The following is a 144,179-nucleotide window of genomic DNA, read 5'->3' as shown; positions in this document are numbered from 1 at the left end:
ATATTACTGCAGGGTGGTAGAAAAAGTGTTGTCAGTATCGTCGGTAACAATGTAGGTTGATATTGGATATTTTATTTTTCGGATCATCTTTTTAAAATAATTAATTTCAATAGGATTTAAGTTCAATTTGTTTTTAAGTCCTGTCAATGCGGAAAGTATACGAGTACATTTAACAATCACTGGATGACACAAAGAGAAAACCTGAAATCACGAAGTGTGATATGGACGAGAATATTGATTATGTTGGTTGAGAATAGCACCGAATCTTTGGATACTTCTGCATGTTATTATTTTTCTCAAATAGAATATGTTGAATACTTTAGTTAATAAAGCTGCAAGAATTAATTTCCTAAAATTGAGTGTTTTAGAAAAATTTTATTAAGCTGTTTCAACTAAACGTTTTCTTCAAAACAAACATCTGATCAAAATGAATCCAGAGCTATATTTTTGACCGGTATAACATTTGTCTAAGTGTTTTCAAATGATAATTAATTGCATGTTATAAGGGGAGAAAGTTTTCAGAATGAATAATTATCTCTACTGGCAACAGTGATCGCGAGGCATTTATTATTCACAGCAGGAAGCAACCGGAATAAGAAGAGAAATATTTTTCAGGAAAAAGAAGCCAGTTGTCTGGTCCTGTCCTAGGTTGCTAAGACAAGACCTGACATCTGGGGGGGCTGCTTTTGTTCCAAAATGGACCAGTTTCTGATTGGCTGATTTTGATGTTGCCACCTGCACATTGTGAAAAGAAAAAACTTTTGCAGGGTACGCGAGCAATGATGCCAAGTATAAAGAAAATCAGAAAAAAAATTTATTAAAATGTATAATTTTAGCTCACCAATAAAAATGAAAATTTCCGGAGAATGTTTCACTTTTTTCAATCTTATTTGTAATAAATGTTTATAGTGGCAGTACTGTGTATTTAAAATAGGCTTCAAGCCGTTTTTCTTTTTAGTGAATTAAAGTGTAACCAAAAAGATTTGTTTAATTAGTGTAAACTCGAAAGTGTGTTCAGTTTTACGAGAAGAATGAACTGTTGTGTTTCACACTGTGGACGCATTAAGCATTTCTATACAAACCTGACTTTTTCCGGTTTCCAAAAGATCCGGTAATACGTCAACAATGGCTTCGATTTTTCGTTCAACATGAGATATTTCGTGTTTTGTCATCAAAACTCAATTAATTGTTTTTAAGCATTAATACATAATAAAGAAATGCATTCACCAAAATACGATTTATGTTTATTTCAAATTAAAAACCTAAAGTCCAAAAATTGAAATTTAATATTTTTTTCCTAGCATAGTTATTAAAAAAACTGTAAATATGGCTACACTGTAGCCGATACGTTGGTATTTATTCCACAGGGCGAAAATGACGAGAAGGATGATTCGGAAGGAAGAATAAGAAGCCAGTTGTCAGGTCTTGTCTTAGCTAGGTTGGTACCTAAAACCAGCGATGGCATTTATACAGATTTATCTGTATTATACAGATTTTTACATGCGCATACAGATTCAATACAGAGTACAGATTTTATACAGATTTCCATAATTTAATACGGATTTATGCAGATACCACAGAAAGTAAAAAAGGAATAATGGAACTTTTACGTCTGAACTAGCTATTAGTGTTTGAATTCCCATATTAAAATGGAAATGTTTCTTGCAGCTATTTGATGGTGAACGCTGTAATACACATATATTTTATGCCGTTTTTCATTGAACAACACTGGTGGCGTGGATTGCTCTGATTTTGCACTCTCGAGCAGAAATGCAATATTTTGACGGTGTTTCATTGCCATTTCTGCTCGAAAGTGCAAAACCAGAGCAATCCACGCCACCAGTGTTTCTCAATGAAAAACGCCATTAATTTGAAACCAATTTGAACTGATGTTCAAGGAAGTCATGGCATCATGAAACTCTATCGTCAGACTGAGAAGTATGACATGACTTGACGTTGCGTTTTGGGCGGTTGAATTCCATGTTTGAATTCCAAGTCAACATTTTCAAACGAAAAAAGTATATGAAAATACAATTCAATTGTGGTTGATAACGAAAACTATCATCGTTGAATGTTCCTGTCAGCGCGGCAAAGACTTACGATATAAAAAAATGCTCATTGAATCTGCAATTTTATAACAACACGCAGAGAATAAAATTGTAAATATAACCAAGTTAAGGTTTCTCGCAACGATTTTTTTTTGTTAAAATAGTGACAAAAGAAAATCTGGTTTGATATAGAAAACATTGCTGCTTGAAACTACAAAATATGATAATCAATTTTACTCAGTGGGTTAGTTTGCTTCAAACAACATTTTGATAAAAATAACAAATATTTTTCTTGTGCGTTCCTGTCAATTTCTTAACAAACAATTTCACAGTGCATTCAATTTGAAAATTTTCTTATGAATGAACGAACTTTCGATAATGCTAAGAATTGTTGCGCTTTAATTTAACAAACTTTTTAGTTGAAATAAATTACCTTAAATATAGCTATTTCAACTAACGCTTTTGTTGGTTGAAATCATACATTTTTGTTCGTTTTCAAGAATAAAATGATTTTATCAAACTAATTTACAAGGAAATTTGGATACTACTTTTATTTCAATTTGTATACGTTATTAAATTTTCTGAAAAAAGAACAATTACTTTTAATTATGAATTTTTCAAAAAATTTAAGAGTTTAATCGATGAACGATCGAATTATTCACATACCATAATCAAGGTTTTTCAATTTTTATAACATTCAACGGTTAGATCGACGACACGACCAGAAACTCTGAAGAAAAATCGGATTAAAAAGTGTTCGTGAGCGTTACCATAAATATAGCGACCCCTTGAAAATGTCAAAAACTAACTATTCGAGCAACACTGTTTAAGTCGCTATGAAATAGTTACCAAGGAGCACCAGAATAAATAAACAAACAGTTTGAAATAGTTGTGGAATAATTCCACCGATTTGAATTTTTGTATCTTTTTTCCTGGAAGAAAAAAATGGCCCCAGTACAACAAAAATGGGAGGTAATAAGAGCATAAATAAAGTAATATTGTATATTTTCATATCTTTTTGTAGTTTACGGAATTTATTGATATAGTTCTGATATGGGAATGGGTCATCCGTATTTTCATGAGCAATTATAGTTTAAATCGTAAGGATGCACTCTATTTAATAAACCAACAATAACGACAGGCGATCGAAAACGGAAAAATTGAAATTCCAAATTTTAGTGGAAATCTGGCTTAATTCGCTAAGTCTTCCTTGGTACGTAAATATTATACAGTCGTTAATTGAAGAGATGCAATCATATCCGCAAATCGATTTAATATTTAATTTATATTTAATACAGATACAGAAGCAAATGAAAAACTATCGTAAGACATGTCCACTGAATACCAAACGAAATTAGGAATAAATTGAAGTTCAAATCACTTTCGACTTCACGAAGACGCTAGTGTTAATTTGGTGATATTCTTGAATTATTTACAATATATATATATATATATATATATATATATATATATATATATATATATATATATATATATATATATATATATATATATATATATATATATATATATATATATATATATTTTTATGCTTTAATAACTTTTACTTTTTAATAAAAATTAAAGATACAAATTAAATCAAAATTGAGCAAAAATGACTCAAAACTTTCTGAAAGAATAAACTTAATACCTGCCAGCGGGCCAACTACACTCAGTGGTTTCGTTTTAAGTGAGACTCTTGTTTTTGTTTACATTCCATATGTAGTTACCAAGGCTACTGGTAACTGTTTTTCAAAATCAATAATTTACCAACTTGTGTTGCCAGTTCCAACATTTTTTCAAGCGATTTCGTTTTGACATTACCAGTTACTGAGGGGTAGTTAAATTTGCGATACAGTTTTGATAGTCGAGTGGCAGGTCGTGTCGTCGGTTAGATGCTCCATCAGTCCGGTCAAGATAGAGATCCCGCATCATTTTTTTTGTGAAGTAAATATGCTATGTATTTTATGCAATTTTCAAAAATATTCTTAATTATCAATACATACACTTGAATTGTTTACCCTCTATGAAATTGTTGAACCCTCTATGAAATGGAAAAAGCAGATAAAATTTTACTTATGAAACGCGTATAAACTTTTTCCGCGGGAGAAAAAAAAATTCACCCCGGTTTATTCGCGCGGGAAAAAATGCTCCGGTTTACAAGAAATAAAACTATTACGGTTCATTTAAACAGTAAAGTTAGTTGTATCTTAACACAAATAAGATCATAGATAAATAGGTCCAATTTTTTTTCTTGTTTTGAAGATATAGCTGGATTGAATCAACAAGGACATGGTTGATAACATTAACTGAACAAGTAACACATGAACTAAGCAATCTATGGCAATGCAATGAAATGAAGGGTTCATTTCCGTTAGTACTGTACGAGAATGAAGAACTTTGCTTCACGGCGTGCTACAAGATGCGAAGCAAGGTCATACAGGCAATGTTTACGGTGTTTTTTTAGTGTAGGTTTGCAGAAATCATTTTAGAACGAAACGTTTGTACTCCAAGACCAAATTTGATCACATTTCAAAAATATTTCATTCATTTTATAGCAAAAAATTTGCATTTGAGTCCGTTTTCAAAACGATCCATTTTTTCAAGGAAGATTATACTGTGTATATATCCTAGAAACACAAAAAGCAATGTTTTTTTTAATTAATATTCATCGGAACTAAAAGTTATCAATCTAGTTTTCTCATAGGCATCTTCAATATGCGAACCGTTCATCAAATGCTAACCTCATGAAGCATAATCATCAGCTGGCAGACATGTTCAGGAACTAATGAACGTACGAAGCAGCTCTCCCTGCTTGGGTTGCACTGTGAATTCTACAGGCAGAGAAAAATATTGTAAAAATAACTAAATTTTGGTTTCACACAACGATTTATTTTGTTGAAATAGTGACAAAAGAAAATCTGGTTTAAAATTGCAAAAATTGTTGTTTGAAGCTACAAAATAAAATATTTGATTTTGCTCAATGCATTAGTTCATTTCAAGAAATATTTTGTTAAAAATAACAAATATTTTACTTGCGCATTTATGTCAATTTCTTGACAAACAATTTCATGGTAAATTTAACTATCAACATAAGTTCAAAATGAACTAGCTTTAGATAAAGATAATATTAATAGTTCTTTGAATTTATAAACTTGGCAGTTGAAATGAACGATAAGACACAAACCTAAAACAATTAGTATTTCAACCAACGCTTTTGTTTGTTAAAATCATACATTTTTGTTTGTCATTATTCTTAAATAGAGATTTCTTTCAAACTGATTTTCAAGGTAAAAACTATTTTTATTTCGATTTTTATCAATTTTCAAATTGTTAATTGCTTTCAATAGCTGTTGGGCCCTTTTGTCGCGGGACGATCAAATTTTTCACAAGTAACAATCAATGATTCGATGCTCCATTAATCTGGTCAAGATAGAATTCCTGCATCATCATATTCTGTAAAAAACGTGTTATGTAATGTAATGCAAGTTTAGTAATATTTTGAATTATCCATACATACACTTCAACTGTTAAAAGACCTCAAGGAAACGAAAGAAACACTTAAATTTTTTCCTTCTAAAACACATGCAAACTTTTTTGATCATCCACGGGAGCAAAATTGTCTGACTTATAAGAAACAAAACTGATACGGTTAATTCTAACAATAAACTTAGTTGCCATTACACAAATAAGATCATAGATAAAATGAACCATTTTTTATATAAATGTAAAACTCGATTGAATCAACAAATACGTTGCCAATAACTTCAACTCAACTTTTGTTGACATGTAATAAATGGCTGATTTATTTGAATGGTAAAATCTGTCGAAACAAACATGAAACAAATATGATTTTCGATAGCCAGGATGAGAATTTGTCTTCAAATCAAATAGATATAATTGTTAATATAGAAGGGAGAAATTGGTTCAAAACAATCTATTCTAGCTTGAAATCAACAGAGATCATATCTTAAAATCTACTGACTGTTTTGTTATTTTAAACAAGCTCAATTTCTCTGCGTGTACCTAACATAAGAATGTACACGCTGCCAAAAAAAACCCCAACGATTGACTTAAATTCACCTAACGTGAAGTAATCAAGCATGTTTTTAATTGTTGGGTGAAAAGTACTGTATCGATTGAGTAGTTTTCCTCAACAGTGTAGTTTACTTCAATAAGTTTCTGTTGGGTGAAAAAATTTTGTGTGTTGCATTGCAGAAACTATCGGTCAGATTTGAAGTGAGTGAAATTATTTTGTAAAATTGCCAGTTTTGAAAGAATAATTCAATGATTGTCATCAATCGCAGTGTGAGTAACTTTGTATAATTTCTTTTTAAAATAATAATTACACCGCAATATCATTTCAGGCGATGGAAGATATTGAGATGCGTTCGATCGCTCAACGGTGCAGTTCCAGCAGCTGAATAGAACCATCGAACGAAAACTGAAATCAAATTACCCAAGTTGATTTTTATATCGCTTGCGTAGTTTCTACCTAATCAGTACTATTGATGCTTTTACTCAAAAATAAGTAAAACCCATTTTACCCGTAATTGGCTTCCTGCACGCAACCCCTCTATTGAGTGAAAAGTACTTAAAATTAGGTAATTTTTTGGCAGCGTGTATAACATACACTTGACATGATATGTCAGCTGTAAACAAATCGAGTGGGCAAGCGTTTACATTATTCTGGTGTGCTTGTGCCAAAATACTGGCTGCCAGCAGAAATGCAAACGGACCATATCGTAATCATAGATCAATATTGGCATTATTTTCCATTCAATTCAGGTTTAAATTTTTTTTTTCGAAATTTGTGAATATTCGTTGGTATAAACCCCTATGCGCCGAATCTTATGATTTTCGATCACTTAATTCCGTTGTAGTCCAAATATAATTACGATGTTATTTCTGCAAAAATTGTTTGCTTCCGATAAAGTTAAAAACTACGATTTTCGATCGCCTCCACAACAGCAATATAAGATTTGGAAGAATATCGAGATGTAAACAATTTATTTATGACAGTGTATAACCAAAAATGAAATTCGCTCATTCTGTCCACCATCTAGAATGTTGAAACTACTGTAATCATCATTTTCAACTTCTAATCATCAAATCCACTAGAAAAATACTCATATTGGAATGGTTTCTAACGAATATCGATATGCCGGAATTCGCAATCTTGGATTTAGAAACGGCTTCGAACGACGTTTTCTAACATCCATTCATCGAATCTGTTCTAAAAATACTCATATCGTGATGGTTTGTAACGAATATCGATGAACCGGAAGTCTCCATCTTGGACTTTGAAACGGCCTCTTACGTCGTTTTCTAACATCCACTCATCAAATCCGTTCGAAAAATACTCATATTATCATTATTTGTAACAAATATCAATACGCCGGAATTCGCTATCTTGTATTTAGAAACGGCTTCTAACGTCGTTTTCTATCATCCACTCATCGAATCCGTTCGAAAAATATTCATATTGTGATGACTTGTAACGAATATCAATACGCCGGAAGTCGCCATATTGTATTTAGAAACTGTTTCTAACGTCGTTTTCTAACATTCATTCAAAAAATCCGTTTGAAAAATATTCATATTGTCAAGGTTTGTAACGAATATCGATATGCCGCAAGTCGCCATCTTGTATTTAGAAACGGCTTATAACGTCGTTTTCTAACATCCACTCATCAAATCCGTTCGAAAAATACTCATATTGTGATGGTTTTTAACAAATATCAATACGCCGGAATTCGCCAGCTTGGATTTAAAAACGGCTTCTAACGTCGTTTTCTAACATTCATTCATCAAATCCGTTCGAAAAATACTCATATTGTCATGGTTTGTAACGAATTTAAAAACGCCGGAAGTCGCCATCTTGTATTTAGAAATGGCTTCTATCGTCGTTTTCTAGCATTCACTCATCAAATCCGTTCGAAAAATACTCATATTGTGATGGTTTGTAACGAATATCAATACGCCGGAAGTCCCCATCTTGTATTTAGAAATGGCTTCTAACGTCGTTTTCTGACATTCATTCATCAAATCCGTTCGAAAAATACTCATATTGTGATGGTTTGCAACGAATATCAATACGCCGGAAGTCGCCATCTTGTATATAGAAACGGCTTACAACGTTCGAAAAATACTCATATTGTCATGGTTTGTAACGAATATCGCTATGCCGGTAGTCGCCATCTTGTATTTAGAAACGGCTTCTAACGTCGTTTTTTAACATTCATTCATCAAATCCGTTCGAAAAATACTCATATTGTGATCGTTTGTAACTAATATCAACATGCCGGAAATCGCCATCTTGGATTTTGAAACGGCTTCTATCGTCGTTTTCTAACATCTAACATATTCAATTAATATTTGATTTTTTTTTCAAAAATTCCCTTTTTGCATTCGTTGACAACCCTACGCATCTTGACAAAGTTAAAAACTACGGTATTTGATACCCTCCGCAGCAGCAATTTGAAATTCAACCATTTCATGGAACGGTATGGATATGAAACCCGTCGCTAATGACGCCGTTTTGAATTTCTTCATGAATGTTTATTGCCAGAAATGAAATTCGCATCGAAAACAAAATGCAGCCGAATCTATTGAGGACTATCATTCTATCGTTACAGCCGATTCTATTGAGGACTATCATTCTATCGTTACATTCATCGCCCAACACGAGTAAGACTGTCGCTACTACATTCATGAAGCGCTCGTCCATGACTGTCACATGCGACTTTCATCTGTATGGTTCGCGCGACATTTATGTGTGACAGCCCGAATAGTAGGCAACATGAAAGTTTCCAGCACACGACAATTAAAAAAAAATGTCAGCAGTTTCCAGCACTGCTCGGGTCATCCGAATACCATCCCAAAAAAACAGGTTTCAGTAAATTCTATACTTTTTGACTCATTGACCCCAGTTTCATCAAACCTTTGAGCTACAACGATTTGTCGAAGCTGTTCTTTCAAATGCCATGCCATCTGTTGCTTTATTCATCCTCAGAATCAGTTATCGTTTTAGACTTTCTTCGGAGGTACATTTATCAGATGCGACACTTGCTTCTGCAATATTGACCCCGATTTTGTATTTCGTTCGAGTCGGATTATTTCGATCGAACACGAAATTTTGCATTCTGTATCTCGATCGAGTACGAATTTTCCAAAAAGAAGCATCGCTCGATCGAATGACAGAACGCAAGTTTTTGCTTTCGATCGGAATATTCCGATTCGACCGAAGTACAGAATAGGGGTGATTATTTCATTTGCATCTATTGCTACAATGGTGACTTCGTTTCCGTGGCTGCGATTAAACTGTTCCAGCTCTTTCAAAAAAAGTTATAAATTACATCCAAAGGGTCATTTTTGTGCTTTTGGTTCATAGCTTTATAAAAGTGTAAAATTAGCATTGACCGGCAGGTCAGCTGCACTCAGTGGTTCCATTTAGTGAAAAAATATCAGATTAACGTCCAACTTAAAACATTTTGTTGCAATCAAAGATTAATTAGTTCCGCGCAATACGATACCTGTACTTAATATTACCTATACTTAATGAATTACATCTTTGTATTTTTTTGCATTACATTATTCTTTATTTGTAACTAACCTGATTCCACCAGATTTCTGATTCAAAATCGATTTATCGGAAAATTCTACCACTGATTTGGGTGAGTTCAGAGTAAGTGGCCACAAACAGGTTCCATATTAACCGACAATGATAAGCGCAGTTTTCATGACTTATCTTTAGAGTACCGATTGACTAACCGATCTATTGACTCGCAATGATGCTTGAACCTTTTCAAGTCACCATGAGAAGACTTCCGCTCGAGGCAGTTGATAAATCCAAATTCGGAATTTGTTTTGTTTACGTTCCTCATGCCTTAAGTACACGTAACCAAAGTTATTGTAACTATTATTCAATATCAACAATTTATCAACTTGTGTTGCCAATTCCAAACTTTTTTGAAGCGATTTCGTTTTGACTAGACCTAAGACAAGACCTGACAACTGGCTTCTTATTCTTCCTTCCGAATCATCCAGCCCCCTACTATGACGTCATGAAACTGTGGCCAGCATCATTCTGCAAAAACCAAAACAATGAAGAAGAATTGCTAACAAAAATCTGGATATTACAAACTACTTGTTTATTCAGTACCCTTTAAAGCACTTCCCCGCAAATTATCGATCAGAATATCATCACTACGATAAGGAAATTAAGATTTTACTCGAATTGAAATGCTCGAATGTTCGTTTACCCTACTTTGAGCGCTCTGATTGCCCACCAAATGCCCCAGATGTTGGCCACGCTAGCACTTGCAGGAACGCCCTATCCTTGCCACCGGGCTGGAATCATCCTTCTCGTCATTTTCGCCCTGTGGAATAGAGATGGGCAATTCGCTCTTGAGCTGTTCCAGTGAATCGAATCATTGAAGTGAGCTGACAGCTCACAGCTCTTTTCAAAGGAACCGCAGCTCACCAGCTCACTCATTTGCTACCCAGTTCACTGCATTATGACGCAGGGAACACGCTACGAGCTGATCGGATCTTCGGCTCTTTAAGAGATTCAATTTAGTCGACATCAATTAAAGATAAATTATTTCGCCTGGCATTCATTGCATCATTGCAAATCAATGATTCAATTTCGATCATGCATTTGAAAAAAAACCGGCGCATAAGAAAAACGGCGCACAAAATGAACCTTAAGTTCAAAATAAAAGAGCTGATGAGCTGATACATCGAATCGATTCACTTTGGTGAGCTGATCGGTTCGCAGCTGTTCACCAAAATGAGCTGTTTTGCACGCCTCTACTGTGGAATAAATACCAACGTATCGTGTAGCCATATTTACAGATTTTTTTAATAACTATGTTAGGAAAAAAATATTAAATTTCAATTTTTGGACTTTAGGTTTTTAATTTGAAATAAACATAAAAAGTGTTTTGGTGAATGCATTTCTTTATTATGTATTAATGCTTAAAAACAATTAATTGAGCTTTGATGACAAAACACGAAATATCTCATGTTGAACGAAAAATCGAAGCCATTGTTGACGTATCACCGGATCTTTTGGAAACCGGAAAAAGTCAGGTTTGTATAGAAATGCTTAATGCGACCACAGTGTGGAACACAACAGTTCATTCTTCTCGTAAAACTGAACACACTTTCGAGTTTACACTAATTAAACAAATCTTTTTTGGTTACACTTTAATTCACTAAAAAGAAAACGGCTTGAAGCCTATTTTAAATACACAGTACTGCCACTATAAACATTTATTACCAATGAGATTGAAAAAAGTGAAACATTCTCCGGAAATTTTCATTTTTATTGGTGAGCTAAAATTATACATTTTAATAAAAATTTTTTCTGATTTTCTTTATACTTGGCATCAATGCTCGCGTACCCTGCAAAAGTTTTTTCTTTTCACAATGTGCAGGTGGCAACATCAAAATCAGCCAATCAGAAACTGGTCCATTTTGGAACAAAAGCAGCCCCCCCCCCCCAGATGTCAGGTCTTGTCTTACACGCTTAGAAAAAGTTACTCAGAGTTTGAGCACTAGTTACTCATTTTCAAATGATGCAAGGAAACGTCAAAAATTGAGTACACGCTTAAAAATAGTTACTCAAAAATGAGTAAGATCTCACTCATCTACAGAAAAAGTGGAACAACTCTAATTTAGAGTAACTCCGAAGTTACTCAAATTTGAGTTCTTCCACTGGAAACGATATTTGGGTAAAATCTACTCATTTACTGAGTAATACTTTATTTGTACATGTACCAAAAATAGAGTAACTATCACTCAAATTTTAAGTGAAATTTTATTTCACATTTACCAAATTTGCAAAAAAATTGCTCCTTTTCTGAGTGTATTGTATTAAAATATTAAGTAATTGAACTCAGTACTATATCAAGTGGTGGTCGCTTGGAGTAGTGTGTCAATCGCAAATTATCATACATGTCAGTTATGGTCAGGCACCAATCATACACTTTTTCCTCATAAATGACATTTGAGCATATTCGTTTCCATTCTAACGCACAACACGGAGTTTATCATTCCGGTTTTTGCAGACACAACACCGTTTGTGTTGAGCGACTCATCCTCGAAATACGCGATCTCACTAACAAAATATACAAAATGTTACTACAAATGGTTATTACAACTTTTAGACTGATCTTGCGAATAGTAACAAAAAAACGAGTTCTTGCGTTAAACTCAAATTTAGAGTAGGAGTTACTCAATATCATTGACTCAAAGTTTGAGTACTAGTTACTCATTTTCAAATGATAACAGATCGGCTGAAAAGTTCGTATCGTTTCTATGAGAGGGCGCCACTAGAATTAAATCCATACCATTTTCAGTTAGTACCAACCTTCAAAAGATACGTGTATAAATTTGACAGCTGTCTGATTATTAGTTTGTGAGATATTGCATTTTGAGTGAAGCTACTTTTGTTATTGTGAAAAAAATGGAAAAAAAGGAATTTCGTGTGTTGATGAAACACTACTTTTTGAGGGAAAAAGTGCCGCCGATACCACAAAATGGCTTGATGAGTGCTATCCAGACTCTGCACCGGGCGAAGCAACAATTCGTAAGTGGTTTGCAAAATTTCGTACTGGTCATATGAGCACCGAAGACGATGAACGCAGTGGACGTCCAAAAGAGGCTGTTACCGATGAAAACGTGAAAAAAATCCACAAAATGATTTTCAATGACCGTAAAGTGAAGTTGATCGAGATAGCTGACACCCTAAAGATATCAAAGGAACGTGTTGGACATATTATTCACGAATATTTGGATATGAGAAAGCTTTGTGCAAAATGGGTGCCGCGTGAGCTCACAATCAAGACAATGCACCGTGTCACAAGTCGATGAAAACCATGATGAAATTGAACGAATTGGGCTTCGAATTGCTCCCTCATCCACCGTATTCTCCAGATTTGGCCCCCAGTGACTTTTTCCTGTTCTCAGACCTCAAGAGAATGCTCGCTGGTAAAAATTTAGAAGCAATGAAGAGGTAATCGCTGAAACTGAGGCCTATTTTGAGGCAAAGGACAAATCGTACTACAAAAATGGTATCGAAAAGTTGGAAGATCGCTATAATCGCTGTATCGCCTCTGATGTCAATTATGTTGAATAATGAAAACGAATTTTGGCAAAAAAATGTGTGTTTCTATTAAACGATACGAACTTTTCAGCCGAACTGTTACATGGAAACGTCAAAAATTGAGTAGTTATCATCAATGATATTGAGTAACTCCCACTCTAAATTTGAGTTTAACGCAAGAACTCGTTTTTTTTGTTACTATTCGCAAGATCAGTCTAAAAGTTGTATTAACCATTTGTAGCAACAGGTTGTATTTTTTGTTAAAGAGATCGCGTTTTTCGAAGGTGAGTCCGACGACACGACCTGCCACTCGTCTATCAAAACTGTATCGCAAATTCAAGTACCCCTCAGTAACTCGTAATGTCAAAACGAATTCACTTATAAAAATGTTGAAACTGGCAACACATACTGATGAATTATTGATTTTTAATAATAGCTACCATGGTTATGATTTATGGAAGACATGTAGAATGTAAATGAATGTAAAAATGATTTGGTTAATGTTTGCATAGAATTAATTCGAAGAATTTCCGTCCGACCGAAATCAGCTTTCTATTAAGGAATGCAAGCAAGGCCACAGCTGAATTAGAATGCATACTGAAGGTACCAGTTCTGAAACTGATAGCGAATATGACAAAACTGATATTGTACTGTTGCAGAGAAATCCCAGTGCTTGATCCGGACAAAGATTATGTAGAAAACGGAACTATTCTGAACAACATTACATAAATAGTATGGCCATATTAATAGTGCAATATTAAATCTGAACGTGGATGTAAATCATGGAATAAATTAACCTTGGTAACTAACATGAATGGATATACATTCCCAACTCCATATTTATTCGTAGCTCTCCAAAAACTTTGAATCTTTTTGTTATGATGATACCAAAAAATAGTTACTTTATGCTAAGTATTGAAACAAAAGACTATATTTTATTACCAGGGTTGCCACATTTAAATCTGCATTTTTCAGAAGAAAAATCTGTACATCTGTATCAGGAGATCAAAAACCTGTATTGAAAATCTGTATGTGGAATGTGGTAAGAAATCGAAGCAGAACGGAATGAAAAAGTCTTTCTTGGTTTGAATTTTTTTTATGTTGTAGTTGGAAAATTGCTGGAAGTTATATTTGAGGTTGAGCCTTTCGAAATGATGAAGTCAGCATAGACAAATCCTTATTAGCAGATAGGACATCTGTGTTTACTGTTCTTGGTGTTCTTATTTATGTAAGTTTTACCCTCTTTTAAGAATTAACACAAAATCAGGATAATGGCTTTACTTCGAGAAACAACAGTACCATGATTCAATATGTTTTAACTCGATCATTATTCAATTTTTATTCCACACTCTTAAAAATCTGTAGAAATCTGTATTTCTGCCAAAAATCTGTATATACAGAATCTTGATCACAAATTTATCTGAAAAATCTGTAAAATACAGATTAATCTGTATATGTGGCAACCCTGTTTATTACATGTTATTTTAGTACTTTTGAGAAACACATTTTCTGGTTACATAAGATGTTTATTAGGCTCTCTGACAGCTCACTTACAACCACAAATGTAAATGAGATTGGTTTGTTTTCATCAGGAAACGCATGCAGGAAACGCATTCAGACGATCAATCAACTTCCGTCGACGTCCAGATTATTTTTATACATTTTTTAGCCGAATATTGCTCACGTATCCGACGTTAAAATGTTCCGTGAACTTGACGTAGTGTCCTTTCATATTAATTGCTTACAATTAATGTTGTTGTTCCTTAATCGTTTCAGGTTGGTGATAGTCGCTTGATGCTGCGTGTGAATCGCTTTTACATATTGTTTTGTTTTCATCAGGAAACGTGTTGGCCACCCATTTTTCAGTAGGGCCGCCCATAATTTTTCACCGGGCATAGAAACCTCAATTGAGTTCCGTCATGCTTGTGACTACAGTGTCATCTACTTGGTAGTTCGAAAGCGTGAGAAGTGAAACGGCGGTACTTGGTTGGAACTAGTTCAAAAAACTGAGATTGATCTTGTTTTGTCGTGAATACTTACTTACTTTACTATGGGGTGCCTTTTCAAAATTTACCCTCTGAGAGAGTGATAAGTTTTTGATCGTGAATATCTCTTGTTGTATCTAACGAATCAACATAATTTTTGCTACACGCCATCGGTAATATGATCACAATTTGATAATAAAATTATCAGTTGTGTGACATAATCTCAAATAATTCAAAATTAAACTTTTCTTAAATGTTTGGTATAAAAGAGTATCAAAGGAGATAATCCATAAGGCGCGTTTGCCTTTCTCGTATTTTTAAAGCTCATAGCTCAGTGATCGGTGGAAGGATTTATATAATCTAACTACCAATAGAATCGAAATTTTTCAACTTAAACGTGTATATTAAAAGCATTGAAGTATTTCAATAGTACACTATTGAAAAACCTGTCTCATTTGACCCATATCAACACCAGCCAATCAGAACGCGTTCTGAGGAAGTGAACAAAATATCTGCTGCTGTACAACAAATCGTTCGAGAGAAATGTTCCGAAAAGTGGTGAATATCGTAGTGAGCTCCACAATTTGGTCCTTCTGAATGCTAGAACCGAATCCCTACAGCATATTGATATTTTCTTTCAATAAATTATACAAATCCGAATTGTCGACATTAAAATTCTGTATTCGGCCGTTAGGACCGCCCATTAGTGAAAAAGCTACAAACGAAATCAGGTAAACACAAGCCTCTCAACAAAAATTGGTTTAGTTTGGATTCTATCGCCGCTGCGAGCAGATGTGTTTTGTTTCGTTTGCAAAGCTAGTTTCGCTTCCGACAAGAGCGATTACGTCACAGCTGCTAGTTATTTTCATTGGTGAAAAAGCAACGGTGTGGATAGCATTACATAAAATCAGCCGTTCTAATAACTCTAAAAGATTTCTAAAGAACTATTGGGATTTGTTGTTCGCAAATCGAAAGGAAATGTCCTCAGTTTAGTGCAAATCTAGAACTGTTTGATTTGATTTTTGCACTTTTCGCTGTGTGAAATTCACAGTAATCGAAATTAAGTGAAGCCTTCTTTGTTTTTGCGAAAAATGTTCCAGAGTTTAATGTCGTAGAGAATTACGCAATTTGACCCTTCTGAATGCTAGAAACGAATCCCTACAGCATATTGATATTTTCTTTTAATATATTATATAAATCCGAAATGAAATAATAGACATTAAAATCTGTATGCGGCTATTTTTATAGCCGTTAGGACCGCCCATTAGTGAAAAAGCTACAAACGAAATCAGGTAAACACAAGCCTCTCAACAAAAATTGGTTTAGTTTGGATTCTATCGCCGCTGCGAGCAGATGTGTTTTGTTCCGTTTGCAAAGCTAGTTTCGCTTCCGACAAGAGCGATTACGTCACAGCTGCCAGTTATTTACATTGGTGAAAAAGCAACGGTGTGGAGAGCATTACATAAAATCAGCCGTTCTAATGGCTCTAAAAGATTTCTAAAGAACTATTAGGATTTGTTGTTAGCAAATCGAAAGGAAATATCCTCAGTTTAGTGCAAATCTAGAACTGTTTGATTTGATTTTTGCACTTTTCGCTGTGTGAAATTCACAGTAATCTAGATCAAGTGAAGCCATCTTTGTGTTTGCGTAAAATGTGCAAAAGGGAAATGCTTGTATAATTCATACAATTGATCAACTAATTGATATTCGGAAGTGTTAAGGAACATGTCAGTGGTTTTCGTATTCACGACATCCAGTTATGTCTCTGACATTACCCACCCGCCTTTTTTTGCGAATATATCCACCCACATTATCGAAATGACGGAATGCGTAATGAATTCTTACTCGACTGCATGATTTTTCAGTGCTCGATCGGTTCAGTGCTAGAATTTTCGCCTGAGTTGGCAGCTCGATCAATCTGATTGACAGTGACATTATAAATGTCATTGAATATTCGCTCATTTTATGAATGTGTTAGTGTGAAATTTAAGCGACTTAAGCCATTTCACTACACTCCAGCTAGAGGAATGGATGATGCTGACTAAGGTAGGCCGTTTTGTTAATTTCCAGCGAATTTCAATAGTTTATATTGGGATTCTAAGAAGAACTGGTTATTAACTAGTTCTGTATATCCGAAAAACATGAAGTTTTAAATTTGTATATTCAGTTATATAATGTTTTCGTTTAAAAATAAACTGAAAATCAGCACGAAAACGTGCAAAATCAGGAAAGAAGAAGAAGAAGACGAATTGACAATTCAGTCCGCATCTTCTCACTCAATTCCGAATGATTTCCGAATCAACCGGTTGTAGGCGAACCGGTTCATTCGGAATCGGTTGTTGCACTGGAGTTGGAATTGATTCGGAATTCATTATGATTTCCACATGAAATTCCGAATGAAAATTTCTCGCCGATTCGAAATTGATTCGGAATCCATTCGGAATCCATTCGGATCTGATAATGTGGGCATATTTGATATACATCTCTCGCCAGGGGCCAATGGAGAACTTTTCAGATTCGCTTCATTGACTCCATACACTCTATCGATAGAAATAAGGTGCATTTTTTATTTATTCTCGATCCAATCAGACTTTACGTACCTGATATAGAAATCCTTTTCCATATTAAGGGATAGATTTTTCAAATTGTTTGTTTATTTATTCTGAGTTCATGGTAACCTAGGACAGGACCAGACAACTGGCTTCTTTTTCCAGAAAAATACTTCTCTTCTTATTCCGGTTGCTCCCTGCTGTAAATAATAAATGCCTCGGGATCACTGTTGCCAGTAGAGATAATTATTCATTCTGAAAACTTTCTCCCGTTATAACATGCAATTATTTATCATTTGATAACACTTAGACAAATGTTATATCGGTCAAACATATAGCTCTGGATTCATTTTGATCAGATGTTTGTTTTGAAGAAAACGTTTAGTTGAAATAGCTTAATAAAATTTTTCTAAAACACTCAATTATGGGTAATTAATTTTTGCAGCTTTATTAACTAAAGTAGGTATTAAACATATTCTATTTGCGAAAAAATAATAACATACAGAAGTATCCAAAGATTCGGTGCTATTCTCAACCAACATAATCAATATTCTCGTCCATATCACACTTCGTGATTTCAGGCTTTCTCTTTGTATCATCCAGTGATTGTTAAATGTACTCGTATACTTTCCGCATTGACAGGACTTAAAAACAAATTGAACTTATATCCTATTGAAATTAATAATTTTGAAAAGATGACCCGAAAAATAAAATATCCGAAATCAAGCTACATCCCACATTATCGAAATGACGGAATGCGTAATGAATTCTTACTCGACTGCATGATTTTTCAGTGCTCGATCGGTTCAGTGCTAGAATTTTCGCCTGAGTTGGCTGCTCGATCAACCTGATTGACAGTGACATTATAAATGTCATTGAATATTCGCTCATTTTATGAATGTGTTAGTGTGAAATTTAAGCGACTTAAGCCATTTCACTACACTCCAGCTAGAGGAATGGATGATGCTGACTAAGGTAGGACGTTTTGTTAATTTCCAGCGAATTTCAATAGTTTATATTGGGATTCTAAGAAGAACTGGTTATTTACTAGTTCTATATATCCGAAAAACATGAAGTTTTAAATTTGTATATTCAGTTATATAATGTTTTCGTTTAAAAATAAACTGAAAATCAGCACGAAAACGTGCAAAATCAGGAAAGAAGAAGAAGAAGACGAATTGACAATTCAGTCCGCATCTTCTCACTCAATTCCGAATGATTTCCGAATCAACCGGTTGTAGGCGAACCGGTTCATTCGGAATCGGTTGTTGCACTGGAGTTGGAATTGATTCGGAATTCATTATGATTTCCACATGAAATTCCGAATGAAAATTTCTCGCCGATTCGGAATTGATTCGGAATCCATTCGGATCTGATAATGTGGGATTGTTACCGACGATACTGACAACACTTTTTCTACCACCCTGCAGTAATATTGATTTCAACAACTTGTACTTGCTTATGTCAATTTCAACCAATCACGAGCTGGTCCGAAATTGGTCCTAAAAGTGGATTAACAATTGTCAGGTCCTGTCCTAGATAGTAACTAGCTCGAAGCAACTTAAACAGTGTTGCTCGATAAGATTATTTTTGTCGTTATCAAGTGGTCGCTAAATTTATGGTAACTGGTGGTAAATCGTCAACGGACAATTTTAAGGTAGCGCTTCGCCGTGGTCAGATCGAAGCGAGACAACTCACTGCTTCCTCTTGCTTTGTCGCCGAAATTTCACGCAAAATTGCAAATTTCTCCAATACTAGCCCGATTCACGAAAAATCAAAAACATACGATTGTAGGTAAATGATCTTACTATGCATTTAGCGAAAAATACCAGCTAGAAAGCTTTTCTTTCGCGAGATTTCGTGCGAGTTTTGTTAAACATTTTGTTTTCTTTTCTCGCTATAAACAACTCGCATATGTAGGGATGTGCTACGTTTTCAACAAAGCGTCAAAGCTAGTAGCGATGAAAATCATTACTGATTTCTGGTTCTACTGAAACATGAATACAAATTATTTTACGAAGTAGTAACACTTAGTTACATTTTCTACTCATCTATATTCAACGTTTACGCAGAGAGAACGGACAACGAAAACAAAAGAAATGTTCTTAGCGTCTACCGCATGTGGCATTTTACACACCCCAATGCATGCGTTGACATTGTGTGCGTGCGAAAGAATAAGGAAAAACTCATTGAATTTTCAAATCTCGCACGAAATCTTTCGATAAAAACGTTTATCAGGCACAATTTATATACGAATCGATAGAAAAATTAATTATCTAGAATCGTATGTTCTTGGAATTTCTGTTTTCTTCCCCGTTTTCTCACAATTTTGGGTAAAGTGCGTGAAACCCCGGGATAGGCAGCGAACTCCCGTGACCACGGCGAAGCGCTACCTTAATGCTAATTTTTCTTCTCAGTGCCTGGTCGTGTCGTTGGTGAGTCGCTCAACACAAACGGTGTTGTGTCTGCAAAAACCGGAATGATAAACTCCGTGCTGTGCTTTAGACTGGAAACGAATATGCTCAAATGTCATTTATGAGGAATAAGTGTCTGATTGGTGCCTGAGCATAACTAACATGTATGTTAATTTGCGATTGACACACTACTCCTAGCGACCACCACTTGATATAGGATTGAGTTCAATTACTTAATATTTTAATACAATACAATCAGAAAAGGAGTTTTTTTTTGCAAATTTGGTATATGTGAAATAAAATTTCACTCAAAATTTGAGTGATAGTTACTCTATTTTTTGGCACATGTAAAAATAAAGTATTACTCAGTAAATGAGTAGATTTTACACAAACTTCGTTTCCAGTGGAAGAACTCAAATTTGAGTAACTTCGGAGTTACTCTAAATTAGAGTTGTTCCCAAGGTTGTTCCTTTTTCTGTAGATGAGTGAGATCTTACTCATTTTTGAGTAACTATTTTTAAGCGACCTGTCAATTCAATGTAAAGCTAATGCCCCGTTTACACTTCTGCTGGCTGCCAGCATGCTGGTGTCAGTGTACTGCCCTCTTAGGAAAAAAACGTTCAACGGTTGTTGGTCTAATACTTCGGATCATTGGACCACAGTTGAACGTTTTTTCCTAAGAGGGCAGTACACTGACGCCAGCATGCTGGCAGCCAGCAGAAGTGTAAACGGGACATAATGAAATATTTTGAATTGTTGCCAGCATTACGGATGAGAAGTCGTCACTCTGGTTATAAGCACTCTAGTTATGACATTATCGGTTACTGAGGGGTAGTTAAATTTGCGATACAGTTTTAAATCGCGAGTGGCAGGTCGTGTCGTCGCTTGAGTGGTTATATTGTGTCGAGTAGTTAAATTTAAATAAAATTGCGGCCCATTTCAAAATTTGACGGACGGAAAGTTATTTGGGTTTATTTTCCCCTGCAAAAATTTCAACTAAAGAATTAATACTACAATTTTCATTGTAAGATTTTTTTCAGTATCGGAAAATAACCATCGATCTGTCAAAAATAACCATACTACCATACTCCCAAGCAGGGATGCCAGGTTCACAGATTAATCTGTGTTTCACAGTTTTTCAATTTTCTGCAAAGATTTTAAAAATGACACAGATTTCTGTAAATGATCACAGATTTTCAAAGATTCTGGAATAAATCACAAATTTTTGAAGTCGAGCACAGACTAGCACCATAAATCAAATAAACATAGATTTCTCACTGTACGGTGACACTAACAGCACCTCTAGTAACAAACGGGTGTACCTTTTTCCATTAGCTACTGTGGTTGTGTTAAATGCGCAGGCAACTTTTTGCATGCATTTAAGGAGCATTTACGCACCCATTCTCCACCAGACGGTGCTTTTGGTGTCACGAGCTGCTCAACTACATTACTATTACACTGGGAAATCTATGTTTATTTGATTTATGCTAGCACCAAGAAGTACACAGTGGTTGAGGGAAAAGGTACAGAGCGTGTTGGTAGTGAGACTATTTTCGGGATTTCACTACTACGTTACTCCAGTTGTCGCGCAGCCTGGCGAATCTTTGGCACCAATTGAAAATCTGGACATTTAGAAATTTTAGAAAATTGTACACACATCCGATTCTGTTCATTTCGTTGGAGGAAGGATTTGGCGGATCGCACTGTGGAATCTATTACAGTTTGTCGCATCCTTCACTGAAGGATGCGACACAGTTATCATGGATAATGGAGTGATTGTGCTGTGGGTGGCATTTTTTGGCTGGTGATGATCTAAATGATTCCGAATTGGATGAATAAAATGTAGCACTTATTGATAATTTTATTTGATACACAATGAACACCAAACTTAACTGATCGGTTAACCGATAATGAATACATCTTGGTTTTACAGTTCCTAATCGATCAAACAATATCTGCCTGTAGCTCTTCCATACTCTTAAGTATGGTTTTATTTGACTTATATTTTTTTCCTGACGAAATTTATTCTCATCTTTTCAGCGTTCTTACCAAATAAGTATTTGGCAAAAATGATGTTTTATCAACACCGCAAGGAGACATCAATCCATCGTGGAACACCGAAGATGACAAAATGAAATCATTTCAGACTACCGATGTTCATGTGGAGGTCGAGCGAATCGATCCATTTGTTCGCTCGAATTACACCGGCGGTGGAGAATGTTACCAGCCAAAGTTTGAGATTCCGAATGTTTACTGGGTACATCTGTTCGAGGTTAACTACGAGCGAGTTGGTTATACGCTGCTCTACTCAACGATGCAGGCTTCAGAACGCCCGTTAACTCACACACAGAACGAAAGTTTCATATCAAGTTTCTATCCGTAGTACACACACACACACACACACAAATATATATATATATATATATATATATATATATATATATATATATATATATATATATATATATATATATATATATATATATATATATATATATATATATATATATATATATATATATATATATATATATATATATATATATATATATATATATATATATATATTTGTGTGTGTGTGTGTACTACGGATAGAAACTTGATATGAAACTTTCGTTCTGTGTGTGAGTTAACGGGCGTACTGAAGCCTGCATCGTTGAGTAGAGCAGCGTATAACCAACTCGCTCGTAGTTAACCTCGAACAGATGTACCCAGTAAACATTCGGAATCTCAAACTTTGGCTGGTAACATTCTCCACCGCCGGTGTAATTCGAGCGAACAAATGGATCGATTCGCTCGACCTCCACATGAACATCGGTAGTCTGAAATGATTTCATTTTGTCATCTTCGGTGTTCCACGATGGATTGATGTCTCCTTGCGGTGTTGATAAAACATCATTTTTGCCAAATACTTATTTGGTAAGAACGCTGAAAAGATGAGAATAAATTTCGTCAGGAAAAAAATATAAGTCAAATAAAACCATACTTAAGAGTATGAAGAGCTACAGGCAGATATTGTTTGATCGATTAGGAACTGTAAAACCAAGATGTATTCATTATCGGTTAACCGATCAGTTAAGTTTGGTGTTCATTGTGTATCAAATAAAATCATCAATAAGTGCTACATTTTATTCATCCAATTCGGAATCATTTAGATCATCACCAGCCAAAAAATGCCACCCACAGCACAATCACTCCATTATCCATGATAACTGTGTCGCATCCTTCAGTGAAGGATGCGACAAACTGTAATAGATTCCACAGTGCGATCCGCCAAATCCTTCCTCCAACGAAATGAACAGAATCGGATGTGTGTACAATTTTCTAAAATTTCTAAATGTCCAGATTTTCAATTGGTGCCAAAGATTCGCCAGGCTGCGCGACAACTGGAGTAACGTAGTAGTGAAATCCCGAAAATAGTCTCACTACCAACACGCTCTGTACCTTTTCCCTCAACCACTGTGTACTTCTTGGTGCTAGCATAAATCAAATAAACATAGATTTCCCAGTGTAATAGTAATGTAGTTGAGCAGCTCGTGACACCAAAAGCACCGTCTGGTGGAGAATGGGTGCGTAAATGCTCCTTAAATGCATGCAAAAAGTTGCCTCTGCATTTAACACAACCACAATAGCTAATGGAAAAAGGTACACCCGTTTGTCACTAGAGGTGCTGTTAGTGTCACTGTACAGTGAGAAATCTATGTTCATTTGATTTATGGTGCTAGTCTGTGCTCGACTTCAAAAATTTGTGATTTATTCCAGAATCTTTGAAAATCTGTGATCATTTACAGAAATCTGTGTCATTTTTAAAATCTTTGCAGAAAATTTAAAAACTGTGAAACACAGATTAATCTGTGAACCTGGCATCCCTGCTTGGCAGTATGGTTTAGAGATGGGAAATATCGAATAAAATCAGTTATCGATAATATCGATATATCGCAATTCAATATCGATATTATCGATAAATATCGATATTTGACACAAGGGTAATCAAAATTTATTAAAACAAGAAAGTATATTTGATTGCAAAAATTAATTTTAGGTTCACAGCCGAACATATTACATTTTCAAAAATTGAAAAATCCCTGGACTCAAACAAGCCGTATTTCCCGCTGTTGAATTGACTCTTTCAGCGGCAACTGATGTTGCTAGAATTATCAAAAGACGCTGTGCAATAAATTTCTGTGTTATTTTCCCAATAAGAGAAAATATCTGTTTTCTCTGGTGCTTGCTCAATACTTAGCATACACGCTGCCAACAAAATACTTAACATTAAGTATTGTTCGCCCTTTAGAAGAGTTGCGTGCAGGAAGTCAATTTTAGCAGACCCTGTCAGCTTGGAGCGAAATTAATCTTCAGTCCAGTAACGCCATGCACGGCATCACATTCAACATATCATGTCAATTGTATGGGCGCGTATTATTAGTGTGCGCCAAACGAATTTGACATTTCTCTCTTCTATTTTTATGTATGAGATTCAATGCGAACTCGCCTGAGGGTGCCATGTTTGCTAAAAAGGATGTTGCCAATGATTTGTTCGTGAAATATGAGAGCTGAATATCTAGTTAATATGATGTTTTTGATTTTAGGTAAGATTTGATTTACGTATTTTTTTACATGGTCGCAATATCGAATATCGATATTCTTTGTCAATTCTCTGAATTATCGATATCATCGATATCGTGGTAATATCGATATTATCGATAAATATCGATAAGTTTCCCATCTCTAGTATGGTTATTTTTGACAGATCGATGGTTATTTTCCGATACTGAAAAAAATCTTACAATGAAAATTGTAGTATCAATTCTTTAGTTGAAATTTTTGCAGGGGAAAATAAACCCAAATAACTTTCCGTCCGTCACATTTTGAAATGGGCCGCAATTTTATTTAAATTTAACTACTCGACACAATATAACCACTCAAGCGACGACACGACCTGCCACTCGCGATTTAAAACTGTATCGCAAATTTAACTACCCCTCAGTAACTGGTAATGTCAAAACTAGAGTGCTTATAACCAGAGTGACGACTTCTCATCCGTAATGCTGGCAACAATTCAAAATATTTCATTTAGAGTGACTATAATCAGAGTGGCGACAGCTGTTCGTTTGGAATGACAGCTCCCAGTTCCAAACGAGCAAACGAGCTGTCAATTCAATGTAAAGCTAATGGAATGTTTCGAATTGTTGCCAAAATTACGGATGAGATGGCGTCACTCTGGTTATAGGCACTCTAATTTCATTATGTCCCGTTTATACTTCTGCTGGCTGCCAGCATGCTGGCGTCAGTGTACTGCCCTCTTAGGAAAAAACGTTCAACTGTGGTCCAATGATCCAAAGTATTAGATCAACAAAGGACAACCGTTGAACGTTTTTTTCCTAAGAGGGCAGTACACTGACACCAGCATGCTGGCAGCCAACAGAAGTGTAAACGGGGCATTAGCTTTACATTGAATTGACAGGTCGCTTAAAAATAGTTACTCAAAAATGAGTAAGATCTCACTCATCTACAGAAAAAGGAACAACCTTGGGAACAACTCTAATTTAGAGTAACTCCGAAGTTACTCAAATTTGAGTTCTTCCACTGGAAACGAAGTTTGTGTAAAATCTACTCATTTACTGAGTAATACTTTATTTTTACATGTGCCAAAAAATAGAGTAACTATCACTCAAATTTTGAGTGAAATTTTATTTCACATATACCAAATTTGCAAAAAAACTCCTTTTCTGAATGTATTGTATTAAAATATTAAGTAATTGAACTCAATCCTATATCAAGTGGTGGTCGCTAGGAGTAGTGTGTCAATCGCAAATTAACATACATGTTAGTTATGCTCAGGCACCAATCAGACACTTATTCCTCATAAATGACATTTGAGCATATTCGTTTCCAGTCTAAAGCACAGCACGGAGTTTATCATTCCGGTTTTTGCAGACACAACACCGTTTGTGTTGAGCGACTCACCGACGACACGACCAGGCACTGAGAAGAAAAATTAGCATTAAGATAGCGCTTCGCCGTGGTCACGGGAGTTCGCTGCCTATCCCGGGGTTTCACGCACTTTACCCAAAATTGTGAGAAAACGGGGAAGAAAACAGAAATTCCAAGAACATACGATTCTAGATAATTAATTTTTCTATCGATTCGTATATAAATTGTGCCTGATAAACGTTTTTATCGAAAGATTTCGTGCGAGATTTGAAAATTCAATGAGTTTTTCCTTATTCTTTCGCACGCACACAATGTCAACGCATGCATTGGGGTGTGTAAAATGCCACATGCGGTAGACGCTAAGAACATTTCTTTTGTTTTCGTTGTCCGTTCTCTCTGCGTAAACGTTGAATATAGATGAGTAGAAAATGTAACTAAGTGTTACTACTTTGTAAAATAATTTGTATTCATGTTTCAGTAGAACCAGAAATCAGTAATGATTTTCATCGCTACTAGCTTTGACGCTTTGTTGAAAACGTAGCACATCCCTACATATGCGAGTTGTTTATAGCGAGAAAAGAAAAAAAAGAAAACAAAATGTTTAACAAAACTCGCACGAAATCTCGCGAAAGAAAAGCTTTCTAGCTGGTATTTTTCGCTAAATGCATAGTAAGATCATTTACCTACAATCGTATGTTTTTGATTTTTCGTGAATCGGGCTAGTATTGGAGAAATGGGTGGTAGAAAAAGTGTTGTCAGTATCGTCGGTAACAATGTAGCCTGATATTGGATATTTTATTTTTCGGGTCATCTTTTCAAAATTATTAATTTCAATAGGATATAAGTTCAATTTGTTTTTAAGTCCTGTCAATGCGGAAAGTATACGAGTACATTTAACAATCACTGGATGATACAAAGAGAAAGCCTGAAATCACGAAGTGTGATATGGACGAGAATATTGATTATGTTGGTTGAGAATAGCGCCGAATCTTTGGATACTTCTGTATGTTATTATTTTTCGCAAATAGAATATGTTGAATACCTACTTTAGTTAATAAAGCTGAAAAAATTAATTACCCAAAATTGAGTGTTTTAGAAAAATTTTATTAAGCTATTTCAACTAAACGTTTTCTTCAAAACAAACATCTGATCAAAATGAATCCAGAGCTATATTTTTGACCGATATAACATTTGTCTAAGTGTTATCAAATGATAAATAATTGCATGTTATAACGGGAGAAAGTTTTCAGAATGAATAATTATCTCTACTGGCAACAGTGATCCCGAGGCATTTATTATTTACAGCAGGGAGCAACCGGAATAAGAAGAGAAGTATTTCTCTGGAAAAAGAAGCCAGTTGTCTGGTCCTGTCCTAGGTTACCATGAACTCAGAATAAATAAACAAACAATTTGAAAAATCTATCCCTTAATATGGAAAAGGATTTTTATATCAGGTACGTAAAGTCTGATTGGATCGAGAATAAATAAAAAATGCAACTTATTTCTATCGATAGAGTGTATGGAGTCAATGAAGCGAATCTGAAAAGTTCTCCATTGGCCCCTGGCGAGAGATGTATATCAAATATGGATATATTAGCAAAAAAAGGCGGGTGGGTAATGTCAGAGACATAACTGGATGTCGTGAATACGAAAACCACTGACATGTTCCTTAACACTTCCGAATATCAATTAGTTGATCAATTGTATGAATTATACAAGCATTTCCCTTTTGCACATTTTACGCAAACACAAAGATGGCTTCACTTGATCTAGATTACTGTGAATTTCACACAGCGAAAAGTGCAAAAATCAAATCAAACAGTTCTAGATTTGCACTAAACTGAGGATATTTCCTTTTGATTTGCTAACAACAAATCCTAATAGTTCTTTAGAAATCTTTTAGAGCCATTAGAACGGCTGATTTTATGTAATGCTCTCCACACCGTTGCTTTTTCACCAATGTAAATAACTGGCAGCCAGTGATGCGAATGGTACCGGTAAAATACATTTCTTTCCCTACATTCTACACACTCTGAGTGCTACCGCCTGGTACAACTGCTGGTAGATACATTTACTCTAGAGAGTGTACCAGCGACGATGAGAACGGTGAAGGTAAAAATATATTTTGTTCTGCTTCATTCTACTCTTTCTTAGGTTTACAGCATTCTACAGTAGGCTGGGCGATACATTTGCTCAAAGCTACCGCCGCTTTTAAAAATGTAATATAGCTTTCTACCGCCGTCGAAAAAAAAGTATTCTACCGCTGTACTTTACATTGTTCGCTCAAAATGGTAGCGCACGTGTTTACATTGAACGTTAACAAATGATTACTAGTTATTTAATATATACACATTATGTGTTGACGATTTTTTTGTATTTTTCAAGACCAGATTATATTTTATTTAAATAGTAGATCGTTTGATATTCTTGATGATCTTCCCGAATGGTGTAATGAATTATTTGTTTTCAAGGCCCTTTTTAAATGAAGAATTCAATGCTTTGCTGCATTGAAACGTACTGATTAGATTTTAGCAGTGTTATGACCGATAATGCCGGTAGGGAGGTGATATTTTATACTCAGTTATAACACGAGGTGTACGATCTAACAGTCAACTGTAAACTATATTTGTCTTCAACTCTGAACGCTGAGCCAGCAGCTGTTCATTCAGGGCTGTAGTGCCGGGTGGTCACCACAGTTCTTCCCCCTTTAGTTCAAACACATATAAACGAAAATGGCGAAACTTCACTGCCATAAAATTCAAAAACGGCAAAACTAAACTGCCGCAAACTAATTTTCGAACGGCCAAACTTCACTGCCGTGGAAACTTATTTAAACTAATTTTTTAAAGTGTCAATAAAACACGAAATCGGGATCTTTCCGAGGACGCTTCGATCTCCTCGAACGACGTAAACTGACGGACTGATGACTCGAACTTTCCGCCGAACTCGTTTGTTTCGATCGCGACCACTGTCGCGTAGACGTGCCTTCTTGAGGATCAACCTCCTCAAGCGGTAAACAGTTGCTGCTCGAACCAACACCATCCGAATCACAAACCATTGGTTGATCGTCAGGTGTGTCTCGGTAAATAAACGAATCCGCTGCGAAACCGAGAAAGTCGCTAGCATCGTCGTCAAAGCTCTCGTCGTTATCGTCTTCCCTACTTCGTTTACGTGCTGGACTGCTCTCCTTTCCCCTCGCAAAAATCAAACCACACCTTTTTTTGTTCGTGCCAAACACCTTGAGTTGATTGCGGTGCGCCAGATACACCCGACCTCCAACGGAAACCTGAAATGTATTCAAAGAAACACGTCTTAGAAACTTGGCTTCAAGTCATCGTCGAATATCGGTAGGTCTAAAATTTTTAAAATAAATTAATTCTCCTGGGCGCAAAGAGTCAATCCAGTCACGAAGTCGGTGTTTATCTTTGGTATGTTTGTTATTTACAGGTACATCCACAACTTCACGCTTCGTCAAATGATTTCTAAAACTATTTCTAGGATGGATTATATCCAACAACGTCTTGGGCTTAAAACTGAACAGCCTTTCGGAAGGAAACGAACGACCATCTTCCAAACATGTATTCCTATAGCTAAACAAAAAGTACGAAACCAAATCATCTGTACTTAAACCTGCCATTTCCGGATCCAACAAAAACTTCTTTAAACCATCTTTCACCAATCTTACCATACGTTCTGCTTGTCCATTGCTCGATGGATTATACGGTGGACTCTTCATCGCCTTTATGTTGTGTTTCTGTAAAAAATCAATAAATTCTTTGGAATTAAACGGTGGTCCGCCGTCCGTAACTACTACGTCCGGTAACCCAAACCTTGCAAAAACGCTGATAAACTTCGACTTGACACTCCTGGCATCAGTACTAAACTTCATGTACTCAACCTCGAGCCATTTTGAAAAACTGTCAACAATGACCAGGAAAACTTTCTTGTCGAAATGAAAGAAGTCCGCATGAATGCGGGTAAACGGTTTTGTTGTTGCAATCCAGTTAGAGTACGGAGCTTGCTTCGGAACAACATTCATTTGGCAACACACTCTGCATGATTTGACGAAACTTTCAATGTCACTATTCATGCCGTACCAATAGACTGTCCTTCTTGCCATTTGCTTAATCTTGGTTATCCCGGAATGGCTTTTATGTAACAATTTCAGGATCTGCTTTTGTAAACTTGCAGGTATAATGACACGATCCTGATACAGTAAACATTCTTCTACTTGTTCTAAATCTTGGTGCTGTGCATAAACATCCAAAAACATTCGATCCAACTTCTGCGGCCAACCATGCTTCATGTAATAAACTATTTGTTGCAAAAACTTGTCTTTCTTTGTCTCAATTGCAATCAAAGCATGATCTATCGGAAACTCATTCGAAACATTTAAACTCTTGATAAACTCTCTTTGTAAAGAAGCTGGTACATTTTTTGGCAAAGGAAACCTTGAGCAAAAATCTGCATTGCCCATTTTTGTTGACGGTCTATAAACAATGTCGAAATCGTAAATACTCAGTTCAAGTACATATCTTTATAAACGCGTCACAAACAAAGTATTCTTGCCTTCTTTACCGAAAATGCCAATCAACGGCTTATGATCAGTATACACAGTAAACTTCTTTCCAAACAAAAATTTGTGGAACTTCTTAATGGTGCTCACAACTGCTAAAGCTTCTAAGTGCAAAATTGGGTAGGATTTTTGTGCATTCGTTAAACTGAAGGAGGTGAAACTAATGGGCCTCTCTTCTCCTTTGATTTGATGTGCTATTACTCCACCTAACCCATAACTACAAGCATCTGTTACAACGACAACAGGCTTATTCGGATCATAAAACTCTAAAAGCTTTGAGCTCAACAACGCTTGCTTACAGCTTTCAAACACTCGACTACACTCAGCATTCCAGACAAACTTAACGTCTTTCTTTAATAAACGATACAGACAGCTAAGGCGTGCGGACAAATTGGGTAGAAATTTACCATAGTAATTTACTAAACCCAAAAATGCCTTAAGCTCAGAAACGTTATTCGGAATACTAGCTCTCCGAATAGTCTCGACCTTTTCTGGACTAGGCAACAATCCTCTGTCGCTCAAAACATGTCCTAGAAACGGCAAACTCGAAACAAACCACTTGCATTTCTGCAAACTGACTTTAATGTTGGCTTTAGACAAACGTTCTAAAACCCCATTAAGCCTTCGCGCACAGTCTTCTTTGTCCTTGCCTGCTATCAAAACATCATCTAAGTAAACGTAAACTCCGTCGATATTTTTCAAAACTTGATCCATGATCCGTTGGAATATAGCTGCACTAGAAGAAGCACCTTGTGGCAAACGATTATACGTAAACAAACCTTTGATTGTATTTATCACCATTATTTTCCTAGATTTTTTAGATAATAATAACTGTGTATACGCGCCAGCCAGATCAAGAGAACAGAAAACTTTAGCGCCAGCCAACGAGGCAAACAAATCCTGAGTTAATGGTAACGGATATGTATTAGGGATCAAAACTTTGTTGATTGAAACTTTACAATCAATGACCATCCTAATACCATTGTCTTTTTTCACCACAACTATCACCGGTGATGCCCATTCACTTGCATCTATTGGTGTTATGACGCCATCTTTTTCTAAACTACTTAAATGTTCTAAAACTTTATCTTTTAATCTGAATGGAACGTCATAAGCACGCTTAAACACCGGTGTGTGATCCTTTAAAACTAGATCAGCCTCAAACCCTTTTATTGGCGTAGATAAAGATTTATCAAAAATATTGGCAAACTTACTCTGTATCTCTGCAACGGTCTGGTCTGTCGAAACTGCCAGTTGATTGATGTTGCTTCCAAACGCTCTTCTCCAATCAGGAACAAACAGATCCAGCCAATCTCGTCCAAGCAAAGGCGTGAAACAGTTGTCGCTTCGCAAAACAATCAGATAAACATCTTTTTTCTGATTATTAAACTCGACATAAACTTGAATATGTCCTTCAACCGTCAAACGACTCCCATTGATCACTGCTAACTTCTTGTCGCATTTTTGCAATGGAATATGATCGAAATCTCCCTCGTACATCTCAAAACTGATGACGGAAACTGCAGCGCCACAATCGACTTCCATTTTTAACCGTCAACGTAAACGTTACGGAAACACGGTTCGTTGATTCTGTTGACTGAAGAAATCAACAAACAGTCCATTTCATCATCCGAAACGGAACGATTCAAACGACGTCTTAAACTTTTCTGATACTCAGTCATTTTGGGCTTTTCTGCTGGAGAATCGACAAACTTTACTTTTCTTGCTTTGTTCTTCAAGTCATAACAAAAACGACGTACATGACCTTTCCTACGACAGAAGTTGCAAAACAAACTTTGAGTCCTGGATGAAGAACGATTCCTGCGATCAAAAGAAACTGAACGGCTTCGACTTCTCCTTCTGCTTGGTTCTCGACTCCTTCCTCGTGAGCGATCTCGAGAAACTACACGACTGTCACGCTTCCCAAGTCGGTTCAAAACGCTAACACGAGTCGAATCACCAGAGATCAACTTAGCTCTTGCTCCTGCTAACTCTCTGTTCACAATGAGCTTCTCCGCTTTGGCCAGAGTTAAATCCTCCTCATCAAACAAACGCTGCTGCAATTCCTTGTTGCTGATACCACAAACCAGTTTATCACGAATCGCCATGTCCTTAAACTCTCCGAAATCACACATTTCTGCCTGGAGCTTGACAGCAAGAATAAAATCCTCCGCACTTTCATTCGGACCTTGGACACGTTGATAAAACTTGTACCGCTGGATCAAATCGCTTTCCGTCTTGTCGTATCGCTTCTTCAGAGCATCCGTAATCTCTTTAAACGAAACGGTTTTCAAATCTTTTCCGGGAAAAAGAAGCTTCAACTCACTATAAACTTCTCTACTACAAGTAGCCAAAAACGACACTTTTTGCTCCTCCGGACTTGTCACTTTATGATGCGCAAACACCCAATCTAACTGCTCCAAAAACTGCGCGAACGGGATCGTGCCGGGAATAAACGGTTCTATTTGATTCACCAACGGCATACTTGACATAGTGAGAAAATAAACGAAATAAAAAAAAACACGATTTGATTTGAATTGTTTTTATTTTTTTTTAAATAAACGGTAAACTTTTTCTCTCAGTGTAAACTGGAATATCGAATCAAAACAAACTGAATTCGACTTCGAAATAAACAAACAAGTTCTATTCGCTAAACTGGTACGCGATAAACAATGAACTTTTCAATTCCGTTTTGTGCAAGCAACTAACGGTAAACAGCGATAAACATAAAATTCATATGCAACAAAACCAAGCGATAAACAACAGTCGCCGAAGAAACAAATTTTTGTTGCGGAACAAATTTTTGTTGCGAAACAAATAGATGTTGCTAGCAAAACTCGGGTGCTACAACTCTATGTTGATGGTAGTATGCAACATAAAACCAAAATCCAAAATGGTTTTTCTGATGCTTAACTCACTTTCTAACAAAATGAAGCGCAATTCCTTTTGTGTGCTTAACAATTAGAATGCCTTCAAATGCACTTTTAAACATGCACTTAAACACTTTGTGAATAAAACATGCAAAACACTTACGTGATCGTTGACCAAACCTACGGCAAACAAACCAAAACAAAGTAGATGTATAGAAATACACGGGTCTTCCTTCCTTCCTTCCTTCTGTATTTGGATGTTTGAAATCCAAAAAGAAACTTTCAGTAAAACTAGCGGGTTATCCTTCCGCTAAAACACCTCACAAAACTAAGCCACCAACAACGGGATAAACTAAAACTTCTTCCACCGTTGAAACACTTGGCGGGTTAAACAGTTTTTCTACCGCTTTTGCTTGCGGGACTTTCACTCTACCGGATGCCGGAAAAAAACACTAGCAGTAACCGTAAACGGCCTCTGGTAAACTTAACACCAGGAATAAACACTGCTAAAACACTTTTTTAACGCGAAATTGAACGATTTTTCCTCGTCGCCACTGTTATGACCGATAATGTCGGTAGGGAGGTGATATTTTATACTCAGTAATAACACGAGGTGTACGATCTAACAGTCAACTGTAAACTATATTTGTCTTCAACTCTGAACGCTGAGCCAGCAGCTGTTCATTCAGGGCTGTAGTGCCGGGTGGTCACCACAAGCAGATGAAAAAGTAAATAAAGAGAAACAATTTACTTTTGTGACCTTATGAAATGGTTACGTCGACTTGTCATTTTTTTTCCCTTCATTAGCAGTGAACGTTGTTGCTCCAAAAATCGTTTTTTTTTTCAAAGCAATTCGTGATCGTGAAAAATGACTGATTCATCGAAAATAAAGCGTTTTTATCGGGACATAGCCAATGATTGTTATAAGTGTGAAGATGATTATATAATTTGTAACATCGATTCTACTCGAATCTGCACGTACAAAAAATGAAGAAGTAGTTATGATCCCGGAAATTTTGTTAAGCATTTACGAAATGTGCATCCGTCCGAGTTGGTTATACGCTGCTCTACTCTACGATGCAGGCTTCAGTACGCCCGTTAACTCACACACAGAACGAAAGTTTCATATCAAGTTTCTATCCGTAGTACACACACACACACACACACACACACACACACATATATATATATATATATATATATATATATATATATATATATATATATATATATATATATATATATATATATATATATATATATATATATATATATATATATATATATATATATATATATATTTAATATAAGATATTCATATTCCATATTATCTAGAAACAAAACGACAGAATGGCTAATAATCTGCTTTAATTTTTGTGGGGAAAAAGCATACAAAGTTTTAGTGAAATAAATAAATATAATTATTTAAAATTATTTAACTGATCGTACTTTTCGGGTGACCTTCAGCACTGTAAATCTGAATCGCTACTTGTAACTAAAGGCTTAATTTAAATTTTTTCAATGTATAATATTAATATCCCATATTATTTAAAAACAAAACGTCTGAATGGCATATAATCTGCTTTATTTTTTGTGGGGAAAAGGCATACGAGGTTTTAGTAAAATAAAGGAATATAATTGCTATTACATCACATGCAAGCAATGGCATTCGGATGACTGAGAAGCACGTTGGAAGTTGAGGATATTATAATATTTTACGAAAATATAAGAAATATCATGCTTTTCTAGAATCTTCTTTTAATCCTACAGTTTTATTGAAAATCAGTCGATCGTCGTTGCTATCTGGATCAACCGAGAAGTATCCGATTCTTTCGAATTGAAATTTATCATACACTTTAGCATTTTTAATTGAAGCATCACCATATGCACTCACAATTCTCAAAGACTCTAAGTTGCAGTCACTTACGAATCCCTCGGGTATCTCATTGGTATCCTCGGGGTTTTTATGATAAAATAGTCTTTCATAAATCCGCACTTCGATCTCCGTTGGCTTCGACACCCATTGTATGAATGCTTTTGGTTTCTCCGTGGTTTCACCGCGTTCACACTTGCAAATAAGTTCAACCACGTTTCCGAACGAATCTCTCAAAATATCGGTTACGAAAATAACAAGTCCTGCGTAACGTAATCCAACGGATTGATGACTAGTCAAACGGCGATATCCCTTCTCAGGAAATTCAGTAAAATCTGAACGTTCTATGTATAAAACATTATGCAACCAAATTTTATGAACTCCTTTATTAGGATCGCTTGGGAAATTCGGAACGACTATTTCAACTGGTGCATCGTACTGGAAATTTGTGATAGTAATTTTTAGCGGTTCCAATACTACTAATGCCCTTCGAGCCGTAATGTTCAAAATATCACGTACGCTTGCTTCTAACGCAGATGGATCAATCGAGCTCTGTGCTCCGGTTACGCCCATTCGCGCACAAAAATTATTGATAGCTTCAGCCGGAAAGCCTCGCCGTCGCAAAGCAGTCAATGTAAATAGTCTCGGGTCATCCCAATCCTTGACGATACCTGATTTGAAATGAAACAAAGGAGTGTTTTTTAGACATTAGTAACATACAATATAATTAATAAATTTTTAGACATTAGTAACATACAATATAATAATAATGTTGTAAACTATGTATAAATTGAGTTGTTTATTGATTTTGTCCCACTAAGCGTTCTGTATAATGAGAAATACAGATATAAGGGATGGTGAGGCAAGTGTGCCATGCTAAGAATTTTCGTTTCTACAACGATTTACCGCTTGATTTGGATAATTTCAGGAGTACCCTCGATGGCCCAAAAACATTATTGATAAACAAAACAATTCGGTAATCAATACATGTAATTTTCGGAGGCGTGTTGAACAGCTCAATATTTTCAGTGTGGGGCATAAGTGCCTGCTATGTGGGACAGAACCGCCACCCTAACAATAATTACATTTTTTCCGTAATTTAGTTAGATTTCCTCTACTGTACTGCTTTCTTAAATACAATCAATAAGATTTAAGTTTATTTTGGATATTACATGTATTAATGAAATCATTTATTTGACTTTTTTATATTGATTCGGATATATATTAAAAACATTTTCTGTTGTTTTTTAATTAAATTTATTTGAGGATTGAATATTCATAAGCACAAGAGCACTTCGATATAGTGCGTTTGTGGAACCATAAAGCACATTTAAAACATTTGCTCCCTCCTTTCCGCTTTCGGACAAACCGAATGTTGCAGGATTCACAAAGTGAATTAGATGTTACCTGAGTGTTCTCTTTTCTTAGTTTGGTTTTTCCGAGTTTTTTGGATTTTGTAATAGCTTTTCGCTTCCTGGTAGTTAGATCACGAATATCTTTTGCAGCTTGTGATTCTTTCAATGCATTACGTGCCGGACTCGATGTTATGATTGTCGCCTTTTCACGCTTTCGTCCACGGGCAATGGACTTCTGGATCCGGAGCAAATTGTGGAAGGGCATTCAAATGAAAACTTATTGGGCATGTATCATCGGTGCTAATATCCGTAACATATGATGGTAGAAACATATCATCCTTGAAAACAAACCGATTGAAAGGATAAATTCCGGTCATAGCAAATCCGTTAATGGCGGTTGAAGCTACACTGGTTTTAAAAAAGGCGTTTCCAAACAATGCATCGTTAATCGTTGCAGCAAAATATCGATTCATCCGGAGCCCCCTTTTGTAAGGATTCACTCATTCTTTTTCTCGGAAATACAAAAAGAGGTGGTAAAAAGTACCCTGAAGCGGACATACAAAGACATGCCGTAGTTAAAATTCCTCGTTCCGCAGAAGTAACTACTCCTACTTGGTGCCTCCCCTTCAAGGCCACAACCCTGAAATGTTTCGTTTGAACCTGCAATGCATTAATCCAAAATTCATTGGGATGTATTCAAGCCAAAACAGCATAAACTTACCGTCATAGCAGATGTCTCATCGACGTTGAAAATCCAACTAGGAGGATAATTTCCAGCATTGTAACATTTCTCCAAAAGGTCGAAAAAAATTCAACTGCAATTCTGTTAAAACCTTGATTACGTGCCGCAGATATACCTTCCGGGGTTCGTAATGTCAATTCAGGATGTCGTCGACGAAAACCATAGAGCCAATCCTTACTAGCCATTCCAGTCTCCCGACGGATGATCTATACCGTTTTTTCAGTTAACTCAAACTCCAAACTTCGCAGGTCTCGTGTGCTAATACCAGCTCTGTTCTAATTTCAAAATATGATGCACCAACACCGTTTCCTGCTGATTGGTAAAAATTGTTTCGAATCGGCCCAAGTGCTGCTTCTCCAATGCAGATTCTGGAAGGTTGACATACTTCGCTAAAGTTTTCCGCGGATTGTCCAATTCTTTAGCCGCCTTCCGAATCGTTGAGCCACCATCGTGCACTAACTGGATTGCAGCACTTTTACGAAAAGAAACCCTCTTGTATGTCCGTACCATCGTTTACAATCTACTTTTGTTTATTTACTTTGAATGTATCAGCACTGATCGACTTTGAGGTTAGGTTTGCATATCATCTGCTATGGCACACCTGCCCCATAGCAATATGGCGAACTTGCCCCGCCATGAACCGATTACAAAAACCTTGAACTATGTTACTAATAAATCAATTATCGATATTCAATTTTTAACAAATATTCAACTAAAAGGCATACCAATGATCTGGCATTAAAATGAATTTATTAAAAGGAGAATAATTGAAAAATTCTTATTTGGTAAGATCTCGTTCTTATATGATTTGTGTGCTAATTACAAAATCTGGTTTGTTTGGATTTCACGACCAAATAAATAAATGAGAAAAATAGAAGCAATATAAAATTATATCGTGGATATTCAATGAACAAACACAGATATGTATATTTATGATAAATGCTCATTCTATGTGAAAATGATGGGGGTGGCACACTTGCCCCTCTGGTAGTCTTGCCCCACCTTCCCTTAAGTACAATTGTTTCGAGTCATTTAATTGTGTGGTAGAATATGTTTGTCGCCAATATGTAAAACTTTAGTACACGGAACACAAAAACTACCTATTATTTGAGTTCTTTTTACTTAATTTTGAGTTCTTTTGAATCTTTTCTTTCGTTCGCTCCTTCCATTGTTGTCAAAATACAAAGAGAAAAGCCACCCAACAGCGAGAGTTTCGTTCAATAATCAAAATTAAGTAAACCGTACCAACTTGAAATTGAGTCAATACGACTCAACTGTAGAGTAAATATAACTTACCATTGAGTAGATATAACTAATCTTTAAGTATTTTTTCCACGTGCCCTACGGAAACTACCTAGAGCCACTTTACAAAAAATAGGTTATTGAAGGGAACCCCCATGGAATGTACTTAAAATTAGGCTGTTTTGCGGTTCCGTGTATAGATTTCGCTGATAAAATTCTGTATGCGAAGCAGCAAAAGTTTCACAATTGACACGAACAAAAAACTGATACGAATGATTCGGAAACATGAAAGAATCATGTAAATTTTGTTCATATTCTTTTTGGCAATGGAACAATATTTTGGCATTGAAAATGTCTTACTCTTCACTTTACGAAGATGGGAGTCAATGAAAAAAGTGCAAAACTAATCGCGTAACCTTTTTCTGTCAAAATTTTGAACGCTTACAATACCATGTTCACATTAGCGCTTATATCACTTGATATACCGAGATGATCTGCATATCACGTGGAAGTGTTCACATATGATCGAAATGATATCGTTTGACAATCAAGTTGTCATATTGAATGTTCCCATTAGGAGTAAGATCAATAATAGTGCTTTCCTCTCCTAAAACTCAATCAATAATTGAAGTCTTGCATTTAATGTCTCCGAACGCTAGTATTCATTGAAAAATTTGAAATTATAATGATTGTTTATTATCATTCTCGAAGTGACGTCCATAAATGAGTGCGTTCAATGCCATTATCCGTGTTGCTAGTTGGAATTTTTGACAACTCGACATGATATCGTACATAATATCCCGGATATCATGCCAAAATGATGATACGCGTTGACATCAAATTGTATGGGATATCATGTAATATCGCACATTATTTCATCGGATATCAAGTATATCCGCATATCACTTGATATCAGGGCTAATGTGAACATGGTATAACTCAGTCATTTGTTGATAGATTTATATAATTTAACAACTTATTGTTTTGCAAACATTGAACTTAAACATGTACGTGCAACCTCGGTTCAATGTTTCAATAGTATACCATTAACATATTGGTTCGAATTGACCTATGTTTTTACGAGCCAATCACAGTGCCTCTATGATGTCATCCTCTCGTCCGATTTGCACAGTATGAACTATCGCACAAAAGGGAATCTGTATAGTCGCTTTTGTATGTGTGCGATTATCTGTTTATTTTGATTCTGCGGTTATAATATGTTGTGCGTACTATTTCACATGTTTTTGCCTTTCTCATATAGAAAGGTTATGCAATCACTTGAAAAACCGACTAGTGAAAATTGGCCCGGAGGACCAAGTGTCATATACCATTCGACTCAGTTCATCGAGCTGAGCAATGTCTCTGTGTGTGTGTGTATGTGTGTATGCGCGTGTGTGTGTATGTATGTATGTGTGTGTATGTGTCAAATAATCTCACTAGGTTTTCTCGGAGATGGCTGAACCGATTTTGACAAACTTAGATTCAAATGAAAGGTCTTCCGGTCCCATATGGAATTCCTGAATTTCATCCGGTTCCGGAATTATAGGGTGAAGTGTGTTCAATATTGTACACCGTCACATAAACCGGCGAAACAAAATAACGTAAAAACTTTTCTAAACTGGTCTCAAAACTACACAAATCGATAGTCATTATCAGTAGGCAACTAAACAAACCGATTCCGGCTATCCTGGTTCCCGGTATTCGGTTCCGGAAGTACCGGAAATAGCGGTCATATATACCAAAATAGATCTCACTCACTTTTCTCAGCGATGGTTTGACCGATTTCCACAAACTTATATCCAAATGAAAGGTCTTCCGGTCCCATACGGAATTCCTGAATTTCATCCGGATCCGATTTCCGGTTCCGGAATTATAGGGTGAAGTGTGTTCAATATTGTACACCGTCCGTCACTTAAACCGGCGAAACAAAAAACGTAAAAATTTTTCTAAACTGGTCTCAAAACTACACAAATCTATAGTCATTATCAGTAGGCAACTAAACAAATCGATTCCGGCTATCCTGGTTCCCGGTATCCGGTTCCGGAAGTACCGGAAATAGTGGTCATATATACCAAAATAGATCTCACTCACTTTTCTCAGCGATGGTTTGACCGATTCCCACAAACTTAGATCCAAATGAAAGCTCTTCTGGTCCCATACGGAATTCCTGAATTTCATCCGGATCCGACTTCCGGTTCCGGAATTATAGGGTAAAGTGTTTTCAATATTGTACACCGTCACATAAAATAATTTCGGATGCAACAAACATTTAAATTGTAATTTAGAGTGCGTACTAATAGAGTTTGTATGTCATGTTAGTTGGTGGCCGTACGAACCGCCTTTGATTATACCGGTTCTCGGGTTCCGGTGCCGGAAGTGCATATAATAGTGAACCCACTTCGTTTTTTAAGCATGACTTACTCAATCAAAGCACTGTTTTATTCTGTATGTTATGCACAAACAATCTCTTGGTTTGTTTCAAAAATCGAAATATTGTGGTATTCTATTCAAAATTTTGAATAGAATACCACAATATTATATGTACATGAGAAAGGCATCATTGCACCACTAGGTGGATTAAAACAGGTTTTTTCCTTGTATTGTTGCCATAGTGTTTTTTTAGACAATTTCCAAAGATTATCGACACCTTTTAACGAAGGATCATTATAATTAAATTTAAATTTGTATCCAAAATTGATCTTTTAAGTAACTTTCAAATCACCTTAATTGACTTTCACTTAAAGAATATTTTTCAAAAACTTTAAAATGTAAAAATTCGTGGAAGGCATCAAAATAGAATAGAATCTATTTTTTTATTTTTAATGATGACACTTTACCATTTTTGTGGCATTCGTGCCGGTTTGGTTTCCTGGGAAACCGATATTAAGTCAAACGATTAGTTGTGTTTGCTTAATGAATTTTAGTAGTGATGCTTTTTTTAAATATATATTTCCGCTCAGTCATTGCAAAAAACTGAACTTAGTCATGGCGGCTTTACGTCAAACTAAAAATTAATAAATCGTTAATAAATCGTTTGAATAACTATTTATTGGAATATGAATTAAAATTAAATTATTAAGATTTAAATTGGGTGTTCAGCCACAAGTGGTGACTTTTCAACCCTATTATATATATATATGATTTGGTTATTGCCATGAGGACTGTTATATACACAACATGGACTGTTTTATGAGTTGATACCCTAATTAATGCGACATAGCTGTAAGACTAGTTGAAGATGAATATACAATATAGACTGACTGGCTCAGTGTTTATAGAACTACCGTAGTTGACGTGCGCTTATGATTACAAGAAAAGAAATCCTTTAAAAAGTGAACATTTAACAGTTGGCGACGAGGATTAAAAACGTATTGAAAACATAAAACTATATTGTGAAAATTAATAATTGTGAATACAGTGGTGATATAAGTGGTTGTATATTTTGTTGCAAGGATTTGTACAGGCTGAAAAGGGGGAGCAACAGTTTTGCTTAGATGAATCATCAAAATACGTAAGGCACAGCAGTGGTAATTTGTTTTACAATTTGATATTTGGTCGCGGTTGGTTAATTTTGCGACAATCTTGTGTATATTAATTACATTATTTAATTTTTAGTGCGTGGATGGGTGAATAATTCACCATTTTGTGAGGTCGATAGCGTGGAGTTTTCTTTGCTTCGCCGTCATTAACGGTGTTTTGTTGTCTGGTTCTTTCTCTTTCCCTTTAGATTCAGTGTTCATTCCGCAGTGGTGTATGTTGGTGAGTTCTCTATTCTTTAATTATATTTGGACTCCAACATAAATTAATTAGCACAGTGCTGCCAGTTTTACATTTTTGTATTTTGGGCTGAATAGTTTGCTGAATTCTGATTGCGTTTTGGATTATATTGACGAATATTTGAGTACGGTAAGAAAAACGTATATTTGTTAGAGAGCGTTGAAATATAAAGGTTTTGTTTTGTTTTTGTTTCCATTGCTCTATATAGTATAAAATAATATGGCTGAGGGTAGCATTAACAAGGCTAATGTTCTGATTGGTACGATTGAGCCATATGTGGTAGGTACTCCGTTTACTAATTATTCGGAACGTTTGGAGTACTTATTTCAAGTTAATGGAATTGATGATCCAGCAAAACAGAACGCGCTTTTTGTTACGTTGAGTAGACCAGCAGTTTATGAGGAGCTTAAGCTGTTGTATCCTTCGAAAGATGATTTAAAAAACGTTTCTTATGGAGATATTTCTCAAAAGTTGCGCGAGCGCTTTGACAAAGTCGATTCGGACTTAATTCAGCGCATTTAATTTTATAATCGGGTGCAAGGACCAAATGAGAAGGCAGAAGATTTCGTGCTAGCTGTTAAGTAACAGGCCGAATTCTGCGCATTTGGTGAATTTCGTGAGACGGCCATCCGAGATAAATTGGTGATGGGTGTTTCCGATAAGGCTTTGCAGGAGAAGCTACTAAATGAAGAGAATCCTAGTTTGGCGACTGTGGAAAGGTTTATTGTGAACTGGGAGTTGGCTGGGTCACGGGCTCGAATGATCGGCGATCGACAAAGCAGCCAAGTAGCTTCTGTAAGGCAACGTTTGGGCAGAAGAGAAACGTATGAGAAAAAAATCATTCGTAACAAGAGCAGAAGCAGAAGTCGTAGTGCTGTTTATAAGCAAGGACGAAATAAGAATGATGAGAATCAAGGGTCATATCAAACGTACCTGCTATAAGCGCATGAGGCAAGAGCGCCATTCGGTTAAATTTATAGATGAGAAGAACGATTTGAACTTTGGTGATGAACAAATTGGCGAGCTATTCAACCGATTGGGAACGGATTTGAACAAATCTGAAAGTGATAGCGGTTCAGGTGATTTTTTGTGTATGAAAGTGTCGTCTATAAATAGAATAAGTGAACCATGCTTTTTGAAAATAAAGGTTCAAGATCAGCTGGTCAAAATGGAGGTTGATTGTGGTTCGGCTGTTTCAGTTATTGGTTCTAATTTATATGACAAATTATTTGATTTGCCTTTACAGAGAACTGATAAGGAATTGATGGTAGTGTATGGTTCAAAGCTTAATATATTGGGTAAAGTTGACGTAAAGGTACGTTTTAGGACCATTGATATTTTATTACCTTTGTTTGTATTGAACTGTGATTATGATTTTGTTCCTTTTATGGGTCGCAAATAGCTTGACGTATTTTACCCTGATTGGAAGGAATATTTTACAGGTGTTAATAAAATCAATACTTTGCGTTTACCGAATTCAGCTGAGAGTATTTTATTGGAAATGAAACAGAAGTATTCTCAAGTTTTTTCAAAAGATCTTTCTTCTCCAATTATTGGGTTTGAGCAGATCTGGTGTTGAAGGACGATACTCCTATCTTCAAACGAGCTTATGAAGTTCCATTTCGCTTAAGGGAAAAGGTAGTAGAGCATTTAAGTAAACTTGAGAAAGAGAATATTATTACTCCTATTAAAACCAGTGAGTGGGCCTCTCCAGTCGTTGTAGTTCCCAAAAAGAATGGTGAGATTAGGTTAGTGATAGACTGCAAGGTGTCAATCAATAAACTAATTATTCCCAATAGTTATCCTTTACCTTTAGCTCAGGATATTTTTGCAGATCTGGCGGGGTGTAAAATCTTTTGTGCTCTTGATTTAGAAGGAGCGTACACACAACTTTTGCTATCAGATAAATCTAGAAAGTTTGTGGTTATGAATACGATTAAGGGACTACACTTACAATAGATTACCGTAGGGAGCTTCGTCGAGTGCAGCAATTTTTCAACAAGTGATGGAACAAGTTTTATCAGGTTTGAAACATATACGCTGTTACTTGGATAATGTGCTTATTGCTGGGAGAGATCTAGAAGACTGTAGTAGGAAAGTTTTTGCTGTTTTAGACAGATTAGCTAAGGTTAACATCAAGGTGAATTTGAGTAAATATAAGTTCTTTGTATCATCCTTACCTTACTTGGGACATGTTATTTCGGAGAATGGACTGCTCCCTTGCCCTGATAAGTTAGCTACAATTAGGGAGGCTGCTGTTCCGAAGAATGTAACTGAACTGAAGTCATTTCTAGGACTTGTAAATTATTATGGAAAGTTTATTCCCCACTTATCTTCAAAGATTAGTTATTTATATAAATTGTTGAAGAAGGACGTGAAGTATGTGTGGGATGAGAATAGTGACAAAGCTTTTGTTAGATGTAAAAATGAGCTGCTAATGTTCTTGAATTTTATGACCCTATGAAACCGATTGTTGTTGTTTCGGATGCTTCAGGTATTGGCTTGGGAGGAGTGATTGCACATGAAGTTGATGGAGTAGAAAAACCTATTTCATTTACTTCCTTTTCTTTGAACAAAGCTCAAATACAATACTTCATTTAGAGGCTTTAGCACTAGTCTGTACAGTAAAAATATTTCACAAGTTTTTATATGGTCAAAATTTTGTAATTTACACGGACCATAAACCTTTGGTAGGAATTTTCGGGAAAACTGGGAAAAATTCTATTTTTGTCACTAGATTACAAAGATATATTTTGGAAATGGCAATTTATGACTTTGATATAATATATAGGCCATCAGAAAAGATGTTAAACGCTGATTTTTGTTCGCGGTTTCCTTTGAAACAGATAGCTCCGGAACAATTGGACAAGGATACTATCAAAAGCATCAATTTTAGTCAAGAATTTCCTGTAGATTTTTCTCAAGTGGCAAATGAGACGCGGTTAGACGAATTTTTACAACAAGCTGTTCATTCTATACAGAATGGTTGGCCAGCAAGAATAGACAAACGTTATGCGCACATATTCTCAAATCGTATGGATTTGGAATTTGTTGAAAATTGCTTATTAACAGATTGGCTGAAAAGTTCGTATCGTTTCTATGAGAGGGCGCCACTAGAATTAAATCCATACCATTTTCAGTTAGTACCAACCTTCAAAAGACAGCTGTCTGATTATTAGTTTGTGAGATATTGCATTTTGAGTGAAGCTACTTTTGTTATTGTGAAAAAAAAGGAATTTCGTGTGTTGATGAAACACTACTTTTTGATGAAAAAAAGTGCCGCCGATACCAAAAAATGGCTTGATGAGTGTTATCCAGACTCTGCACCGGGCGAAGCAACAATTCGTAAGTGGTTTGCAAAATTTCGTACTGGTCATATGAGCACCGAAGACGATGAACGCAGTGGACGTCCAAAAGAGGCTGTTACCGATGAAAAAGTGAAAAAAATCCACAAAATGATTTTCAATGACCGTAAAGTGAAGTTGATCGAGATAGCTGACACCCTAAAGATATCAAAGGAACGTGTTGGACATATTATTCACGAATATTTGGATATGAGAAAGCTTTGTGCAAAATGGGTGCCGCGTGAGCTCACAATCGATCAAAAACAACAACGAATTGATGATTCTGAGCAGTGTTTGGAGCTGTTATATCGAAATAAAACCGATTTTTTTCGTCGATATATAACAATGGACGAAATATGGTTCCATCACTTCACTCTGGAGTCCAATCGACAGTCAGCTGAGTGGACTGCACGCGATGAACCGAACCCAAAGCGTGGAAAGACTCAACAATCGGCCGGTAAGGTTATGGCGTCTGTATTTTGGGATTCGCATGGTATAATTTTCATCGACTACCTTGAAAAGGGAAAAACCATCAACAGTGACTATTATATAGCGTTATTAGAGCGTTTGAAGGACGAAATTTAAAAAAAACGGCCTCATTTGAAGAAGAAAAAAGTTTTGTTTCATCAAGACAATGCACCGTGTCACAAGTCGATGAAAACCATGCTGAAATTGAACGAATTGGGCTTCGAATGCCCCTCATCCACCGTATTCTCCAGATTTGGCCCCAGTGACTTTTTCCTGTTCTCAGACCTCAAGAGAATGCTCGCTGGTAAAAAAATTAGAAGCAATGAAGAGGTAATCGCTGAAACTGAGGCCTATTTTGAGGCAAAGGACAAATCGTACTACAAAAATGGTATCGAAAAGTTGGAAGATCGCTATAATCGCTGTATCGCCTCCGATGGCAATTATGTTGAATAATAAAAACGAATTTTGGCAAAAAATGTGTGTTTCTATTAAACGATACGAACTTTTCAGCCGAACTGTTATTTCAGGACAGGGTGTTGATTCCAAAATCCATGCATAGCGGGATTTTGAAATTATTACACGCAAATCATTCTGGAGTTGTAAAAATGAAACAATTAGCGCGGAGATCAGTATTTTGGTTTGGAATTAACTCAGACATTGAGAAATATGTCGGTGTTTGCGAATCTTGCAGGAGAATGGTTGTTGTTCCCAAACCAAAAGTAGTTTCTGCGTGGATTCGTACTAAAAGCCCTTTCAGCAGAATTCATGCCGATTTCTTCCATTTTGAGCACAAAGTATTTTTACTTATAGTTGATAGTTACTCGAAGTGGATAGAAATTGAATGGATGAAACATGGTACAGATGCTAGGAAGAAGTTTTAAAGAAATTTGTGGAAGTATTTGCTAGATTTGGTTTACCGGATGTAGTTGTTACTGATGGTGGTCCTCCGTTCAATTCCTGCGATTTTATAACTTTTCTAGAGAGGCAAGGAGTTAAGGTTTTGAAAAGTCCTCCATATAATCCGCCTAGCAATGGACAAGCTGAGCGATCTGTCAGGATTGTAAAGGATGTTTTGAAACGGTTCATGTTGGATTACTCAGTTAAGAAATTGGAAATTGAGGACCAAATAAATTTATTTCTTATTAACTATTGAAATACTTGTTTGTCCTTAGATGGGAAATTTCCATCAGAGAATATTTTTTCTTTAAACCAAAAATGTTGATTGATTTGTTAAACCCTAAGAATTAATACAAACAATATTTAGCTGAACCAAAACTACCAAACAATAGACCAAATATTACTGAACAGTTTCAACCCATTGAACCGATAGATAAATGTAATATGGGAGATTGGATTTTTTATAAAAATCATATCTCACAAGATTTCTCCAGATGGATAAAGGCTCAATTTATAAAAAAATTATCCAACAATTTATTTCAGATTGTGATTAGAAACGTTCGGCTCACAGCTCATCGAAATCAACTAAAGGTGCCCCATAACAAAACAGCTAAGGCGCGTGGAATTTTGATTCCTTACGCTAGCAGAGGTAGGAGAGATGGCGGTACGGAATGTAAAAGCGCCAGTCGGAAGCGAAGCTTTCGTGGAACGACGAGCGATGATGAGGAGATTTTCCGTGGTTTTCCAGAAGAGAACATTAAACGTCGGCGGTTATCTTCAGAAATTAAAACTCCCACCCTAAGAAAGTCAAACAGATTAAGAAGAGCAAAAATTGAAAAGAATTTTATTTATTCTAAAAGCTAACGTTTTGATCTTTATTGAAATCTTTTATAATATTCAAATTTAATTTTCTGAGTTTTTTTTTCTTGTAAATAAGGTAAATAAAATGAACTAAATTGTAAAAATAAAAAAAAAACTAAAAGGGGAAGAATTGTTATATACACAACATGGACTGTTTTATGAGTTGATACCCTAATTAATGCGACATAGCTGTAAGAGTAGTTGAAGATGAATATACAATATAGACTGACTGGCTCAGTGTTTATAGAACAACCGTAGTTGAAGTGTGCTTATGATTACAAGAAAAGAAATCCTTTAAAAAGTGAACATTTAACAAGGACATTATTTGCTTCCGCAATTCTGAGATTTTTGTGTAGGGAAAATTCTAAACCTACTTGTATTGTGTAATGGGGAAAAGGAACTTATATACTAACTTACTAACTAATACAGAGAGCGAATCGATTCAATTGAAGATTGCATCGATTTTTGTCGGAATTTGCTTATAATATTATGTGACATTACATCTAATGGTTCTATATTTGTGAGTCTGTGTAACTCATTTGTACTAAACCAGGGAGGACGCTTCAAAATCATTTTCAGAATTTAATTCTGAATCCTTTGAAGCGTTTTCTTCCTGGTGGAACAACAACTTGACCAAATTGGTACTGCATAAAGCATGGCTGGTCTGAAAATTTGTTTATAAATTAACAATTTGTTTTTTAGACACAGCTTAGAATTTCTGTTTATAAGAGGATATAAACATTTAATATATTTATTACACTTTGCCTGGATTCCTTCGATGTGATCCTTGAAAGTGAGTTTTTTGTCATACGTTAAACCTAAGTATTTAGCTTGATCAGACCATGTCAATTCCAAGCCATTCAATTTGAGAATGTGATTATTGTTTGGTTTAAGAAAAGAAGCTCTTGGCTTATGAGGAAAGACAATTGATTGCGTTTTAGCTGCACTTGGTTTAATTTTCCATTTTGAGAGATAATCACTGAAAATATTTAAACTTCTTTGTAGGCGACTGCAGATCACTCTTGGATTTCTAGCTGTGGCTAACAGACTTGTGTCGTCACAGAATAGCGATTTCTGACAACCAACGGGTAGATTTGGAAGATCAGAAGTGAAAATATTATACAAGATTGGAGCTACGCTCGAACCCTGCGGAACACCTGCTCGTACGGGTAGCAATTCAGATTTACAATTCTGATAGCTAACCTGAAGAGTACGATCAGTTAAATAATTTTGAATCATTTTGATCAAATATATAGGAAACTGGAAATCAGACATTTTTGCTATTAGACCTTTGTGCCAAACACTGTCAAATGCTTTTTCTATGTCTAGAAGAGCAACTCCAGTGGATAACCCAGAAGATTTATTTGCTTTTATCATGTTCGTTACTCTGACAAGTTGATGAGTAGTTGAATGTTCATGACGAAATCCAAACTGCTCTGTTAAAAAAAATTGAATTCTCATTTATATGAGACATCGTTCTCAACAAGATAATTTTTTCAAAAAGTTTACTGATAGAAGAAAATAAGCTAATTGTTCGATAACTTGATGTTTCTGCTGGATTTTTATCAGGTTTCAGGATAGGAATTACTTTAGCGTTTTTCCATCTTTTTGGGAGGTAAGCTAATGAAAAACACTTGTTGAAAATTTTAACCAGGAGTCTCAAGGCAACATCGGGAAGATTTTTAATAAGAATATTAAAAATTTCATCATTACCAGGAGCCTTCATGTTTTTGAGTTTACTAATAATTGATTTAATTTCATCAAAATTCGTCTCAATAATGTCATCGTGTGATAACACTTGGGTTGAAATATGCTCATATTTCAGTGAGACTTCATTTTCAATAGGACTCACAACGTTCAAATTAAAATTGTGGACACTCTCGAACTGCTGAACAAGTTTTTGAGCTTTTTCGTCATTTGTAAGAAGCATTTGATTTCCTTCCTTTAGAGCAGGAATTTGTTTGTGAGGTTTCTTAAGAACCTTAGAAAGTTTTCAGAAAGGTTTAGAATATGGTTTAATTTGTTCAACTTCATTAGCGAAACTTTCATTTCGCAAAAGAGTAAATCTATGTTTAATTTCTTTTTGTAAATCCTTAACTATGTTTTTCATAGCAGGATCACGAGAACGTTGATATTGTCGTCGTCGAACATTCTTCAACCGAATGAGCAGTTGAAGATTGTCATCGATGATAGGAGAATTTATTTTAGTTTGAGCTTTGGGAACTGAAAGATTTCTGGCTTCGATAATATTATGATTCAAATTATCAATTGCTGTGTCGATGTCCGCAGAATTTTCTAAAATAGTTTCATGATCCACATGATTTTCAATGTGAGATCTGTAATCCAACCAATTAGCTCTATGATAGTTGAATATAGAACTAATTGGATAAATTATAGCTTCGTTGGAAATTCTGAATGTTACAGGAAGATGATCTGAGTCAAAGTCAGCATGTGTAATCGGTTCAGTACAAATGTGACTTTGATTTGTTAGAACCAGATCAATTTTAGACGGGTTTTTCACGGAAGAGAAACAAGTCGGAATACTGGGATGAAGAACTGTGACGTAACCAGCTGAGAGTTGATTATGAAGTATTTTACCATTACTGTTATTTTGCCTACAATTCCATTGGACATGCTTAGCATTTAAGTCCCCTATAATGAAAAATTTCGGTCGATATCTTGTGAGTTTTTGCAAATCGCCTTTAAAGAAATTTAATTGTTCACCGGTGCATTTGAATGGCAAATATGCTCCAGCGATGAAATAAATTCCATGAATGGTTTCAACTTCGATTCCCAAGTTTTCAATAACTTTAGTATTGAAAGAAGGTAAATTTCGATGCTTAATGTGCCGTTGGACAAAAATGGCAACTGCACCACTCATTCCAGTAAACCTGTCAAATCAATGAACCACATACAGTTCGGGTTTACATCTCATCCAAGTCAGTCGACAAACCAAACCGCTTACGTTGGGGACAGAAGAAACCAAGTACAGTATTGTGTAGTGAACAATAGACCTCGAAAATGAGTGAACCAAACGAACAAAAGCAACCGTCGGTACGAAAGAATACAATTATTGTTGACTTCAGACAGTGCAAAATTCGACCTTCGATGCGAGAACTTGAAGGTTTGCTTAAGGAGCAAATGCATCTTGACATTAAACGTGTGCATTCACTTCCATGCAATAAGACCAATAATGTTGTTTATATCCAGTTCTATAAAGAGTTGGATACAATTCAATTCGCTAAAGACAATAATAATGTGCACTATGTGGAGCATGAAAACATCAAGTACAACTTTCCAGTATATATGGAAGATAATGCTATAGAAGTGCGTGTGCATGATCTTCCCTCAAGCGTCATCGATCCTTATATTCGCAAAACCATGTCCCAATACGGAGAGATTCTCTCTATCGAAAAAGAAAAGTGGAAGATTTTTTCCCCGGTATTCTAAATGGCGTACGTTTGTTACGCATGCGCTTGAGGAGGCCTATACCTTCTTATGTGACACTCGGTCAGGATACAAGAATACCGTGCAAATCACTTGTTACCTATGACAATCAGATGGCCACATGTCAATATTGCCAAAAAGCTGTTCACTACGGTAAGCCATGTGATAAACCGGACAAGGAGACAACTATACCAAAGGACAACGGTGCTTTCTTCACATCAACCCCAAGCAACCTCAGTACACCTGTGACAGTCACCAACAACAGTGAAGCATCCTCTTCAACGAAACCATCCAACGTATTCCCTATAGAGCGAAGTACACTAGCTGCAGTTAACAGCTTACCATCCAACCAACCAGCAACTGCAAACAATGTACAACAAAGCGCATCTACAGCAACTAGCAACGAAATCAACAACAATACCACCGATGCGGCAATGGATGACGAGACGAACCACGAACGAAGTGCCCCTCAATCCTCGCCGGAGGAAAATGGAAGCTCCTCTCCCCTAGAAAAAGGGTGACAACGAGATTCAATACTAAAAAAATCTTTTATTTAAAAACTCAGCTAAATCGGCCACGTAAAGCTTGTACGCAAATAGGCCTGAATAAAATATCTTTTAAATAAAAAAAAATGAACCACATAATGTGGATTACTTTTCAATTTGGTTTAAGAAAAGTTTCTGTCACAATAGCAATATGGATTTTGTGAACTTCGAGAAAATTATAAAAATTCATCTTCACTCGATTTCAAAGATCGAACATTCCAATTTAAAATATTCAAATAATTATTTAACATCACTGTTACATTTTAGATTCATTATAATATTATTTGCAAATTGCCTTCAAATAGTGATGAAGTCGAATTCATTTGGATGATCATTTGAAAAAGTTGATCTTGTAGGTAGATCATTTTATTTTCAGTTATATCGCCTAAATCGACTTCATTTAAAGAAGCGAATGGCATTGGAGGAATATTTGTAGGTAGACTGCTATTAGAAGAAGATGATTTGGCCGGTCTACCTATTAATAAATTGTTTTCGTTAGAAGATGAACTGCAAGGCGGTCCTGTGTTTTGATTATTTACTTCAGAAGAAATAGGTGGTAGATTTCTACCTAATATACCAGCATAACTGACATTAGAAGAAGATGATGACGAGGTCGATCTACCTGTCAATAAATTGTTTTCGTTAGAAGACGAATTGGCAGGCGTATCTGTTTTTTGTTTTAAATTCGAAGAAATCAGTGCCTTAGAAGAATTAGGCGTGGCATTTGTAACGGTTTTGTCGTGAATACGACTTATTTTACTATGGGGTGCCTTTTCAAAATTTACCCTCTGAGAGAGTGATAAGTTTTTGATCGTGAATATCTCTTGTTGTATCTAACGAATCAACATAATTTTTGCTACATGCCATCGGAAATATGATCACAATTTTATGATAAAATTTTCAGTTGTGTGGCATAATCTCAAATAGTTCAAAATTCAACTTTTCTGAAATGTTTGGTATAAACGAGTATCAAAGAGGATAATTCATATGGCGCGTTTGCCTTTCTCGTATTTTGAAAGCTCATAGCTCAGTGATCTGTGGAAGGATTTATATAATCTAACTACCAATAGAATCGAAATTTTTCAACTTAAACGTGTATAGCAAAAGCATTGATGTATTTCAATAGTACACTATTGAAAAACCTATCTCATTTGACCCATGTCAACACCAGCCAATCAGAACGCGTTCTGAGGAAGAGAACAAAATAGCTGCTGCTGTACAACAAATCGTCCGAGAAAAATGTTCCGAAAAGTGGTGAATATCGCAGTGAGTTCCTCAATTTGGTCCTTCTGAATGCTAGAAACGAATCCTTACAGCATATTGATAGTTTCTTTCAATAAATTATGCAAATCCGAAATGCAATAATCGACATTAAAATTCTATATGCGGCTATTTTTATAGCCTTTAGGACCGCCCATTAGTGAAAAAGCTACAAACGAAATCACATAAAAGGAAATCTCTTAACAAAAATTGAATCAGTTTGGATTCTATCGCCACTGCGAGCAGATGTGTTTTGTGTCGTCTGCACAGCTAGTTTCGCTTTCGACAAGAGCGATTACGTCACAGCTGCTAGTCATTAGCATTGGGGAAAAAAACAACGGTGGAGAGCATTGCACAATATCAGCCGTTCTAATGGCTCTAAAATTTTTCTAAAGAACTATTAGGATTTGTTTTTCTCAAATCGCAGGTAATTATCCTCAGTTTAGTGCCAATCAAGAACAATTTGGTTAGATTTGTGCACTTTACGCTGTGTGAAATTCACAGTAACCGAGATCAAGTGAACCCTTTTTTTTGCGAAAAATGTTCCAGAGTTTAATGTCGTAGAGAATTACGTAATTTGACCCTTCTGAATGCTGGAAATGAATCCCTACATCATATTGATAGTTTTTTTTTCAATAAATTATGCAAATCCGAAATGAAATAATCGACAATAAAATTCTGTATGCGGCTATTTTTATAGCCGTTAGGACCGCCCATTAGTGAAAAAGATACAAACGAAATCACATAAAAGGAAATCTCTTAACAAAAATTCAATCAGTTTGGATTCAATCGCCACTGCGAGCAGATGTGTTTTGTGTCGTCTGCAAGCTTTCGACAAGAGCGATTACGTCACAGCTGCCAGTCATTAGCATTGGAAAAAAAAACAACGGTGGAGAGCATCGCACAATATCAGCCGTTCTAATGGCTCTAAAAGTTTTCTAAAGAACTATTAGGATTTGTTGTTTGTAAATCGTAGGGAAATATCCTCAGTTTACTGCAAATCAAGAATAGTTTGCTTAGATTTGTGCACTTTTCGCTGTGTGAAATTCACAGTAATCGAGATCAAGTGAAGCCTTTTTTTTGCAAAAAATGTTCCAGAGTTTAATGTCGTAGAGAATTACGCAATTTGACTCTTCTGAATGCTGGAAACGAATCCCTATAGCATATTGATAGTTTCTTTCAATAAAATATGCAAATCCGAAATGATATAATCGACATTAAAATTCTGTATGCGGCTATTTTTATAGCTGTTAGGACCGCCCATTAGTGAAAAAGCTACAAACGAAATCAGGTAGAAACAAGCCTCTCAACAAAACTTGAATCAGTTTGGATTGTATCGCCACTGCGAGCAGATGTGTTTTGTGTCGTCTGCACAACTAGTTTCGCTTTCGACAAGAGCGATTACGTCACAGCTGCCAGTCATTAGCACTGGAAAAAAAAACAACGGTGGAGAGCATTGCACAAGATCAGCCGTTCTAATGGCTCTAAAAGTTTTCTAAAGAACTATTAGTATTTGTTGTTTGCAAATCGTAGGGAAATATCCTCAGTTTACTGCAAATCAAGAACAGTTTGCTAAGATTTGTGCACTTTTCGCTGTGTGAAATTCACAGTAATCGAGATCAAGTGAAGCTTTCTTTGTTTTTGCGAAAAATGTGAAATAGGGGAATGCGTGCATAATTCATACAATTGATATTCGGAAGTGTTAAGGAACATGTCAGTTGTTTTCGTATTCACGACATCCAGTTATGTCTCTGACATTACCCACCCGCCTTTTTTTGATTTTCAGGTATGTTCTGTAAATTTAAGGTCGTTGATTTGATTTGTTGTCTAAGCGAACGAGCGTTTAAATTTTTTTCCCTGACAGGACATTTCAAATAATTGGATTTATGATTTCCATTGCAATTTGAACATGAAAATTTATCAGTGCTTTTATTCATTGGACAAACGTCTTTCGAATGCGATTTACCACAATTCAAACACCGTATATCCATATGACAATTTTTGGTTCCATGGCCGAAGCCTTGGCAACGACGACATTGCGTCAAGTTTGCAATACGATTATGCCGTTTATAATGTTCCCAATGAATTTTAATGTGGGAAATGAAACGTACTTTTTCTAAAGTTTTCAAATTGTTTACATCACTTCGATTGAAGTGTATTAGGTAAAGTTCATGGGAAATTCCAGAGCGTGGTTTAGAAGTACCATCCGCTCTTTTTTCATAAGTATTACTTGGGAAGGGGCAAAACCAAGCAATTCTTTTAGTTCATTTTTAATTTCATCAATACTTTGATCATTTGATAAGCCTTTCAAGACAGCCTTGAAGGGTCTTAGTAGTGATGCTTCTTTCTCACTGTCGTTTGATAACACATCAGTAATCGATCCAGTGATGTTAGCTCCCTTTGTAGCCTTGGCAATACACGGGGATATGCTTTACAGTGGTTTGATCTCCGCAGAAACGGCAGATCGGTGGTGCGCTTTGTTCCATTAGGTAGGAGTGGGTAAAGTTAGTGTGCCCGATTCGCAGTCTTGTCAAGGTTCGCTGTTCAGAGGCGCATCTTCTATCTCTGTGTTGGGTTTGGTTTCTCGAAGATGTGATGTGGTTCGACTCCAGTCTTTCTACCAGATGTTCCATATTTTTTTGTTATGTGAAGCGGACAACATCTTGCGACGGGATCGGGAGGGTCATTGGATTACCGTTCCTACCTTCGTTTGCTAGTTTATCAGTTTCCGTATTTTCGGGTATACCGGTGTGTACAGGGACCCAGCTTAAGGTTATATTTCGCCCTTCTAATTCAGTTTAATTTTTTTGAATCCATGTATGTCTGGAATAGCTACCGGCAAGAGCGTCTAGACAGCTAGCTGAGTCAGTGAATATTATTGTTTTACCCTCCTTTGCCATTGATACTGCCTTGCTCAGAGCGTATACCTCGCCTGAGAGTATGCTGCAGAGACCAGGCAAGGTGTATGCAATTTTACTGCTTTCCGATACCACACCTGCTTCAACTTTTTGGTCGTCTTTGGAGCCATCGGTGTAAATTTGTTCGTGCGCATGATAGTGATTGCTTATGAGGGCTTGAAAGTGAGATGTTACTATCTGGCTACTTGCACCTGCTCTAAGTTTTCTCCTTAGTTCATTATCGATTATTGGTGATGGACTATACCACTATCGGTCCGTAAGTCTGAGCTGACTGTGAACGTTTGGGAACATAGATCCAGTAGTTTGGTGAAATTATTCTGCTGCTCTTTTGTACACTGCCATAATTGATGTCACTGGACTGGATCGAAAAGCTCCAGATGATTGACGTATATCCTCATTATATATTGAGGAGAGGCTTCGTTCCATTGCTTCAATGTTGTTGCTTGTGAGTACAAGTCCGAAGAGTGGACACCAGCAATGCAGAACCAAGTTTTAGCAGTGTTGATCGACTGCTCCTTTTTAGTCGGCAGCCTAGGATACGTAGAATGTTTATTCTTTTACTGCAACTGTCCTTAGTATTTTTGATGTGTTGTAGATAGTTAAGTTTGGAGTCTAGTGAGACTCCTAAGATTTTCATTTTCCTGAAACAAGGGATAGGTACGTTGTTTATTCGGATAGCTCGGCCACGTTTGTGGTGTTGTATGTTACAAACATGAATTAGTTTGGATTTGGAGAGTGCTATTTGGAAACCCACGCTGCCAGCCCAGCCAACAGCTGCTTTGGCGGCTTTTCGAAGTTGCTTCCGTATTTGTATCGCATCTGGACCCTTCGTGATGAGTAGTACATGGTCTGCGTAAAGCAGGATTTGAACATCGTCTGGAATAATCCTGAAAATCGGTTCCATTGCGCTCAGGAAAAGTGTGATTGAAAGAATAGAACCCTGCGGTACACCGTTTTCCGCTACACGGCGGCTTGATGATGCGCCGTTGGCGAATACATTAATGGTTCTGTTTGAAAGAAAGCTGGCTAATATGTTCAATATTCTGCTGTAGATTTTCCATCTGGCCAGAGTCTGGCTGGTCTCCAGGTAGTGTCGTAGGCTTTCGATATATCCAGTGATACTATTTCAACGTGTTGATCATCAGTTGCTGCAATAAGCGATTCCAATTGAGTTAAGAAGGATTCGACACCTTTTCCTGGGCGAAAAGCATGTTGTCTTCTATGTAGTCTGTTTGTGTCTTCGAATTCGGTTATGAGGCGGCAGTTTATTATGCGCTCGAAGAGCTTGCTAATGCAGCTGAGGAGAGTGATAGGGCGGTAACCTGCTGGGTGGCAGCGATCTCCTTCCGGTTTTGGGAATGGGATTACGATTCCTTCCTTCATTCCATTGGTCCGGAAAGATGCCTGAGTCCCAGATTTGATGAAAGAGATCTAACAGAGAAGTTTTACACGAGAAGGGTAGTCGTTGTAGAAGTGGATATCCTATGTTATCCTATTGACGATCCGCTGCGATGGGACAGAGCACACATTAGTTTGTCCATTGAGAGGTTTGCGTTGATGCGTTTGAAGGTATTTGGTAGTGTGCTTTGTGGAAAGTTGGTTTTTTGTTGTAGTATTTTTTTACGAAATTTTTCGTTGTAGTTGGCATCCGAGGATTTTTTCTGGTATTCGTTTGCAGAAGCATCGGCTATTTCCTGTGGCTTGTTAGTGACACCATTTGCTAGATTTAGAGTAATTGTGTTCGAACATCTTTTTCCTTGCAGTTTTGTCGTGAATACGACTTACTTTACTATGGGGCGCCTTTTCAAAATTTACCCTCTGAGAGAGTGATAAGTTTTTGATCGTGAATATCTCCTGTTGTATCTAATGAATCAACATAATTCTTGCGACATGCCATCGGAAATATAATCACAATTTTATGATTTTCAGTTTCGTGACATAGTCTCAAATAATTCAAAATTTCAATAGTACACTATTGAAAAACCTGTCTCATTTGATCCATGTCAACACCAGCCAATCAGAACGCGTTCTGAGGAAGAGAACAAAATATCTGCTGCTGTACAACAAATTGTTCGAGAAAAATGTTCCGAAAAGTGGTGAATATCGTAGTGAGTTCCTCAATTTGGTCCTTCTGAATGCTAGAAACGAATCCCTACAGCATATTGATAGTTTCTTTTAATAAATTATGCAAATCCGAAATGAAATATTCGACATTAAAATTCTGTGTGCGGCTATTTTTATAGTGGTCCTACCACCCATTAGTGAAAAAGCTACAAACGAAATCACATAAAAGGAAATCTCTTAACAAAAATTGAATCAGTTTGGATTCTATCGCCACTGCGAGCAGATGTGTTTTGTGTCGTCTGCACAGCTAGTTTCGCTTTCGACAAGAACGATTACGTCACAGCTGGCAGTCATTAGCATTGGGAAAAAACAGCGGTGGAGAGCATTACACAATATCAGCCGTTCTAATGGCTCTAAAAGTTTTCTAAAGAACTATTAGGATTTGTTGTTCGCAAATCGAAGGTAATTATCCTCAGATTAGTGCAAATCAAGAACAGTTTGCTTAGATTTGTGCACTTTTCGCTGTGTGAAAATCACAGTAATCGAGATCAAGTGAAGCCTTCTTTGTTTTTGCGAAAAATGTTCCAGAGTTTAATGTCGTAGAGAATAACGCAATTTGACCCTCCTGAATGCTAGAAACGAATTTCTATTGCATATTGATAGTTTCGTTCAATAAATTAGGCCTTTTGTATCATTGATCAACCCAGCGAATTAATGTTTTCTTTATTGAAAGATTATAATCGGTTGTAAACGTTACACCTGCACCAACCATATCAGTATCGCACCCACGTACAACAGTTCAGCCTGGAATTAGATGACGGAAGTCAGCGGCATCCATCGGAATTCGAATTCAACTCATCACTCTCTATCACAAACGCTATCATAAAAGGTTCTTTTCAAAGCCACCATTATTTTATTATGGAGAACTATACTGGTTATTTCATAATATTTGTGTATCAGAATGATAAATTTAACTAATCTGAACTTTAGTTTAGGTGCATCGTTTCAAATTCTACATACAATTTCATACAATTGATCAACTAATTGATATTCGGAAGCGTTAAGGAACATTTCAGTTGTTTTCGTATTCACGACATCCAGTTATGTCTCTGACATTACCCACCCGCCTTTTTTCACTCTATTCCAGATTAGTGAAGTAGAGCTTTCTGGATTGATACTTTGTACTAATTCATTCCAGCTCTTCTGTTTGGCTTCCCAGATGATTTTGCGACAAACGTAGCGAGCTTCGTGAAACGACTTGAGTGCCTCCGCTTTTCTCTTGTCGTCGTCGGCTATTCGTCGCAGGGCGCGCAATCGTTTTCGTCGAGATTTAACTGCTTGCTCAATTTCTGTGTTCTACCAGGGGACTGCCTTGGAGCCTTGTTTGTTTTGACCGCCGTGAGTATTTTACTGGTAAACTGATCCACTGATATCGTTTGACCGGGACAGATGGTGCTTCTAGTCAATTGTTCGTATCGGTTCCAGTCCGCTTTTTCATATATCCACCTTGGCCTTCGTTTTGGTTCATCTGGGGATCCAGGTGTTCCAATTAGAATCGGAAAGTGATCGCTATCTGCCCAGTCTGATAGAATTTTCCAGATAAACTTTGTTGATAGGTATGTTGAACATATGGATACATCTAACGCCTGTGTGTTTCCAGTGGAAGAATCTATTCTGGTGTGAGAACTGTCATTCAGTACATTCATATTCTTGTTCACGACGGTTTCCAAGATCGCCTCAGTATTAACCTTACTCAGGTGACTTCCCCAAGCGGAGTGGTGTGCATTCAGATCACCCAGGAGTAGAACCGGTTTCGTAGTTCGTTCAGTAGACTGTGCAAATCTTCAGCAGCATTCTTGTCTCTTGGTGCCATGTAGACTGATACCACTGTTAGTTCTGATGGGGTGTGGAGTTGTATTGCGACTGCCTGTATATCGGTTTGAATTTGAATCCGTTCGATTGGAGTGCCTTTCTTGACCGCCATTCCTACTCCTTGTCTGCAATGCGTCGAGCAGGGTCCAAGAAGAAGGTCATATGACTTGCCTATATAGATGGTGTTGGAGTAGTGTTTTGCAGTATTTGTTTCTTGCAGGCATGCTACTACAGGGTTATATTTAGTCAGGAGAGCTTGAAGTTCGTTGCTGTGTGAACGTATACAACTTATATTCCATTGGAAAGCGAAAAAGGCTAGAGGTTTCTCCATTCCATACTCTGACTCTGAATGGATCGATTGACCAGTTGGGATGTCTGGTAGACTGTCGGTCGAGTCCGATATCGGGAAGGTGCGTGGAGTTGCATCTTGATGGGGTGCCTCCTTGTAGTGCAGTTTTGGGTGGATCAATATATTGTTTTGCGTTGGTGCGACTATCAAGGTAGCGGAATGTACATCACCGCTCCTGACGTCTAACTCATGAACTGGTCGAATAGAGTGGGCCGGGATGGTGGGACTGGATTTCGCAGTCGCATGGGCATGACTCTGATCCCAAAGTATTTTTCCAAGAGCCTCAACAGTAGCAGGTGCATGGGCTGGAGCCGGAACTTCCTGAGAGGATGGCGGATCTACGTCGTCGGTGGGTGATCGTTCTGTTGGTCAACGTTGTTGATTTGCGTTTGTTCGACTATCGAGGCAGCGGGATGTTCCTCAGCGCTCCTGACGTCTAACGCACGGTAATTGGTGTGAACCGGTTGAGATGGTTGGAGTTTTCTAGCATAGCATAAGCTGGCGTTTTCCAGGGCATGAACGTGTGTTCGGACTTTGACTGGTAGGCCTGGTCTCTGATATTTAGGACTAATATTTCATGTTCGTTCTTCTACCATCTCTCGTTCCGCATTTTCGGCACTGATTTAGAGAGGTGAGGGGGTTACTTTCTTCTCTCCCCCCTCGTGACAATATGAACATTTATTGGTTTTGGTTTCTGTGTTTGTTGGGTTGCTTTCCATTGGTAGATCTGAGTTTGATGCGTTGAGTTTTTGTTGTTCTGTGCTATTTGATTCGGCCATTGCTGGTTTTAGTCGGAGACTTCCATCGTACCTGTATCATTAGATTGATCCCAGCATCGATCTTAGATTTTGAGGTCGAGTTTTGTGATCTCGTGCGTGGTGGAGAGATTTGATTTCTAGTAGGAGTCCTGCTTTTCCTTGCTTTATTCATGTTCGTATTAATTTGATTGTTTCTGGAGATATTAACTATTTCTTGATTTTCGCTCAGTACTTTGCTTTTTTGTTGTAGTTTGTTAGTGGTGCTGTTGGTGGTTCTAGATTTGTTGGGTGATTGACTGTGTGGGCAAGTGTATGATGCGTTAGGTTCTCTCAGATCTGTCAGCTTGGAGCGAAATCAATCTTCAGTTCAGCAATGCCATCGCACGGCATCACATTCAACATATCATGTCGATTGTCTGGGTGCGTTTTGTTTTGTGTTGATAAGGGGCTTGGCTGTGACTTCCTGTGCTAGTATTATTTATTTGTTTTTTTTTTCAGATCTTCCAGTTCAGTTCTAATCTTAGAGAAATCAGCTAGCTGTGTTCTGAGTCGGAATATTTCTTCCTGAAGTGCTGTTATTTGCTTGTTTTTTTTCGAACTCAATATTTGTGATCCTTTCTTGAACCTTACGGCCAAAAGAAGCGCGTTTGTTGATTTCGTGGTATTCCTTTCTTGCTTCACCAAAGGAGATTTTTCTTTGGATCTTGATTCTGATTATGCCCTCTTCTTCTAGGTATTCGTGACATCTTTTGTCAATTGGTGAATGTTCTCCTTTGAAGTGTAAGCATTTCTTCTGGGATTCACATTTTACTTCTGGATTGAGTGTGTGGACGGAGGAGCAGTTTAGATAAATGGGTTTATCTGTCGGGCAGAACTTTTCGTAGTGTCCGTATTGCGCACAGCGGAAACACAATAATGGTGACGAAAAGTATTGTTCGACTGGGACTCGACATATAAGTTACACGACGGAATGCTTTCGAGGAGGGCTGTCCCGACAAAAGTAAGAACGCATAGGGGTGTGTTACGAAATTCTTGGTGTACTCTTTTCTTGATTCTACGAACTGCGGAGATCCCCTCTGCATGTGAAGGTTTGTCCTCATCGATTCTTCGGATTCATCGATGACATCGGAATCATAAATCTTACCTTGTACGCAGTTGAGGGTCTGTTCTGTCAATTAGCTGTTGGATTTGTTGAAGTTTCCTACTTACCCGCTCGGAGTTGGTACGTAAGATGTATCGGCCCCCATTGCTGCTTCTACAAGTTTGTAATCTTCCTTACCTAGGGCAGTTCGAATAGATGTGGCGATCATGAAGGGCTTGCTGGGAAGTTTTCAGAGGTTGACCGTTTGGTCATTACCGTACATGGTTAGGTTTCGTGTTGTTCTCAGCACAAGCACCTAGGTGGAACCATGGTTGTTGTTTGGGTCGAGCCAGTCTAATATTTTGTCGTGAATACGACTTACTTTACTATGGGGCGCCTTTTCAAAATTTACCCCCTGAGAGAGTGATAAGTTTTTGATCGTGAATATCTCTTGTTGTATCTAACCTATCAACATAATTTTTGCTACATGCCATCGGTACATGATCACAATTTTATGATGAAATTTTCAGTTGTGTGACATAATCGTCTCCACATAACTCGGTCCATAGCTGCTCGTCGCCAGCCACTCAAGGCACGGATGCTTTTGAGATCACCCTCCACTTCATCGATCCACCTTGATCGCTACGCTCCTCTTCTTCTTGTACCAGTCGGATTAGATTCAAGAACTATTTTTACTGGGCTGTCGTCCGACATCCTTATGACATGCCCAGCCCTTCATAGACGTCCGATTTTAGCTGTCCGTACGATAGGTGGTTCTCCTAGCAGCTGTTGCAATTCGTGATTCATACGCCGTCTCCACGTTCCGTCTTCCATCTGCACTCCGCCATAGATGGTCCACAGTACCTTTCTTTCGAAAACACTGAGGGCGCATTGGTCCTCTGCCAGCATAGTCCAGGGGTATCAACAAGTAGCAAAGAGGAAAACTCATGATGCGTATTTTGAAAGCTCATAGCTCAGCGATATGTAGAATTTAATTCAATTAGCTCTGTCGTACCAAAAGCATCAGATTTATCAAAATGGAAGTAGACAAAGTTTGCACCGTCGATAACACATTCAATTACGACTAACGTAATGCGAAAATGAAAGTATTGATGTAGAACACATCTTTATGGGTATGGGTGTCGTTTGGAATTATGCCCTGCGAAACAGGGTTGCCACGTATACAGATTAAACTATATTTTTATTATAAAGAACAATACTGATCATTTCATAATATTTAATTATGTTTCAGAATGTTTAATGTAACTAATCTGAACTTTAGTTTAGGTGCATCGTTTCAAATTCTAGTAGTGAAAAAGGAGAATGCTTGCATAATTCATATAATTGATCAACTAATTGATATTCGGAAGTATTAAGGAACATGCCAGTTGTTTTCGTATTCACGACATCCAGTTATGTCTCTGACATTACCCACCCGCCTTTTTCTACGGTTCCCAGGTGGTCCACCTGGGGGTGGGGGCTCATTTACTCCCATAGCTGATCACGCACTTTCAAGAATATTTGATTGTCCACGGTCACTTTGTATGCCTGAACACTGTGCACTCCGGGTTCTTCGTTTTGTACCCGTACAAGTCGTACACATTCACCGTTTCGATGGACGTAGTGATGATTTGTTAGTCTGGGAATTTAATTCTGATGGGGATGGCGGTACTTCACTGATTCAAATTTTCAACTCAATGGTGGCGCGCTTGTTCACTTTAGTAAGAGTTTGTGCTCCTGTTACTTGGTGAAAAAATATTTACGCGGATTTAACCTAGTGTTCGGTTAGAACTGATAGAATCAATTTTTCTGAACGAATCTAATTGTCAGTTTGATCATTTGCAAAAATTCTAAGCGCTCAAGTAGAGTGAGGTTGTAATTAGTCACAGTTTGGTGCATCCACCATCATCTTTATTTTTGTATTTATTATGGGTACCTTAGAATTATTTCCTTTTTAATGTAATCGTGCTCGGTCGTGTCTTTCATACAACCCATGTTTTTGATGCCATATGACTTGTGGCGTTTTTCATTGAAAAACACTGGTGGTGTAGATTGCTCTGGTTTTGCACTATCGAGCAGAAATGGCAATTCAATATTATAATATAATTTTAAGGCACACTGCTTAAGCTCTAAGATGCCAAGGGTATTTACTAATCTTAATTACGACTAACTCAAAACTAGAATAGTATCATTATGTAATGTAGTATCGGGGTAGCGGCAGTGGCCGAAATGGCAACGGAACACCGTAAAAAATTGCACTTCTACGTACCGTACGTATAAACCTACTTATAACTATCCCTAACCTAATACGTACAAATTTTGAATTATTTGTATTTCAGAGATTGAGCACCTCTCTTCAAATTTCGTGCAGTATTGTTCGAATTTTTGTTCTAGTATATCCAGGGAGGCCATCCCATGTACTTCACTAGTCCTTGTCCAAGGGGGTAGATTTAGAATCATCTTTAAGATCTTATTTTGAATGCGCTGAAGCCTAAGTTTGTGTGTTCGTGCACAGTCCCGCCATACAGGGACTGCGTATTCAATTGCGGGGTAAATGATTTGTTTATGGACAGCCATTTGGTTCTTCAGGCACAGTTTAGATGTTCTACAAATCAGCGGATACAGAGACCTACTGACTATGCTGCATTTTTAAACGATTTTGTCAACATGTGACCTGAATATCAGATGTCTGTCAAAGGTAGTCCTAGATAGATAACTTCGTCGGACCATTGGATGACCTCATCACCGAATCGTATTCGGCATTCGTCTGATGGAACAAGTTTTGGAAATCTTGAATGTGTAAACACGATGACCTGAGTTTTTGCTTAGTTTTATTCAGTGTTCTTTGGTTTTTAAACAAATTTTCAGCTTACATATCTAATAACAAACTGTACATCTCGCATAGGGTGAAATAAGAAGGAACGAAACGAACTTTTATTGCACCTCTTGCTGATATTTAAGTTATCTTTCTAGTTGAGGTAGAATTCTTCTGATTTCTTACTTTCCCGCTTCCGTAAATATACCTACTTGATTCACCTTTCGAAAGAATTTTATATAATTTTGATATGTGAAAGTTTGCATACTAGATTGATTAATACTATTATTTTGTTTCAAATTTGAAGTCTTGGATACGTACAGAAACAGCTGGTGCTGTTAATTCTTCTATGGATATAGCTGTCTCCTTTACTCTTCTATGGATATAGCTGTCTCCTTGGACCCTTTGCGTCCACCGAAATGTCTCGCATTTGTCGAACTACATTCCGATGCGCGAGCCATGTTGTAAGAGAATCCCAATAGGATGCTAGGAACTCATCATTCAGTAAAAACCATTCAAACGAAGAGGTTGTGTTTCGATTATACTGGCTCGAGAGTTAACGGATGCAGGTAGATAAAACTGCTGGTGCTAATAGCCAAGGCAATATTCGGGACGTTTCCCGACTGGAAAGCTAGCAACGAAGGCCATCCCGTTCATACGCACAGAGGTGTAGATACACAGAGGTGCTAAAGCAATCCACTGCTGATCTACCAGGTAACAGAATTTGAACGCTGCGTAGGATCGAAAGAGACGACATATATTGCGAGGTGCTACACTGCAAGCATAACATTCGTTTACCACCAAGAGCAATAGCACTGTACCTGTGGTCAGGTACAGGCAGCACACCAAGTTCAGTGATGACCACAACGACGGCAGAGCAACTGAGATAGCAGAAGACGATACCAAAAGACTTCCATTTGGAAATCCTTGGATGAGCTTCACGTCATTCTTTAAGACAGAGGAACAGAGACAACAGCAACAAAAAAGATTTAATTAAATTTAATTTTTTTCACTTATAACCGAAATTTTACTATACGTAAGTTTTCATTTTGATTTATTTATTTATTTATTTAATCAACAGACAAATTTAAGTCCTAATGATTGTTTCTAAGAATATTTAAAAAAATTTCTCTTATTCGGCTGCGGGAAAAATGAAAATCGAATCCCGTTGAAACACCGTTGAAGGTTCGTTGCAATCCAATGACGGCACCGTTGATTCCGTAGTTAGTACGACGTAGAGGCAATCTGAGGAGGTTGTTGTTGCGGAGAGCTCTGTAACGAACATTGATGTTGATTTGACGAAGAAGTGCTGGGCAATCGATATTGTTCGTCAAGACATCGGCATTGCACGGAACAGGTCACGATGCACTTGCAAAGTGTCGAGCCCGATACGCATCCCACGGCTTTCGTATCTCGGCAGCTGATGAGGGTTGGTCCAGGGCAATTTGCGAAGAGCGAAACGAACGAAACGTCGTTGGATTGACTCAATTCTGAGAACACCGTTAACGTAGTGAGGGTTCCATATCACCGAGCAGTATTCGAGTGTTGAGCGAACAAGTGAGCAGTAGAGCGATTTCAAACAGTATATATCTGTGAAGCGCTTAGCAATTCTCATAACAAATCCCAAACAACGAGAAGCCTTCGTAACTATATAACCAATATGCTGCTTGTAATTCATTTGTTCGTCTAGATAAACTCCGACAAACGACATCCTTGACACAAGTGACTCTTTCAATCGCTGCATCATGGAGGCAATAATCAAACCGCAAAGGGTCTTTCTTACGAGTGAATTTGATAATAGAGCATTTGATAATGTTTAAAGTCATTCGGTTGATCTCGCACCACCTTGAAAAACTACAAGGATCAGCCCCATGGGGTTGTTCGAGCCGTTGAGGTGGAACAAGGCAACCGTTATTGTTTTGGCTATATTTCCAATGATTGACATTTTCAATTAATCGTCACACTTTTTAATCCGCGAATGCACAAGAGTCTGCTTAGATTTATCCTTATTAGGAATCAACACCGAACACGCGAACCCAGAATATAGACTCTATTTATCGTGATTTGTATTTGTTTCGTAGCCGACGAAATTACATCAATAGCCCAAATGTATACAATTAAATGTTTGTACATGCTTGCGATACGGATATCGATATTTAAGCTTCTCTTCACCAAGCTTGTGTTCAAGTTTTGTATGCAAGTTATTTTTATAGAGTTTCTCTACCATTACTACCATTTTGCGATTTCGTTTGAAGCGATAAAATATTTCTCATTATCAATCGAGTTCATCTTATATAAATTAAAAATTGGTCTTATGCACTCAAAATTTACCCTGGGGTAGTTGTCAATTTCTCAGGCGAAACGACATAACATGGGATTTCATCCAATCTTGCATGACACAAGATCAGAGCATACCAATAAAAGCTTCAAATCGTTTATGGCACTTTTCATCTTGCTGTGTAGCAACATCCTACCTCTAGCAAGCTACGCATAAGACTGAAACGTTAGCTATAATTTCGCTTCTATTTGTAGATTCGCGTGCTTCCAACAGCTTTGCTTTTGCTTCGATTGACCAATCAGAGCGCTGCTTTCCCTTTGATATATCGCTTACTTACCGTCGACTATGGCAGGGAAATCCGGTATGCCGGAGATTTTTTGCAGCATGGGTATTACACTCAAAAGGAGGTGACAGTAAACCTTTTATATGGCCAAAAATTGTACAGGGAGGTAGGTCCGAAAATCATCCTCAATTTGGTTATTATAACTCTCTAATGCAGTCGTCGACGTTTCAAACATATGATGAAGGCGTTTGGATGGAAAACTGTGGTTATTTAAAAATAGAACTAAAATGTCTTCGTTCACGATTCATCGAGCTGAGTTGAATGATATATAACGCTAAGTGTCTCCGAGCTCTAAACAATTCTTTTAATTTCATTCAAATCTATATTCTTTCTACAGAGAAATGCAAAAATAATGGAGTTTACAAGACTCAACAGTGATTAAAATCGAAATGTTGAATTGAATTGCATTCAATGAATTAAATAAGACTATGCATTCATAAGTGACATGTAGATGTTGATTCCAAACATATTTGTATCATGTGATATAGGATAAGTGATCTCAACTATCTTGAGATAAAACTAAGCGCGTTGCAAAACAGTACCAAACCATATGATGTACGTTTTCTTAAATCGGTCAGTCTAAACCGGAACTTTATTGTTTAAGTGTAGGAAATGTACTTGTGAGATTGTTTTATGCTTCCCCGACTTTATAACAGGAATTCGAGTCAGGATTTTGAAAAACATTACTTTTTGTGTAGTATCAAATCCGTAAAGAATATTTAAACAATTGCAAAAAAACCTGCCAGTTGATTAAAATATGCAGTTAAAAATTAGAAAACTTTAGAATTGAAAACAGTTTTGTTAAATGGGTTTTGCCTTTCTCGTATAAAAAGGTTATGCAATCACTGTGAAAATCGACTTTCTAACCGAGGTTAATCGACTGAGTTCGTAGAGTACGCCAAATGTCTGTGTGTATGTGCGCATGTGTATGTAACGTTTTATTACACTAAATTTTATAGGAGATGGTTGCACCGTTTTTAACACTCTTGGATTCAAAGGAAAGGTCTGAATGGGTATTTATGAGGGTTTTCAAGGAATATCAATAAACCGGAAGTCGCCATCTTGGAATTCAGAACCACCTCAAACGTCTTTCCGACATCTACTCATCAAACCCGTTCCAACAATACCCATATTATAAGGGTTTTCAAGGAATATCAATAAACCGAAAGTCGTCATATAGGAATTCAGAACCACCTCAAACAAATTTTTCCGACATCTACTCATCAAACCCATTCCAAAACACCCATATTGTAAAGGTTTTCAAGAAATATCAATAAACTGGAAGTCGCCATCTTGGAATTCACAACCACCTCAAACATATTTTTCCGACATCTAATCATCAAACCCGTTCCGAAAATACCCATATTGTAAGGGTTTTCAAGGAATATCAATAAACCGGAAGTCGCCATCTTTGAAATTGATGCTGCTTAGTACACCCTTTTCCTGTAAATACTCATAATTTTCGTCCATAACTATCCAATATATTATACATATACATAATACATATACATAAGGAAATCTTTTTTTACGTTGAAAATTGAGGTTTGAGTGTATTATTGCGCTACGAAGTGTGCAGGGGCCCGCTAGTATTAGAACATATTGTATTATATTATGTTTTAATGGAGTTTTTGAAACGACCAATTCCATTTTAAGTGAATCATCGGCTGTCAGACTTGCTTCAGTGACACACCGTCAATTTCCACCTTCTTCGATGGAATGTAAACTTTATATTCAACAGCAAATAATTTACAGGTTACAATATCATTTGCCTTTTTCAAATCGTTAACAACAACTCGAATTGGCCTGGGGGTGTTTCTCGCGGACCCATTGATACATAGAATCGTCATCTGGAAGACACTCGTATTATATTCAATCCACCGACCATTGCCGATCGCCAGCTGCAGGCTGAATCTGCCAGAATCGACCATTGCCACCGGAATACGTCACTACCCTAATCTTAGAACTTAAGCAGTGTGCGTTTAAATATGTTATTATTGAATAAAAAAAAACAATTCGAATTTGATCTCTATTAACTTTAGAGATTTCTACAACTTTTGAAAAATGTGATGTCAATTCCTTTGTAATTTGCATTAAATACCTTTTCTTTTTTTTCGAAAATAGATTATCCGTGGCCTAGTGGTACCCTCTGGATAATGTTTAGCCCTTGGAGTATTCAAGATCTTACTAGTATCTGGAATCGGATTCGTATAATCTTCCATGAGATAATCCATTGCATTAACTGTTTTTGTTTGTAAATTAATAATATCATCACTGAACACTGTTCCATTAAGATTGTTGTGTTTTTTAAACTCAGTTATTTTTGCAATTTAAACTGTTTTCCGCATCATTATATAGTTCATATTTAACAGAAACTTGGCTGACCGAAAATACGCTGTCCATACAAGCATTCGATAGCAACTACGATTTCGAACCGATCGCAGCTCCCGCAATAGTAACAAGATCATCGGTGGTGGAGTTCTTGTTACTATTCGTCGTCGTTTGAAAGCACAACTTTTGCAAAGCGCACATATTCAGAAATGCTTAAGACGATCAATGAAGTCCCATCTTTGAAAACCGAAAACGGGTTTTCAAATCTTGCGGAGCCAGAGGAATCTGACTCTGACGGAAATAGTAAAGATACCTCGTTTGTCACTCCTCAAGGGCCTGTTAAGAGGAGATTACCAAACCACTAGTTACTATAAAAGGCACCTAAAATTACACCCTCAAAAAAAGATCCCCGTGTTACATCTAAAAAGCCAAATTTAAAACTAAAAACTGCGCCTCCTTGTTTGTCAAATTCACAAACCAATCCAGGAACTAGTACAAGAAAAGACAATAATCCAGTGGGCTCCGTTTCACAGCCACCATCAGGATTACTGAAGTTTTCAGAAATTGTAGAATGGATTTTCGCAGCATTCAATATTTCTGAAGCAGTAGAATTGTCGAAACATCATCCGAAAACTTGATTCATTTGAAGTTTTGTTGCATAGTCAAAAATGTAATGTATTTACTTTGTGTCAAACATGGCTTACATCAAACATAGCCTTAAATTTCAATGACTTTAACATAATACGTCTCGATAGAGACTCTCCGTATGGTGGAGTGCTTTTAGGAATTAGGAAAAGCTATTCGTTTTATAGATTAAATATTCCTTCGACTTCTAGCATAGAAGTGGTTGCTTGTCAAATAAACATTAAAGGAAAGGACATTTGCATTGCTTCGGTGTATATTCCTCCAAAGGCACAAGTTGGACAACGACAGCTTAAAGAAATCGTCGAAGCCCTCCCTACTCCACGATTGATACTGTGAGATTTCTATTCGCACAGAATTATGTGGGGTTCCGTTTACAATGATAGCAGATCATCTTTAATATATAATATTTGCGACAATTTTAGCATGACGTTATTAAATATGGGCAACATGACACGGATCCCATGACCTCCTGCACGTCCAAGTGCATTATATTTATCTCTTTGCTCGACTTCAATTAAACTAGATTGCACCTGAAAAGTATTTCCTGATTTACACGGTAGCGGTCATTTACCAATCATCATCTCAATTAGCATTAATAAAGACATTGCTAATTCAGTTAATATTCCATATGATTTGACATAAAATGTTGACTGTATTAAATACCAAAGTAGTATCTCAAGTACGTTGAACACAATGGAAGAGCTCCCCCCACTTGAAGAATATGATTTCCTCGTTTGTTCGATTCTGGAGGCCGCAGAACAAGCCCAAATCAAACCGTCTAACAGAAGGCCTCCAAGTCCTTGGTGGGACAAAGAGTACTCAGATGCTAAACACGCGAAACAAAATGCTTTCAAAATGTTTTTAAAACGAAGAGGAGGAACTCCTCAGAATTTGGAAAAAAAATTGATTTTAGAAACCAAGTACAAAAGCATATTTCGGGTCAAGAAATGTAGCTATTGGAGACATTTTGTCGAAGGTTTGTCAAAAGAAACCTCAATGAGCACTCTTTGGAGTACGGCCAGACGAATGAGGAATCGTAACGTAGGAAATGAGAGTGAGGAATACTCGAACCGATGGATATTTGATTTTGCGAGGAAAGTTTGCCTAGATTCTGTTCCTACGCATAGCATTATTAGGGAGTCTTCTTCAAATAATGGTTCCATTTTATAGCACTGATGTCTTGTAACAATAACGTTCCTGGGTTGGACAGAATTAAATTCAACTTGGTGAAGAATCTGCCCGACCTGGCAAAAAGACGTTTGTTTTAATTGTTCAACAAGTTTCTTGAGCCTAATATTGCTCCCACTGACTGGAAGCAAGTGAAATTTACATCCATTCAAAAGCCGGGGAAACCAGCTCCCAATCACAACTCATATAGACCCATTGCAATGTTGTCCTGCATAAGAAAATTGTTAGAAAAATCTATTCTTCGACGTCTCGACAAGTAGAGACGAACGGTTTATTGTCAGACACTCAGTTTGGCTTCCGTAGAAATAAAGGGACTAATGATTGCCTTGCCATACTTTCGTCTGACATCCAAATTGTCTTCGCTCAAATACAACAAATGGCATCTGTATTTTTAGACCCATGGGGGGAAAAAACTTATAGGTACACACTATTAGAGGCCCAAGCGGCAGAGTCAGTCTCCGCTTTGTGTCCGAGCTAGACACATATAAACATTGTGCTCGGGTGTGGTACACCCAGTCCGTATCGAACGTTACAAAATTCAAAATTTTCAAAAAAATTAAGTTTTAATTTTCGTCTGTTAGCCGCTGAGGAATAAAAAGGTAAGTAAGAATACGTACTCTTTACTTAATTTTGTAGATTCTAATTTCAAAATAACGCGTTGTACATGGTGTAAGCGAAGTATTGTGCTGCGAGTGCGGCAATATTATGTAACATGACTTGTGTAACTTTTTAATAATAAATATTCGCCTTTAACAATTATGTTTGGTATTTATTTATATGATACTACTCAACAATATCTGAGAAACAATTTTTTTACGCTCAAAGTAATTAATTTTAACCTATATCATCATAAATCAACGAAACAACGTTTTTTCGCTAACTCAAAAAAACGCGTATTTTCATTTTTCAAAAAAATATATAGTTTTTGGAATAATTCAAAAAACCGTTATGGACATTTGTAAGAACTACTTTTTACCTTTCAAATGCGAGTTATACAATGTTAATATTTTTTTTTTCAAAAAGTTACAGCATTTTGAAAAAAAACGTTTTTTACAAAAAAAAATCAAGACCCGTTCACATTTTTCATTGTAATTTTTTTTCAATCAGTTAAATGATTAATCTGACAACTCTATTATATTTTTGAGACAATTTCACACAAAATAAAAAAAAATTATTCAAATTGACAAAGTACAGCTCGATATACACTTAATCAAAGTCGCCGGGTTAGGCTAACCCTGTCCGTACTGAACGTAACTTTTTTATAGTCCGTACCCTGAGGGTTAAAGAAACATTTGATTCAGTTTCCATTGATGTTTTTTCAGACAAGCTCCATCAACATGGACTTCCAGCGATTATAAATAATTATTTGCACAACCTTTTGTCAGAGAAATGCATGGATTTTTCACATGGAGATGTGGCAACATTTAGAATTAGCTACATGCGTCTCCCGCAAGACTCATGCCTCAGTCCGCTCCTCTATAATTTTTACGTGAAAGACATTGACAGCTGTAACCCCATGTACACTAAGACAATTGTTAGATGATGGCGTGGTTTCAGTTACTGGATCCAAAGCTATTGATCTGCAAAAATCATTGCCAGATACCTTAGATAACTTGTCCATTTGGGCTGTTCATCTGGGTATCGAATTCTCTGTGGAGAAAACAGAGCTGGTCGTCTTTTCAAGAAAGCATGATCCCGCGCAGCTTCAGCTTTACATGATGGGAAGAATGATCCAACAGGTTTTGACTTTCAAATACCTCGGGGTGTGGTTTGATTCCAAATGAACGTGGGGAGGACACATTAGGTATCTGATAACAAAATGTCAACAAAGAGTAAATTTTCTTCGAACAATAACAGGATCTTGGTGGGGTGCTCATCCGGAAGATATAATAAAACTGTATCAGACAACGATACTTTCAGTGATGGAATATGGATACGTTTGCTTTCGATCCGTTGCAAACTCTCATATTATCGAAATTGAGCGAATTCAATATCGTTGTTTGCGAATTGCTTTAGGCTGCATGTATTCGACACATACAATGAGTTTTGAAGTTCTGGCGGGAGTTCTTCCATTGAAAGATCGTTTTTGGGAGCTCTCATCGCGACTGGTAATAAGATGTGAGGTACTGAATCCCCTGGTTATTAATTACTTCGAAAGGCTAGTTGAGCTTCAATCTCAAACAAGATTCATGACAGTATATTTTAACCATAGGCACAGGAAATCAACCCTTCAAGATATATTCCTATCCGTGACACCCTCCTAAAGCCCACAGGAGCTAATCAGTAGCCCTTCATCACGCACTTTTTCGCTTCCGTCGCAAAATTCCGTTTCTAAACCCATCAGCAGTTCGATTTCCGCAGCCGCTTCGTTTTCGCCAACAATTTATTATCAAAATGTAAGAGGTCTTCGTACTAAAACAAACGATCTGTTTTTGGCACTGTCACAATGCGACTACGATATTATAGTTTTAACAGAAACATGGTTAAACGATAACATTCTGAGCAGTGAGCTTACCAACAGTTACTGCTTGTACCGATGCGATCGAAATTCAAACACCAGCTCATTTCAGCGAGGCGGCGGAATGCTGGTTGAAGTGAAAAGAGATGTAAATAGTATCTCAATAACAGCAAACAGCCAGCAGCTAGAACAAGTGACCGTTCGAGTTAATTTGAAACTCTTTTCTTTGTTCATTTGCGCTTCCACCTAATTCGGATGTGGCCCTGTATGATACACACTCGTCTTGTGTTCAAGAGATATTTAAGCAGGCTGCTGAAAATGATGTTGTGGTGATGGGTGAATACAATTTACCTCATTTAAACTGGCATTATGAAGAAGTTACAAGCTCGCTGCTTCCAATTAACGCATCCTCTGAGCATGAAATTGTTTTAGTAGAAAAATTGTTATCGAACGGACAGCGGCAGATCAATGATCTTGAGAACATGAACGGGCGATTACTAGATCTTGCTCTAACAAATGACCCTGTGATATTTGATTTACTTGAACCACCCTGGCCACTGATGAAAGTTGACCGTCATCACAATCCTTTTTTGCTTCACCTGAGTCTTACTGCAACTTGTATACCAGATGGAATTGAACCAACTTTTGATTACAATCGGGCGAATTATTCTAACTTGAATAAGCTGTATTCAATACTTGCTCTGATGAATTTGATTTAAATCTATCTCGTAACACCATTAAAACCCGTTATCTCCGATTTTTTTCCCGCTAGTTTTATTTAGATAATTAGACGATATCAATAGTTGTTAGCTAGCTTTGTAGTTTAAATAAGGGTAATTTAAGATTTCGTCATGTATCAGTTGGACAAATGTTATCTGTTGATACAAAGATGAGAAGGTTTTATGCCTGCTGGAGAAGGAGAACAAAGATCTCAGCTCCAGCGGGCTTTTCCCTTGCTCCTAAAAAATAAAATAAAAAAAAAATAAAATAAAAAATGGGATTGACTGGACTGAAATCGTTCTCGGTGACACAATTGATGACGCTGTCTCATCTTTTTACACCAAACTGTATGAAATTATTCAGAATAACGTACCAATCAAACAACGTTCTCATCAGAAGAAATTCAAACAGCCCTGGTGGAATGTCGAACTGCAGCGTCTACGAAATCGTTTGCGAAAGGCAAAGAATCGGTACTTCAAAACCAAGTCCACATGGCATAAAGCAGAGGGAATTAGAACGCCAGTGCAACTCTTTGAACGCAACTTGTTTTCGGAATTATGTGCAGCGTATTGAGAGCAACGTGAAAGACAACCCAACGTCTTTTTGGAATTACAACGCCAGCCGAAACAAATCTAAAGGCATTCCTATTAACGTTCGTTACAAAGGAGTTTCAGCCGAAACATCGCTGGGCACGGCAAACCTGTTCTCGTCGTTCTTTCAAAGTGTGCTAAGTAATAACTCACCACCCTTGTCAGAATCGTACTTGAGCGGCTTGCCTAATTATCATCTGGATATTCCACGCATATTTTTTAGCCAACAAGACATCCTCCGTAAGATGTTAACTATCGATGGTTCGAAAGGTGCAGGGCCTGACGGTTTACCACCTGTTTTCATCAAAAAACTGTGCAGCTGCACTCGCATTTCCCGTCTCTATAATATTCAACCGTTTTTTCGCGGATTGTGTTTTTCCGAGTGCATGGAAAATTGCTGCAATAATTCCAATACACAAGAGTGGCAGCATTCATGACGTAGATAACTATCGATCTATTTCGATTCTTAGTTGCTTACCTAAATTGCTAGAGAGCATGCTACACGATGCTTTATATGAGACTGTGCATCACATCATCGCAGATGAACAGCATGGTTTCGTGAGGAAACGTTCTACTACAACAAATCTGATGTGCTACATTTCTGATTTAATCGATCAAATGGAGCGCAAAAAATAAGTGGACGCAATTTACGTTGACTTATCCAAGGCATTCGACAAAGTTCCTCATCGACTTGCTGTTGAAAAATTAAGCAGACTTGGCTTTCCGGAGTGGCTGACACAATGGATTAGAACATACTTGACTGGACGCAGCGCTTTTGTACGCATTGGTAACATACAATCTTCTTCGTTTGCAATATCATCAGGTGTTCCCCAAGGAAGCCATTTGGGTCCGCTGCTTTTTGTATTGTTTATAAACAACCTCTGCAGAGCTATAAAATCTCCCAAGCTACTGTTCGCGGATGACCTGAAGTTCTTTCGCTGTATAAATTCATTATTGGACTGCAACGCTCTTCAATCGATGCACTTGTTGACTGGTGCAAAATCAACGGAATGGAAGTAAACGTACGCAAATGCAACGTAATATCTTTCTCTCGTTTGCGTGGCTCAACAACTTTCGACTACAAAATTTTATCACTAAGCTTTGAAAGAGTCGCTGTTATAAAGGATCTTGGTGTATTATTAGACCACAAGCTAAAATTTTCAGAACACGTAGCACTGACCACTGCTAAGGTCTTTTCAATGATTGGTTTCATTCGTCGAAATACTCAGGCTTTCGAAGATGTTTACTGTCTAAGAACATTGTACTGTTCAATTGTTCGCAGCATTTTGGAATATGCTGCTCCAGTCTGGGCACCGTACCACAGCGTACATATTAGCAGAATCGAAAGCGTGCAAAAAAGTTTCATACGTTACGCTCTACGTCTGCTGCCTTGGTCCGATCCCGTTCACCCCCCCCCCTCCTATGAAGATCGCTGTCGACTTATCCATCTTCCAACTTTAGAGAGCAGAAGGAAAACCTTGCAACGTCTTCTAATCTTCGACATTGTTGGTAATAATATCGGCTGTGCTGAATTACTAGACGGACCCGGCGTATGGAACTGTTTCAGCTGCCTAATCATCGCACACAATATGGACAAAACAACCCTCTTAATGTATGTTGCCGATTGTTTAATGAATGAATGAAGTTTATGACAAATTTGATTTTAATGTGTCTAAAAATGTGTTTAAATTAAGAATTAGCATTTAAGTGTCTGTGCGATGTAAATTTTCGAAGACCAAATAAATAAATAAATAAATGTCCCTGACTCAACTTTATTTTTCGACATCTCAAGCAGCGCGAAGTGCGTGGAATCCCGGAACACCTACGCTCGATGGAAATCCCAAAACTATTTTCAAGTAAGTTCAGGCATATTGACTCTGAAAAAGTGTTTTACACGAACGGATCACGGATTGAAGAGACTACTGGGTTTGGTATATTCAACAACAATGTTTCGGCTTCATTTAGGCTTCAAGAACCAGCATCTGTTTATATAGCAGAGTTAGCAGCAGTTATTACAGTTTGAGTGTAATCGTCACATTATTTCCAAACCATTATTTTCTCTTCACATAGTCTGAGTGCAATTGAAGCCATGCGCTCAAACGCTGCTGGTAAAAATGAACCGTTTTTCTTGGGCAAAATAAAACAGTTTCTGACCCTGAAATAGTTATAATATCATGTACAGGGTTCGCCATGTAACTTTTTTTTAAACATGCAATAAAACACAAACGGTTGATCCGATTTCAAGATTTATTTTTTCATATTAAAGTACAATCCTTACGGTTAATTGTGAAACATAATTTCATTCAAATGGCTGCCTCGGCTGGCCTTGCAGTACGCCATACGGTCGGTCCAGTTTTTTAGTACATTTTCGATTGTATGCAGCTTTATTTCAGCTATGGCTGAATGAATGTTGTCATTCAAGGCTTGAATTGTCTCTGGCTTGTCCACATAACACTTATCTTTGACAGCCACCCAAAGATAATATACTAATGGCATCAAATCACAGCTCCGAGGCGGCCAAACGACATCCGAATTTCGATTGATAATTCGATCTTCGAAGACTGCGCAGAAGATCGATCGTAGCGTTGGCTGTATGGCACGGAGCGCCGTCTTGTTGGAACGAAATGATGTCCAAGTCTTCCTCTTCAAGTAACGGGAAGAACCAATCGCTAATTATGGCGCGGTACCGCTCGCCATTGGCCGTGGCGGCAGCTCCTGCCTCATTTTCGAAGAAAACTGGCCCAATGATGCCGCCAGACCAAAATCCGCACCAAACGTCACTCTCTGAGGATGCATCGGCTTCTCCATGATAACGTGCGGGTTTTCGGTCCCCCAGATGCGTCAATTTAGCTTATTAACATACGCGCCGAGATGTGTCTCATCCGAGAAGGTGATTTTTTGGCAAAAATCGGCGTCTTCTTCAAGCTGATCGCAAGCCCAGTTGGCACTATTTTCACGCGTTCCTCAAGCGTATACACAACCATTTTCGTTCAGCGGAAGGATAAAACTAAGTTTCTGTTAAATCAGAAATGGCATTAAGGTTACCAATGTCGAAATAACCGCTAGTTAAAAAAAAGTTGGAGGGCGGACCCTGTTCAAAATAAATGTATTTTATTTAATGTAATTTACAATAGCAAATCGCTTGATAAAAAGTACGGGTGTGTAATGTCAGAGACATAACTGGATGCCGTGAATACGAATAAAACTGACACGATTTGTTTACACTTTCGAAATCGAATTGATAGTTGATGAATTGTGTGAATTGCGAAACTTTCCCCCTTTTCACTACTAAAATTTTCAACGAGTTTTGACGTCGATTATCTCATTTCAGATTTGCATATTTCATTGAAAGAAACTATCAAGATACAGGATTCATTTTTGACTTTTAGAAGGACCAAATTGTGGAGTTCTCTACGATATTTACCACAGCTCGGAACATTTATCTCGAACGATTTTCGCACAGCGAACCGGATCAAATTATTTTGGGTTTTCACTAAACTGATGATTTCTACCTTCGAATTTAAAAGAATAAATCTTAATAGTTCTTTAGATAACATTTAGAGCCATTAGAACGGCTGATTTTATATAATGTTGTCCACTTTTCGTTTCTTGTTTTCTTTATCTCCAATGCAAAGCACCAGCAGCTGATGCAATCGTTCTTGCTTGAATTGAAATTAGCTTTGCGTATAAACCGACACATCCGCTCGTAGTGCCAAATGATGCGGTTTTTAACCACGCAGAAGGTCTGCTTTCATTGACGACTGCTCCACCTGTCGACTGAAGTCCAAATGAAAGCACGACCTTAGCGTTTGAGGTTTGGCACCACGCAAAAGGTCTGCTTTCATTGACGACTGCTCCACCTGTCGACTGAAGTCCAAATGAAAGCACGACCTTAGCGTTTGAGGTTTGGCACCACGCAAAAGGTCTGCTTTCATTGACGACTGCTCCACCTGACGACTGAAGTCCAAATGAAAGCACGACCTTAGCGTTTGAGGTTTGGCACCACGCAAAAGGTCTGCTTTCATTGACGACTGCTCCACCTGACGACTGAAGTCCAAATGAAAGCACGATTTAAGCGCTTGAGGTTTGGCACCACGCAAAAGGTCTGCTTTCATTGACGACTGCTCCACCTGACGATGAAAGTCCAAATGAGAGCACGACCTAAGCGTTTGAGGTTTGTCACCACGCAAAAGGTCTGCTTTCATTGACGACTGCTCCACCTGACGTCTGAAGTCCAAATGAAAGCACGACCTAAGCGTTTGAGGTTTGGCACCACGCAAAAGGTCTGCTTTCATCGACGACTGCTCCACCTGATGATTGAAGTCCAAATGAGAGCACGACCTTAGCGTTTGAGGTTTGGCACCACGCAGAAGGCGCACTCTCCGTCGCTGCTGGTCCCACGACGTCTGCTTGCATCCAACGCACAAGAAGAAATGATCGAATTTCGACCACGGTTCCCCTTTTATACCCAGTCAGTTGAAGATATGTGCCTGACTACCTCAAAATCGTCGTCCTTGCGCGAAAAAGCCAAGCAAAAGTAAAGAGTTTTCCGCGTTGTTTTCAAAGTTTAAGAAAACTTAATATTTGAGTTGTTTGTGGTTATCTCACACTGTTCAAAATATTATCCTAAATTCCTGATCATATTTTTGATGAAATGGTGAAAGAATTATGTTGCTGCCTTTAATACAAGTCGAGATATTCACGATTAAGTTCTGCCCATTCTTCCATAAGGGTAATTTTGAAAAGGCACCCCATAGTAAAGTAAGTCGTATTCACGACAAAACAGTGTTTAGATTAACTAATGCATACCATCATACTGATATGATATTCGAAATGTATTAGGTTTAAAGTACTATGTATTGTGGATGCCACGACGAAGAAAAAAATATGTATATTGCCTATGAAAAAAAAGATGCTAGTAACTGACAGCCGAATCCGTATATGCCGTATACGATTCTTCCGTGAACAAATGTGTCAATAGCAAATTTTAATATTCGGCCAACCATATACAATAAAATTGCAGTTTACGTGATGTTCCCGAGCAATGTGGGCCATAACATGATTTTAATCCAATGCCTCGTTATTGCGCTGCTGATTACGTCTCCAGAAGTTAATGCCTCGAAGTTGGAGACTTGTTCATTTGGTTGTTGTTCAAGCAGTACCTTTTGTAAAACGTTCATTACTACTCTGCGATCTCCTTGTTCATAATTTATATTTCAAATTTTTTAGACTGTCAGCGTCGTAAACACCACTTTGCATCAGATTTGGTAGTGGTGTATATGTAAAGAAATACGGTTTGAACGTTAAGAGCAAAGTTTATTTAACGACTGACAATTACTTATATATCATCTGGTTACAGGTGGCAACCGTTGCTTCTGTACGAGTTGTTGACTAAAAATAAACAACAGCCTGCTGTGTTATGTTTGGATGAAATATTTCCTTTTTGAGGCCGACAACATAAACCAGCCCCCTGCGAGGAAATCGTGTAAATGTGGTCAGCATCCTTCTGCAAAGACCAAAACAATAAAGAAGTTCTAGTTTATTCAGTACCCTTTACCAAACTTTCCTACAAATTATCGATCAGAATAGCATCACTACGTTAAAGAAAATTAAGACTTTATTCGATTTAAAATGCTCGAATGATTGTTTACCATACTCTGAGCACTCTGACTGGTTGATAAACGACTGGATAATGCGCAATTCAGGCCCCAATGTAGTTCATAGCCTCTTGTCCAGTAACTCCTATCCCTACCTTCCCGCGGCTGGGGTGCGAGTTACCATAGAAAAGATCGGTAACCAACCCCGATGAAACCTTGGTCGTATGCTGACAGGGAGGGGGGGCTTGCTTTCTCTTTACAGAGAGCAAGCCTACCCAAGCGTCTGTTCCCCATGTTGGGGCTGCTCGAAACAGCGTCTGTTTTTCATATTAGGAGCGGCTGATTACCGTCCTTGTGTCAGTGTGGGAACAGTGCTGACACGATGGCCCTCCGGCGAGACAGGAGGTTGGTGCAGGCCTAACAAGCCGCTCGGAAAACACTTGTTACGCATAATCAAGGAAGAAATACGACTCGGAATAATCGGCAAAGACCTACGCGACGAAATAAGGACTACGATTGGAAGCTTGGTACATGGAACTGCAAATCGCTTGGCTTCCCAGGATACGACCGAATGCTGCATTATGAGCTTTAAATCCGCGGCTTCGGTGTCGTAATACTGCAGGAGCTTTGTTGGACGGGACAGAAGGTGTGGAAAAGTGGGCATCGAGCGGCTACCTTCTACCAGAGCTGTGGGACAACCAGCGTTCTAGGAACGGGATTTGTAGTGTTGTTCAAGATGCGCCAGCGCGTGATTGGGTGGCAGCCAATCAGTGATAGGATGTGCGTATTGAAGATCAAGGGTTGTTTTTTCAATTACAGCATCATCAATGTGCACTGCCCACACGACAGCTGTCCACGGCGGGATGTAAAACTCGTCATCGGCGACATGAATGCTCAGGTAGGCCGGGAGGCAATGTATAGGCCTGTGATCGGGCTTGAGAGCCTGCACGCGGTAACAAACGACAACGGCCTACGATGCGTTAACTTTGCTGCCTATCGAGGAATGGTAGTTCGAAGCACTTTCTTCCCCCGCAAAGATATCCACAAAGCCACCTGGAGATCATCTGATCAACACACACAAATCGACCACGTTCTCATCGACGGGCGATTCTTCTCCGACGTCATTAATGTCCGCACCTACCGCAATGCAAACATTGATTCTGATCACTACCTTGTATGTGCTCAAAACTATCGACGGTGCACAACACTCGTCGCACAGGAACGCCGGGACTCAATCTAGAGCAGCTACGTAGTTTTCGTACTGCAGAGGAATACGCGCAACAACTGGAGCAAGTGCTACCAACGGAAGAGCAGCTTGGCGCGGCGACCCTTGAAGACTGCTTTGACCGTACTAGGTACGAGGTTATCGAATAGAGGAAATGACTGGTTTGACGACGAATGTCAACAGTTGGTCGAAGAGAAGAGTACAGCAAGGGCGAGTATGCTGCAACACCGCACTAGAGCGAACGAGGAACGATACAGACAGGCACGGAACAGACAGAACACGGTTTTCCGGAGGAAAAAGCGCCACCAGAAAGGCCAAGATCTCGAAGCGCTGGAACTGCTGTACCGCGCAAATGATACTCGGAAATTCTATGAGAAGTTGAACCGCTCACGTAGAGGCTTCACGCCACAGGCCGAAATGTGCAGAGATACCAGTAATAACCTTCTCACGAACGGACGTGAGGTGATCGACAGGTGGAAGCAGTACTATGACGAGCATCTGAATGGCGAAGCACAAGATACAGAGAACGACAAAGGAATCAATCTGGGTGCACGCTCAACCGACGACAGATTCCCAGCTCCTGATTCGACGGAGATAAAAGAGGAGAACAAGCGGCAAGCTGAAGAACAACAAAGCCGCGGGCAATGACCAATTACCAGGCGAGATGCTCAAACATGGAGGAGAGGCACTGGCTAGATCGCTGCACTGGATGATTTCAGATTTGGGAGGAGGAGATTATACCGCAGGAATGGATGGATGGAGTGGTATGCACGAATACGGTTTCCCGGATAAATTGACACGATTGGTCAAAGCAACGATGGATAGAGTGATGAGCTACGTCCGAGTATCTGAGACGCTCTCGAGTCCCTTCGAATCTCGGAGAGGGCTACGGCAAGGTGAGGGCCTCTCTTGTATCTTGTTCAATATTGCCTTGGTAGGTGTAATTCGAAGAGCGAGGATCGACACGAGTAGCACGATCTTCCGAAAGTCCGTAAAACTTTTGGCTTCGCTGACGATATTGATATTGTAACACGTAACCTTGAGAAGATGACGGAAACCTATATCGGACTGAAAGCTGAAGCTAGACGTATCGGACCGGCCATAAATGCGTCAGAACAAAATACATTAGAGGAAGAGGCTCTAGAGAAGAAACACTACGCCTCCCACCACGAATATTGATATACGGTGACGATATCGAGGTGGTTGACGAGTTTGTGTATTTGGGCTCACTGGTGACCGCCGACAATGACCCCAGCAGAGAGATACAGAGACGGGCAGGGAATCGTGCGTACTTTGGACTCAGAAAAACACTTCGATCGAGAAAAGTACGCAGCCTCACGAAATTGACCTACAAATCTACAAATCTACAAAACGCTCATTAGACCGGTTGTTCTCTATGGCCACGAGACCTGGACTATGTTGGCAGAGGACCACCGCACCCTCAGTGTTTTTGAAAGAAAGGTGCTGAGAACCATGTATAGCGGAGTGCAGATGGAAGACGGAACGTGAAGACGGCGGATGAATCACGAATTGCAACAGCTGCTAGGGGAACCACCCATCGTACGGACAGCTAAAATCGGACGTCTACGATGGGCTGGGCATGTCATAAGGATGTCGGACGACAGCCCAGTGAAAATGGTTCTTGAACCTAGCGAGCAAGGTGGATCGATCAAGTGGAGGGTGATCTCCGAAGCGTTCGTGGAGAGTGATCTCCGAAGCGTTGAGTGGCTGGCGACGAGCAGCCATTGGCCGAGTTATGTGGAGACGTATTCTTGATACAGCAAAGGACACCCCAGACCTATAGCTGTTAGGTAAGGTAAGGACTCTGACTGCCCACCAAATGCCCCAGATGTTGGCTACGATAGCACTTGCTAGAGCGCCTTGTTCTTGCCACCGGGCTGACATAAAAAAGCCTTGGTATTACATTCTTGTAGTGGAATTTGACCTTCTGTTTCAACAGAGTTCGCACCCGATTCAGAGTGTACAGAACCATTGCATGGCTCATGCTACGATTCTACTGACACTACAAATCCTTCTAGGTCGGGGCTCGAACATACGACAACTGGTTTGTAAGACCAGTGCCTTATGCATTGAACCGCCATCCCGGGACTGACGGGCTGATATAAACTTGCATTGATTAAGGATGAATTATTTCTGTTTCCGTCTTCGAGCAATGCGCATTTTTCATTCTTTGGTTAATTATAAAGCTTGAGTAAAAGTGAACACTTGTGTTTTTTCAGATGCCATGTTTGTCCTGAAATATAGTTAAAAATACAGTCCATGATCGATATATTGAACATTTGATCCTTCGTGGCCGGATAGTGAAGTGAAAACTCTTTGGAAATAACAAATTCATATTGACGAAAAGAGAATTGAGTATTTAATTGAAGCGTCAATTAAATGTAGTGAGAGGCCATTATTCCGCTAGTTTGGCTTTCACTCGAACTACACCGATGGAACACGATGTCTCCAGCAGACACCCAAATAATATTGACATACGGTGACGATATCGAGGTGGTTGACGAGTTTGTGTATTTGGGCTCACTGGTGACCGCCGACAATGACCCCAGCAGAGAAATACAGAGACAGGCAGGGAATCGTGCGTACTTTGGACTCAGAAAAACACTTCGATCGAGAAAAGTACGCAACCTCACGAAATTGACCTACAAATCTACAAATCTACAAAACGCTCATTAGACCGGTTGTTCTCTATGGCCACGAGACCTGGACTATGTTGGCAGAGGACCACCGCACCCTCAGAGTTTTTGAAAGAAAAGTGCTGAGAACCATGTATAGCGGAGTGCAGATGGAAGACGGAACGTGAAGACGGCGTATGAATCACGAATTTCAACAGCTGCTAGGGGAACCACCCATCGTACGGACAGCTAAAATCGGACGTCTACGATGGGCTGGGCATGTCATAAGGATGTCGGACGACAGCCCAGTGAAAATGGTTCTTGAACCTAGCGAGCAAGGTGGATCGATCAAGTGGAGGGTGATCTCAGAAGCGTTCGTGCCTTGAGTGGCTGGCGACGAGCAGCCATGGACCGAGTTATGTGGAGACGTATTCTTGATACAGCAAAGGACACCCCAGACCTATAGCTGTTAGGTAAGGTAAGGACTCTGACTGCCCACCAAATGCCCCAGATGTTGGCTACGATAGCACTTGCTAGAGCGCCTTGTTCTTGCCACCGGGCTGACATAAAAAAGCCTTGGTATTACATTCTTGTAGTGGAATTTGACCTTCTGTTTCAACAGAGTTCGCACCCGATTCAGAGTGTACAGAACCATTGCATGGCTCGTGCTACGATTCTACTGACACTACGAATCCTTCTAGGTCGGGGCTCGAACATACGACAACTGGTTTGTAAGACCAGTGCCTTATGCATTGAACCGCCATCCCGGGACTGACGGGCTGACATAAAATTGCATTGATTAAGGATGAATTATTTCTGTTTCCGTCTTCGAGCAATGCGCATTTTTCATTCTTTGGTTAATTATAAAGCTTGAGTAAAAGTGAACACTTGTGTTTTTTCAGATGCCATGTTTGTCCTGAAATATAGTTAAAAATACAGTCCATGATCGATATATTGAACATTTGATCCTTCGTGGCCGGATAGTGAAGTGAAAACTCTTTGGAAATAACAAATTCATATTGACGAAAAGAGAATTGAGCATTTAATTGAAGCGTCAATTAAATGTAGTGAGAGGCCATTATTCCGCTAGTTTGGCTTTCACTCGAACTACACCGATGGAACACGATGTCTCCAGCAGACACCCAAAGGAGCGAAGCAGCAAAAAGGAAACGAGTACACACCGATCAGAGAACAACTCGCGGAACAGAAGAAGAAGGAAGATTCTAAAATAATGGAAGAAGAATACGATGTACTAGTGCGTCAGAAAAAGGCAATCAAGTCTAGACTTTTACGAGTGTAGCGTGCATTATTTAACACTAAAGACAATTCAACCTTACAAATATTCATTCGAAGACTGTCGAGAGTTGTTATCATGAAGTCAGAGAATTGCAAGAAAGGTGTACGCGATGCCGCTTACGATGAACAAGAAGAAGAAATTATAGCTTTTGAGACGGTTTACAACGAACTTGTAATTAAACTGAATACTTTGGCTGCAGCGGTTGTAAAGCAAGAATCCATAAATATATCATCTGTTGTAACGGTTGTACCTTCCGGTGTTCTCCGCTGGTTCTGATTCATTTCAGTTTCCGCCACTAAAAGTTTGATGGCTCTTATGAGTATTGGCTATCATTTAAATGTATGTTCCAGACAATCATGGCACGATAGAAGAACGAATCTCCGATAATTAAATTGTATCATTTGCGAAATTCACTGACGGGAAAAGCATCATAGACCAAGACATCATTAATACCAACGATTATTATGATTCTTGGGAAATGCTTATAGAACGTTATGAAGACCTGAGACTTATCATCGATCGGCATCTTGATGCGTGAAATAAATTACCAAAAATAACAAAATAGAGTGCGATAGATTTGCGAAAACTGATGGACAATTGCTCGAAGAATGTAGATGCCTTGAAACATTTGGAACTTCCTGTTGAAGGATTGGGCGAAGCGATGCTAATCAACTTAATTTCTTCGAAAATGGATACTGCGACAAGAAAAGATTGGAAAATGATCCAATTCCCAGGTGAATTTCATGAATACGGTGCAACCATGAACTTTCCAAAGGAACGTTGCAAGGTTTTGGAGAAGATCAACATAAACACAAAAACCAGTACGGATTTAGTAAAAACTGATGAGATATGATGAGCACCTCGTTAAAAGAGAAATAAGTTTTTTCCCTACCTGCATTGTACGAACCCTGAGCTTGTATTATTTCTTTTTTATTCTACTTCCTACTACTGCGGAACTGTACACAATCATCACAAATAAATGCGTTTTACTTCCAACCAGTCGTGTTGTGTTTTAGCTCCTTTTTTGTCCGTACTTTTACTTCGGTTCCGCGTGTCTGCTGGTAGTTCCGTCCATCAGGTTATGGTCCCAGTCTCGGGAAGCCGTTGAGCAGTGACCGGATTTAGAAGGCTGTTTTCCGGGAAGTGGAGGTTTTCTATTTTATGCTTCCTGAAGGAATTTTTTCTTGCAACGCGGCTGTGAATGAACAAGATGGCTGACGGATGGAAAGCATCGTTCGCTAAATTAGGAAATGCGAACTATGCATCATGGAAATTTCGCATGCGATCTTTGCTGGAACGTGAAGATTTGTGGAATATAATTGAGCAACCAAAGCCAGAAGAAACTGATGATGGTTTTGCGGATTGGAAGAAAAACGACACAAAGGCCCGAGCAACAATCGCTCTATTTGTTGAGGATAATCAACTGCGTTTTATGAAAAAGTGTGATACGGCACGCCAGATGTGGGAAAATCTGAGAATCTATCATGAAAAGGCCACCATTGGGAACCAAGCAATGCTGTTGCAGAAGTTGTGTTCGAAAAATTTGCCTGAGGGTGGTGACGTCGAGAAGCATCTCGAAGAAATTAAATGCTTGTATGAGCGCCTGGACAACGCGGGCGTGGAACTCAGTGAGCTTTTGCGAATAATAATGATGTTGCGTAGTCTTCCATCGTCGTACAATAGTTTTGTGACGTAATTGGAAAATAGACCACAGGAGGATCTAACAATGGATTTGGTGGTAGCTCGGCTGCGTGATGAATATCAAAAGCGATCGGATCGTAATAAGCATGGCGATAACAGTGAAAAAGCGTTGAAAGTTTCCAATAAAGGAAAAAGTGACAGAAAATGTTTTTATTGTTCGAAACCCGGACATTTTAAGAAGAATTGTCGCAAATATCTTGCAGATAAGCGCTGTGAAGATGCAAGTGAATCAGAAAAATCCACAGGATCGAATCAGGCTGCTAAGCAGAAAGCAAAGCAAGTACAAGCGGAAAGTGAGAGTAATGATCGATTAAAACAAAGGGTTGCGGATGAGGTTATCTGTGGTGCTGTGTGCTTCATGGCCGGTAGCGTAATTCCAGGATCGTGGACGATTGATAGTGGGTGTACGTGCCATATGACGAACGACCGCAGTTTTTTCTCGGAATTCAAAAGAGGAGTTACCGTAGATGTGACTCTTGCAGACGGAACAAAAACTAAATCTACCGGAGTTGGAAGCGGTGTGATCATGGGAATGAATGCGAAAGGGGAACGCATTGCAATTACTCTTGAGAACGTTTTATTGGTTCCTTCTCTAGAAGGTGGATTGATTTCTGTTCGGAAACTTGCAACGAAGGGCTTCACAGTTGTATTTGAAGCAACGGGATGTTTAATCAAAACAATCAACGGTGTCATAGTGGCAATGGGTGAGTTAGTTGGTTGTCAATACAAGTTAAAGTTGGCAGAGCAGTGTTTATCCGTTACGGGAAATCATAATGAGAGTTGTCAACACACATGGCATCGCCGAATGGGCCATCGCGACATTGGTGTACTAAATACAATCGTCACACAAGGTTTGGCAAGTGGAATCAAGTTAACGGATTGCGGAGAATCGTGTGTGAGTGCTGTTTGAAAGGTAAATTGGTACGAAAACCTTTTCCTTTGATTTCAGAGCGAAAATCAAAACGACCGTTAGATATAATACACACGGATCTCTGTGGGCCATTGGAACATTCGACGCCGAGTGGTAACAAATACTTCATCACACTAATTGATGATTTTAGCCGTTTTTGCGTGGTGTTTTTATTAAAGACGAAAGATGAAGCAGTCGACAAGATTATTGAATTCGTTCGGTGGGCTCAAAATATCTTCGATAAGAAGCCCTGTGTTTTGCGATCTGATGGAGGAGGAGAATATACAGGTGAGAAATTACAAAGTTTTTGCAAATCCGAGGGCATACAGCAGCAGTTCTCTACTCCTTACTCACCGCAATCGAATGGAGTAGCGGAACGAAAAAACCGATCACTTCAGGAAATGTCTAGTTGTATGTTACTCGATGCTAACCTTCCGAAGCTTTATTGGGGGAAGCGATTCTCACGGCAACGTATATTAAAAATCGGCTTCCATCAAGAGCAGTTGAAAAGACGCCATTCGAATTATGGAAAGGCTACAAACCAGACTTGAAAGGTCTTAGAACCTTCGGTTGTGAAGCCTATGTTCGTATACCGGATGTCAAGCGCAAGAAGCTTGATCCTCGATCCAGAAAGCTTATATTCGTCGGTTATTCTAGTTGTCACAAAGGTTATCGATTCCTTGATATTCAAACCCAGCGTATAACAGTTAGTAGAGATGCACAATTTTTGGAAATTGCGAATTGTCCTGTGCATCAGGAGGAGATACTTCCGGAGACGCTGCGGAGTAACAGTCCGATTCCAGATGATTCAAATAGTGATGATAATACAGTGGAAGTTACTGATGAAAGTGACCAACAACAAATACAAGAAGAAGGGCGTCATTCAGTGTATGAAGACGCAGAAGACACTTTTGAAACAGATTTTTTTGGCTTCGACGATACTAGCGCGGAAATGGAGAATCCAGAGCAATCAGTATTAAATCGTCAAGACCGGTGTTCACGTGGTAGAATGCCACACAGATATGATGATTTTATCGTTGAAAATGTTAAACATGACGGAGAACCTATTAACTTTCGCGATGCGTTAAGTTTGCCCGTCTGGCAACGCGCAATGCGAGAAGAGATTGATGCTCACAAAATAAATAGCACATGGGAGCTATCAGATCTTCCATCAGGTAAGAAAGTTATCGGCGCGAAGTGGGTATTTAAGATTAAACGAGATGAAACGGGTGCTATTGTCAAGCATAAAGCTCGTATCGTTGCGCAAGGATACTCACAGTGTTTCGGTGTTGATTATTTCGGAAGTGTATGCGCCGGTCACACGGCAGGCAACATTGCGTACACTATTAGCAGTTGCGGGAAAGAAACAGTTGATACTGAAGCAGTATGATGTTCGGACGGCCTACCTCAACGGTACTGTCGAAGAAGAGCTATATATGCAGCAACCTCCAGGTTTCGAAACTCCAGGCAACGAGCAAAAGGTATGCAAACTACGAAAAAGTATATACGGTTTGCGACAATCTGCGAGATGTTGGAATAAAGCGTTGCACTCTGTACTTCTTGGGTTGAAGTTTAAACCAAGCAGCGCAGATCCATGTCTTTACATCCGATATGGAAAACCGTTTGTTGTTATTTTAGTGTACGTGGACGATCTATTGATTGGTAGTGCTGATGAGACTGATATAAATGTGGTTTACGAAGGGCTTAAGAAGAAATTTGACATTACTTCGCTTGGATATGTACGTCATTTTTTGGGATTCGAAATTGAAAGAGTGGGATGCTACTATACTTTGCGACTATCCGTCTACATCCATACATTGCTTTGTAAGTTCAATATGAAGAATTGTCGACCCTCCAAGATTCCTATGGATCCAGGGTACAAACCGAGTAACGATGATAGTAAACGATTTGAAAATCCAACAATGTACCGAAGTCTTGTTGGAGCTTTATTATATTTAGCCGTTAACGCAAGACCAGATCTATCTTTGAGTGTTGGAAAGTGAGTGAGCCCAACAACATGGATTGGTATGCAGCGAAACGAGTTCTGCAATATTTGAGCGTGACGAGTGCTTTGAAATTGCAATTCGGACCAGGAGAAGGATGGTGTTTAAGAGGATTTTTGATTCTGATTGGGCAGGAGATGTTCGCACAAGGAGATCAACAACCGGGTTTATCTTTTTCTATGGAAGCGGTCCAATTAGCTGGGTGAGCAAAGCACAATGTTCTGTTGCACTGTCGTCCCTCGAAGCTGAGTACAACGCACTGTCGCTAGCTTGTCAAGAAACCGTTTGGCTTAGGCGATTGTTGTCTGAATTGAGTGAAGCAGAAGACAAAGCTACTGTCATTCTCGAGGATAACCAAGGATGTCTCAGTTTTGCTACGTCGGAAAGGACCAGTGGTCGCGTTAAACATATCGACACTAAAAGGCATTATGTACGGGAATTAGCAGAGAAAGATGTCATCAAGTTGGTGTATTGTCCGACCAGTGAGATGGTTGCAGATGCATTAACAAAGCCTTTAGGTCCTAAAGGATTGCGGAAATTCGTCGAGCAAATAGGACTGAAGCCTTAAACTCGGTGTTCATCCAAGAGGAGTGATGAGATATGATGAGCACCTCGTTAAAAGATTTATTCGTTTTGGTGTTTGTTTTCGATTATTCGTTTTCGTGTTTGTTTTCGAATGAAATAACGTTTTTGAAACAACATTTTATCAAAATAACGATCTATAAATACAATAAGTCAACTGTTTTTCAAAAAAGGTTTCGCCCTTCCTTACTAGTAATTTAAGTATCGCCCTGTTTTTTGACATGGAGCACGAAGGGCGAATAAATCGAATAAATAAACTGAATGACAGCTTCGCCATTTATAGTTCTTTGCATTACTAAGATTGCAGAATCCGAATTTTTAGGCAAAATTGTAGGATTATGAAGTATTTATTAGTGGGAGAAAGAAATTCGATTTGTTTACTTTAATAAGGTTCGCTTTCTTTGAAAAACAGCTGAAGCAATGAAATAAATATTGAATATAAATAAAATAAAACTTTAGTAACTTACCTTCTGCTATCAATTTGCCAATTTTTCGTTTTGAAACAACGGTATAGTTTAGGTTAAGTCGACCATACTCCCATTGAACAGGGCAATACATATCTAACGCATTACAAAGCCAATAATAAGATGAGCGACGTGATTGGAATTCCTTCGTGCAAAGCGAATGAGTTATATCTTCAATGCTGTCACATAAACAGTGTGTGTAATCATAAGTAGGATAAATACACCACGCGTTACCGGTCCTATGATGAAAAAGAAATTTTATCCTGTACGCTACTGGATCAATTTTACCTTCTTCAAGAGTAACTTTCATGCGCAATGTAGCTGCACCTTCATTTATCTTTCCGTTCTTCATATCCTCAAAAAGCTGCAGACTCTCTTCGATCGGGCGATTACGCCACTTCGATGGTTCGGGATTAAAACCTTTCATTTCCTCATTTGTTTGATGACACACGTATGAGAGTCCCTTTTTTATCAATACAACCGCCAATTCATACAACTGTTGGAAATTATCGGATGAATATGTTATCTTGAACGGTTTATATCCTAACCAATCAACCATATCCTTGATGCCAATGAAAAATTTCTCCTCTTCTTTTTCAGGATTAGTGTCATCGAAGCGTAATATGCAAACGCCATTTTTAGCGTTCGCGTATCCAAAATTAATGTTAATAGCTTTAGCGTGACCAATATGTAGAATACCATTTGGTTCTGGTGGAAATCGAGTTTGAACTAAACCTCCTGTTCTACATAGATGTTCTTTTAATAAATCAGCTGTTCGATCTGTAATGACGTAACCATCTGTTCTATGATTTTCACCAGGAGCATGGAAATGAACGGATTTCATCAGTTCGGAAATTGACTTTGCTCCGTCGAAAACTATCTCTGCAAAACTGTTACAAGCACTAATCTCCGAAACAAATTCAGTTTTGTTTTTAGACTTTTTAGTAAGTGGTACTATATCAGCTTCACTTTTGGGTCCAAGTAAATTAAAAATTTGAACGTCAACCTCATTTTTTATTGACTTTCCTTCAGCCCATGGTAAGCTAGCACGTACTGCAGCAAGTAATTTACCTACATTAAAGTGATACCTTTGATCTTCAATTGCTTTTCTATTGTGAGCAATCACAGATTCCACAGCACGATCAATTTCTTCAGGTGTGACAACTACGCCAACACCGCAAAAAATTTCGAATTGTTCTACATCGACTTCTTTATTAGTTCCATTCACCAGCAAATATTCGAGAGCTGAATCTATACGAAGTGATGTGTCAAGTTTCTTCTCAAGAATATTCTTAACCAGAAATTCTAAATGATTCATTGATTGTTGCTTGATTTTCGTACAAACCTGATAGATTAATTGTCCTTCAACATTTGTCAATTTATAGCCACATGGCACAAACAACAATGCGTTTGATATTGTTTTACACAGATATCCATTTTTTATTGTTTCATTTATTTTCCTTTCGCTAAGTCCAAGATTAGCTAAATCGATGATAAGTTGAGTTTGATTTGCCATTTCAACAAGTAAATGCGCTTATTATAATCTGTTATAACTTCCTGACAAGAGTCTTGTCACAAGACTAGAGATGTCGTAATATCGATCGATTAATCGAATAATCGAGTAAAGGCACAGTTAATCGAATGAAATTTAATCGATTGAATTCTTTCAGATAATCGCAGTAATCGATTAATTTCCTACGATTATTGGTTCGATTAGTATTGTGAATTTCAGCTTAGCATAGAATGCGACGGAATCGTCGCGGAATAGCAAAATAATGAGCGTCAGAATCACAGATACCAAGTTGCAGATTTTATCTGAATTTGATGAATTTTCTTTTTAGCGAACTATGCAGTTTTGCAGACTTTTTAGAGGTTTTCGAAGTTTATTCAGACAGTCATCTAATCTAGATCGATTAGAAAAAAATCGTATGGTGAACCAAGGGCAATTACAGATTCAACATGCAATTTTCTTTTACGACAAGAATTATTTATTTGTTCATTTGAAGCCTCAATGAGTATATGTATATTTTTTTAGTTAAAATCGAAAGTGTTTCAAGTAAAGCAGTAGGTAAACACAAATACTAAGTATTATTGTATAATTATTCTAGTTATAAAAAGTTTGGCATTGTAACGGTCAATTTAAAAATTATGTTTGTGACTTGGGGTCTCGAAGAGGATGATTTGATGCGAATGACAGGTTCGCTTCCTTTGCGGCATTCTGTCGCTTTTTTGCGCATCGCAGTCTTTGCTAACCGCCAGTGAAAATTACAATACAATAAAATGAAAGAAATTACTCCAGTTTCACTTATGTTCATTATAATCTTCTCAATTGTATTCCTCAAATTTCGTTTCGTTTCATTTTGTCAATGAGTTGAGAGGTTTTAATGGATGCCACATGCACAGATTTTCAATGTACACAGTTATCAAAAACTGCACAAAATTTGGTAAATTTTTTTTATTCTAATAGATAATCTCTGGTTCATCAAAAATATTTACACTGCTTTTTTATCAGAAATATTGACATTTCTTTATTTATATTACTAATCGCACAATATTTTTCATAAAATTAAACCAAAATTGTTTTGAATCTTTTACCTATAAACCGCCTGCTTAAAAATTTTAAACCTGAGATTCTGAAAGCTTTAGTTCCATGCTCTCACATTCACCTTTTCGAAGGATATGATTTGTCACATAAACCTTTGCGTTACTCAAAACTATGTTTTTAACAGTATTTTACTATTCAGACGATGAGAATAGTAAATTAGGTTTACTACATAGGATATCATTCGCAACAAACAAACAAATGTATATTGTTTCGAGTGATTTTTTGTTTTTCTTAGTTTGTTCTTGTTTGAAAGAGCCATATTTTGATTAAAAGCTATTATATACTTATTTACTAGTTTACATTACTAGTTTTTGAGTTTATATACCTCAAATTGGTTTATTGATTTCTAGTAATCTTAGTGTACGAGGACCGAGAGCTTAATTAAGTAATTTAAACTTCATTCAGAAAAAACAGTATAATGAAAACGATGAAACGGTCAAGGGTGGCAAAAACTCGCTCATAAGATTTGATTTTTTCTATTCATCAGCTCACCACATGATTTACGATGCAATCCGAAGAATGATGGTAAAGATGAAAATCATCGCTGATTTAAACTAACACACTCTCCTATACAGAGCACCGCTGACATCAAATTATGATGGTATTGATGGTTCTCAGTTTTGATTTCATAGCATTTAACTCTCATTCCTAGTTTTAAAAAGTGAGTACTGAGTTTGGCATCACTTTACCGAGCTACACCGGTGAGTGCATTCTTAAACCACAGAGCTGCCAACACAACCCAGATTTTCGGTTTTGTTTTTGCTGGTACTCAAAACGAACACGAGCATTAATGTACGAAAACAAATGTCGAACCGTAGTGTGATGTATACCATAAACGATTGACTTTCATGTCTCGAGCTAAACACAACTGGCTACTAAAACGAATGCGTTCTCCAGCACGCGAGAACATGTCTTGAGAAATGGATTGAAATGGCATCGATTCGAACATTGGCCGCCCATGGCAACTCTGGTGGGTGGGGAATACAAGCGAGACAGTTTCATAAGAATCTGATTCAATGTGTTGATGTACAAACACATCAAATCACAACTCACAAATCGTCTCTCAGTGGGTTCTAATATTTAACGAGCAGTCAGCGCTCATCTGCTGATTGCTTGACACTACGATGTTGAGACGATGTTTTCTCTATACGAATGGTTACCCAGTTACTCAACTCGTTCAGTGATGCTTTTGAAACTGATTTGCAGGTGAGCTGAACTCGGTGATGATGAAGTACTGAGTTGATTATTGCCAGCCCTGGAAACGGTTAGTTGCTCATCAAACATCAAATCAATAGATTCAAACTCGAATGTTATTACTTCAATCGAGGACATGGTTGCTCCATACAAATTGTGCTTATTACAAAAATATGTCGTGTTTGTTTTAAAGTCACTAAGCACCCTGCCACTTACTTGAAGATCTGTTATGTACTGGCTGAGTGTATATCATAACAGTAATCGAAGAAGAAAAGTTCTCCCTTTCGTTTGGTCGTTAAAAATATGCTCTATTTTGAATAGTTCGCCTGCATTTCTTCAAAGAAAATTTTGCCATGTGACTTATTGGTGTTTATAAAAACGAGACCAATATTTGATTCAAATAAGAATATCTATACATTCTAATTCCTAGGCATTTGTTTAATTTTTGTGCGTGAAATAAGTAAGTTGTTTCGAAAACAATCTGGCACCACTTGAAACAACAAATCGACTTAAACAAAATTGACAATCGAACGTAGAACTAATTTCACCTGACGCGCCATCTAAGTTTCATTATTTAAACCTTTCTTAAGATTGATTTTTTCTTATATAATTTCAATTATTTTGTAGAATTCTAGGACCTGTTATAAGAACTGTTTATTTTAAAATGTAAGAAAATTTATTTTCTTTCGTTTCGTGTAATCATTTTTGTTTTTATAAGATGATATGTTGATCAATATCGAGATCCGGAACTAGTTCTTAGTAAAAACTATTCCTCATCATAATATCGCATATTCGCTTAGGTTTGCGCATCTGTGCGGTCTTTCAAGTAATATTTTATAATGTACGCGACGAATAAAATCATTCCAAGTTATCAACATAACCTTTTCATGCATGTTAAGATCAGATCTGAAAATATGCATGGTTTAAAACAGAATCTTGGGTGCTGCTACAATAACATAGGTAGAAATTGATTTTTCTCACACTAAAATTAACTTTACGCTCGAAAAAATGACGTTGTATGTAAGTTATAAAGGATTTTACAAGTAAAAATTTGTTTTCCCTTGTATTTTGACAGCTAATATTGCAATCATCATCCTCGCACACGTACGCATCTAGCAGTGAAACACAACGTTAGATCGCCCATCAAATTTAGTCATGCTTAATCGCAAGCTAATCGATTAATCGAGTAATTCTGCACGATTAATCAAGCAAATCGATTAGTTTGAAAAGTTGTATTCGATTATTTACTAATCGAGTATTTCAAAAAACGCGACATCCCTACACAAGACCTGACCAGAGATGCCAGGTAAAAATTTCAAATATCTGCAGACAGGGTCTGTAAATCTGAAAAAAAAATCTGCAGTCAGCAAGTATGTCTTGTTGGCAGCCAAGCTGGCAGCAATTTCTCTAGAAAGTATGACACGCAAAACTGATTTGAGCAAAAAAAAAAAGGTCGCGGAAATTTCAAAAGTCTGTAAATATAGACGAAAGTCTTCGAAAATTTCAAAACTCTGTAAAAATCTGCGAGGATTTCAAAAGTCTGCACAACAAAAAATGTCTGCAGCACTATACCCCAAATCTGCACATTTACAGACAAATCTGCAGACCTGGCATCTCTGGACCTAACGACTGGAGGCAGAGTTGCCAGGTAAAAATTTCAAAAATCTTCAGACAGGATTTCAAAAGTCTGTAAATTCAAAAAAAACTGCAGTCAGCAAGTACGTCTTGCTAGCGTAATTTCTCTATAAAGTATGATACGCCTACACTGAGCCAAATTTTCTTCTTCACATTATATGATATTCTAATGATTTTTCACTATTAGCATTTCCAACGATAGCTACAAGGTGTATTCAACATCATGTCAAATATATATGTTAATCTTTTGATACATAAAACTTTTCTCAACGTTATTTCCACAAGGTTGTCATATAACGAATGAAATTTCCAGCCTGAGTCAAATTTATTGGCGTGCCTTGTAACTATTACTAGATATCCACACAACATACATTGGAAGAATTCATGAAGCGCGTATTATATTCACTTCAAATTTATATAGATAGGTTCATCTATATCATAGGAGTATATTTTTTAATTCATATATAACTTTTGATGTAGGTTTTACCAGTTCAATATAGCAATTATAAATAGATCAAATGATTGCCATTTGATTGACCAAGTGATACGTATAAGATTCAAATTAAAAAGACTGGGATTATGGTGTTTATGGAAATCGAAAATTACAATAGAAATAATTATCAAAAAAATATTGCTATATTTTTCGTATATAAAGCGTTCCATAATATGTATAATTTCATTTTAATATTTAAACTACACTTACTTCTTTGGAACTGACTGATTTCATCTGATATTGACTGTTACCAGACGAATCAGATGCACTACGAATAGCAGATAATCGCAAACTTCTACTTTTTGAGGATTTATTCTATACTAGCGATCAGTTCCGTAAGGGAGCACCTCCTGATATTTGTGGAGGAGAAGTGGGATTCCGAAACTGAAAATCAAAAAATTAAATCCTCTTACTAGATAGACAGAGTAATGAAAATTACCGGATATTTATTTCATAGTCCGTTAGAGCATATCCTTGAACGAAGTTGAATGAGCTATCTTGTCAGCGATTTAAAATAACATTGACAACTTCCTAAAAAAACTGTTTGCTGAAGTTATATGATATGATGAATATCGAGGACACAACTCTTTCTTCAGCTTCATGCAGTACTATTCACGCATATGTTTTCGTAAAAACAAACTCCATTATATGTCTAAGTTAAAATATTATCGCAATAAAACTTGCTATTTTCTTCAGCTTAAGAAATCAGTGTCCCTTCTTCTTCCTTTTCGCAGATTTTATATACGCTTCCAATAAAAGTTATAAGTTTTCATGCGACTTTTATTAAATATAATAAGCATGCAATCCACAGAAAAATGTAATGAATATTAAAATTATATTGGCTTAAGTTTTATCGACTTTTCGCATTACTTGTATATGGTATTCTTATTTATATCATAAAGATTATTAGGATATAAAATTTATTGAATATAAGTTAGATTTTATTTAGAGTTCCATTAATGGTCATAAGTTGTCATATATGTTTTATGGAATATCATCTACATACGATTTATATTACACATCCAATGAATATAAATTATGTAACGTGTGAAATTTCATCGGATTTCCATATAAATTATATGGGATATTCTTATAATTTTCATTATGGTAAAGTCTATTTACATTTAACGTACACTTTAAATAACGATTCAAGGTTTCCATATAACTTCTATAAATTATATTGTGCATATGATTCATATGACAATTCTAATGAAAATAAATACGATTTTCATTTCAGTGTAGGGATGTCGTAATATCGATCGATTAATCGAGTAATCGATTATTAACCCAGGTAATCGAGTAATATTTAATCGATTAGCTTAAAATTAATATTCGATTATTGAGCTAATCGAATAATTAAAAAAAGCCCATAGTAATAATCGAATAAATAATGGAGTAATCGATTAATAATCCAGATAATCGAATAAATTTCAATCGATTAGTTTCAAAATTATATTCGATTATTAAATAATCGAGTAATTCGAAATTTCCGACATCCCTAGATACGCCAAACTGAGAAAAAAAGGTCGCCATAATTTCAAAAGTCTGCGAAATCTAGGACAGGACCAGACAACTGGCTTCTTTTTCCTGAAAAATATTTCTCTTCTTATTCCGGTTGCTCCCTGCTGTAAATAATAAATGCCTCGCGATCACTGTTGTCAGTAGAGATAATTATTCATTCTGAAAACTTTCTCCTCTTATAACATGCAATTATTTATCCTTTGAAAACACTTAGACAAATGTTATATCGGTCAAAAATATAGCTCTGGATTCATTTTGATCAGATGTTTGTTTTGAAGAAAACGTTTAGTTGAAACAGCTTAATAAAATTTTTCTAAAACACTCAATTTTGGGTAATTAATTTTTGCAGCTTTATTAACTAAAGTATTCAACATATTCTATTTGAGAAAAATAATAACATACAGAAGTATCCAAAGATTGGGTGCTATTCTCAACCAACATAATCAATATTCTCGTCCATATCACACTTCGTGATTTCAGGCTTTCTCTTTGTATCATCCAGTGATTGTTAAATGTACTCGTATATATTTCGCATTTACAGGATTTAAAAACAAATTGAACTTAAATCCTATTGAAATCAATAATTTTGAAAAGATGACCCGAAAACTAAAATATCCAATATCAAGCTACATTGTTACCGACGATACTGACAACACTTTTTCTACCACCCTGCAGTAATCTTGATTTCAACAACTTGTACTTGCTTATGTCAATTTCAACCAATCACGAGCTGGTCCGAAATTGGTCCTAAAAGTGGATTACCAATTGTCAGGTCCTGTCCTAGTGCGAAATACTCGATTCTCAGAAGGCTGCGAAAGTCAGCGTTGCCAGGTTGCCAGATTTATCTGCAAATGCCAGATTTTACTAGCGGCCCTTACACAATCATTAAAAGTGCAATTACTAAGAAGTAATGACACTTTTAATGATCGTGTAAGGCTGATGTCAGAGTGGAAGCTGGAAGCTGAGCTGAGCTGGTATTTGACATAAGCATGTGAGAAGCGAGAAACATGTTTACGATATAACAAAGTGGGGTTGTCAGAGTGAGTGCTGAGCGGAGCTGAGCTGAAAGCGTTTAAAAACAGGTAGAGCGAGATTGTTATCTTCGATCATCTTTCCTGCTTGATTTTTTGTTGGTTTCACTTTATTACAAACCGAAAATAATGGAAATAGATGCAGAGCTATTAATAAATGAAGTTTTTTCACGTCCGCCCTTGTGGAATCAACTAGATAAAAGTAACCGCAACAGAATTAAGGTGGATCATAATAAAGATGATGAAACTCGCCATTTTTACGTCTTTGCAGATTTATTGGATGTATTCCAATAACTGTCTTTTTTCCGAAAAAGTGATTGTGAATGGTTGGAGAAACGAAAAATTTTTCATCAGACGAGTTCATGTTTATTTATGATTGTCAGTTTCTAAACAAACTTTTATAGCGTTCAGTCTGACATCCTCCCGCTTCTAATCAAGCTTAAACAAGTTTAGCTTCCAACCCAGCTCAGCTTCCAGCTTCCACTCTGACATCAGCCTAAGGTCTGCGAGTTCAGTAATGACACGAGTAATGATGGAATTCCGGATTTTCCATCATTACCAAAATTATTTCTTCCTATTATTTTTTTGTGGAAGTGCTGAATATCGTCAGTTGTATTAGATGAGAAAATTTGACAACCATGAAGTGAACATTCTCTTCAGAACTATACGTGAAAAAAATCTGGAAATGACAAAGTTTACAGATTTAAATTATTAATGTTTCATTAACCTTATCGTTTCAATGGCAAAAAAAAATATTTTCAGCTAAATTAAGATAAAGAGTATTGCTAATATTCTTTAATTGCTAAGGGAAAGTTATTCTGGTTACAAGCCCCGTGCTGGAGTAGTTACAAATACTCATAATTAATAATGAACGTGTAATGCTAAAAAGTAATGATGTACAGTCATGCAGTAATGACGAGCGTTTGAGCAGAAGTGTCATTACTTAGTAATAATACTTTTAATGATCGTGTAAGGGCCGCTACCCGCATACGCATGGCTGCCAGATGGCTGACTAAACGCTGTCAGCAGGAAAAATATGGCTGGTAGACATTTTGGTGACCGACTGCCTAACCGCTGCCAGATATACAACTCAAACGATACAACCGTATCCACCAGGATTTTTCCAGATTGAAATCTTTGACATTTTCAGCGAAGGTGAGAAGATGAAACCGCTCGGATAACTTAGATACAGGCGACTTTGTTTAGTCAAATTGGATTTGACAACCGTCACTGAATCAATTTTGGTAGCCGTCTGGTGGCCATGGCTGCCCAGGTAGCCAAAACGTTATGCGGGTACTCGCTTCTTCAGACACTCAAACTCACGATGTAAAACACCTGCACGCTCTTTGAACATAACTCATGGTTTGAGTTGCGATTACTCAAATTCATATATTGGAACAATATTTCAAAATTTGAGTATGGATTTGAGTCAAATAAACTCGTTGCCATGAGTTCTCTCGCATTTATTCATACATTAGAGTAAGCGTTGGGTTTTTAAACATTTGAGTGAAAAAAATACTTCTTGCAGTTCAGTGGGTTTTCATTCTCGGAATATTCTTATCGAAATAAGGAATGCAAGAATACGTCGTTCTCCATTGCCGTTTCTAGATCCTGTTTTTAAAACATGAATCAACGTCAATCATAGATGTTTTGTGGTTTCAATTGTGCTTAGTGAAAAGCGCAACATAAGAATATCAAAATAATTCAATTTTGACTCCAAACCGTTCAAAAGGAAACGGTTTTGATCAGTATTTTGCGCATTCAAAAGAAAGAAGAATAACTTTGTATATGAAAATTAACGAAGAAAAATTTCTTCATTTTGAGAGCAAGGAACTCAAATTTTGAGTTGAACTTACTCAAATTTTGAATAAAATATTTTTTTCTTATTTTGAGTAAAAATTACTCAAGTTTTGACAATTTCGTCCCTTAAAGGACTATTCACTCATATCCGGTCCGGTTCAGTGCCGGCACGACACCGTGCACGGATACTGATATTATTTCATTCGTTTTCTATGCGCGCATTTACACCTATCCGGCACCGTGCCGTTTCAGTGAAGCTCGCCGTCAGTGTAGCGTCCGTCCGGCAAACTCAAATTCGTCGTCACCGATATTTTTATTTTCACTGAAGTCGGTATGTAATTCCATTGGCTGTGCCGGAACGGAAACAGCACGGAAACAGCACGGAAACGGAACGGAAGGGTTCCGATAAAAAATGAACACTGACGGCGCACTGAAGGCACTTTCACTGAACCGTCACGGAACTGAAATGTGTGAATAGTCCTTAACGCAAAAATGAGTATGTTGTGGGTGTGTTCGGAGGTGACCGATAATGAATATAACACGACCCAAACATTAAAAACTGACTTTATTACCAGACGCACAGTTAGAGGTAAAAACGCGTGTTCCTTATTCTACTACATATCACATTCTGATTCTGACACATAGACCGGATGCTGGTCGGTGCATCAACTGAGTGACAGTCGAACTGCCACCAGTGAGCCCAGCAATTACTATTGAGTTGTAGGGATGGTCACGTCTCCAACATCTCCCAGCTACAGCTGATAGGGATCGAACCATTGCGGAGCTCTTCGTACACGCGAAGAGCGGCGAGGAACCTGTACAGCTGGGTCGGCTTCATTAGCAGACTGGAATTCTGATGTTGAACTTGGCGTTGTCGAAGATGACGAAGACGCTGCTGACAACGAAGACTCCGATGACAATGTGGGCCTTCTCAACAAGGTATTTGGTACTGACGACTGTCTCGAACTAGAGCAGCTTGGAATGGGTGCTACTGGTGTTGAGTGTGCTAATGGATCTGGTGCGCAACGGGCCGGAAGGTTCCAAGCATCGAGTAGAATGCTGAGAGGAAGTTTCGTTCTATCTGTCAATGCTGGCACTCTGCGACTCTCTGAATCAGCACGATCTCGAAGCTGGTTAACGTGGGACCGAATAAGCTTACCATTCTCGAGCTGAACGTTGTACATTGCACGACCTACACGTTCCAAAACTGTTCCTGGAACCCAGTGCCATTGGTTCTTGAGGAATACTTTTGCATACACCGTATCCTTAACGATGAATTGTCGCTTCAAGGGATGAATTTCACTCGATTGTTCCAAATGTACACGATCGGATGGTGGACGGAGCAGATCCAAACTAGTACGAATCGGACGACCGAACAAAACTTCTGCTGGTGATTTGCCGTCTGGAGAAGAAAAACAAGGTGTACTCCGGTAAGTCTGAAGAAATGTACTGAGAGCATCACACATTGTCGCTCTCCCCTCCTTAATCTTTTTAATCGATCGTTTAAACGTATCCACGAATCGCTCGGCTTGACCGTTCGATTGAGGGTGGAATGGTGCTGTTGTAAGATGCTCGATGCCGTTGTTCGTACAGTACGATTGAAACTCTGCACAGGTGAACTGGGATCCATTATCACTCACCAGTGTCTCTGGCATTCCCAAGCGAGCGAACAGATCTCTGAGGATTTTCACTGTGGCGGCTGTAGTGATACTTCTCGTCTGCACAATTTCAGGCCATTTCGAAAAAGAGTCTACGACAAACAGGTAGTATTCCCCGTCGATTGGTCCAGCATAATCAAGGTGAACGCGCTGCCACGGTTTTGTTGGTTTAGGCGATGACAACGGCGCTGACTTCGGCGGTGTTTTCGCAGCCATCGCACATTGACGGCAGGATTTGACGAAATCAACAATGTCGCTGTGGAGAGTTGGCCAATAAACATAAGACCTGGCAATCGCCTTCATTCGCTGAATTGCAGGGTGGCCACGATGAAGTTGATGAAGACTACGCTTGCGATGGGGCGATGGTATAACCAGTCGATCACCGAATAGTATGCAGCCTTGTACCGTGGTAAGAGATTCACGTCGAGCATAAAACCGTTTGAGCTCTGCATCGGTAACGGTCTTAGGCCACCCATCAAGGAGGTAACGATAAACTGCCTTGGTAATAGGATTGGACTGCGTAGACGGTTGTACGATCCTAAAACTCAAAGGAAGAATGGTTAGTGAATCACGACTACTTTCGTCCACCTCTACTTGCAGTAACGCATCCGACAGGTCGATTCGGCTAAATACAGTACAATTAGCCAACTTGTTGAAAATCTCCTCCGGTAGCGGTAACGGGTACTGATGCGGTTGCAGTGCATTGTTGAGGCCTGTAGAGTAATCTCCGCAAATGCGAATGGACCCATTCGTTTTTCTGACAACGACGATGGGTGCTGCCCAGTCCGAAAAGTCTACCGGTGTGATGATTTTTGCTCGTTCCAGTCGGTCAAGAACGTTGTCAACCGTGCTGTGTACTGCATACGCCACTAGACGTTTCGGACGAAAAACTGGAGTTGCATCTGGTTTCCGTTCCAATTTCACTTTTGATTTCGTGCACAACCCTAACTCGTTTCTAAATACACTCGGGTATGTCGCTTTGAGTGACTGCAAAGTGATAGCAGGAACACTGACGTTGTTGCAGTACATGTTAATGGGTAACGAAAAGAGACCGAATGCTTCCATCAAATCGATTCCGAAAAGATAAAGCGGGTTTTCGACCACGTAAAACTGACAGTGATGTTGTTCACCGTTGAAAGAAGCTAGACAGCTGAACTTAAACAAAAACTTCAATCGGTCGCCTGACGCTGTTGAGGCTAGCTCATTTACTGGTGCAGTGGGTGGTTTACCTATTTTCTCCCACAAGCGTTTCGAAACGATGCTTACGTCAGACCCCGTGTCCAACTGTATACGCACCTTCACACCGTTCAGTACAATTTTAACAAAACGGCGCTTTTGATCGACGGTATTTATACGGAGATTTACGGGTTTTGTATTTAACGATCCTGGGTGCTTTCTGTTTCGACTGGTCTTGAAATTTCGCTTGGCAGAGGAACAATATCCCTCGCGATGTCCGATGTTGCCGCAATCCTTGCATTTGTGGCTCCGATAAGTGCAGTCTCGAACGAAGTGCATTCCCCCGCAGTACCAGCAGGGTGTAGAGGGAATATTTTTGCTCTTGTCTGGTCCGGCTGTCTCCACTGGTGGCTTATGTTGACGTTTTGAAAACTGCTGTTTTCGCTTGATGAAATTCACTGATGACGTTGATGCCGATGACTCGATCATTGCCGTGTCCCGCTTCAGGCACAACAATCGCTGACAATCTTCCGAAAGATGCTCTAGTGTGACGTCATCACGTTCTTCGATTTTCGCCAGCAGCCGCGTTCGTATTTCGCCGTCTCCCTCTGACTTTAGTCCGCAAACAAACATTAAGCATTTAAACTGCTCTTCGGACAGCTTGCTCAGCTCGAATTCAACACAAGTCTTGTTGATTCGACAAGCGTACGTGACATAATCATCGGTCGGTTGTTTGGTTACCTGTAGACACGATACCGTTTACTGATGACAGACTCAGCAGCGCCGAAAAGAGTTTTCATTTTTTCCACTGTATCGCTGAATTTGTAATCTTTTGGCGATTTCGGCAAGATGTAACTCACGTAACGTTCGTGTTCTGCTGATCCTAGTTTCCGCATGAGCAAGCGGACTTTCGCTTCATCGTCCAACCGTGCGGCATCTTGCTCGAACAAATCGTCGTATCTGCCATACCATGCAGCGAAGGTTATGTTTCCGTCCGGATCGTAGCGAAACTCTTTGATGTTGTTCGCCAGCGAGTCGAGAATCATTTCAGGGTTTGGAGGGACCTGAACATTGATCGATGATATGACACTCCGGAAGAAATCTTGCTGCTGTTGCATTAGCTGTTGCTGCTGCATGAATAGCTGCTGCTGCTGCATAAGCTGCTGAAAGAGCTGGTAGGTGGTTTCTGTAGAAGATGAGCTGCTATTCGCTGATTGTTGCGATGATGGTGGACCGTTGAAAAATGGAGCTGAATGAGGCAGATGGTTTTGCTGCATTCCCGGGTGCTGTGGACCGCCAGGTAAGTCGGTTCCCGGTTGCTGATGCTCCGGATTGAGGTTAGATTCCGCCATGCTTCTCGTTTTCTCGTGGGTGATAAAGATTAGCTTCTGATCGCCAATTTAACTTTAATCCTCGTCGCCACTGTTGTGGGTGTGTTCGGAGGTGACCGATAATGAATATAACACGACCCAAACATTAAAAACTGACTTTATTAACAGACGCACAGTTAGAGGTAAAAACGCGTGTTCCTTATTCTACTACATATCACATTCTGATTCTGACACATAGACCGGATGCTGGTCGGTGCCAGTGCTGTCAACTGTTTTTCCAAAAATCTATATTTGGCGGAAAAATCTATCTGTACAATATCTTTCTCGAAAAATCAAACATCGATTTAATGCGGAAACTGATTTTGCGACCAAAAAAAAGGTCTCTCGACCTGGTCTACCCCTATGGAATCCAACAAAAAAACTGAAAATCGGTATTTATCTGTATGAAAATTGAAATATCGGTATTTTGAGAGTGCATATCTGTATTCCTGTATCAAGTCCAAAAATCGGTATAAATACCGAGAAATCGGTATAGTTGGCACAGCTGGTCGGTGCATCAACTGAGTGACAGTCGAACTGCCACCAGTGAGCCCAGCAATTACTATTGAGTTGTAGGGATGGTCACGTCTCCAACAGAGTATATAGGTGTTAATTCAAGTTTAGAGTACGTGCACTTTTTATGAATTTGAGTGATGTGTCACTAAATTTTGAGTTATGTTCAATGCGGTTGTCATTTTATTTTGGAATAACAGAGAGACGTAAAGAAGAAAATGTTGGCCAAAGTGGACAGATGCGCGAGTGAATCCACGTCGGTTAAGAGGAAAAGAACTGGAACGGAGACGAACAAGCTCACTCGAAAAGAAACACGCGTTTGCAGAACGTAGTTGTTTATTCTTGTTACTATTAGCTCTCAGAAAAACGGAAGTATACTATTTTTATGCTATATAGTGTGGCTGGTTTTACTACCTAAAACATATTGACGAGGGGTATATCGCTGCAATTCTCCATCACTCCTCCTCAGCGGTTTCACCTCGGCTGCTTTGAAGACCGATTAAAGTTGTAAAGTTCTGATGTTTCACACATCCTAAAGGTTTGGTGAAAATATCTGCACGCATCATCTCGCTCGGACAATACTCCAGTTTAATAACTTCACGCTCGCAAAGATCACGAATAAAGCACTTCTTCGTATCGATATGTTTCGATCTTCTGCTAGTTTTTTCAAGTTGCACAAAAGTTAGACATCCTTGGTTATCTTCATGTATTATAGTAGCTTTCTTCTGTTTTTCACCCAAATTCTCCAACAGTGCAAGTGCAAGCAGCTGATCGGTGTTGACAAACGAGGGGAAACCAACTAGTAAAAAAACTTTTACATAACACAAGGGGCGTACAGATAGTAAATAGTTCGCGCAGTACAATATAGGTGGCACTAGTGCATCACGAAAAGTTATTTTTATAAGAATTTACTCATACTGTCATGTCTGTTAGTCTGTGTCTCAACTTCCAATCAACTGTACCCTTTAAATATCGGAGAACTCGTTTCGCTGCTATCCAGTCTTTGTCACACGGGTTACTGAACTCACGCCCTAAAATCGCAACACTGGCGGCAATGTCAGGTCTAGCGCAGACCGCGATGTACATTAAAGCACCAACTAGACTACGGTACATGGTAATGTCTTTCATTGCTTCACTTTTACTTTCGTTTTTCATGTAGCCTTGATCCATTGGAGTTCGTGTTACTTTGGCATCCTTCATGCCAAATGTCTCAATGACTCTTTTAATATGTGAATGTAAACTCAAGCTGTATATTCCTTCTGGATCCTTTGTAATCTCCAAACCCAAAAATTGTCTAGCTTCACCAAGACAGTTGATATCAAAGTGCTTCTTAAGCTGTTTATATACTCGCATTATTTCTTCCTCGTTAACGCAACCAACCAACATATCATCAACATAGACGATTAGATAAACGACACACTTTTTTCTTGTAGCTATATACAGGCAAGGATCAGCAGAACTTGCTTCGAATCCTATTCCCATTAAAAAAACGGATAATTTTTGATTCCAGCATCGTGCTGATTGGTGGAGACCGTAAATACTTCGGCGTAAACGACACACTTTCTCCTCTTGTCCGCGCACCACGTAACCAGGGGGTTGGCGCATATACGTCTCCTCAGTAATATCACCATACAAATATGCTGTACGAACGTCCAAATGTCTGAGAATCAACTTATCTCTGCCAGCTAGCGCGAGTAAAATTCTCAGTGTAGCATGCCGTGTCACAGGAGCAAAAACTTCATGGAAATCCACTCCAAAACGCTGTGTATATCCTTGTGCCACGATTCTTGCTTTAAAGCGCACTACTTGTCCCAACTCATTCACCTTCGCTTTATAGACCCAACGACTTCCTATTATTTTCTTCCCGGGTGGTAACTTTACCAACTCCCAAGTACCATTTTTCTTATGCGACATCATTTCGTCATCCATGGCTTCCATCCACGAATTATGCTCGGGACACTTCATTGCTTCTTCATACGATTCTGGCTCTGACAACGCATGATTAGCAACACCTACTACAAAGTCGTTATATTTCTCAGGCAACTTATTTCGTGTTTCACGGGTACCACGACTGCTCAACTCACTGTGATGGTTCTCATCAGGATCTTCCTTAATTTCAAGAGGGTCATCCAAAGATGGAATAGAACTCAAATCAAAAAATTGTTCACATTCACTTTGATCCCCGTCATCAGGATCCAAGCGATCATCAAGAGTTTCATCAACGGTCTTTGTATCTCTATCGTACAGCTCACCCGTTGGTCTGTCAACCAACAGTTGATCCTGTTCACCATTCCGTACGGTAAACCATTCCATTTCGTCACTCATAGTATCATTTTTCTTCTCGTTGTGATTCAAATTCTCAAACTCCAAGAACTTGGCGTCACGACTAATAGTGACTTTTTCGGTTGCCAAGTCAACAAAACGATACCCTTTATGATGTTCTGAGTAACCTACAAATGTTAATTTACGCGCTTTACTGTCAAATTTGTTACGCTTCACATCTGGAATGTGAACCCATGCTTGCGATCCGTAAACTCTCAAATGTTTAACGTTAGGTTTCCGTCCGTACCATTTCTCAAATGGTGTTATCTCCACTGAGCGTGAAGGTAACCTATTCTGCACGTAAGTAGCAGTCATTACCGCTTCACCCCAGTATTTTTTATCAAGTTTCGCATCGAGTAGCATTGTGGTGGCCATCTCTTGTAAATATCTGTTACGGCTCTCGGCTACACCATTTTGGTGGGGTGTATAAGGTGTGGTAAATTGAACTTTAATTCCCTCCTCCGCGAAGAATGATCGAAGCTTGTTATTATCATATTCACCCCCACCATCAGAGCGAATGACTCGTGGCTTTCTGCCGAACAAATTTTGTACGTACCTGGTATATTCAATAATTTTGTCAGCAGCATCTGACTTCTTAGCAAGAAGGTAAACGACTGCATACCTGCTATAGTCATCAATGACTGTCATAAGAAAACGATTGCCGCTTGGTGTTGTAGTCTTCATCGGCCCACACAAATCAGTGTGTACCAAATCTAAAACTACGGTTGACAACTTTTCCGTTGATTTTGGGATCGGTGTTCGCGACAGTTTCCCTTCCAAACACGTCTCGCAGGTTAATCTGATACCGCAATCTTTCAGCATCATTCCAGTTACTAAATTATCTCTATTCATTCTATCTACACTGGATGGATCTCGATGACCGAATCGACGATGCCACTGGTGCTGACATAATTCATTGTGCTGCTTGGATTCACTTTTCATCACTGTTTCGACCGTTTTCAAATGATACAGACTACCTGACCTGGTGCCTTTCACTTCAACTTTTCCTGACTGATCACAAATGTCGCAATCATCTTTATCGAAAATTACCCGAAAACCTTTTGCAACCAATTTTGCCACGGAGAGCAAATTACTATTCAACGACGGAACAAATAACACTTCCTCGAGGGTGATTTTTACTGAACTTCCGCAGCCATTTACACCAGTTAAGACACAAGAACCGCATCCAACCGATTGAACTACAGTTCCATCCGCTAGAATAATCTCCGGAGCACTCTCTTCATTGAGCAAGGTGAAAACACTTTTATCGTTACACATATGACTGCTAGCACCACTATCCACAATCCAATTACTCTGTTTTTTCTCTCCGGCCATAAACAACATTTCACTAGAAACTTTTTCGGAGACTTGCTTGGCCTTAGGGCGATCAGTTTTCAGATATTTGACACTTTTGTTCTTTAAAGCCTGATAACGCAAACAGTCACGCTTTATATGACCCGATTTCTTGCAAAAGAAACACACAATCTCGGATTTTTCTTTCACTGCATTGTCCGATTTAACACCACTTTTCAATGCCTTTGCTTCGCCGGATGATCTATACCCAGATCGTTCTTTCCGACGCTCATACTCATCTAAGAGTTTTGATCGCACTAGCTCAACTGTTAAATCTTCGTCTGGTCTGCTTTCAAGTGCTGTCACAAACCCACTGTAGGAATCTGGCAAACTTCTCAATATCATAGCAATTTTGAGCTGATTTTCCAAATCCTGTCCGGCATTCTCAAGACGGTCAAAAAGGTCGTTCAAATCGAAAAGGCTAGCTTCTAAATCACCTCCTTCTCGCAAATTCAAATTGCATAATTTTTTCAAAAGAGACACTCTAGAAGTAACAGTGACCTTTTCGTGGTATTTTTGCAAATTATCCCAAAATTCACGCGACGATTGAGCTGTCTTAATGAGGCTGTACTGATTATCCTCAATACATAATCCCATAGTAGCTCGGGCCTTTTTATCATCCTTGGACCATTGAGCCGTAACGGGCTCCGGTTTGATACCATCGATCACATAAAATAGCTCCTCTCTCGTTAGAAGCATCTCCATTCTGAACTTCCAAGACTGCCAATTTTGATTGTTCAGCTTTGAAAATTTGCTGATGGTATCCATGTTTATGCACACGCGACGCAAGAGACAACTTTCTCGTTCCAAAAATTAAACTTTTAACGAAATTTCCTCACAACATTCACTGGGCCCATAACCTGTTGGCCAAAGTGGACAGATGCGCGAGTGAATCCACGTCGGTTAAGAGGAAAAGAACTGGAACGGAGACGAACAAGCTCACTCGAAAAGAAACACGCGTTTGCAGAACGTAGTTGTTTATTCTTGTTACTATTAGCTCTCAGAAAAACGGAAGTATACTATTTTTATGCTATACAGTGTGGCTGGTTTTACTACCTAAAACATATTGACGAGGGGTATATCGCTGCAATTCTCCATCAGAAAAAACATAAACAAATGGCGTTCCGGGAGTTGCTTTTATGAAAATATTTAGAGTTGATTCTGTTTGCGAAAATATTGACAGTAAAATGTGGTGTTTTGTTTCGGGATGTTTCAATCGTCGAATTAGAGGAAATGATCTGTCTATTTAAAAAAACTGGTATATTTTTTGCGGACTGGAATACAATAGTGTAAAGAACTGGCGTGTATGTTCTGCCCATTTCGGGACCAAAGATTATCAGTCAAGCGAAATGCAGCTTAAATTTTGTAATTTTCAACGTCGGGTCTTAGAAAAGCATGGTAAACTCAATATTTTCAATCATCACACGTAATGAATACACTGATTTTAGCTCAACCTTCAATTCAAAGACAAATTTTCCGAAACGGATTTGGTAGAAGCAAATGGCATTGGTCTAGCCATCCACAGGTCACAGCACCTTTCTTCTGTAAAAAAAATAACAAGGTCTGGAACACGTCGGCCATCATTAAAAAAGTACTTACGTACTACGGATAGAAACTTGATATGAAACTTTTGTTCTGTGTGTGAGTTATCGGGCGTACTGAAGCTTGCATCGTAGAGTAGAGCAGCGTATAACCAACTCGCTCGTAGTTAACCTCGAACGGATGTACCCAGTAAACATTCGGAATCTCAAACTTTGGCTAGTAACATTCTCCACCGACGGTGTAACACAGACTAACAGACAAGACACTGAAATTAGATTCTTCAATCATTTTAACGGTCATTTCGAATATTCCTTTAGTTGGGACAGTACACGCATATGTCATGATGTCATCACGTTACCCTATCAAAAACATCCTGTCTGTCATCTTTTACCAACAGAGTTGCCATTTATACAGAATTACCTGTAATGTATTGATTCGTATACGTCCATGCGAATTTCATGCAGGATACAGATTTAATACATATTGCCAAAACTAAAACTATATAACAGATCGGCTGAAAAGTTTGTATCGTTTCTATGAGAGGGCGCCACTAAAATTAAATCCATACCATTTTCAGTTAGTACCAACCTTCAAAAGATACGTGCACGCTTAAAAATAGTTACTCAAAAATGAGTAAGATCTCACTCATCTACAGAAAAAGTGGAACAACTCTAATTTAGAGTAACTCTGACAGAGTAACATTTACTGAGTAATACTTTATTTGTACATGTACCAAAAATAGAGTAACTATCACTCAAATTTTGAGTGAAATTTTATTTCACATATACCAAATTTGCAAAAAAGTTGCTCCTTTTCTGATTGTATTGTCTTAAAATATTAAGTAATTAAATTCAATACTATATCAAGTGGTGGTTGCTTGGAGTAGTGTGTCAATCGCAAATTAACATACATGTCAGTTATGCTCAGGCACCAATCATACACTTATTCCTCATAAATGACATTTGAGCATATTCGGTTCCATTCTAAAGCACAACACGGAGTTTATCATTCCGGTTTTTGCAGACACAACACCGTTTGTGTTGAGCGACTCACCCTCGAAATACGCGATCTCACTAACAAAATATACAATCTGTTGCTACAAATGGTTATTACAACTTTTAGACTGATCTTGCGAATAGTAACAAAAAAACGAGTTATTGCGTTAAACTCAAATTTAGAGTAAGAGTTACTCAATATCATTGATGATAACTACTCAATTTTTGACGTTTCCATGTATTATTTGAAAATGAGTAACTAGTACTCAAACTCTGAGTAACTTTTTCTAAGCGTGTGTATAAATTTGACAGCTGTCTGATTATTAGTTTGTGAGATATTGCATTTTGAGTGAAGCTACTTTTGTTATTGTGAAAAAAATGGAAAAAAAGGATTTTCGTGTGTTGATGAAACACTACTTTTTGATGAAAAAAATTGCCGCCGATACCAAAAAATGGCTTGATGAGTGTTATCCAAACTCTGCACCGGGCGAAGCAACAGTTCGTAAGTGGTTTGCAAAATTTCGTACTGGTCATATGAGCACCGAAGACGATGAACGCAGTGGACGTCCAAAAGAGGCTGTTACCGATGAAAACGTGAAAAAAATCCACAAAATGATTTTCAATGACCGTAAAGTGAAGTTGATCGAGATAGCTGACACCCTAAAGATATCAAAGGAACGTGTGGGACATATTATTCACGAATATTTGAATATGAGAAAGCTTTGTGCAAAATGGGTGCCGCGTGAGCTCACAATCGATCAAAAACAACAACGAATTGATGATTCTGAGCAGTGTTTGGAACTGTTAAATCGAAATAAAACTGATTTTATGGCGTCTGTATTTTGGGATTCTCATGGTATAATTTTCATCGACTATCTTGAAAAGGGAAAAACCGTCAATAGTGACTATTATATAGCGTTATTAGAGCGTTTGAAGGACGAAATTTAGAAAAAACGGCCTCATTTGAAGAAGAAAAAAGTTTTGTTTCATCAAAACAATGCACCGTGTCACAAGTCGATGAAAACCATGCTGAAATTGATCGAATTGGGCTTCGAATTGCTCCCTCATCCACCGTATTCTCCAGATTTGGTCCCCAGTGACTTTTTCTTGTTCTCTGACCTCAAGAGAATGCTCGCTGGTAAAAAATTTAGAAGCAATGAAGAGGTAATCGTTGAAACTGAGGCCTATTTTGAGGCAAAGGACAAATCGTACTACAAAAATGGTATCGAAAAGTAGGAAGATCGCTATAATCGCTGTATCGCCTCTGATGGCAATTATGTTGAATAATATAAACGAATTTTGGCAAAAAAAATGTGTGTTTCTATTAAACGATACGAACTTTTCAGCCGAACTGTTAAATAATTGTGGTGCTTCTCATCCACAGACTAACAGACAGGACACTCAAATTAGATTCTTCAATCATTTTAACGGTCATTTCGAATATTCCTTTATTTGGGACAGTACTCACATGTGTCATGATGGCGCCACGTTACCCTATCAAAAACATCCTATCTGTCATCTAGACTGTGTTTATTTTTTCATTTATCAACAGAGTTGCCATTCATACAGAATTACCTGTAATGTATTGATTTGTATACGTCCATGCGAATTTCATGCAGGATACAGATTTAATACATATTGCCAAAACTATATACATAATTGTGCCTACTTCTCATCGTCCAACGCAATACAAAATCAAACCCGTTTGGTTACAATATTTACTTGCTTCTTGTCTGCCGCCACTTAATTTCGGGTGAAAATTACCAACACAATAAAAAATAATCTAGATGAGCAACGTTGAGAAAAATAAATGGTTGCTTTCTAACATCGCGATAAAGTTAAATATATTATCAACTTAATCCAATAATTTATTGTGACTATTCATTTTCAAATATTTTGATGAAATCAGGCATCCCTGCAAGCAGCTGATCGGTGTTGACAAACGAGGGGAAACCAACTAGTAAAAAAACTTTTACATAACACAAGGGGTGTACAGATAGTAAATAGTTCGCGCAGTACAATATAGGTGGAACTAGTGCATCACGAAAAAATATTTTTATAAGAATTTACTCATACTGTCATGTCTGTTAGTCTGTGTCTCATCCTCCAACGCAATACAAAATCGAACCCGTTTTATTACAATATTGTGCATGCAGATAAAAATCGGAAGCGACGTCTCTCTCGCCTGATTATGCTGCTCCAGCGAAGTTCACTGTGCACCAATGGTATGTAGACTGTCATGCGATATATTAATCATTCATAATTGTACGAAAATTCACTCCCTTGTAACGTTCAGTGTCAAACCCATTGGTTCTCAAACATACATTATCAACTTTAAGCGCATTCAGAAAGTAATATTCCATCGTTATGTGCTTCGATAGTGGAGGCAAGACAATGTATTCATTTATGTTGAAGCACGTGGTTCATAAACAAGACAACAAAATATGTATAACGTAACATGATTCTATCAGTTGATGTATAGGAAACGGCAGTTCAACTGACGTCGCTCGGCAACGTCGCTGCGCTGGACTGTCCAGCGAATTGCAGATTAGTGCTGCAGCGACAATATTTACTTGCTTCTGGTCTACCGTCACTTAATTTCGGATGAAAATTACCAACACAATAAAAAATAATCTAGATGAGCAACGTTGAGAAAAATAAATGGTTACCTTCCAACATCGCTAAAAGAGTTAAATATATTATCAACTAAATTTATTGCGATGATTCATTTTCAAATATTATGATGAAATCCGGCATCCCTGCAAGCAGCTGATCGGTGTTGACAAACGAGGGGAAACCAACTAGTAAAAATTTTTTCACATAACACAAGGGTGTACCGATAGTAAATAGTTCGCGCAGTACAATATAGGTGGAACTAGTGCATCACGAAAAATTATTTTTATAAGAATTTACTCATACTGTCATGTCTGTTAGTCTGTGGGTGTAATTCGAGCGAACAAAAGGATCGATTCGCTCGACCTCCATATGAACATCGGTAGTCTGAAATGATTTCACTTTGTCATCTTCGGTGTTTCACGATGGATTGATGTCTCCTCGCGGTGTTGATAAAACATCATTTTTGCAAATACTTATTTGGTGAGAACGCTGAAAAAATGACAATAAATTGCGTCAAAAAAAATATAATAAGTTAAATAAAACCATACTTAAGAGTATGAAGAGCTACAGGCAGATATTGTTTGTCCGATTAGGAACTGTAAAAAAAATATGTATTCATTATCGGTGAAGGCCATCGTCCAAGTACCATGCGCGCGGGTGGTTTTAGGAAATTTTGAAAAATTTCTCAACACCAAAAACATACAGACCCAAGGGGCAAATCACTCTAAACTTTGTCTGAACTCTAACAAGTTTTACCGGGAGTAAAAAAGTTTAGCAGGGATCTCGCTGGATTAGAATGGGATTAGAGAAGTTTAGCCGAGATCTGGAAAAGCATTATTTTGACATAAGAAGCTGTGAACGTGGGAGCAGAGATGCCAGATATTTTTCATAGAAAACCTGTATTGTTTTGTATAAAAAATCTGTATTTATCTGTATTCAGAAAGGAGATTTCGGAAATAAAATGATGTTTGAAGATGTTATTCCATTAGATTATTGTTATAGAATGGCAGATGCAAAGAGCATTCCTTTATATCGTAAGTCCTTGCCGCACGGACATGAACATTCAACGACGAAATTTAATTGTTTTTGTTATCAACCACAATTGAATTGTAAATCCATATACTTTTTTCGTTTGAAAATGATGACTTGGAATTCAAACATGGAATTCAAACGCCCATTACGCAACGTCAAGTCAGGTCATACAACTTTTCAGTCTGACAATAAAGTTTCATGGCGCTGCACGAAGAAATTTCATTTGAATATGGGTAATCAAACACGCTCAGACGGAAAAGTTTCATTATTTCTTTCTTACTTTTTTTGGTATCTGTATAAATCTGGATTTAATTTGAGAAATTTGTATAAAATCTGTACTCTGTATTAAATCTGTATGCGCATGTAAAAATCTGTATAATACAGATAAATCTGTATAAATGGCATCTCTGCGTGGGAGCTCGAATGACAGATACACTTCAAACAAGATTACACGCTTAAAAATAGTTACTCAAAAATGAGTAAGATCTCACTCATCTACAGAAAAAGTGGAACAACTCTAATTTAGAGTAACTCCGAAGTTACTTAAATTTGAGTTCTTCCACTGGAAACGATATTTGGGTAAAATCTACTTATTTACTGAGTAATACTTTATTTGTACATGTACCAAAAATAGAGTAACTATCACTCAAATTTTGAGTGAAATTTTATTTCACATTAACATACATGTCAGTTATTCTCAGGCACCAATCATACACTTATTCCTCAGAAATGACATTTGAGCATATTCGGTTTCATTCTAAAGCACAACACAAAGTTTATCATTCCGGTTTTTGCAGACACAACACCGTTTGTGTTGAGCGACTCACCCTCGAAATGCGCGATCTCACTAACAAAATATACAACCTGTTGTTACAAATGGTTATTACAACTTTTAGACTGATCTTGCGAATAGTAACAAAAAAAAACGAGTTAATGCGTTAAACTCAAATTTAGAGTAGGAGTTACTCAATATCATTGATGATAACTACTCAATTTTTGACGTTTCCATGTATCATTTGAAAATGAGTAACTAGTACTCAAACTTTGAGTAACTTTTTCTAAGCGTGTAGGCAAAACTAGGTTGGATTAGTTTTAAATTAACCAAATTTATCTAGACTAGTTGGGATTAAAAGAGATTAGAGAAAATTGTTTTGGAATGACATGAGTTTATTAGTATGAGATTGTCTAGAGTTTAGAGTGATTTGCCCCTTGTACAGACCTTTAAAAAGTTTTTATCTATCTTCAGTGCAGAAATGGCTGGAAAATTCGGAGGATTTTCCGAGTCTTATTGAAAATAGCTCTGAAAAATGAGTGTTTTTGTAATCTTTCACAATTATCTGGAAAAATAATGCGATGACATAATTTTTTTTCAAATAAACCTTATGATGGCTACAAAGATTACATTCGGACACATTTTTGGAAAACCTTTTCACACATTTCATAGAAAATCCACGAATTTCAAAAATTTCAACGAAATCGGTTGTCGTGAATACCAGAAGATCTTCTCGACGACATTTTTTCCACGTCTGTCCGCGAGTAACGTAGTTGAGTGAATGCCTGTGAGCGCTCAAATTTTTTGAAGATCCTCACTTCAGCGCTCATGTACACCAATCATCTCGTTTTCCGCTCATGTACACCAATCATGTGCTTTCCCGCTCCTCTGCCGAAGCCTCACACATCCATCCCGAACGCATTCAGAAGCCTTTGAACGCAATCTCTCATTGGATAGCGGAAACACTCTTATCGTTAATGTCACCACCATTTATTTTCATGCAGCGTATAAATTAGTTTATACCGAGGGGGACGACAGATCTGGTTTTTTCAAATAAAATACAAAAAGTCAATGGAAAGCGAAAAAAACTACATCTATCCAAACATCTAGATCGATCCGTTTGAAAGCGTTTCTAACCGTGTAAAAGAAAGTCAAAGAACATATGATCTCTTAAAAAGTTTCTGTTACTGGTCTTGACATTCACTGAGTGTCAACATTGATTCGTCAGCAGGTTGGTAAAATGAAATTAGGGTTAAACAACATTGAAAATTTGTTTTCTTAGTAGCTGGGAGCATGAAGATGGAATATATTTCAATTTATTGTAGCCCTTTGAAGGTTTACCCAAAGATATCTCTGTCTGTGATATTAAACTGGTTTTATATTTTGTTAGATGCTAAGACTTGCAATTTTTATGTTTAAAAACGTTTTCCATTAATACTGAAGACAAAACTGAATAAAGCTGTGTTTAATATGTTATTGAAAATCTTATAGATAGGATAACAATTCATTTTTTTTACTTTAATACATATCAACAGCAAACTACATAACTGTTTACTTCACGATTTCCCTTCTAGAATATTTTGAAGGTTCGCAGACGTTGAGAAAAATCAGACAATGGAACGTCTCTACAAGAGAAACCCTACAGTGTACGATGTAGATGAAATTCGGAATAAATTTTTGGTTCGAGTTGAATATAGAAACTGTGGAAAATGACGCAGATATTCAACGAGAATGGCCAACATTCCAACAGGATATGGCAGATAATCCGGAGCATACGCTCTCGGTGTGTGGGTTAGCTATGCACCAGAATATAACAAAACTGATTTTACAGGACGATAGTTCACAACTCTCCGAACTGTCTGCATCTGGCATCTTCATGTGACATTTGCAACTTTCAGGTTTCATGGCCTATTACGATACATCATATCTCCATGATTATGTTTTTAACCAGCAAAAATCCAAGAAAAGACGATCGATCCATATTCAACCGTTACTATGTGTAGCAAAGAGAAGGAAAGTGTGCATAGTCGTATGCAGCGTGAAAAAGCCTAATCGAAGCGAAGTGCAGTTTTTTAGTGTCGTCCCCCTCGGTTTATACTCAAATTATGTGGTGTAAATCCGAAGATGTTTTCCACAAGCATTTCAGCTGTTTTTCAAAGAACGGCGAATCTAACATTGACAGCAAATGGAGAAAAACATCGATGAATGTTTCGACTTTGGTTTCGAATCGTATTTAGAAATCATCGTATATTCTTGGATCAACTTTTGATTAGTCGATGATCTGTTTGTTTATCTTTAAAAAGTATGCAAATTTTACCAATTTCCTTCTATATCTACTGAAGAAATCAACATGAAAAGAGTTTCGCCCTTTTTCGATTTGTTTACTTTTATGCTTCCTGTGTGAATGATGAAGTTACGCCCTTGCGCATTTTTTGTGAAATTAGTTGGTTTTCGTGACTAAGATAAATATTCGGGTAATTTTAGCGTCTCATTTACTATTTCCAGTAGTAAAAGGTTCGGAAACCATAAAAAATAAAGAAAACAAATAGTTTCGCCCTTCCTTACTAGGAATTGAAGTATCGCCCTGTTTGTTTGCATGGAACACGGAGGGCGAAACTTACGTAAATAAATGGAATGACAGTTTCGCCATTCATAGTTCTTTGTATTACTAAGATTGAGATTTTTGTAGAATTCGATTTTATAGGCAAAACTGTAGGATTTTGAAGCATTTATTGGTAGGAGAGAGAAATTCGATTTGTTTACTTTTGTAAGATTCGTCCTTCTTTGAAAAACAGCTGATTTCAAGTTTCCAACTGTACTGAAAGAATTTACCGGCCACAAGCTGAATGGTTTTTGCTTCATCCGATCCCCATAACGATTTTCAGATGGTTTTAATAAGTCGGCCATTCAATTTCCTCTCTGTCAAAAACAAATTGATTTGTATGAATATCATTGAACATTTGTATAGCACATACACTTATAAATTGAAAGAATCCAAAATGTAGATGATTTTCGTTTCAAAATTAATCATCACAGCAGCCATATAGGAAACACTATTCATTTTGTAGTGCGTATGATGTTCGTACATATAATCGCATACCATAAACCGAATGAATTTAATCTACACCAATCGTCGGATGATATTAAGGAGATTTTCATGTAGTTTTATGTATTACGGAGTCCTTATAATGCGGATGATATAAAGATGGATTAATATTGAAATTATACAACTGGAAATGAAAATAAATTAAAATGCATATGACCTACAGTTAAAAAAAGTTTTAATTATGCTCCTTTTTAATTTTTAAACATCAACTCAAGATCAAGAACTGGTCAAAGTGTCAAAAAGGTATCGCAGTATATGAATATTTTTCAAAATCGATGAATTGATATGTAAGAGCTCCTAACAAAGGTGGAAATGATCTGATTTGATAAGAAAAATATGACGAAGAATGTCCCACACACTTTCGTCAACCAAGATGTTGGAACGGATTTTGGCGTATACTATTGCTTACAAAAATTGATAAGATTATTCGCAAGACTGTTTTGAGCTGGAACCGCAGGATGCCTAATAAAACTATGAAATATTGTACGAATAATTATGTTTGGCAATTTCAATATATTTTATTGGAACAGTAACAAAGTCATAAAATAGTTAATTTAATGAATAGAATTGGTTGAAGCTGCAATTTGTTTTCCTTTAATGAATATAGATTTTTTTAAAAACATTTTCTCTGAAATAATAAAAACCATAACATTGAAAGAATAAGATACAAATAACACTGAAGATAAAAATCATTTATTTAACAAAAATAAAAATATATTTGTTCAAATTTAAATTTTGTTTATTTTCGCATACGTGTTATTATAATTATAATTAATATATTTTCAACCGATCAGCACTATCACCCGATTCATCTGGAAGGCATTGCTTCTAACTATTAGATTTTTTATCGTGACGACACAAATAAACAAGTATTCATCCTTGACAGTTCAGCGGTACTGTTTACAAACAAGCTTAAACAAAAATCGAAGAACACATCTAAAACAATCATATTTACACTTTGCAACTAGTCACTTTTATTTAATAAATATCAAAAAGGAACCGTATTCAATCGTGAACAAATGTTTTAAAACTTTATTTAGGCGATACGAACCGTAAATGGTCTGATCCAATTTGTCAATAAACAAACAAAAGAAATTTCTGTTCACAAACAGTACTGCTGAACTGTCAAAATGTGTTTATCCGATTGAGGTTATCAGTGACGGTAAAAAACCTAATTACGACGACAGTTTATTCAAGTTTTGATCTGCTTTTTGAAGTTGGTCGTATTTTTGTTGTTGATAAAACGGTTCATAATAATCGAATGATTTATCGCCGAATTTATGTAAATCCACTTACACTGATTACACAAGAAATAACCGAGCGTGCTATTTTTCTTTGAAATAAATTCCGAACTGTAAAATATGTCGCAACATTGGTCGTATGTATGCGGATCAAAGATAGTTTCTTCTGGCTTCTTGCCCTTGACTAAAATAACTGAAAGACAATTGGTTAAATAGTTGATAATGTTTCAAGAAACTTGCCTTCCCACTCCATGGTAGTAAAAATAATATATTTAATGAGGTACTCTGCTTTAATTTTAAGATGCCGAGAGCAAGGTTTTCACATATACCACTTAGACACCTGAGACAATGTAGCAGAGAAACCATAAGATTTATTGTTACATATTCATTGAAACTTTTCCATTGAACATAAGTAGATATATTCAATATTCTGTATAAACTATGCTGGAGTCGGTTGAGTTAACGTACTAATTTTCTTCAAGGTAATCAATGGATTGTACACAAACTTTTTACAATGAAGTGTGTAGGTTGTTAAGTATCGTAACAATTAAAAGTTTAATTTTTCCTCTTAACAATTTTTCGGAAAAGAATCAGGTGTACAGTTTGAATATATTCACCATTAAGCAGCAGAAACCAACATAAGAAAAATATATTGCAAAGTGAAAAATATATTTTGTCATCAAAATACAATAAATCATATTTAACCGAATAGTTCCGATTGAGAATCACTTATTTCCGCTGTGGAATTGGTTGGTCAAATGAAAAATACAATGGTTTATTAATATAAGAAAATGTAAGAAAACTTTAAAGTTGAAAGTATCAATTCCATATAAAATATCGTTTGCTGTGAGATACACGACTTTTCCGTTTCCATTCAAATGCAAATTATATTACTATTGAAAACCGTTTCAACCTTTCCAATCAATTTCACAATAAATTCATTTAAGCAGCCAGAAAAGTTAAATTTGGATAAAGTAAAAACGTCCAGCGCTTCGATTTACTTTTGTTATTTATTCTCTGTAAAAGGAACGATTTAAAAAAAAAAGTTTCCATGATTATTTAAATTAATATTTTTAATTACAATAAAATTGATTGATAGTAAGAACATGATTAACTTGTGCACTAAAAATCTGCAGCAAAATATGCAGATGATCAAGTTCTGCATTGGAATATAGTTACAGAGATTTGTTGGTTTCCATCTCCATAGCAATCCTGGAAAAAGACGGTTGTAAAAAGAAAAAAACTCAGATTTGATCCATTCCAAGAGTATGCAGTAGATCCATGGTAGAATGAAAACTTTATTGTCAAATTTTGATCATTTTTCATTCTACTGATTGAGTCTGAGTTTTTTTTTCTTTAAAAAGCGTCGTCATTCATTTCAATTCAGTTCTTTGGCTTGATTTTCTATTAAATATAAGGGTCGGAGGTCGGCGCAAGTTTCCTCTTATCAAACTGATTGTTTAGGATAGTAGATACAAATAAAATATAATTGATCCGATATACGGATTCAAAAAGGTTTTGAATTTATTAAATCAGGGGGGCAATATACAATCCTAGAAAAATATAATTGGGGACAATAATTGTTTGTCTAAAGCAGAAATTGCCCTTACATTACGTGAATTCTAAATCTACTACAGACTCTTACTTCAATGAATACTCACCAAAGTACTCTGACACCAGGTTTTCCAATATTTCCATCGAGCACCATTCTTAATCACTGATTTCGTATCACCACCACAATACGTATTAAATAGTAACCTCAAACGCGTTTTGTTTACATTATGTCATTGACTTTTCTGACAAAGAAGAACTTCTTCTGTGTTCGATTCTATGAAACACTGCAAAATGAAAATAATACATGCATGGAAAAAGTTTTGTTACGGGAATATCATATAACAAATTCATTTCGATTTTATCAATTTTACATACAATTGTAATACAATTCCATATATTTATGCCAATCATATAAATGATGGAAGAAAATCAGAAGAAACGAGTATGAAACTCATTTTTCGCTCATCATAAAATTATTCGAACTGTTCTATAATTCATTATTAGGAATAAACTCTTCTCAGGGATTAAATGACAATGGGTAACATACACTCAGTCTGATTCATGATGATTAACTCACAGTTCACTAACATTTCAAACGTAACTGACAGTCATATAATATATGAATGGTAATCACACATATAAAAAGTAAAACTCACTGAATGTTGATCATATGATCATGCAGATAGTTCTATCATTCAATAGTCAGAATTCTCAGTTATTTATCGCATTGAATGAAATTTCATTCAAAATGCGGCTGGCGTTTTCTTTCAGTGTGTTCCTTGCTAAAATCGTACACGCTTAAAAATAGTTACTCAAAAATGAGTAAGATCGCACTCATCTACAGAAAAAGTGGAACAGCTCTAATTTAGAGTAACTCCGAAGTTACTCAAATTTGAGTTCTTCCACTGGAAACGATGTTTGGGTAAAATCTACTCATTTACTGAGTAATACTTTATTTTTACACGTGCTAAAAAATAGAGTAACTATCACTCAAATTTTGAGTGAAATTTTATTCCACATATGCCAAATTTGCGAAAAAAAACTCCTTTTCTGATTGTATTGGATTAAAATATCAAGTAATTGAACTCAATACTATATCAAATGGTGGTCGCAAGGAGTAGTGTTTCAATCGCAAATTAACATACATGTTAGTTATGCTCAGGTACCAATCAGACACTTATTCCTCATAAATGACATTTGAGCATATTCGTTTCCAGTCTAAAGCACAGCACGGAGTTTATCATTCCGGTTTTTGCAGACACAACACCGTTTGTGTTGAGCGACTCACCCTCGAAAAACGCGATCTCACTAACAAAAAATACAACCTGTTGCTACAAATGGTTAATACAACTTTTAGACTGATCTTGCGAATAGAACAAAAAAAAAACGAGTTCTTGCGTTAAACTCAAATTTAGAGTAGGAGTTACTCAATATCATTGATGATAACTACTCAATTTTTGACGTTTCCATGTATCATTTGAAAATGAGTAACTAGTACTCAAACTTTGAGTAACTTTTTCTAAGCGTGTATAACAGCGGAGCCAGTTTTATAGAATTTTTCAATTTATTTATAGATCACCATTCTTATTTTTCATATAATGTACTTATGTTACAATGATGAATTATTCGAGTCTTTTAAAGTGATTTTATTTGCATTTACTTACTCCTAATCAACTTTGAATTATAATTTCCAAGCCTTTGAGCTTATCAAGAATATATCGGAATAATGAGATTTTCTCAGTGTTATTTTTTGATTATTATCACAGACTAACAGACATGACAGTATGATTAAATTCTTATAAAAATAACTTTTCGTGATGCACTAGTGCCACCTATATTATACTGCGCGAACTATTTACTATCTGTACACCTCTTGTGTTATGCAAAAGTTTTTTTTACTAGTTGGTTTCCCCTCGTTTGTCAACAGCGATCAGCTGCTTGCAGGGATGCCTGATTTTAGCAAAATATTTCAAAATGAATCGTCACAATAAATTATTGGGTTACGTTGATAATATGTTTAACTTTTTCGCGATGTTTTAAGGTAACCATTTATTTGTTCATCTAGACTATTTTTTATTGTTTTGGTAGTTTTCACCCGAAATTAAGTGGCGGCAGACCAGAAGCAAGTAAATATTGTAACAAAACGGGTTCGATTTTGTATTGCGTTGGAGAATGAGAAGTAGGCACAATTATGTATATAGTTTTGGCAATATGTATTAAATCTGTATCCTGCATGAAATTCGCATGGACGTATACAAATCAATACATTACAGGTAATTCTGTATGAATGGCAACCCTGTTGGTAAATGAAAAAAATAAACTCAGTCTAGATGACAGACAGGATGTTTTTGATAGGGTAACGTGGCGCCATCATGACACATGTGAGTACTGTCCCAAATAAAGGAATATTCGAAATGACCGTTGAAATGATTGAATAATCTAATTTGAGTGTCCTGTCTGTTAGTCTGTGTTATTATGGCAATCTGGGACAGTACAAAAATAATATAACTAAAGGTATTTATTGTAAATTGGTTGTTTTAATTATTTGCTGTTTTCATGACTATTTCCTACATCGGTTATATGAAATTCTTTGATTTTCCATGAAAACCGTGAAAAGGTTTTTCAAAAATGTGTCCGAATGTGATCCTTGTTGTCAGCATAAGGTTTTTTGGAAAAAAAATTTCATACCATCGAAATTTTTTTTTCAAAAAATTGTGAAAAATCACTAAAAAAAGCTAATTTTTAAGTGCTATTTTTGATAAGACTAGGAAAATCATCCGAATTTTCAGCCATTTTTGCCCTGCAGATAGATAAAAGCTTTTCAAAGGTCTGTATGTTTTTGGTTTTGGCAAATTTTTCAAAATTTCCATCGAAAACTTCCTAAAACCACCCGCGCGCATGGTACTTGGACGATGGCCTTAACCGATCAGTTAAGCGACAACATGTGGTCTCCATTGTGTATCAAATACAATTATCAATAAGTGCATCATTTTATTCATCCAATTCGGAATCATTTAGAGCATCACCAGCCAAAAAATGCCACCCACAGCACAATCACTCCATTATCCATGATAACTGTAATAGATTCCACAGTGCGAACCGCCAAATCCTTCCTCCAACGAAATGAACAGAATCGGATGTGTGTACAATTTTCTATATTTCGACGTTACCTTGCAAGTCCTTGAAGAAAAAATGTCCAGATTTTCAATTAGTGCCAAAGATTCGCCAAGCTGTGCGACAACTGGAGTAACTTAGTAGTGAAATTCCGATCTGAACTGGTCGTTTGTTTATGTTTACATGCTTGAATCCCGGCGTACCATACTTAACACGTTGACTGCCAACCTACGAGATAACTCGTATATTCCGTTCGGAAACGAATGGTCGTGGCAGTCAACTTGTTAATTTCGTGAGAAAATTACCAACACAACCAAAACTGTCTTATCTCGCCACCAGTGTATTTTACATCGTGACTCAAACTAACCAGACCTTTTGTCAGATTTTCGAATTTTCCCAGATTTTCTGGCAACTCTGGCGAAAGTCTGCACTGAAATGAAAATCTTATTTATAATCATACGATTTGTCATATGAATCATATGCAGAATATAATTTATAGAAGTTACTTGAAAACTTATAATCTATATTTAAAGTGTACGTTAAATCTAAATAGACGTTACCATAATGAAAGTTATAAGAATATCCCATATAATGTATATGGAAATCCGATGAAACCTAGCTCGTTACATAATTTATATTCATTGGATATGTCTTTTGAATCGTACGCAGATGATATTTCACAAAAGACATATAACAACTTATGACCTTTAACATACATAAAATCTAAATGATGTTCAATAAATTTTATATCTTCATAATCTTTATGATATTGATAAAAATACCATATACAAGTTATGCGAAAAGTCGATGTAACTTAAGCCAATATAATTATAATATTCATTACATTTTTCTATTAATCGCATGCTGATTATGTTTAATAAAAGTCATGTGAAAACTTAGATATATAATGGAGTTTATTTTTACGAAAGAATAGTTGTGAATCGTACTGCTTGAAGCTGAAGAAGGAGTTGTGTCCTCGATATTCATCAACTGCTCCAGACAATTTTTTTAAGAAGTTCCGTTATTTTAAATCGCTGACAAGACAGCTCATTTAATTTCGTTCAAGGATATGCCCGGTACGTCTCATTACTGCGCTTCATAATTTGTTTTAATATATGTTGTGTGGATATCTAGCAAAGGTTTTAGGGCGCGCCAACAAATTTGACTCAGACTGGAAATTTCATTCGTTATATGAAAATCTTGTAAAAATAACATTTCGAAGAGTTTTATGTTTCATAAGATCCTCGTATTCTTGGGATGAAGCACGCGCAACGTTGAAGAGTCGTGAAGGAGAAGTAGGTCAACCGATCGCAATGAAAACACGACTTGACTGGACGGTTTGTGGCGGATTGAGTTCAGGAGAGACACCGAATATGTTTCATTATACCTTCCACGTACGTTCTTGCGATGAACAATCCGACGAGGATCTGCATCAAGCATTGAAAGAGTACTTTGCCCTAGACAGTCTCGGGGTGATCAGACCTAGTAAGTTGCTGTTATCTCCTGATGATGAACGAGCACAGTCACTATTAACGTCGCTTACACATTTCAACGGCGTCGATATGAAACTGGTCTACTCTGGCGCTACGATTCCGCTTACCCGATAGCCGTGAAATGGCGTTGCGTCTTCATCAATGCTTGCGAAATCGCATAGAAAAAAATCAAGAGTTAGCAGAAAATTACCGACTATATAGCCCAACGCTATGTCCGTAAACTTAAAGACGACGAGGTAAAGCAGCAATCCGGACACGAATGGTACCAATATTTCCAGTGATAAATCTAAACAAACCCGGGAAAGTTAGGATAGTCTGGGATGCAGCAGCCAAAGCCCATGGCAGATCATTGAATTCTGCGTTGTTGAAGGGTCCAGATCTACTCTGTTCACTTCTAGCCATCTTGTTAAGATTCTGTTTATATACCGTTGGAGTGACTGGAGATATCCGTGAAATGTTTCATCAGATATTGATTCGCGACGAAGACCAACGGTATCAGTGCTTTTTCTGAACGGACAAAAATAACAAGCTTGAAGTTTACACAATGAGAGTTATAACCTTTGGTGCTTGTTGCTCTCCGAGTACCGATCAGTACGTGAAGAATGTCAACGCAGAACGGTTCAAAAATAATTATCCTGAAGCGTATGAAGCTATAACTAAATCGCACTATGTCGACGACATGTTGATCAGCGTTAAATCCGAAGAAAAGGTGATCAAAATAGCGAGAGACGTGAAACACGTACATAAGCAAAGTGGGTTCCAGATCAGAAACTGGATAAGTAATTCCAGACTAGTCACGTCAACGTTGCAAGAAGCGAACACGGAGAAAAACCTAGATATATCATCAGAGTTGTCGACGGAGAAGGTATTGGGTATGTGGTGGAATACAGCTTCCGATATATTTACGTTCAAGGCTGGATGGAAACGTTACGACGAAGCGTTACTAAAAGGCGGAAGATGTGCAACGAAACGAGAAATTTTGAGAGTCCTAATGACTATCTACGATCCTCTTGGACTAATCGCTCATTTCCTCGCATATTTGAAAGTCTTACTGCAAGATGTCCGGCGCTCTGGTGGAAACGTTTTCTAAACGGCTGCTGCGGTTAAAAGTCCTGTCACATGGTTCGCTATAGGCGATTATAAGCCAATATATTTGGTTTCTTCTAGTTGTTGTACGATAGGTGCTGGAGATGGAGTTCATTACTCTAATTGATAATAGTTAGAGTAGCACAAATCAATCTCCAGCATAAACGTACAGCATCTATAAATCTATCCAGACTTCTGCAAGAAGGTAAAGCTTCTATAGCTTTGGTTCAAGAACCATATTTCCAAAAGAGAAACTTCTATGTTGGAAAATTGTTAAACCCAGTCTTTGTTGCCTTCAACAAGAACGGTATGACTAATCCACGTGAATTGCCTCGAGCATGCATACTTGCAAATAGTGCTTTCGATGTTTCTCTCATATCGGAGCTCACAACTCGGGATATTTGTGCTGTCACAGTTGGTATGACTATTGATGGCATAGACAGAAAATATGTCTATTGTTCAGTATATTTGCCGCATAACCAACCTTCGCCAAGCGATGACTTCAAAAAGGTTGTATCATACTGCTGCAAAAGTGATTTACCGCTTGTAATCGGCAGTGACATAAATGCTCACCATATCGTTTGGGGCAGCACAGATATAAATTCGAGAGGCTCTGATATGATGGAATTTGTGAGCAGTGCAAACCTGCACATAGTTAATGCAGGAAATCGTCCAACTTTTGCGAGATCTGGAAGAGAGGAGGTTTTGGACGTAACTCTCTGCTCTGATAGAATTGCGCATGAGGTGGTGAATTGGCTCGTCTCCGATGAGCTCGAACCTTCGTTGTCTGATCACAAGTACATCTTCTTTGATCATTCAAACGTTAAATTTGACATTATCACATATCGTAATCCCAAATCTACAAACTGGGACCTCTATGAAGAGGGCTTGGTGGCTAGATTTTACGGATACCACCCAACAATTGGAACCCCAATTGATTTAGAATATGTTGTCGACGAGACAAACTCACTCATAGTTGCAGCACATGAAGATGCTTGTCCACTTCGGATTGTGCGAGCTACTAGACGAACTCCTTGGTGGAATGCTGAACTTGCTAGACTAAGGAAAGTATGCAGAAGAGCTTGGAACCACCGACGCAGAGATTGGTCGGAGACATTCGTGTCGGCTCGAAGGACTTACAAAAATGCTTTTCGATCGTCTGAGCGAAGTGGTTGGAAAAGCCTTTGCACAAATGTCTAGTCTCAACGAGGCTATTAGATTAAATGAGTTACTTTCGAAGTCTAAGGACTTTAATGTCAGTTTCTTAAGAACTTCAGATGATGAACACTGGTCTGATGAAGGTGATGTACTTCACTATCTTTTTGACACTCACTTTCCAGGATGTATGGATCCATCACCGACAGCTCTTAACGAGACTTTTTCGGGTAGTTACGATTCTTGTGCTCTTGCTCGAAGCGTTGTGACGATTGAATCGGTCAAATGGGCAGTTGTGAGTTTTGCTCCGTACAAGTCTCCTGGAAAGAATGGAGTTTTCCTAGTATTAGTGAAGAAAGGGTATGAACATTTCAAACATGTTTTTTTTTCTTCTTAAAACAGTGGAACGCATAGCCGATCACTATATCAGGAATGTTAGTCTGGGCGTGCATCCGCTACATGGAATGCAATATCAAATACAAATTATAATACGGAATGCTCTGATGAATTTTCGTGGACACGTTTTGTACTACGCGGTAAACTCTAAAGGTACAATGTCAGAGTGACAATCTACTTGAATGAACTTTTTGAATAACTAGCAACGCTGAAGGCTGAAAATCAATTCACCATGGATACTGTTTATTATGACGACAAAATGAATCACGCTTGGAGACTAATAGAAAATATTTGTATGTTTGGGGATCACGATATTAATTTTAAATCTTTTTATTGTAGGATTCACAGGACACGACGGAACAAATACAAATCTTTATCTGTTTGATATAGGAAATTAAAAGTTCATCCGCGGTCAAGGAGAAATGCCGTTACTCATGTCTAGCTAAGTTACAAAATTGAATTATGATAGTGTATACACCAAACAAAACTTTCAATTCAACGATCGTAGAGACAGATACCAGATACCAATAATCATGTATCAAACATCCGGACTCAAGTGATCAGTGTGGAATCGTAAGATAATTCGCGCGACCCCTTAAATCATCATCTAATCTTATCTTGGTCTTATCATTATAGTAATATTCACCAGTTTATGACGCTCCTAAATCGAATACAAATAACTTTTTTAAAGCTGGTTTGATACCTAGCCGTGATCAACAAATGATTCTATTAAAATTTGTATCCAATAAAAATCATACAACCAAAACTTTTTTGTGGGGGCACTCAGAGAAAATTTCGAAAATATCACCGTGACTCATCTGGACATTTTTAAGCTTATCATACTTATCAATTCGCAAACACGTTTGGTTACCAATTTTACCATACCAACAATTCGTGATACCAATCTAGATGATATCGTGAAATTGTGCACTAGCCTTATAGAGAAATGCGAAAAAACCCTGCATTTACAACTATTTAAAATGTACATTCATTCTAACTATCTGAATTGTTTCATTACAATGCAGACTTGACCATTTTCCGAATCCAGAAAAGAATTTTTATTTGAATAAAAATTCGAATTCGAGGAAACTTTGGTGGTATTTTTTTTATTTAGTAAGGAACCATAAATAAGCAAATATAACCATAGCAACATTAATTGAAGTTGCCAGAAAGGAACATTTATGGTGACTTGGCCTGGTCGAGGGTTAGTAAAAGGATGGACTAGAATGTTTTGTGAACCAAATATTGGCGATATGTTTGTATGGCACTTAGGCGTATTATTATTTGTATTTGGCAATATGCCCACCAGCGTGGAAAGTCCACTACAACCCTGTTACATGATGTTGTGTACAACATTGAAAAAGCATTCTCACAAAAGCAATCTTGCTTGGGAGTTTTCCTAGATATTGAAGGTGCCTTTGATAACGTGACTTTCAATTCAATTCTGGAATCAGCCCGTGGTCATGGCATACCTTCAAGTATCACAAATTGGATACACTCAATGCTTAATAATCGACTTCTTTGTTCATCGCTTCGGCAAGCAGAGATTAGAAAGCTGAGAGTCTGTGGGTGTCCTCAAGGAGGTGTACTATCCCCACTTTTATGGAACCTAGTCGCTGATGGCTTGTTAAGAAAACTTAATAACCTTGGATTTCCGACTTATGTTTTTGCCGACGATTATCATTTATTGATGTCCGGTATAAACACTATCACTCTCTCTGATTTAATGCAGCAAGCCCTGCGATCTGTTCAACAATGGTGTTATCTGGTTAGATTATTTGTAAATCCGGGCAAAACATCAATGGTGCTTTTCACTTATCGTAGGATAATCACAGGAGCTCGTCCGTTACAGTTCTTCGGTTCAGAGGTCACCGTGGTTGATCAAGTTAAATACGTCGGTGTTATTCTTGATTCAGAACTGAATTGGTCTGCTCACAATGACTTCAGGATTAAAAAAGCTTGCGAGGCTTTCGGGCAATGCAGACGAGCTTTTGGAAAGTCATGGAGACTCAAACCTAGATACATTCATTGGATCTACACAACTATCGTTAGACCAATTTTAGCATACGGATGTCTTGTATGGTGGCAGAAAGGAGAAGTTGTGACAGTTCAGTCAAAGCTAAATCATCTCCAAAAACCTGTTTTAATCCACCTAGTGGTGTAATGATGCCTTTCTCATATCAATCATACTGTCATATATAATACTGTGGTATTCTTCAAAATTATTTTTCTTCGATTCTTAAAAGAATAACCGAAATCGATTTGTTTGACCGTCTACTGATAAAAACTATCAATTGAAAAAGATTTGAGGTAGATTTAGAAAACTTTTTACGGTTTTTCGCTCTTTTCAGTGATGGTATAAAATTTTTAACACACTTTACCCTATATTTCTGAGTCCGGAAGTCGGATCCTGATGAAATTCAGGAATTACGTATGGGACCACAGGACCTTTCATTTGAACCTAAGTTTGTGAAAATCGGTCGCGCCATCTATGAGAAATGTTAAAACACATATTTTCATTTTTTTGTACATTTTACCCCTTAACTCCGGAACCGGAAGTCGGATCCGAATAATATGCAAGAATTTTGTATGGGACCACAAGACCTTCCATTTGAATCTAAGTTTGTGAAAATCGGTTCAGCCATCCCCGAGAAAAATTAGTGCAAAAAACGTTATATACACACATACGCACATACACACACATACACACACACAGACATTTTGCGTACTCGACGAACTGAGTCGAATGGTATATGACACTCGGCCCTCCGGGCCTCGGTTCAAAAGTCGGTTTTCACAGTGATTGCATAACCTTTCTATATGAGAGAGGCAAAAAAAGTTTTTCTTCGATTCTTAAAAGAATAACCGAAATCGGTTTGTTTGACCGTCTACTGATAAAAACCATCAAAATGGAAAAGATTTGAGGTCGATTTAGAAATTTTTTTAAGGTTTTTCCCCATTTTCAGTGATGGTAAACAATTTTTAACACACTTTACTTTTTATTTCCGGATCCGGAAGTCGGATCCGCATGAAATTCAGGAATAACGCATGGGATCACAGGACATTTCATTTGAACCTAAGTTTGTAAAAATCGGTCTATGAGAAAAGTTAGAACACATATTTTCTTTTTTGTGCACATTTTACCCCATTACTCCCAACCGGAAATCGGATTTAAATAATATTCAGTAATTTTCTATGGGACCTCAAGACCTTTCATTTGAATCTAAGTTTGTGAAAATCGGTTCGGCTGAATTCTTAAAAGAATAACCTCTCCGAGAAAAGTTAGTGCAAAAAAACATTACATACACGCACATACACACACATACACACACACACAGATATTTTGCGTACTCGACGAACTGAGTCGAATGGTATATGACACTCGGCCCTCCGGGCCTCGGTTCAAAAGTCGGTTTTCACAGTGATTGCATAACCTTTCTATATGAGAAAGGCAAAAATGATCCTAATATCGATGACAGGAGCATTCACTACAACTCCTACTGCTAGAGGCGCTACTGTACATTAAACCACTACATGTGTTCCTAAAACATGGAGCATTATCTTGTGCATACCGTCTTAAGGTTACAGGGCTTTGGAACAGTAACCCTATAGACTATGCTACTAGCTACACTCGCTTGTGGTCTCAAATGGTTACCTGGGATGAGTATTTACTCGCTCCTAGTGACTTAACTCTCACATGCAGTTTTCCTTTCAAAACATTCAATGTGAGCTATCCTCTTCGTGAGGAATGGTTGTCTGGTTATTTGGAACGACAACTTGATGAACACATAGTTTGTTATACGGACGGTTCTCTGTTGAATGGTCGTGCTGGTGCTGGTGTCTACTGTCGTGAAATGAGGTTAGAGCAGTCTCATTCACTTGGTAAATACTGTACTGTGTTCGAAGCAGAAATCTACGCGATTCTGTGTGGAATACAATCGGCAATGATGAGTTGGCTAGAGCTGGTGCAATGAATGATTTCGTTGGTCCGGAACCAGCTTTACCACTTTCAACTAGTTGGATAAAGCACAAGATTCGTTCTTGGGCTGCATCCAAACATGCCACAAAAGTATATTCTCTCGTTTCTCACCCAATGTGATAAGGAGCTATAGTCAGAAGGGTTCATCGTTCTTCTTGTAGTGAATAAATCCTATCTGTATTCACCTTAAATAGGGTTTAGCAGATTGTTTGGCATCCTTTACGGGGTACCGAATTTACTTCTGCTCGTACATACTGCGAATCGTTCTGCATTCTTCCGGGAGTGCAGAATGGTGTCGCTTTTGTAAGATCTCTAAATTCTCTCGGGGGTTGGAGGTTTTACTAACTGTGCTTCGTTCATCAGAAATAACGCACATAGTAACAAACCTAAATAGGTTTTACAGCGGACTTTTCGGAACCACGTAGATTTTCAGAATTTACTTCTGCTTCCACAAAATGTGATCCCTTCCACAAAATGTGATTGTTCAGCATCCCTTAGGGGTGCAGAATTTACTTTTGCATTTTGTCGTGAATACGACTTACTTTACTATGGGGCGCCTTTTCAAAATTTACCCTCTGAGAGAGGGATAAGTTTTTGATCGTGAATATCTCCTGTTATATCTAATGAATCAACATAATTCTTGCTACATGCCATCGGAAATATGATCACAATTTTATGATAAAACTTTCACTTGTGTGACATATTCTCAAATTGTTCAAAATTAAACTTTTCTGAAATGTTTGGTATAAACGAGTATCAAAGAAGATAATTCATAAGGCGCGTTTGCCTTTCTCGTATTTTGAAAGCTCATAACTCAGTGATCTGTAGAAGGATTTATATAGTCTAACTACCAATAGAATCGAAAATTTTCAACTTGAACGTGTATTACAACAATATTGAAGTTTTTCAATAGTACACTATTGAAAAACCTGTTTGATTTAACCCATGACAGCACCAGCCAATCAGAACGCGAGATGTCTGCATCTATACAAGAGCATCCATATAAAAGTTGAATGGTTCATTTTTCCTACCATTTGCTGAGCAACTCTTCCCGAAACAAGACACACGAGAGCAACATCGAGGACCTGTCGTCTCATTGTTTCCCGATATGAATGCACGAGACACGTCAGCACAAGGACACCGAAAATCGGTAGAAAGGTAGCCAAAAAGTCCAGCAAGGCCCATTGCCGAAACAAGACACACACGAGAGCCATCTCAGATCTCAATATTTCCTACCAAAAGATTCATCAAGACGGAAGCTGAATTAATTTGCACCGTCACTAACACATTCAACGGCAATGCGAAAGCGAAAGTGATGATTTTGAACACATCTTTATACTAGTATACAAATATGCTGTGCGAAACAGAGTTGAACAAATTGAACAAATGAAAGAGATGAACAAATGTTTCCACTTGATTTGCGCATTCTACTTTCCAGGCGTATCAGAACTGGCTAAACTTAAAGCAATCCTAAATATTTCTTTATCACAGTGATGTGGTCGTCCTGAAAAGGACGGGGTTTTCAACGGATGTCGTTACGGATGGCCAGCTGCAGATGGCGAGGGATGATTTTCGTTTTCTTGTTGTCACGGGCAGCGTTACCGGCCAATTCCAACACTTCGGCAACCAAGTACTCCATCACTGCCGCCAGATAGACCGATGCACCAGGCGTAGTTCCTCTTTCGAGGCAAACGATGGATTCTGCCGCCAACTGGGAACTTCAGACCAGCACGGTTTGAGCGGGACTTTGCCTTGCCCTCAACTGTTCCTCCTGTGTGCGTGTTTCTGCGTAAAAATTCCATAAAATGCTGTTAACAGCTCGACAGCCAATTCAGTATTACTGGCTGCCGCTCTGCTAACTCTCTCTTATATATCGTTTCACTGTTTCCCGTTCTGCGTATAGGAAAGGAATTCTAACAAAGGGGACGTCCATACACCGCTACCACTAGCAGGTATAAAATGAAATGTGATGTGAGAAATAGTGTCATTTGAGTTAAAGCAGCTACTCTGAACGTACGAGACACCGTCAGCACGATGGCACCGAGAAGATGGAAGATTTGTACCGTTACTAACACATTCAAGTACGAACGGCAATGCGAAAGCGAATGTTGAACACTTCTTTATACTAGTATGGGGTCGTGTGAAAATATGCCATGCGAAACGGGGTTGTAATATATACAGGTTAATCTGTATTATTATTATTATTATTATTATTACTATCATTATTATTATTAGAATCACTCTTGCATACCGAAGATCGCCGATAAATTTCAGACCAGGCCATTGCAATTGTCTCGTACTGAAATTTCGAGAAGAATTAGATATCTTCGAACTTCATAGCTTCAATAAAAATAAACTACAAATTTGTCGTACCTAGCCTCCTATATTAGCAAATTAAAAAGGAATTGTTTCAAGTTTGGAATATATAGTTGTAGTATAGTAGCTGTTTAATGTAACTAATCTGTACTTTAATGTAAGTGTATCGCTTCAAATTCTATTAGTGAAAAAGGGGAAAGTTGCACAATTCATACAATCAATCAACTCAATGATATTCGGAAAAGTGATGGGAGTGTTTCAGTTTTTTCGTATTCACGACATCCAGTTATGTCTCTGACATTACTCACCCGCCTATTTTTTTCGTGTTTTTGTGTCGTCAATTTTCCCCATCCTAGTCCAAACCTTAATCCTTCTCTCTTATATATCGAGAAAATGATGCTAAAAACAAATTGATGGCAAGGCACAAATCTCCAAATATTAAGGATAACGTGCCATTCGAGGCAATTTGTTCTGATTCATGATTCCTAAAACAAGAAGCATTATCTTGTGCATACCGTCTTAAGGTTACAGGGCTTTGGAACAGTAACCCATTAGATTATGTTATCAGCCATACTCGCTTGTGGTCTCAAATGGTAACGTGGGATGAGTATTTACTCGCTCCTAGATACATAACTCTCACATGCAGTTTGAATTTCAAAACATTCAATGTGAACTATCCTCTTCGTGAGGAATGGTTGACTGGTTGTCTGGAATGACAACTTGATGAACACATAGTTTGCTATACGGACGGTTCTCTCTTGAATGGTCGTGCTGGTGGTGGTGTCTACTGTCGTGAAATCCAGCCTCATTTCACTTGGTAGATACTGTACTGTGTTCCAAGCAGAAATCTACGCGATTCTGTGTGGAATACAATCGGCACTTCAGCAGAGGATCTGTGGTAAACGAATTTATTTTTGTTCCGACAGTCAGGCAGCCTTAAAAGCACTCAGTTCGAATGACACACGGTCGAATCTAGTGATCGCATGTCGAACTCAAATTGAAGACCTCAGCATTTCAAATGCTGTTTACTTCTTATGGGTACCCGGCTATTCTGGTATTACTGGAAATGAATGGGCTGATGAGTTTGCTAGAACTGGTGCAACGAATGATTTCATTGGTCCTGAACCAGCTTTACCACTTTCAACTAGTTGCATAAAGCACAAGATTCGTTCTTGGGCTGCAATGCGCTCAGGCAAAAGCATTTCTACCAGATTCAATGACATTTTCAAATGTCAAAGTATCTACTGCATTTCTCCAAGCATCATTGCAGTAATCTGGTCAGAGCTCTGACTGTACATTGCAAACTCAATTATCACATGGCTACTATTCAACGTGAGTATTATTCGTGTGATTTGTGTGAATGCAATTATGGTACTTCATATCATCTGATATGTAACTGTCCCGCATTGACGCAACTACGTATCCGGGTTTTGGGTTCTCCATACATGGTTGAGTCTGTGTATGCGGAGCTAAAATTAAAGGATATTCTCTCGTTTCTCACCCAATGTGGTAAGGAGCTATAGTCAGAAGGGTTCATCGTTCTTCCTGGAGTGAATAAATCCTTTCTGTACTCACCTTAAATAGAGTTTCCCAAGTAACAATTTTTGTTACGCTAGCTTATTTCTGACTAGTTTGCAACTAGAAATTTAAGTTATTGTTACTAATATCTAACCACTTGCGTGACACAAAAAGCGCAGTTTCTACTAGTTGTTAAGTCGGCTAAAAATAAGTTGTCGTTACGTTGTAATATCATACTGAAAAAACTTATCATTCCATAACTTGAAAATAACTTGTGTTCAAGTAAACTAGTTGAAACTTAGTCACCATCGACATTATAAACAATGAATGGATCCAGAGAACTTTTCTATCAGCAATACAAAATTAGTAGAGTACTTGAAATCACAAACTTGATACAAGGTAAAAATTTCACTACGATTTGAAAACTGTCGAGCGGAATTCAATTTTAATTAACTGTTTTTTGTGCGCCTTCAACCTAAATTTGTTAATGAAGGTATGAACAATAAACAACGAAAAAACTCTTTTTTCAGAATGCTCAAAACTAATCCTAGTAGAGTGATTTCTCATCATTTTAAATTCATATATTGTAATATAACAATCGATGTTTAATCCATACATTGTTTTCTTCGAATTTATGATAGTGCATAGAATAAAAATGACTATTCTGCCTTTCATTATTTTCCCCAAAAAGTAGTTGTGAAAAAAATAATATCCTGGTTTTATTTATGTTTTATACACTTCCTGCGACTCCATAGTGTGATCGCCATGTAAAGCCAACAAAAGATTTTTTGGTTGTATTTCCGTTATTATTACGTTGGGAAACCTATCTGAATCTTACGTATTAATAATGGTTTCGAAACCTTTTTTTAACTAGTGGCTAAAACCATAGCTGTGATAAAAGATATGTTAGAATCAAGTAACGATAACTTACAAATGATAGTTAGTTCAATGTTTATGTTATAAAGAAATACTACCGTCACCTTGTTTTAACCAGTATAACATAAAAAACATGTTCGTGCTCTTGTTGCAACATAGTTGGGCTAAATGGTATCAGAACTAGTTACGGGTTGCTATTATTTGAGTCAAATATACTTATTTTCAACTAGTAGCTAGAAGCATAGTTGTTATTAAAGATATGTTTGGATTAAATAACGATAGCTTAAAAATTATAATTAATTCAATATGACAAAAATATGTGGTGATTTGAAACCTAAATAACTATTTCGTAATTAGTTATGTTATGACGAAACATTGTTGTCACCTTGTTTTAACCAATATAACTTAAAAAACATATTTGTGCTCTTGTTGCAACATAGTTTGGACTTAGTCGTATCAGAACTAGTTGCGCATTGCTACTTGGGTTAGCAGATTGTTTGGCATCCTTTATGGGGTACCGAATTTACTTCTGCTCTTACATTCTGCGAATCGTTTTGCATTCTTCCGGGAGTGCAGAATGGTGTCACTTTTGTAAGATCTCTAAATCTTCTTGGGGGTTGGAGGTTTTATTAACAGCAGACTGTTCGGGACCTCGTAGCAGTTTAGAATTTACTTCTGCTTCTACTAAATGTGATCCCCAGCAGATTGTTCAGCATCCCTTAGGGGTGCAGAATTTACTTTTGCTTTTATGTGTTTTTGTGTCGTCAATTTTTCCCATCCTACTAGTCCAACCTCTACCATTTCCTTTCAATCCTTCCCTCTTATATATCGGGAAAATGATGCTAAAAACAAATTGATGCAGGGCACAAATCTCCAAATATCAAGGGGAACGTGCCATTTTTTGCCAATTTGTTCTGATTCCTGATTCCTGATAGCTCATCACATTCCACAAGAGTCGATTGTTCGCGCCGAAGACTACTCCAACTGGGGACAATTAAGAAGGGTAGTATCATGGGTAAAACGATTCATTGCAAATTGTAAAGATAAACACCAGAAAAGCCCTGCCCAAACGGCTGTACTTACTTTGAACGAATTGCGCTCAGCAGAAACATATCTTATCCATATAGCACAGCAGGAATGTTATCCCGTAGAATTGAGCATCTTGCAGTTGAAAAACATGTACCACTTCTTCCAAAATCCAGTCCATTATACAACCAAACGCCGCTGTTGGATGAATTGAGTATAATTCGCATGAGAACAAGAATAGCCGCATGTCACTATGCTACCGAAGATTCTAAAAAACTCATCATTCTACCTAGATAGCACCATTTCACTACCTTAGTAATACACCACTATCATAATAAATACCACCACCAGAACCACGAGACAGTCCTAAACGAACTTCGACAATGGTACCATATCAGCCGCCTGCGCTCGTGTTTCAACCAAATGCGGCAAAATTGCCAAAAATGCAAGAATGAAGATGCAGCTCCGATTATGCCAATCATGTCTGATCTACCGCCCGGTAGTTTAGCAGCTTTCGAACGCCCTTTCACGCATACCGGAGTTGACTATTTCAAGTAACCGTTGGCAGGCGAATCGAGAAACGCTGGGTCATGCTTGCCACTTGTCTTACGATTCGTGCGATACACCTCGAAGTGGTTCACTCGTTATCCACCAATTCATGCATCATGGCTATCCGGAACTATGTCGCTTGACATGGTCAACCTCATAAGTTCTACAGCGACCGAGAAACAAACTTTGTTGGAGCGGAACGAGAAATGGCATCCTTTAGGTCGCTCGACCAGAACAAAATCATGGAGGAGTTTACAAATTCAGAGACCGAATGGAGATTCAACACTCTACCGACCCCCCCCCCCTTCCCCCCATAGCTCATCATATGGGCTGCTGGGAACGTTTAATACGAACAATGAAGAGTAACCTGCTGTATGTATGTTCGACGAAGTGCTTCGAAATCTACTCATAGAGATCGAAAACATAGTTAATTCTCGTCCGCTGACGCATGTACCCAGTAGATGATATCTCGGCTCTAGCGCTTAGCCCGAACCATTTCATTCTTGGCTCATCAAATGGCATTAAACCATTAGTGACAGAGGACGACAGCAGTCGAGCCTTGAAGCAGAATTGGTGCACTTCTCAAATGCTAGTACCCGGGGGAAGTGTTGCCTAACATACTAGGCTAACGCGCCCACATTCATTTCCACCATCTTGGCGACAACCGTAGAAATAGCAACCCTGTGCTGTGCGAGCATAGGCAGATGAGAAAAGCTAATCTGTCACATCGGGTGAGTCAAAGGTAAACAAGAAAAAGATAAAAGTAGAAAGTAACATTATTATTATTACTAAAATTATTTATAAGATTAGGAATTAGCTTTATATCAGTATTTCGTTAACCTAAACTTCATAGTAAAAAAACATACTTATAAGAATTGAATTCACAGCTTATTATGAATTAAATGCTAAACAAATTTAAATACTAGGTAACCTGAACAACTTAGTCGCAGCTTATTAAAAGTGCATTCTACGCTACCCTGCTTATGAACTACAAATTGAACTAAATTATATTGAGGGAACTAAACGTGAGTAATCCAGAAATCAGAATTTTGAAAAATTCTTGGTTTTAGAAACAAAGTACAAGAGCATATTTCGGGCCAAGAAATGTAGCTGTTGGAGACATTTTGTCGTAGGTTTGTCAAAAGAAACCTCAATGAGCACTCTTTGGAATACGGCCAGACGAATGAGGAATCGTAACATAGGAAATGAAAGTGAGGAATGCTCGAACCGATGGATATATGATTTTGCGAGGAAAGTTTGCCTAGATTCTGTTCCTACGCATAGCATTATTAAGGAGTCTTCTCCATCAGCCCCTTTTCAATGATGGAATTTTCCATAGTACTAATGTCTTGTAACAATAACGCTTCTGGGTTGGACAGAATTAAATTCCACTTGGTTAAGAATCTGTCGACCTTGCGAAAAGATGTTTTGTCGTGAATACGACTTACTTTACTATGGGGTGCCTTTTCAAAATTTACCCTCTGAGAGAGTGATAAGTTTTTGATCGTGAATATCTATTGTTGTATCTAATGAATCAACATAATTCTTGCGACATGCCATCGGAAATATGATCACAATTTTATGATGAAATTTTCAGTTTTGTGACATAGTCTCAAATAATTCAAAATTAAACTTTTCTGAAATGTTTGGTATAAACGAGTATCAAAGAGGATAATTCATAAGGCGCGTTTGCCTTTCTCGTATTTTTAAAGCTCATAGCTCAGTGATCTGTGAAAGGATTTATATAATCTAACTACCAATAGAATCGAAATTTTTCAATTTAAACGTGTATAGCAAAAGCATTGAAGTATTTCAATAGTACACTATTGAAAACCCTGTCTCATTTGATCCATGTCAACACCAGCCAATCAGAACGCGTTCTAAGGAAGAGAACAAAATATCTGCTGCTGTACAACAAATCGTCCGGGAAAAATGTTCCGAAAAGTGGTGAATATCGCAGTGAGTTCCTCAATTTGGTCCTTGTGAATGCTAGAAACGAATCCCTACAACATATTGATAGTTTCTTTCAATGAATTATGCAAATCCGAAATGAAATAATCGACATTAAAATTCTGTATGCGGCTATTTTTATAGCCGTTAGGACCGCCCATTAGTGAAAAAGCTACAAACGAAATCACATAAAAGGAAATCTCTTAACAAAAATTCAATCAGTTTGGATTCTATCGCCACTGCGAGCAGATGTGTTTCGTGTCGTCTGCACAGCTAGTTTCGCTTTCGACAAGAGCGATTATGTCACAGCTGCCAGTCATTAGCATTGGGAAAAAACAACGGTGGAGAGCATTGCACAAAATCAGCCGTTCTAATGGCTCTAAAAGTTTTCTAAAGAACTATTAGGATTTGTTGTTCGCAAATCGTAGGGAAATATCATCAGTTTACTGCAAATTAAGAACAGTTTGCTTAGATTTGTGCACTTTTCGCTGTGTGAAATTCACAGTAATCGAGATCAAGTGAAGCCTTTTTTCGCGAAAAATGTGTCAGAGTTTAATGTCATAGAGAATTAGGCAATTTGACTCTTCTGAATGCTGGAAACGAATCTCTACAGCATATTGATAGTTTCTTTCAATAAATTATGCAAATCCGAAATGATATAATCGACATTAAAATTCTGTATGCGGCTATTTTTATAGCCGTTAGGACCGCCCATTAGTGAAAAGGCTACAAACGAAAACAGGTAGAAACAAGCCTCTCAACAAAACTTGAATTAGTTTGGATTGTATAGCCACTGCGAGCAGATGTGTTTTGTGTCGTCTGCACAATTAGTTTCGCTTTCGACAAGAGCGATTACGTCACAGCTGCCAGTCATTAGCATTAGTGAAAAAACAACGGTGGAGAGCATTGCACAAAATCAGCCGTTCTAATGGCTCTAAAAGTTTTCTAAAGAACTATTAGGATTTGTTGTTCGCAAATCGTAGGGAAATATCCTCAGTTTACTGCAAATCTAGAACAGTTTGGTTAGATTTGTGCACATTTCGTTGTGTGAAACTCACAGTAAACGAGAA

General features: G+C 37.6%; 2 protein-coding genes and 1 long non-coding RNA gene across 5 annotated transcripts; 1 reads left to right on the top strand and 2 right to left on the bottom strand.

The window, feature by feature from the left end:
• The first annotated feature begins 2,874 nt into the window (after positions 1–2,874).
• LOC131439410 (uncharacterized) lies at positions 2,875–3,459 on the top strand. Its single transcript, XR_009231120.1, has 3 exons — positions 2,875–3,020; positions 3,073–3,261; positions 3,347–3,459. It is a non-coding gene; the product is annotated as an uncharacterized LOC131439410 (long non-coding RNA).
• A 25,124-nt stretch (positions 3,460–28,583) lies between these two features.
• Positions 28,584–33,143, bottom strand: LOC131438871 (uncharacterized). 2 transcript variants are annotated; one of them, XM_058609242.1, is made up of 2 exons: positions 31,834–33,143; positions 28,584–29,329 (listed from the first exon to the last, which is right to left on the bottom strand). In XM_058609242.1, exons 1-2 carry the CDS (start codon positions 32,162–32,164, stop codon positions 29,211–29,213), a joined length of 450 nt encoding a protein of 149 aa, XP_058465225.1. In that variant the 5' UTR covers positions 32,165–33,143; the 3' UTR covers positions 28,584–29,210. Both variants share the same exon structure in this region; 1 of them encodes a protein (XP_058465225.1).
• Positions 33,144–35,178: 2,035 nt separating this feature from the next.
• On the bottom strand, positions 35,179–93,688 carry LOC131434568 (probable glutamine--tRNA ligase). 2 transcript variants are annotated; one of them, XM_058601399.1, is made up of 3 exons: positions 93,468–93,604; positions 92,126–92,361; positions 35,179–36,033 (listed from the first exon to the last, which is right to left on the bottom strand). In XM_058601399.1, the coding sequence occupies exons 2-3, from the start codon at positions 92,214–92,216 to the stop codon at positions 35,225–35,227; spliced, it is 900 nt and encodes a 299-aa protein (XP_058457382.1). In that variant the 5' UTR covers positions 92,217–92,361; positions 93,468–93,604; the 3' UTR covers positions 35,179–35,224. The 2 variants fall into 2 exon arrangements, with proteins under 2 accessions (XP_058457382.1, XP_058457381.1); XM_058601398.1 differs by having other exon boundaries at positions 92,126–93,688.
• Between the last annotated feature and the right edge of the window lie 50,491 nt (positions 93,689–144,179).

Source organism: Malaya genurostris, chromosome 3 (genome assembly GCF_030247185.1).
Source record: "Malaya genurostris strain Urasoe2022 chromosome 3, Malgen_1.1, whole genome shotgun sequence".
Lineage (NCBI taxonomy): Eukaryota > Metazoa > Arthropoda > Insecta > Diptera > Culicidae > Malaya > Malaya genurostris.
This window is presented reverse-complemented; position numbering and strand designations above follow the sequence as displayed.

Excerpts from the sequence above, each read along its gene's own strand:
- LOC131438871 (XM_058609242.1), bottom strand. The coding sequence starts at position 32,164 with ATGGAAGTCGATTGTGGCGCTGCAGTTTCCGTCATCAGTTTTGAGATG. Across the intron at positions 29,330-31,833 it reads GACCGTTGCAGAGATACAGA|GTTTCCGTTGGAGGTCGGGT; the intron begins GTAAGTTTGCCA and ends AATACATTTCAG.
- LOC131434568 (XM_058601398.1), bottom strand. The coding sequence starts at position 93,638 with ATGGCAAATCAAACTCAACTTATCATCGATTTAGCTAATCTTGGACTT. Across the intron at positions 36,034-92,125 it reads TGGCAAATTGATAGCAGAAG|GTATCGTCAAGGATTGGGAT; the intron begins GTAAGTTACTAA and ends ATTTCAAATCAG.